Consider the following 143,684-nt stretch of genomic DNA (forward strand, 5'->3'; position numbering starts at 1 on the left):
ACGGATATAACTATTACATAGAAGTCACACAAACTGGCTACACCAATACGGGTGAGTCTTGCTGAAACAGGATAGGTGAATGAAGTAATGACAGTAATTTACCCCTATTCAACTGCAACTATGCCAGAGACACTGACTTATTTTTCGGAACTTAAAAGAACGTGGTCTACAAAGACAGAAAGTAAACAGGAACAGTGACATTAATCATTGACTTACACAGCAGCACTGCGCTCATGCTGCAAAATCAGAACAGTTTGCAGGACTGATAAAGTACAAATTATTTTGGTGAGGGGAGGAAAGAAGGGCCAAGACTTCTCCTTTTCCTAAGCCAGAGCAGCAAATTGATGTTGTTCTGCATATAGCTGCAAAAGTGTCCATATAAAGGACATGGTAGAGATTTGCAACTGCAGGTGACAAGAAGCTCAGGAAATTACTTGTTTTGACAGTGACTCAGACCTAGGTAGCACCATCTGGTCTTAGTTTCACATACTGCATCGGCTTAATGCCCTCTAGTCCCACAACTTGTCAGTTATATGTTCTCCATAGAGACAGTTCAGACTCCAGTTTGGCTCTTTCTTCTATTCTGCTTCCTTAGGTAAAGCCACCTCGCACAGGCTTGGGAGTGCTTAAATAGTTTAGCTTAGATAGAGGAGGTTCTCACTTAAGATTAATCAGTACAACACGAGATACTAGATTCAGTGGCTGGCACTTCTCCAGTACCTGCCTGTAATTATCCACTCATGGGCCCCAAAGGACAAAAAATTCTCCAGTAACTCTCCTTGTAATTGTACAGTTCAACTTGATGAAGCACAAAGAACCAGGGAACAGGTCTACAGAGGTAAGCGTAATGTGCACTAAGATTTGAAGTTTAGCTGCTCAAACAGAGATAGTTATATTAACCCTGAAATAAAAACAGAGATTTCAATGCTCACTGACAAGAAACTCAAGGCTCTTGACAAGTTGCAGTATCTGCTGTTGAATTTTCCGACGTATAAAAAAGCCATTTCTACATTTCCTTCTAGTTGGATAGGTAGGTGGTTTTAATACATTTTCCAAAAACTAGATTCTCCTTTAGTTAGGTTTTGTGCACATACTGAAGTTCCATTTACCTCAAAACCAAAAAAAAACCTTAAATATCACTCATTCATAAAACATCCATCAGCTACTTGATTTTTTTTTAAAAAAAGTAAATTTACAAAGGTATTCTTATACCAGGGGGAGGGGGGAGGAGAAAAGTTGAGCTACGGGAGATGCTTCAGTTAATTAGACTCTCCCCACATGGAAGGACTAAGGGAAAATCCAAAGATCAAAATTTCTGTTCCTTTTTAAGGAAACATGTAAACAGTGACGGTATCAATACTGCAACAACGTAGCATTCCCAAGAGCAATTCTGAAGCAAATAAAACACAAACTGCAAACTGCTAATTTCTGAAAACAGTGCAAACAACTACTATCTTAAACTTCACAGCAGAACAAACTCTAGAGGAGGAGGTAACTCCAGCTCTCATCACAAAAGCTGCAAATGTCTCATTTCTTTGGTTTTCACATTGCACATTTCACAAGACAGTGTCTTAAATCTGTGAATAGGTACTTACATACACAAATTATTTCCAGACCCTGACCTGACAAGCCAATCTGTCATTTCATCATTTATATAACAATGCTTCATTTCAGTTCATAGAGACAAACAGATCTCTCTCAACTAAAGGCCCTGAGCCTGTAAGCAACCCGCACCAGTGCCTCACCACTCCCATGGTGAAGAAATTCTTTCTTATGCCTATTCTAAATCTGCCCCTCTCCAGTTTATACACATTGCCCCTACTCCTATCACCACAAACCTTTGTGAACAGTCTCTCCTCAGCTTTCTTGTTGGCCCCCTTCAGGTACTGGAAGGTCGCTATAAGGTCTCCTTGGAGCTTTCTCTTCTCCAGGCTGAACAACCCCAACTCTCTCAGCCTGTCCTCATGTGGCAGGTGCTCCAGCCCTCTAGTCATCTTTGTAGCCCTCCTCTGGACCCATTCCAACAGTTCCATATCCTTCTTATGTTTAGGATTCCAGAACTGGACACAGTACTCCAGATGAGGTCTCACAAGAGAGGAATAAAGGGGCAGAATCACCTCCCTCGACCTGCTGGCCACACTTCTTTTGATGCAGCCCAGGAGAGGGTTGGCCTTCTGGGCTGCAAGCGCCCATTGCCAGCTCATGTCGAGCTTCTTATCACCCAGCACTCCCCAGTTCTTCTCCGCAAGGCATTTCTCAATCACATCATCCCCCATCCTGTATTGAAACCATGGATTGCCCCGACACAGGTGTAGGACCTTGCACGTGGCCTTGTTGAACCTCATGAGGTTCTCACAGGCCCACTTCTTCAGCCTGTCCAGGTCCCTCTGGATGACATCCTGTCCTTCTGGTGTGGCAAGTGCACCACTCAGCTTGGTGTCATCTGCAGACTTGCTGATGGTGCACTCGATCTCATTGTCTATTTCATTAATGATGATATTAAACAGCACCGGTCTCAGTACGGACACTTGAGAGACACCACTTGTCACAGATCTCCATCTGGACTTTGAGCCATTGACCACTACTGTTTGTATACGACCATCCAACCAGTTTCTTGCCCACTGAACAATCCACCCATCAAACCCATATCTTTCCAATTTAGAGAGAAGGATGTTGTTGGGGACTGTGTCAAAGGCTTTATAGAAGTCCAGATAGATCATAGAATCATAGAATCATCAGGTTGGAAAAGACCTCTAGGATCATCGAGTCCAACCATTCCTATCTGGCACTAAACCATGTCCCTGAGCAACTCGTCTACCCATCTTTTAAACACCTCCAGGGATGGCGACTCAACCACCTCCCTGAGCAGCTTGTTCCAAGTGCCTGATGACCCTTTTTGTGAAAAATTTCTTTCTGATATCTTGCCTGAACCTCCCGTGGTGCAGCTTGCAGCCGTTTCCCCACCATAGAAAGCCACTAGGTTGGACCACAGAGGACTTGCCCCCGGCGGCGGAGCCATACTGGCTGCCACTAATCACTGCCCCATCCCTCACACATAGCCTTAGTGTGCTTTCTTGGAGGATGCTTTCTTGGAGGATCTGTTGCACGGCCTTGGCCTTCCCCGGGCACAGAGGTGAGGCTGTGACTCCCCCAGCTTCCACCACCACCAGCTGGACTCGCTGATCTCACAGGTCTTTTCCACCCTCGCAGCCTGTGACTCCTCCTCCCGCTGCCCCTCTCTCCCCTTCCCTCTTTCCCTCCCTCTCTCCCTCTCCCTCCCTCCATCTCATAGAATCATAGAATCACCAGGTTGGAAGAGACCCATCAGATCATCGAGTCCAACCATTCCCATCAAACACTAAACCATGACCCTCAGCACCTCGTCCACCTGTCCTTTAAACACCTCCAGGGAAGGTGAATCAACCACCTCCCTGGGCAGCCTGTTCCAGTGCCCAATGACCCTTTCTGTGAGAATTTTTTTTCCCAATGTCCAGTCTGAACCTCCCCTGGTGGAGGTTGAGGCCATTCCCTCTTGTCCTCTCCCCTGTCACTTGGGAGAAGAGGCCAGCACCCTCCTCTCTACAACCTCCTTTCAGGTAGTTATAGAGAGCAATGAGGTCTCCCCTCAGCCTAAACAACCCCAGCTCTCTCAGCCGCTCCTCATAAGGCCTGTTCTCCAGCCCCTTCACCAGCTTTGTTGCCCTTCTCTGGACTCGCTCCAGAGCCTCAACATCCTTCTTGTGGTGAGGGGCCCAGAACTGAACACAGGATTCGAGGAGCGGTCTCACCAGTGCCGAGTACAGAGGGAGAATAACCTCCCTGGACCTGCTGGTCACGCCGTTTCTGATCCAAGCCAAGATGCCATTGGCCTTCTTGGCCACCTGGGCACACTGTTGGCTCATATTCAGTCGCTGTCAACCAACACTCCCAGGTCCCTCTCCTCCAGGCAACTTTCCAGCCACACTTCTCCTAGTCTGTAGCACCCTCTCCCTCTCTCTCCCACTCTCTCTCTCCCCCCGTCGCGCGCTCCTCTCCCCGCGCAAGTGCCCGCGCTCCCCGCCCCGCGCCACGCGCTCTTACCGCGCAGGAGGAGGAGGCGGGTGCGCGTGCGCAGCGTTGCCTGCCAGTCCTCCCCCCGTCCCCAGCTCTTCCTCTCCGGAGCCGCTTCCGCCCTGGCTCCGCCCTTTCCTGCCCGTAGCTCCTCCGGAACCGCCGCCTCCGGGCTCCGGTTGCGCGGGGGGAGCGGCGCGCTGGTGACACGGCTCCGGGCGTGCCCGGTGGAGTCCGTCTCGCCCCGCCTCCCCCAGACGAGGCTCCGCGGCTCCGGTAAGAGATGGGGGGGAGGGGAGAGTGCGGGAAGGGGGTGCTGTGACGGGAGCTGGAGCGTCGTCCTTTGAGATGAAGGAGGGTTAAGTTTCATCTGAGCCATTGTGTGTTCTGAAAGTTGGATGGTATGTCCCTCTGACAGCAGGTTTTCTTCAAAACGGTGCTTTTCCAGACACTTCTTGTTCTTTGGCGATGATAACGTCCTGCGCTCAGCCTGATCTGCGCTGAACTGGTGTCTCCTCTCCTGCAATTCCCTCTGTGCCGCCTTTCCCCAGCTCCAAGGCGAGGTCAGGCAGAGCTGGAGCCAGCTCCAAATCAGCAACAGTTTTGACTGTTGTAAAGTTCATTATGATAGAAGCAGTAGTTACTGTTACAAAAAGAGGAATATCTCTGATTTGAGTTAAAGTGCAGTTTCGTCTAAGCAATTTTGTTCCTTGAAAGTTAGACAGAAGGTCCCTCTGACAGCATGTTTGCTTTATAAGTGGCATTTCTCCAGACAGTCTTCATTCTGTGGAAATGATAAAGTCCTGTGCTCAGTTTGATCTGTGCTGAACTGGCGTTTCTCCTCCTGCAATCACCACTGCTTGGAGTTTTCTTCCTATCTAAAATGCAAGGTCAGACAGAGCTGGCTCCGAAGCTCCAAATTGGCAAGAGCTTTAACTGTTGTGAATTTTGTAATGACAGTAACAGTGGTTACTATTACAAAAAGTGGAATATCTTTGATTTAAGCTAGAGTTAACTTTCACCTAAGTAGTTGTATGTTTTGGAAGTTGGGCAGAGTGTCCCTCTGGCAGCAAGTTTGGTCTAAGATGGTGTCTCTCCAGACACTGTCCAGTCTTTGGAGATGATAACGTCCTGTATTCAGTCTGATCTGTGCTGAACGGGTGTCTCTTCTCCTGCAATCTCCTCTGTTTGCAGCCTTTCCCCATCTCCAAGGCAAGGTCAGGCAGAGCTGAAGCCAGCTCCAAATCAGCAACAGTTTTGACTGTTGTGAAGTTCATAATAACATATTAACTAGACCTTGGAAAGTAGTAGAATATGCATAAGATTTCTAGGTAAATATATCCATATGTGTGTAAGCGGGATGTATATTCTGTCCTCAGCTCTTGTGTGACTGCACACGGTTGATGGAGATCACCGACTCGTGTTGCCCAGGCCTGATAAAGGACGCGTGCTTTCTAAAACTCCAAACTGAGTCTTAACAGTTTTATTTGGCAGCACTTTTGGTATCACTGGGACGATATCTTCTGAGCAGCGTTGCCAGGGTGGTGAGGGGCACAGAAGCCGCGGGCAGCATGTTCAGCAGGCGGCATCCGAGCTGCTCAGGGCATGGCTGTCATTGCCAAGGTGGAACAGGGACATCCTGCCCTGCTCTCCCTTTGGCCATAGGGGCCGGCACCAGGCACAGCTGTGCAGGCGAGGACAGGCACCAGGAGCTCGCCAGGGGAATAGAATTATGGAATAGTTTGGGTTGGAAGGGACATTAAAGCACATCCAGTTCCAACCCCCCCGCCATGGGCAGGGAGACACCTCCCACCAGACCAGTCTGCCCAACCTGTGCCAGTGCCTCACCACCTTCATTCATGAAGAACTTCTTCCTAATGTCTCATCTAAATCTTCCCCCTTCCAATTTAAAGTAATTTTCCCTTGTCCTATCACTCCATGCCCCTGTAAAAAGCCCCTCCTCAGCTTTCCTGTAGCCCCTTCAGGTTCTGGAAGGTTACTATAAGGTCTCCTTGGATCTTTCTCTTCTCCAGGCTGAACAACCCCAACTCCATGTCATACAGGACATGCAAGTTTCAACCATAGTATGGGATAATTTTGGGGTTAAATGATGGTGACATTCTGTTTTCTTAAGAATTTTATTTTTAAAGAGTGAGTTTCTGTGATAAGAAGCCTTTCTTCTTAAAAAATGTCAGGGAGCAATATGGTTCTTCTGCTGGCTCAGACTAGTGTTTTAATGACAGCACACACAGATAAGGGTGAGATAGACAATGTCACCTTTGCTTCAGACTTCACCAGTAAGATCTCTCAAGCCTGTCGCCACAAGGTGGAGTTGAGGGAAAGGAGGAACTACAAGTTGTGGATGAGGACCAAAGCTAGGATTGTTTAGCTGACAAGTCCATGGGCCCAGATGGACTGCATTCAAGGATGCTGAGAGCTGATAGTGTCTTCATAAAGCTACTCTCATCTTTGAAAGGCCATGAGTTTGGGGGAGATCCCTGAGGGCTGGCAACAGGCAAATTTTGCATTCGTCTTCAGAAAGGGCAAGGACAATCTAGAGAACTACAGGCTGGTCAGGCTCACTCCTTCCACCTGTGGAAGGATCATGGAGGAAGCCATTTGTAGGCATGAGAAGGAGCCACGTGGTGACTGTGGGATCTACAAAGGATAAATGATACCTGACAAAAATAATTAGATTGGAATGAAGGCGTAGTGTTGCATGTCATCTGCTGTGGGCTTAGGGGGACCCCATAGAAGCTTTTATAAGCCTAAGAGGAGTTTATTGAGAAGATAGAGCCAGTCTTTCTGTTTGAGTGCACTGCAGAAGAATAAGAGACACTACAAGGTAAACAAGGGGCTGTTCCAATCCAAAGTGAGGAAAAGAGGACAGTGAGGCCTTGGAACAGGTTGCCCACGTGGTTTGTCATATTCCTATCTGGAAGATTTCAGGTGCAACTGGATAAAGTCCTGGGCAATCTGTTTGACTTTGCTTTGAGCAGGAGGTTGCACAGGGGATCCCTTCCATACTGAACAATTCTGTGATTCTTAAATAATGTACTGTTTGTGAGGAGTAGAAAACAGGAGGTCTAGGGGAAATGTGTTTATCCATAATATCTAAGTTAGCACTTACTGTGACATGCATTGAAATATTAATTTAAATGTGTAATATAAAATATGCCATAGAATAGAATGTAAAGTTAAGTATTAGTAACTATATAGCAGAAGATTTTAGTGCAGTCTTCTAAAATTCTTTGAAGAAGGTATAAAATAAATAATAACTGATTAATACAATTGTTCTGATTAGTACAGTTGTCTGGACTATAAAGTGTATGAGTTTTGAAATATTTCTCATGGGAGATAACCTGGAAATTATGTTGTCATAAATCATGTTCAGATTAAGATACTAAATCAAACGCTGAAAACAGAAGTTAAGGTTTTCTTGCTTTAAGCTTTTCCTTAATCCACTTTCTTAAGTCTTACATTAAATCTGAAAGTGATCTGGAAAAGCTTTATTGGTAAATATCTAGTAACTGTGACGGTGGCAGATTTTGCTTGGTCGGGGACAGAGAAAATCTTGAGGAACAGAAGAATCCTGGGGTGGGAGGGAAGGTGAACTGATAGGATGGTGGTAAGCAAAATCATTTATTAATGAAAACAATGCAGTACATTGGAAGGAATTCTGTGCTACTGATCCATGTTACAGGGTTTTAAGGTAACTGCTACAAGATATGGGAGATAGGTGGAGCTAATATGTGAGTGAAAGTGCTTTTAATCATTAGTGTCAGTAAAAAATAAAAGTATTGCTGAGCTCACGAAAATGGGTTTAATAAAACATTGCAATATAAATTGGAAGTGTCCACTTTCTTGGAACAATATCTGCAATTGTACACCTGTCTCAGAAAATAATAGAAACAGGAGTTCAGAAACAGATGGATAAGAATATGACTGTGTCTGGAAATGTAATGTAAGAAGATCCATTTAACTGAAAGTGATAAAGAGTAAGATAATACATGCAAAATAATAGCTGGCTGGCAAATAAATGAAAAGAAAGGGGCTCTTACTCCCTGGAAATCTAATAAGTCTATTAAATTGGGAGACCACATATTCTGTATAGCACTTAATTAAGTTTGTATGTATCTGGCAGAAGACAATAGTATGTTCAAGAAATGAGAGACTCAGAAATTCTTCAGTTTAAGAACTACCACATACTAATTAACTTTGGGGATTTTTTTTCCCGTAGGGATTTAAACCACTCAAAATAGTTTGCATTGGGAGGTTACTCTATGGTTGTCCATTGTAGGCTTTTTAATATCTCGTTTCAGAGTTTTGTTACTTCATATTTGGTATTGTCTACCCATCCTCAAGTAGATCTTACACAATAGTGAAGAAGTGTAAAAAACGGGCTTAAGTTGAGAAAGGTGCTTCCAGGCTAATGAATTGATACTTAGTTGCAAGAGGTTGCACTTGAGTTTCAGTCCCTGTTCCAGGAGTTGCCTGTGTGTTCCTTTCAGTTACTGCCTTGTGCAAAACCAGTTGTTCTCTGGGTTCAAGTTTTACAACAGAGCCTCAACAATTTTACAACAAAGTTACAACAATCTCACATCTATGTTATAAACTGCTGCTTAAAAGACAGTGTCAGACTCACTTTTTTCCCTTTTCCCTAAATAACATTTGAATTCTTTTCTATACAAAGATTCTACTTGAACAAGAAAGTCAAGGAGTGCTCTGGTGCAGAATAAACTATGTCATCGCCATTAAAACACTGTACTATTCTTCTTGCAAGGCTGTTAAGATGCTATATGCTGACTTCACCACCAAGGAAGCAGTTTACAAAACAAAAAACATAAGAGAGTGTAATTGGATAGGTTTATAAGTATTAAGCCGCTGTTCTGATCTGTAAACATCTAGAAAAAGCCACTACCAAAAGCAATAGTTTGCCTTTTGGACCAGGGAAGTTATTGGTATTAGCTTGTTTAACACTTGTGTTATTGTGGTCCAGAAAGGAGAGCATATTTATCAATACTTTTTCCAGATGATGCTATTTCTAAGACAATGTTTGCCTAAACTGGGCGTACTTGAACTGTTGGATCCACTCTGGTTCTAGAGAGGTGGGAGGCTGAGGGGAGCTCCTGTAACGACTGCTTGAGGGATAGCAAAAGGGGACCTCAGTGACAATGTTGTCTTCAACTTCTGTGCAAAAGGATGCTGAGTATTGTTAAAGTAACCCTATAGCAGTACAGGTTGGTTCTGGTTGCTGTGCTAAACACTGCGGGGGCACCTCTGGGTTGACCTGAAAGGTCCCCCACCAAACATATCTGCGGGATTATGGTTGGACTCAATGATCCGGTGGGTCTCTTCCAACCTGGTGATTCTATGATTCTTCTCACGAGGAATTTCTTGTTATATGTTAGTTATAACTGCAGTTGCCTGTAACGTTAGAATTTTCCCTTGAGAATAGAGAAAGAATTGCTGTAATTTCATATGCAAATAGAAGAATAAATAGAGAACCCTTTTGAAATTTGTTTTTTAATGTTTACTTTACAATAGATATCTTTAAAGAACTAGAAATAAGTTTGGGAAGTGTTACCTTCAGAAAGCTGAAAATGCAATTAGTATGCGTATACTTGTTCTCTGAATAATTCTGGCATCCCGATTTGGCTGCTAATGACTGCTGAGGTTGCCTATTCTTTATGTACACAAAAAGCATTCCTAGAAGAAGCCTCAGAAAAGGACATAAAGGATTTTTTATTTTTTAACAGGATGTTATTCAAAATTTCTGAACTTGATGGTTCTACTGTTCTCATTCAATTAGAGGGTTTAGTGGAGTCCTGATCTCAGGTTATGTAGTACTGAAACTTGGAAGGCATATTCACAGAACAAAGAAATGGAAGAGAGAGCCTACCTACAGAATTCAGGAATGGCCTGAGAATTTGTAAGAGACAGATGTGTAAAAAGAAGAGAATATGTACATTCCACGCACATTGAATTCACTTTTAGTAACCATCAGAGAGACTGAGTTGGCTGGATGGGGCTTGCATCTCAGTCTTGATCAGTGAAAAAGCAGAGTGACTGGTATGTAGTACTTACTTAGCAGAAGTTCTGTGGCCACCATAAAATGGCTTGACAAGTAGCAAAGATAAAGGAAGAGAGAAGAAGGTCTTTAAGAGGATTGTTAACTCTGCTGGGTCCATTGATAAAAAAACATATGAAGTCTACTGTGTGTTGAACTCCTTGATGATTTTAGTCAAGCAATTCTCTGGTGTCTCAGGAAAGCTCAGCATGAGATAAAGGTGCCTGGAGACTTCTAGGCAAGTGTTGTGGGAGCAGGCTGCCACCGCTGGTGTTTTGGCCGGAGAGGTAAAAGTTCACTGCCTTGAATATCAAAAGGAATTCATCAGACAAAACATTGGAAGCTCCAGCTTAAAAAGCTGTCCAGGCAGTGTTTTGGATAGAACTGATAAAAGCCTTTTCAAGAATGTCTTCTAGGTTAGTGTGTGTGTATGTATATATATTATATGTGTATAAAGAGAGTCCTGATGTGTTTGAAATGAGATTTGAAGGGATTAACAATACCATCTTCATCCGTTTTGTTCTACCTTTTCACCTCTTTATTCCTTTTACATTGACACTAAAGGCATCTCAGAGCTCTGGATATTCATTACTTGACATGAAGACCTAAGTTATCACAAGAGGACTTGGATAAATCACATTCCGAGTTACAAATTTTCTCACTGTTTCAGCTAAATTTAACAATGGACAATACATTTTTTCATATTTTTAATATATAAAACTGTTTACTAGCTGTTTTATGTCTCTTATATTGTATATTACAATGAGTTGTTTGCTTTCAAGGTTTCAAAAGTTAATTTTTCTACAAGTAAGAGATTTTTCAGTGTTAAATGAGCAATGAGATAGAAATCATATGTGCAAATAATATTAAGGAGAAAGGTAGTAATGCTTTTCTTGAAGTTTACAGTTTTTGCCTGTTTTTCAATGTTCTGTATGTATCAGATGTTAAGAATGTGGAATATATATTGATGAGTTTATTTTCGGAACATAAGATACACCAAAGAATGAATTTGACGTCATTTCAGATCTAAAGCCAAATTCAAGTTCTACAGCTCTGAAGTTAAATTTCCAGAATTAAATTTCCAGAGGGCAGACTTTGATCTCTTCAGCAGGCTGGTTGGTGAAGTCTCATGGGAGACAGTACTCAAGGGCAAGGGAGCCCAGGGGGGCTGGGAGCTCTTCAAAAGGGTGGTCCTAGCAGCTCAGGAGAAAGCCATCCCCGTGTTCTGGAAAAAAAGCCGGCAGGGGAGAAAGCCAGCTTGGTTGAATAGAGAGATCTTGAGGGATATCAAGAAGAAGAGAAATGTTTATGGCCTCTGGAAGAAGGGACAGGCCTCTTGAGTGGACTACAGGAGGGAAGTGAGATTGTGTAGGGAAAAAATCAGAAGGGCTAAGGCTCAGCTAGAAATTGGATTGGCCAAGTCAGTGAAAGATAACAAAAAATCTTTCTACAAATATATAAATAATAAAAGGCGGACTAGGGAGACCATACAGTCCCTATTGGACACAGAAGGAACAACAGTGACAGGGGATGAGGAAAAGGCTGAGGTACTTAATGCCTTCTTTGCCTCAGTCTTTAGTCGTAAGGAGGGTCGTTCCGCCTGTGTACAAACCCAGGAGCTAGAGGAGCATAATGAGGCTCCCATGATCCAAGAGGAGGTGGTCAGAGACTTGCTAGCCCGACTGGACACCCACAAGTCTATGGGGCCGGACGGGATTCACCCTAGGGTACTGAAGGAGCTGGCGGATGTGCTGGCCAAACCCCTTTCCATCATCTTCCAACAGTCCTGGAAGACTGGGGAAGTCCCACTGGACTGGAGGCTGGCTGATGTTGTGCCCATCTACAAAAAGGGCCGCAGGGAGGACCCAGGAAACTACAGGCCTGTCAGTCTGACCTCAGTGCCAGGGAAAGTCATGGAACAGGTGATCTTGAGTGCTATCATGAAGCACATGCAAGAGAACCAGGTGATCAGGCCCAGTCAACGTGGGTTCACAAAAGGCAGGTCTTGCCAGACTAACCTGATCGCCTTCTATGACAAAGTGACTCGGCTGCTGGATGAGGGAAAGGCTGTGGATGTGGTCTTCCTGGACTTCAGCAAAGCCTTTGACACAGTTTCTCACAGCGTTCTGCTTGAGAAACTGTCAGCCTCTGGCCTGGACAGGCGCACACTCTCCTGGGTGGAAAACTGGTTGGATGGCAGGGCCCAGAGAGTGGTGGTAAATGGTGTGAAATCCAGCTGGAGGCCAGTGACAAGTGGGGTTCCCCAGGGCTCAGTGCTGGGTCCAGCCCTGTTCAATGTCTTCATCAATGATCTGGATGAAGGCATCGAGTGCACCCTTAGCAAGTTTGCGGACGACACTAAGCTGGGTGGAAGTGTCGATCTGCTGGAGGGTCGGGAGGCTCTGCAAAGGGATCTGAACAGGCTGGACCGCTGGGCAGAGTCCAATGGCATGAGGTTTAACAAGGCCAAATGCCGGGTCCTGCACTTGGGGCACAACAACCCTATGCAGTGCTACAGACTAGGAGAAGTCTGTCTAGAAAGCTGCCGGGAGGAGAGGGACCTGGGGGTGTTGGTTGACAACCGACTGAATATGAGCCAGCAGTGTGCCTAGGTGGCCAAGAAGGCCAACGGCATCTTGGCTTGTATCAGAAACGGCGTGACCAGCAGGTCCAGGGAGGTTATCCTCCCTCTGTACTCGGCACTGGTGAGACCGCTCCTCGAATCCTGTGTTCAGTTCTGGGCCCCTCACCATAAGAAGGATGTTGAGGCTCTGGAGAGAGTCCAGAGAAGAGCAACAAAGCTGGTGAAAGGGCTGGAGAACAGGCCTTATGAGGAGCGGCTGAGAGAGCTGGGGTTGTTTAGCCTGGAGAAGAGGAGGCTGAGGGAGACCTCATTGCTCTCTACAACTACCTGAAAGGAGGTTGTGGAGAGGAGGGTGCTGGCCTCTTCTCCCAAGTGACAGGGGACAGGACAAGAGGGAATGGCCTCAAGCTCCGCCAGGGGAGGTTTAGGCTAGATGTTAGGAAAAAATTCTTTACAGAAAGGGTCATTGGGCAATGGCACAGGCTGCCCAGGGAGGTGGTTGAGTCACCTTCCCTGGAGGTGTTTAAGGCACGGGTGGATGAGGTGCTGAGGGATATGGTTTAGTGTTTGATGGGAACAGTTGAACTCGATGATCCGGTGGGTCTCTTCCAACCTGGTTGTTCTGTGATTCTGTGAAGTTCACAATCAGTCATCTTCTAATGATGATAATTAATTAGTGTATCGTCCTTGCTGTGATTTAATATAATTTTGCTTTTCAAAAAAAAGTCTTCTGTGACATAGTTAGCCACATGCTGTTTGAGTTATGCTCCATATGATTAAAGTTGTCATTGTTTTTTCTTTTCTTGTCTGTCTGGGTTTTTTCCCTTCTTCCAAAGACACCACTATGGCTGCTACAGTGAACTTGGAGCTTGATCCCATTTTTTTGAAAGCCCTGGGTTTCTTGCATTCAAAGAGTAAGGACTCTGCCGAAAAGCTGAAAGCGCTTCTTGATGAGTCTTTGGCCAGAGGAACTGACTCAAACTATCGTCCATCTCAGAAGGTATTGGTATTAGAGTGCATAGGTCACTTCTGTATGTCTTTTAAAAGCTCCTATTATTCCTAATTCATCTTTTATAGCTGAAAAGATAAACAATAATTGGAAATTGAGTGGGGAAATATATGTAATTATAGAATGTCCATATTCATCATTCCTCTTTTATACAGCATAATCCATTTGAATACTTAAAGTTAATGAAAAAAGCCTCTTTACCTTGTTGATGTATCAAGACCTATAAAAGAGATATTCAACACTATGTTGCAGGTGTCCTGATTTTGTAATAATATTTTTTGTATTCACTTCTATATTGGTTTTGACTTTTTTGTTAGTAAGTTATCATACACGCTATCTAAGATTAACACAAAATTATGGATTTCTCCAGTTACAATCAAAGTTAAAAGGTCTTTAAAATGCATGTTATTTTTGCCACAGTTAAATATGAAACAAAACAATATTTTAACTCATAAAGCTGGTCCTCTTGTCTTGAAATCATGTTGATAAAGTCATATGAGAATGAAAGACACCAAATGGTTCAAAACAGCAATGATTTGCAGGCTGAAATTATCACCATTCCAGTGGACAAACATTATTTTTCATATACTGAAAGTAGCTGAACACCTGCTAGAGAGAACATTTGAATCTGAGGTTAGTGTATGGAAATAACCAAGCATGGACATCCTTATATGGCTACGTATTGCCATATGGATAATGAGATAGCATTCTCCCCTAGGAGGTCTCTAAGTCAGCCTGGAATGTTCCAATGATGGTCCATATGCCGATACATTAGTAATATTTCATTTCTACATGTTCGTGATTCTGAATAACTAAAAGGCGCTATTACTGCTGCTATGTACGTGACGCTTGTCATGTCCTTTCTATTCCAGTTGTTAACTCCCTGAAACTTAAACTGCAGTTACCACCACCATGCATCTCAAAACTTTCAGGAATCCTCTGTGTCAGAGTTCAAAGAAGCATGGTGATTCTATGATTGGTTTGTAGTTTAAAGAGGAAGCAGGGGAGCTGAATAATGGTACAAAGAGGCTTGGAAAGCCAATTCTAATAACTACTCGGCTGGCTGGTAGTAACGTGCTCTCAGGTGGGACTGAGGCTCAGACCAAAGGAAGAAATCTTTTTTCACTCCTCTTTTCAGTGTGTCCCCAGTATCAGTTGGACTGCAAAACTCAGAAATGGAAAGAAGTGTAAGAATTCCTTTGCTTGCATTCTAATGCTACAGGATTAATTTATGGTTGGCTGTGAAGTCCAAGAACAGAGTAAGGGACACAGCATTACCACGGTCTGGCAGATGAGGAGATCCATTTCCGAGTCTGGATTCAACAGGAAGTGGGCAAACTTGGTGGGAGGAGTGCCGAAGCTCAGGATCTGTGCTAGTATACAGCAGAGAATTACTCTTTTCTTACCAGGCTGGGGAGTTGCCTTGCCCATGCAGATTGCTATGCTTATTTACTCATTTACAGACTAGCTTGGTAATTATCCATTGCTGATGCTAACGTGGCATTAATAAGAACTCCTGATCTCTGTTGTGATCTGTGCTTATTTATGCAATAGGTGAATATGAACTGAGATTAAGTGGAGGTCAATAATTTTGTCAATGAGGGAATTAAGTATTGATGTCTGCTGACATCAGATGTCAACTTACGTTTTTAGCTTATATTGAATTTTGTCCTCGGAACTATCTGAAAATTTGTTATCTCTTTGAATTTTAAAAGCAGAAAAGTTTTCCTTTTTAATTAATGATACAAAGAGGATCTGTCTTTTTCAAAAGAGCATCTTTTAATCTGGAAGGTGAGTGACAGGGGAAGGTTTTAATTATAACGGCAACTTAAGCACATTAATTGTTTTCGTATCACACCAAATTAAGAAATGCTTTTTTATAAAAAAAATATGTATAAGTGATCAATACTGTATGACATGTTGTTTACCTTACCTGTTATCTAACTGATTGCAAGCTAGGAAGTAACCCAAGTGCAGGGTTTGCCTTCAATTTTTCTTTCTCTTTTTAGGAAGTAGAGCAACCCAAAGTATCTGTTACCAAACCTGTTTCCAGTAAGCAAGAGCCTAAAGCATCTTGTAGTTTGCCTTCTGGCAACAACAATGGCAAGCCCATTGCCTCAGAAAAGGTGAAAAAAGAAGCAGAAAAGAGATCTGCTGATAAAGTAAGTAATTTTCATTCTCTAGTGAAATAACTTGGTTAATAAACTTGAAGATGTTTTAGACAAAAGCTCTCCTTTTTAACCTATGTAAGTCAGCTTGTCTGTTGGGTATAGCCTGTGATCTGCATTATCCAATCATTTTGACATAGAGGCAATCCAACAAAAGGTTTGTTATAATTATTCTGTGACTGTTTTCCCTAGTGATTGCAGAGGGGTTAGGCTGGATGGCCTTTAAAGGTCCCTCCCAACCCAACCCGTATTCTGTATTTTAAATATCCTGGTAATGAGAGGTTACTAAAATGTAACAAGCTGAAATGTGATGTTCCTAAAGCTTTTTCAAGCCTTTTGAGGTGGAGTATAAAAAGCCGACTTGAGTCTCTAGTTCGTAAATATTTTCAAGAAAATATTTATCTGAGGAAAATACATTGTGTGTATGCTGTATAAAGTACACCTTCTTACACTGCTAATGTAATTGTTCCTGTTGGTTTCTCATTTTAATAAGATCCATCAGATTTTTGTATTTTCACATTCTCGTGTGTGTGTAATAGATAAAAGGGGATTCTGCTGAAGCAGCTGATGCACCAAAGAAACCCAGACTAGAGAAGCAAGAGGCTCATTCTTCTCCTATTACCGTTCAGACAAGCAAGGATTTATCCATGCCTGATTTGTCTAGCTTTGAAGAAACCAGTGCTGATGACTTTGCTATGGAAATGGGATTAGCCTGTGTTGTTTGCAGGTAAGACAACTTTGCTTTATTCCAGTTGTCTAGTTACTTTTCTTTTTTCTGTGTACTATTGAGTTAATGCTTCCTGTAGTTTTAATTCTGGAAATGAGTTAAGCACATATCCAAAATACAAATACATTTAAGCATCATTCTTGAATAAAAATTGATCCTTGGAAATGAAACTTTTAATGAGAAAAACAACTTTTCTTCTTCAGGAAAGGTCAAGTGAAAAATAATAAAACTAGACAAGATGTAAAGCCTATCTTGACAAATACTGATTTTTAATTATTGGAAAACAAATTCAAATATTAATGCCTAACAATAAGCATTTTTTAAAACAGTTCTTTTCTGAAAACTTTTTTGGAGGCATTATTATGAGATCTGTGTTTGTTGCTCCTCTTCATAATCATTTGACGTTACTTCACATATAACTGTAGTTTTTTCAGTTAATAGCGTAAATATATCTTGTAGTCATACAGGTGTTTTTTACTTTTGAATATGGGTTCAAAAATTGGGGCTTAGTAACTTTCTGATAACAATACATGTAGTGATATCAGAAACATAAAGTACACTTTTGAATATCCACCTTGGGATCAAATAATTTGAATCAGGATTTAGTTTCACAGATGATTTACATCCTTGCAACTCCCTACTGCAAAGAACAGCCTGGCTCTCTCAATTTTACCTTCTTCCTTTCCCTCATTAGGCGTATATTGCCTGCATGGGTTTTTCATCAGCTGAATCAGCTCCTGGATCAGCTCTCCACTTGAGTTTTTCAGTAGGTTTAGGTTTCAGACAGCTTAGTGAGTATAAACGCTTGTGCCGACACATGTACACATGCACGAATGTAAACCCAGGACAGAGGAAGGTGGGACTGGCCATTCAGTAGCAGTATGTATCTTAGCTCAGCTTCAGCCAGTTTTGAAATCGTACTTTGTGGCTTTGTTCTTCAGTAATTTCCATGGGCATTCCTGTTGTGCAAATGAGGAGGTGTCTGCAATTATGGAGGATAAATTTCCATTGTTGCAGCCAATTAGTGTTAACAAATCATATACTGGTGAGATTTCATGTCACATTATTCCTTTGTTAGGTCAAATGTTTAAATTATAATTGTAGGTATTGGGAAAGGAAGAATAGTTAAAACATTTGAAGTATGAAATAAATATTTCAGTTTTGCCTTTCTTCCTGCAAATTCCATTTTAACTGTCCCCGAAAGGTCAAAGCCCAGTTCAGCAGTATGTTAAAATGCTACTAAACCCAGTATGCTGTTAAATTTATTTAGCAAGAGGGAGTAAAGATAAGTGTTGTTTAGACAGTCTTGAGTTGCTGTGGGTTATTAATTCTGCGTCTTCCCTGGCGAACGAAAACATGTACAGACATAATGAAGTGCCTGCAAAGTAACGAAAGAAAGTGCAAATACTGTGCCCAGCATGGCCAAGACTTTGCTTTGAGAAAGCATAGGCCAGATATGTGGTTCCATTGGATTTTCCTTGGTTAATGTTTAACATGGCTGTTGAAGTGATTACTTCTAGCTAATCATGGTCACAAAGTCATAATGCTCTTGCAAAAGATTCATCTATCCTGGATAACTGAAATAGAATCATAGATTAATTTAGGTTGGAAGGGAACTTTAAAGGCCATCTAGTCCAAACCCATTGCAATGAGGACAGGCACATCTTCAACAGTATGGGTTGTTCAGAGCCCTGTTCAACCTGACCTTGACTGTTTCCAGGGATGGGGCTACTCCCACCTCTCTTGGCAACCTGTTTCAACATTTCACCACCCTCATTGAATAAAATTTTCTGTCTAAATCTGCCCTCTTTTAGTGTAAGGACCATTACCCTTGTCCTATCGCAACAGGCCCCACTAAGAAGTTTGTCCCCATCTTTCTTATAGGCACCATTAAGTACTGAAAAGCTGCAATAAGGTCTCCCCAGAGAGAGAACAAGCCCAAGTGAACAGCCAGCTGAACAACCCCTACTCCCTTAGCCTTTCTTCATAGGAGGGGTGTTCCATCCCTCTCTTTTTTTGGCCCTCCTCTGCACCTGTTCCAACAGGTCCATGTCCTTCCTGTGCTGAGGGCTCCAGAACTGGACACAGTACTCCAGGTTAGGTGTCACCTGAGTGAAGTAGAGGGGCAGAATCATCTCCTTCAACCTGCTGGCCACACTTATTTTGATGCAGCCCAGGATACAGTTGGCCACCTGGGCTGTGAGAATAGCTCTCATGAAACTGGTGTGAGAGAGGGAGAATCGCAGCAGGGAAAGAAACAACTGTTAGGGAGGGGTTGGCACCAGTCACTCCATGCTCAGGATCTGTTTTCTTTTTAGGTGAAACCTGCTGGAACTGGTATCATGTGGTTCTTGATCTCTAGCTCATGCTGGACAGGATGTTTTTCAGAGTATTTATACTTCAGCTTTTCTGATTCCAACACACTGGTTAGATGGTATTCCACTATTTACTGCTCAGCTTTCAAGATGCGGACCCTTTTGGGGGTCCATCTTGAGCAGAAATAATAACATCCCACTATGTGTGAAATATAAAAGCACTGGGTACTCTGTAAAGTAACTCAAGTACAAATAATATTTAAAAACTGACATCTTTTAATAACTGAATTATGAGAACAAGCACCATCTCCAATTGCAGAGCAGGCAAGGTTCATAGCCAAAGGGTTTATATTTGTATTGCTTAAGAAGACAAGTTAGCAAGAAGAACATAGCTTTGGGGTCACAAATGCAAAAGAGGCCATTTTAATATTAAGTATTCCTATCTTATAGATGTATAAATTAGAGACGTTTAGTGTTTCTTCTAGATTTGTTAAGTGACAAATGCATTTTCACAGTGATAGGAAGCCTTAAATTGATGCCTGTGGTGGTGGTGTTCTTATTCTTTTATACCACATTAGGCATAAGGAGAGATGGAGTATTAAAATAACTTCACCCTCTCCACTACCTGCAGATCTTAGAAAAACAAGACTCACCAGTTATATGGCTCCTCAGTTATACAAAGAAGAAATACTACATGGAATTTGGACATGACAGTGAACTCTATAAAAAAACAAAACAACAAAAGAAAAAACACAACAAACCCAAACCCAGGTTTTTAAAAAAGCCTGATTTTGAAAGAACAATCTTATTTTTTGACAATACTTTTTAGTTTGTTTTCTGAAGGTAAAAAATATCATTAGGATTGTTTCTCAGTTATCATATAATTTAAAAATAAGTTTGGTTTAACTTTTTTTCTGGGCACAAAGAGTTTGTTTTCTTAATCAGTCTAGGACCATTCCTTGCAATTTTAAAGTAGAGTGAGTCTCCTCCCTTGAGATGTGAGGTTTAAATGTCATTGCTTTTTTCTAACCCGGTTTATTTAGGAATAACAAACAAACAAAACGGCATTTGAAGTATCCTGCATCTAAAATAATGGGCCCTGGAATTTCAGAAAGGTTTCTCCCTCTGTTTTTAAATGGCCCATTTAAAAGAGAACTATTTCTTAAAAAATGTTCACGTATCTTTATGGACAATACCTTCTGACTTCATTTTCTGATTACATAAAGGGATAAGGTATTACCTTTCCACACCCATCTACAAATAGAGTTTCCATGGTTACCTGGGTACGTGTTCCTTGGGGATATGAGCAAAAGCAGCTTAGCAATTAAATAGCCTGATTTGTCACCTGAAAGAAGAAATCATTAGGAAATTGGTATTTGGCTAATTCACAGGCATACTCCCAGTCATATGTATATCACTAGTTTGTCATTTATACAACGTGATTACTTTCACCAGAGACCCACGTAATGTTAAGTCCTCATCACCAGCTAACATGTTTGCTTCAAGGCAGGACTGCACAGTTAATCCTCTGTTCCATCTTTCCATGATTCAGGTATTACCTTGAATTCCAAATGTCGTTTTGTATAGTAGAAACTGAAAGGATAGCTTATAAAGCATCTTTAAAGCAGCGTACTGCTTGCGTGATGATGCTTTTAAATCCTGTAGCAGAAAGCACTCTTACAGGCTTGTCATCAAGGAGCTATTTGTTCTTGAACTTCATTGCTCTACAACTTGCAGCAAAATTATCCCAAAGTAGACTAGGTCTATTATATGTAACTGGAATGAGGAAGTCATAATTGGTGTACAGCGAGCTATCTATAAAATCCCCAGGTGAAGCAAAGCAGGCGAGACTTAAATTCGGGATATAAAAATCAAATAGGGAAATCAAAAGTGTCATATATGTGTTTAACAGCTTAGAAATTCCAGATTTTCTTGAGAGAATTTAACTTTTAAATAATACAAAATTTCAAAAATATCTGTTAGAAGCAATTCGTACAGGAAGAGAAGGAATACATTTCATTTGCCACAGGTAGAAAATATAGTGAAAGCAAAAGTATTTTTAGTTTTTATCTTAAGCCTTGCAAAATTTGCTACAATTGGATAATCGTCTAAGTGCTTTCTCCCGTAATCTGTTCTTAACTATTTACTCTGCAGGCAAATGACAGTTATTTCTGGGAATCAGCTAGTGGAGTGTCAGGAGTGCCATAATCTCTACCACCAGGACTGCCATAAACCTCAGGTGACAGACAAGGAAGCAAATGATCCTCGTCTTGTATGGTACTGTGCCCGCTGTACCAGGCAGATGAAGAGAATGGTAGGAGTCCATTTTTTTTTTGTCTCATATGAACACTATTTGAATACAGCAGGCTATTTCTAATGTGTAGGTTGGTTTATAGGTTGCAGAAATCTTTGGAAGCATGTTGGAGAACCATTTTTCTCAGCAGTGCTCCCCTTGGTGCTGCTGTGTTTTTTTCACGTAGAGTGTCCTGTAATGTGCTTATTAAACAATGCTTTTTGAAAAGCAGTTGAGTGAAGAAGAGTCAAGTAGGATTATTTCCTACTTGGTAAGCAGCAGTTGAAAACTATTTTTGTTTCAGATCATCCTCCCTTTTATTACATGCCTACCAAATTGCTCTAAAGTTGTTTTTTTTCCTCAACTTTGGACATGAATGGTTGTTTTCCTGCAAGACAAGTGCAAATTGAAGTCCAGATCTTAAATGCTCAGCATTCTCAGTTTTGACAGTAAGCAGAGGATAGCACATTCCAGGAAAAAAATCCCTTTATTATGATTGATCTGTGTGTTAATTTCTTGACTAAACAGACTAATTATTCCTCATCCCACGGGAATCTTACTCATGTTGTTGTGAGAAACAAACATTAGAGTAAGCAAACCTCTTTGGGAGCATGAAACATTAACCATTGGTTTGCACAACTTTTTCTGATGCTTTAAAATCAAACCCTTTTATACAGCAGAAAACGTGGTCTGTTTTGGAACTGTTCTATGATAACTTGGCAATTATTTGTTGAAATGGCTGTACTAAGAAACAAGAAAAGAAGGCAATGTAAGATCCTGGCCTAGAAGTTTTCCTCACTGACTGAAGCATGTGATTATTGTGATGATCATCAGGCCTTGAACTCAGAGGAGTGTTTGCTTGAGGTCAGTTATTGCACAGGATAGCCATTACAGCCATTCAGCATTTCCCTTCAATATGCCCTTTCCTTCTTTTCGGCATAAAATCTACTGTTTTACGTGCAACTACTTAGCAATCTCCTGCAGCCTGCATCCTGGGACTGCTGGATTATGGCCTTGTCTTCCTCAAGTTCACCTCTCTTTCCCTTATTTCTGTGAAGGCCCAGTGTTGTCCCATTCCCTACATGTCAATGCTCCTGCCCTTTGCATGCTGCAATAACAAGTCCCATTCTGTATGCGTTTGGACTGGACTCTGTCCCCAGTGACATACTCAGCACTACCTCCACATATCCCCAGTTGCCTTATTTCTCAGGCACTGTTTCAGCTTGTAATTGTAAAGGTTAGATTGCAATCTGATAATGCTCATGCTTTCTGGTAACAGTCAATGTTATGGGGTTCAAAATTAACTTGGAGGGGGGTTTCTACCACTTATACAGGCTCAGAAGACACAGAAACCACCTCAAAAACCAGCTCCTGCAGTGGTTTCAGTCGCTCCAGCTGTAAAGGATCCATTGGTCAAGAAGCCAGAAACTAAGTTAAAACCTGAAACCCCACCAACTTTTCTAGCATTCAAGAGAACGGAAGTCAAGGTAACATAGCTTAAATTTTCCAGAGGAAGAGTTTACATTTCACTGCACGAATTATTATTTTTTTCAACTAATCTGATCTTTCCTCGTAAGAACCATGAAGGAAAATACTGTGTCTGCTGAGTAGTACTAGAGCATCTTGGTTCTGCATTAACACTGAAAGAGTGGGAAGAAGATTTTCTCAATTCATGAGTCCCTAAAGCATCCCACTCTTAACTTTTTTTTTTTTATGCTATAGGAATAGAACGGAATTTACTCCAGGGATGGTTTTCAAATTATATTTTATGCAAACAGAAATCCTCATAATTGTATAAAAGATACGATTTGCTCCCTGTGGTCAAGTAACATATGTGTGATTTGGTAGTTATAAGGCTTCTCCTTGTGGTAATAGGAAAATCCTAGCTGCTTCTGAGAGATCTGTTTAGGAGGCTGCTCCTTCCCATGTATGTTTCTTCATATTTCTGATTCTCCAAGTTATTAATAGATATCGTCACAAGTTGGTCAAATGCGATAAACCAGAAGCAGCATAATAAGTAACAAAGTAGTCTAACAAAGCAGTAGCCTAGGAAAACATATTTGTAACTCAGAGTCAAAGCAATTATTCATGTGCTCTAAGTTATGCTTGCATTGCTCTGTCTGGATGTGAACTATCATGAATAATATGATGGCTGTCTCTCAAGGACTTGTGAATAGCTTTTTTTTACCTCAGCAGTTATTTATGTGCCTAACTGGGCTATAAGAGTGGTGCTGGATTTCATGATCTTTGCAGCTTAGAAACTGACTGACTATGTTATGAAAGGGGCATTACTTTAACAGAGGGGTTTAATTTCCATTTTTACTCTGCCATTTAGTATAACTCTGGTTTCGTAATTCCACATGTGTATTATCCCCAGCTGAAACCTGGGAATGATAGGGTTTGAGGTGTGGGAACTGCAGTTAACGTGTAGCACTTCGCAGGCAAGGAAAACATTGTTTGTGGCAGGTTTGGTTTTTGCACTGCCTCAATGGGAAGACTAGAGGAAAGAAGCCAGTGAGGGGGGGTTTTTTTGTGTGTCTCTGGTACAGGCTGCTAGGAATAAAGAAGAGGGAAGGGAAGGAAAAAGTTTAAATGCTTCTGTTTTGGTTAAAAGAATGTAATAAATGCTGTACTTAATTGCTCAGGGTCTGATTTTTGTCTAAGCGCCTGTCATCTTGTTAAAAAGTGTTACCAGGTAAAGAACAGTAAGCAGTGAAAGGTGATGTTTTGCCTCCCTTTTTTGTACTTCACAAACTTGTGACTTTTTGTAGTTACTTCCCTTAAACCATCTTTTAGAGTTTAGTAGGGGATTACAATGCCACGTGATAGCCTGTTAGCTATATAGAAGAAAGGGAAGAAAAGATAATACTGGTTTTATGTGACTGGGAAATTAAAAGTTGTCTACAGCCAATATCCTTTCCTTTTCCTGTTAATACTTTTAACTTGGTGACCAATGATGGAATATTGTCCACTGAGTCTTCCTGGGAAAAGGACTGAAGCAGAGGCTCAGTCTATTCCTGCTGTGATGTTTTACACAAATAGGGGCTTAAACTATTCTTGCTGTGATGTGTTACACAAACAGATGCTACTATAATAAGATTTCTTTATCTATTTTAGACCTCAGCAGCAATTTCAGGGAACTCAGCCAGTACAAGTGTTTCCTCATCAGCAACCAGTGGCCTTACAGGATGGGCTGCTTTTGCAGCCAAAACCTCCTCTGCCAATCCATCAACTGCCAAACTGGGATCAACAGCACAGAGCACCAGTGGGAAACCTGCAGCTTCTTCAAATAACCAGAAACCCGTGGGTTTGTCAGGCTTGGCAACTTCCAAAACAGGACTAGGGTCAAAAATAGCATCTGCTAACAACAGCACAAACCCTGCTCAGCTGAAACCTCCTCCACCTCTGACGCTGGGGAAACCCACTCTTAGCCGTTCAGTAAGCAGCGACAATGTCAGCAAAGTAGGTCTTCCTAGTCCCAGCAGTGCCACACCGAGCACCAGCAGCCAGGTGAGCAGTGGGAATGGCAACAGTGGGACTGCAGGTAACAGTGGGGGCAGCACAAGCAAAACCACAACAGAAACTGGTAATCAGTCAGCCTCCCTGAAAGGCCCGACTTCTCAGGAATCTCAGCTCAATGCTATGAAACGGTTACAAATGGTCAAGAAGAAGGCTGCTCAAAAGAAGCTGAAGAAGTAGTATGGCTTCTTCCTAGTTTTGTTGGGTTTGTTCTGTGAAACAGCAGCGTTTGATGTTTTTCTTAAAATCCCTTGGTTACTGGACTGAAATAGTATTTACATCAGGGAAGCTCAAAACCTATGCTATACAGAAGGTCAAACTTTGATAATCCTAGTGTTCCTTCTGACTTTGCAAATCTATAAATTGAATATGTTGGAGAAATTCACTATTATATGCCCCTGTTATTTAGCTCAAAACTCTGAAACTTGAAATTGTAAAAGTTTGATAGTTTGGGGTATAAAAGGCCAGACTTATGTGGACACCTAAAAAAAATTTAACTTCCAGAAACTGTCGTTCTTAAATTTTATGAATAAAGTTATTGTTAATATGGGAAATCATTGCTGCTTTTCTTTCACCCCATTTTCCACTACTTAAAATGCCTCACCTATTGAGAGCCGTCAATATTGTGCAGAGTTAATAAAGTTTATCCAGAAGTTCCTAAGGGGAAAAGTATTTTCTTTTGGACCATTTAAAAAATTAACCGTTAAGCAACATAGTATTATTATATTTAAAGTGAGAATTTTAAGTGGCCTATCTTTTTTTTATGCAGTGAGAAACTTCATGGGTTGTGTTATTGTAATTCTCTGAGGGAGCAGAAATGGCAGAAGAAAAGTGATCCATAGTCTAGAAAGAGCAGAAGAGGGCCTAAGTGTTTCCAAACTTTCTTAATTTGTAAAGAAACTTAATATTGTCCTGTTGAAATTAATGGAAAATAAGCAGTGGGCAACGTATATTTTAACTAAAAGCACAATCCCATTGAACTAGATTGTTTTGATGATGTGAGAAAGGAAAAAGTAGATGATGATGAAGGGAATTGTCTTAGGTGTTAATAAGTTAGTTTCCTTTGTGGCACGACTGAAACACGTAAAGCTTTTTGATCATCCAAGTATCCCATGCTGTTAAGTATTGCTGTAAAATAGACTTTACTCACTGTGACTAAGACAGGTAGTTGAGAAAGTGTCAGGGCTTTCAGCTCTCCACTCGCATACCTGAGCTGTTCACAGCTTGTGATCCCTCTCTTCATCCCAGCTGCTCCAGGTTTTGTTCACCTCTGGAGAACTGGTTCAGGCTGAGCATTGGAACAGGATCTTGAGTCTTGTTGTCTGTGACTAGCACTCAGCAATCCTCTCTCCATTCCTTCTGTAATAAGGGGAGCATCTCTAAACATGGAAAACGCCTCAGATTTTTGTGGGAAGGTGAAAGCTACAGCTTTTCTTTGCCATCCTGTATTTTAAGTGTGTAAAGCAAAGCTGGTACCTGCAACTATTTCCCATACTTCTTTTCCCTTCTCCACAATTAAGATTTAGGCTAAGGTTTATTAAACATCTAAAGGAAGAGTTTCATTTACTCAGGATTGCCTTAGCTAGCTGGAGAATTTGCATACTTTTTCAACTATTATTTCCTGTGGAGGAAATGGAGAAAGGTTTTGTCTTTGTAGTGCCTGCTGCTTCCAAGGTGGTTTAAAAATAACAGCACTAGGAGGAGGAATCCAGAACTTTTGCTGTGTTTTGATCAGTCTTTCTTCCTCTCTAGCACAGGTTTTTAATGGTGGTATCATAGGAAAAGACACTGAAGCAGTTTCCATTAGCAAACAGAAGGTATGTTTTCTTCCTAAATGTTAATCAGAAAAATGTTGCCCACACTATGAAGTAGAGTGTGAAGATAGATTCTTTCAGTGACTGGAGTGCTCCAATGTAAAGTGTTCTCTCTAGTAGTAAAACCTCCCCCAGGAAGGTTCAAGATCCTGGCTTCCTCTCTCTTGCTTCTGAATATACATACAGTTTTGCTTGTAAGAGTTCAGGAGGTTAGGGCTGAACTGTGCAGTTTACTTTAGGCACCACATACGGGGTGAACGAAGACAGAAAAAAATGGTTTGTTTTTTTTTGTTGTGGTAGCTAGTGCCATATAAAATACCTCTGAGACCTGATTCAAGTGTATCCTGATGTTTTTACATCTCCAATTGTGTATGGGTTGACTGAAGGTTGTCTCCTACTCATTTAGCATAAAATAACTTACACTGTACCTTTTATGCATGCTTGTCTTTTCTCTCTGGTAAGGCCAAGTCTAGCTGGACTTGCTGATATCGCTGTACTGGCAAAATCTGCAATGGAGCTGCTATTTGTGTTGGCAAAATAGTTTATTCTGCAATAACTTTCCCAATGAAATATAAAGTTTCCTTCTGTTGGTATAAAAATGTCAGTTAGGATTGTGATTCTTTGAAGTAGTGTATCAGGAAGGATTTATATTTATGGCCTTCTAAATTAAGTGTTTAGCTTGAATATGTAAGATAGGCACTGCTGAAGAACAGAGTAGGTTGAAGGGAGGAGTTGCATCCTGCTTTGAAGTTAGAGTTAAGATGGAATTAACAACTGTATTTTCAGGAAAAGAGTCTGTTCTACAAGATTGTTGACTGAATTTGCATGTCAGGTTGAGGAATCTAGTGTAGGGCAGAAAGAAGGAAAGCCTTCCTCAATTTTGAGAAAAAAAAAAAAACAAAACGGAGACGAACCCCATAGCTTGGAAACCAAGAGTGGGAGGTTGGAGATGGTTATAGAACATGTTCTAACCTGTCACGATGAGACAAGGCTCAACTCAATCACTTCACTCAGTACAAGTGGGCACGTGTTCAAATGTGGATGTTTTCTTACCTTCAGTCGGAAAATGTCTGTGGGCAAGAGTGAGCAGCGAGTTAACATCATGTTTCTTGTGAAACTGAAGAAATCCACAGTGGAAACTTTTCGGTTATTGACTGAGGCTTATGGTGAAGAGATCCTAAAGATCAAGTTGTTGCTTAAAGAAACTCTTTTTGTGAGTAGAGGTATGAAAGCAAAGCTGACAAAGATCCTCAATAGCTTTTCAGAGAATGATCTCCAGGATTGCTTTAAATGCTTGGCAGCGTCATATGCAGCTGTGTGTCACCTCAGAAGGGAACTATTTTGAAGGTGATCATCATTGATTTTCTTAATTTGTTAAAGAAAAAGTTACAGGCATAGTCTCTTTGTGTGTGCATGTGTGTCAGACCTTATATACCTCGTATTTAGACGAAGTTACTGGAAAGTAGTCTGGTGTTTCTGTCCCCAAACCAAATTCATCTGTGATTTACTATAAGTAATAGCTACTTGACTTCCCTTATCCATTTTATAAACTGGTATGGTAGTATTTTATTTCCACTTAGATATGATGTTTCTTTTCATAGATACCTGAATTCTGATACCCTTAATAATGCAAAATAATAGATTACTCTGGTGCCATGAGTGCTCCTTCTGGCCAGGCCAAGGGGATGCTACTGGTATCTGAGTCTAAAAGGAAGGCTCCAATGCCAAGTTCTGTAAGTTGTTTTAGTACCACAAGCTTTTATCTATTACAGCTCATTACGAACCTCTGGCTGGACATGGCAATAAGTAATGGTCATAACCTCAGGAGCAGCTAGGAGAGAACAGAACTAAGGGTGACATCTGGCAACTTGAAGTGCATTTTGAAACTTGTTCAATATAGTTTTTGGCAAGTTCTAATGTATTGATAGGTAAGCTCAGGTGCATACTAGAAATGAAGCATTTTATCTGTGTGTTTTTCTCTGCTCTGCTAATTTTTCAGTGATGCTTTCTATAGTTCACAACGGAAGGCAGACCTTCGATAATGAACTCTTTTTGCTTCTGGAAAAGGTCTTGTTTAAAAACCAAAAGAAATACTTCTTTATAAAAATAGATTTTTATTATTGCAATAATTTGAAACAAGATTTTTCTTACAATTTCTGAACAAATGGTACTGTAAGAGGAATTATCAGTAACAGATCAATCTACAGGCACAAGGATTGTCATGGCTGTGTTTCCTGTTGCAGGTGATAGGTCCGCTTCACAGATACGCATTTATACAAGCTGTCTTAAATGATAGCAGAAGTTTACTGTGGGTTTGAAGGAGGTAATTGCTCAGTGAAGCTTCCTAAGATGAAAATTCAGAAGGAATAACTCTTCAATCTGTTTGCATTGAAAAGGTGATTCCTTATGTAAGGTTCACAAGTGCCTTCCAAGAAGAGAGAAGATGGTGAAGCACACAGGTGCCAGACATCAGAGCCAGACACTCTGTGCTGTTCACAGGCTTGGATGTTTTCTCGGTTCCAGGTCATCAATAGGAACACTTAAGAATATTCCCTGAATGGAGAAACATTTCTGTTTGAGTGGACCCAATTTTGGAAGTACTTGTTCTTGCTTATTGTCACAACAGCTCAAGCAAGTAAAACACACATCTGAATAAACACAAGATCATTCAATTAAACTTCAGCCTGTCCCTGCTTCAATCAAAATAAATTAGTTTTGCCATTAACGAGAATAAGGAAACTCTTAGAAGCCTTCCCTACATTAAAGAAACAGCTGCAAAAGCATTGCATAGTCTTAGGAGTTTCTGGAGCCCTATCACAGCTTGGTTTCTAGTATTTAAAGCACTATCTTAACAAAAATGTGTCTGAACAAGTCTAATATGAAATCTTGTAAATCTCTTTAACATAGGAAGGCTTTAAATTCAAAGATCATCTCTTAATTCTTTGCAATCATAGTTTGCATCCGTCTGTTTTAAACAAAAATATGTTTGCAATGTATCTGTGGTATCAAGTAATAGCAGCTAAAACTTTGTTTTTCTGAAATGAAGTAAACCAGTCTACGGGGGCACCCGAGTAAGTACTTTCTGCAGATCAGTCCCAAGTTACAAGGTTATAATAAAGTTATATAAATTATCCCACAATATAAAAGCTGTTATGGGTCCTAAACATACCGTGGAATTTCATATGGCCTACTAGGAGGTCCCAAATCCCATGGAAGTTCAGTATTCTTCATTTTTCATTCCTTGTAACTTCAGGGTATCTACTGAATATTTTGAAGAGCAGCATTTGAGTACACTTTGAGACACCTTCACAGAGCCTGATTTTTTCATGAGAAATGTACCCAGCACTCAAAATCAGAGCTCTCCCTATGCCTCAAGCTGAGTTCTCAGAACTAAGATTTCAGAAATCTTTTACTTCTTTTAATTAATTTCACTGTCTGAAATGCAAAACTTCATCATTGTGCTTACATGAGTGCATTAAGCCTGTTAAGTACAATTCAGTCATTTCTAAAGCTGTTTCAACTATTGCAAAGTATAGCTCAACTCCAAATGAAATATTCTAACTTGTAAGACATACTGAAAAGCTGCTTGTTTGCATCTTCCCCTTAATCTTGAAATATAAAAGCCAAAGCACTGCCAACTTAGTAGAGTAGAGTGAATTGCAGTCTTTCACTCCATTCTCCAAAGCTTTATTTTCTTCATTTAACTAAAGGCAAAGTTTTCTGTAAAAACAGCTATATCCATTGAAAAAAAATAGGTGGAAACCTTTTTTCTTCCTATGGAAACAGCAAGATTTAAGTGCACAAGGTGCTGCAAATAATGTGCTGTTCTTACTGCCCATTGGATTGCAGTAGTTCACAGAGTTTCTTATACCCGTTTCTGGATGTCCATCTCGGAGAACTCTAAGTTTCTCTATCATATGATTTAATCCAGGATAAATTTCAGGTTCTCTTCTCTGTAATCCACTGCATTCATCTTCCCAGCAAGACTAAGAACTTTCTTTACCTTTTCAGGAAAATAAAATGAAGATGTGGGACACTGAAGAAAATGAAACTAGGTTAATTAATGTAGCAAAAAAATATTGCTTGTATTGACTGCCCTAACTTCTCTCATGCTTTCTTTGTTGACAGGTTATTTCCTATTTCATCTTGGTAAGGATTTTGAATAATTTAATCCTTATACCCCAAGCATCAATGATAAGAAGTAGAAACCTAGACAAGAGCTTCGGAAGAGTTTCTGTATACCCCTGATCAGCCACACACTTCCTCCTGCTTGATTTTAATAGTGTTGTCATTTTAATGGTCAGTCAGTAATAAGCAATTATGCAGCAATACAGAAAATACATGATGGGCGTTTACCTTCACTTACACTATCTGCTAGTTGCTTTTTTTTCTTGCTCTTTTGCAATGCTTACCACAAGAAGGTCCTCGTTCATTGCTAGAGGATCTAGGCATTACTGTGTTGAAACAAACTGCAGTGAACACTCAGTTACCAATATGTGGTTAAATTACTATTCAATCTAGCTCAAGTGCAGGGCAGCAGCTTGACCTAAGGATCACTGTATTCAGTGAACCTAAAGAAGTTCTGCTTCCCGTTCAGATTCTTCCTTGGGATTCTTTTGTTTTCTGTGCTCACTGAGGATGCAATATGAGCTATATTATCTTCTTAAAATAGCCCCAAACATTTTAAAGATACTTTAGCAAAATATAGGGGTTTGACTCTGAATTCTGCAGACAGATTGATTGTTTAAGTCTCATTGATTCATTCTTCACTGTTCAATCTAATGTCAGACACTTTGAGAATAAGAATGATGATTTTTTTTTCTGGAAAAGAAATGTTGATCCATCTTCAGTCATAACTTATTCACTAGATATTATGATCCCTGTATCTGACCTGAGGAATAAGATAGGCAGTAAATAGTCACTGAAAGGCACTGCTTGACCTTCACTCCTCAATCTTAGTATTTCCCAGCTCTCGTAAGGTTTCTCCCAGGTTTCATTTCACTGCACGGACACCGCATAGTAAAGCGGTTAGGGTAGACACATGTGGATTTTCAAACCTGAGGTATTCATATTGTTACAAATATTTCCTAACGTAGGAAATAGGTGTGTAATTTTTTTTTGTAAAATTACAGCTTCTTTATTACACAGTACCTGTTTCTTATGTCCCCTCTTGCCCTCTCCCCATTTCTATATTTAACTAAATGTACCTTCTTCCTTGGGGCCAGACAGTGGTACCGCTAATTTTGGTATGTTTTAAGTTGAAATGTTCCCTACAAAAATTAAACCATTTTTCTTTACCTACTCCAATAACCTCCACTGAAAAAAAATTTGTTACAAAAGTGGCTGAGGATAAAAACAGGCAACCATAAAGCTCAAGTTTTAAGTTGTGTCTATGTTCACCAAGAGAAGAGTCCAGGAACAATGTACCCTGAACTGCAGAATCCCTGAAGACTGAATTTGTCATTTTTCAAGACTAATTCTCTTCATCCTGAATATTATTTACTAAATATCATAAAATAACAACATCATCTTAGCTGTGATTTTTACTTGTAGGGTGACTTTTGATGTAGGATTCTGACAAAAAAGAAAATTACGGGGTAGTAGAAAAGCAAGCTCTTTGGGGTGTTAGTCAGAAGCAGTCTTCCTGTTAAATGTTTCCTTCCTCAGGTCTTGAAAAGGTGGTGGCTTTTGGAGGATGGAGGTTCTCAATATCATCTGTGTGTTGTACAAGATACCACGGCTTCTGTCAACCACTTGTGAGTTTGCCTTGCTTGCTGCAAACCAGAACACATGATTATTCTGTCTACTTCAGAGACATTGTCTCAATGGTCCTTTCTGTTCCTAAGCGTATGTCATCTTCCCGAGGTAATTAGATGGTACATATCCTTTCTGACCTTTTGCTTCTGCTAGCCACCACTCTTTATTGCCACTCAGGTCGGAAAACTGAAGTATTGTAACCTTCTGGTACTCCTGAAGACTGAGTTCCTGATCATTTCTTGCTTGAAATGCATAAACAGCATAGAAGGTCTGAAAAAGGAAAGCCACAAAACCCCAAAACTGAATTTAGAAATGTAGACACAATGTACCCTCTAATTGTGTATTAATATGAATTCTGCATAAAGAAAGTTTGTAGCAGCGTATGCAAACCATCTAACTACATGGTCTGGAGTTGCTAGAGATGATCAGGGCTGAAATTAAAAGTAAAATTGAAGGATCTAAGGAATTCTGTATAGAGAGGAACAAACCAAGCTCCAAGACCTCCTCACCTTACTATACTAATAAGCTTTTCAGCTCACACAAAGCGGCCTTGGAATGGATGGAGAATTTTCCAGCAAGGTTTGCTCGGGGAGAGTTACCTTTCCTAAAGCTCCTAAACTCAACTGTGGCATACAGGTCACTTCCATGCCTTGATAATCAGCATTGCCACAGCTTTCTTGTCAGTGGTTAAGTGGGAAAAAATCCCTTGACTGAGCTATTTTGCTGGTTCCCATGCTATGGGAGAACCTTGAGGTGTTGTACGTGGGGTTGGGTAAAGCAATGGCATGTTTTCTGTGAGACAGGACTGCAATTCACAGTTTAACTGATTTATCTTTTCCTGCCTTGTAGCTTTTTAAGAAAGGCAAAGGACAGAGGATAATGAATTCCTATGTCATACTAACAAAGTAGTGCCACTCTTTTAGAGTGTAAAAGGAAACCATTTAAATTATAACAATATAATTATAGATTTGAAAGAGGAGTAACAAGACGACAGGCACGGTATCGTACTTACATGCTGATCATCCATATTCTGAAAAGCACCACTTTCTGTGCCATTAATTGGGAGGGTTTCACAGCAATGAAGAGATGAGCTGCTGTCACTCTTCTTGTGCCCCAGACTCCTTGTGCTGCTGTCAGCAGACGGCCGTGAAGAGACGAAGAGGCTGAGATTATCAAAATCATCATCACCAAAGCTGTTTTCTGCTATGTCCTTCTGCACTTTCTCTGGATTGTAAGGCCTCAGGAAGGAGGAATACACATACCCTTTAAGGACTAGACACCAGAATAAAAAGAGATAAAATAAACAGCAAGATATTGCTAAAAGCATTTCAAAACCAACAGGTCTATGCAGCTGTCAGTCTGACAGAGGCAAATGGATGGGGCCAGAATGAAAAGAGATCAATATTCCGAAGGAAAGCTGTTATTGGGATGTTTGTGCAAAGAACTTACTTCCTGTGTCAACAAGCCATCTGCTTGTGCTTCCAAAGGGATCCTTTTGCTCCACAACAGCCACTAGTTCTCCTTCATGTAAATCAATATCAAATTCCTGTGTGGCATTGCACTTGCGCTTAGCTTGGTATAGCAATTCTGTGCTGTACATAGACAAAAGCTTGGACCTGTGGCCTTCTGTTTGACGTGGCAATTCGAGCTGAAAAGCAGAAAAATTATTCCCTGGGAATAATGTTGAGGCCATTTCCAGAGCAACAGTGATGCATAAACCCTGGTGTATACCGCATGTGGCAACTGACCTTATATTTTTACACACGGATTAGAAAGTTACACAGCTGTAGCAAGGACCTGTCCAACTGCTATATTAATAGGTGAACAATAAAAGGCAGAGTTTAAAGAAATGTAGGAATGCCACTAATTAAACATCTCTTTTTTCTGTCCTCTATTCATGAGGAGCCTGCATTCCGTATGTGAACTGTCACTTGCTTAATTGTCTTTCCATAGCAATGATCTTTGAATTCCTATGTCATATCACAAAAAAAGCATAATCCGAGAATGGGTTGAGGTGTGCTAAGGACATGTGACAACTTGCATGATAAGGCATTAGGCAAAAAAATCAGTAGTACCCAAACAGTCTGCTTTTGGTGTGAAATTGCATCACTAAATAAGGGCAAGTTCTATTGGCTGCTGGAAGCATATTGACTCAGAGTTTGGTTAGAAGGCAAGGAGAGAGGTGCTGCGCATCAGTGTGACCTTAACATACCACGGAAGTAAGAGCACAAGTGCTTTACTCATGCTAACAGGAGTCCTACAGCTTCCTCTGTAAATCTGCACTTGAGTTTTCATTTTACTGTAAACCAGACTGCTCAAAGCTCTGGAAGTGTCTGATAAGATTGGGAACCACAGGGACACAGTTTTCCTGGTAGATTTTCTGAATCTTCTGCTGTGGAGTTGTATGTGTGTAAACACCAGTACACGTAACCACAGCTGAGGATGAAAAGCCAAATGTTCAAAATTAGAAGACTAGGACACACTGTGTAAGAGTATTTAACAAAAGAAGTAATCAAAGTTTGCATATAAAACCTTAGACTTCTCATGTGCTTAAAGACGTAAGGATAATAAGAGATAATTCTTAGTGGGTTTTCAAGATAATAGCATGAAAACAGAATGAAAAATCTTCAGAAGTTACTGGTCAATGGAACAGCTTCATTACAACAACCTGATTCAGAGTCACAGGGGAAAGACCAAGCCCAAACCTACAGGTGGTACAAAAATAGATTTGTTTCAAAAGAGACCAAAAGAGGATGCTTCATAATTTGGATGTATGGTACTCACTGGAGAAGGGACAGGTTTCTTCTTTTCCAGGCTCAATTTTCTCTCAATAAAAGCTGCACTGCTGTTTTCTTTTACAAAATTCAGCTTGTGAACCTCCTCCATCAATTGATTCTGCACTTCACAGATGCTTGAGGAAGACAGCTGCAAATACAAAGGTGGGTTAGATCTCATGAACTAAATGCAAGGAGATTTCAGAGAACAGATTTGGTTTAATGGGCTGAAATCTTGAGAGTCAGGAATCTGACAAGTCACTGCTATTTTCTGCAGAGCCCATGTTGTGGTAGCTATAAGTTGGAAAGAAAAGAACGGTCCTTGCTTAAAGAAAGTTTCCAGTGATTGCTATTAGATTTAAAAGACATACTAATTTAAGTTGAATCATTAAAAAGCTTTCTAAACAGCAACGAAAATAAACATGCTTACACTTACACTATTGAGCCACCTGCTTTCAGATACAAATGTGCATCTTGGCAGCTATCGGAGTGGCCAATGTGCTGTAAGGCTTGGAGTTGCTTACCCTGCAGCCATGTGTTTGTGCAACTGGGTACTGCCACAGGGTTAAAAATAGTTGGGTACGCTGAAGCTCTGTGTCTGGAACTGGATAAGTGCTTTTGGCCTATGCCTAACCCCAAATACATTTGGTGATGTTAGCAGAAAAAAAGAAGGTAATTTTCTAGGCAGAGCCTCACAGAAAACAATGCTCAATACCGCAACTTTCAAATCACAAAATGGTCAAATTACAGGGATGCAATTTCTTCATGTGGAAAAGCCTTCGTTTTCCCATTAAACAGTGGAGCTCCATGTTTTGATCCTGACCTTGCTTTCTTAATTTTTCATCTGTTCCTGACTACAAAGTGCTGCATTCCAGCCTTGATGAAAAGGAATGCTCCAGTGTTGCCTGAATCCGGTGTGTTTCATGTATAATGTCTTGCTCCAGTTCAGAGTGGATTTGGAGGTATGGAAAGCATCATTCCAGCTGTGTTTTTCAGGGGTTTCAAGTCCTCTAGGCAAATGCATAACAAAACTGAAACCCTGTATTACTTTCATACAAATAAGAATAATTTCTCAACTGCAATCTTCAGGTAATGTTCATAGTGCCCAGAAAGAGTAGAGTGGGCTGGAGGAATTAATGGCCTTTTGCATAGCTCAGATCGGCATCTTTGGTACCATTGACTAGACAAAGTCATTCTTTACTGCCTAGAGATAGCTTCAGGAGTTTCTGCAATGTATTTGGGTTTAAAAGCAATTTGCTTTTCATAGGTCAGATCTCCTAACATGTTTCTTTTTCACAGTCATCTGTGACTCCATAGGTCTAGCAGTAACAGGAGCATTCATGTAGTTTGTTAGAGTTTCTCTTCCCGTGTTTTCTGGGCTACTCAGTGTAGATGCCAAGAAAGGAAGACTAAAATGCTAGCAGCTGCTGCCTTTTTGCCTTACTGTAATGTTCTTGCCAGTGCTATCACTGTAGCAGCTGGAACAGCTACTTTAGGATCATTCTCGATGAAAAGTCCCATCTTAACAAAACTTAAGCTGAGCTTGCAAGGAAAAATAAAAACAAAAACCAAACCCAGTTGTGCTCAACAGAAAAACAAAATCAGTGTAGCTTGAAGGTTTGTGTCCAACATAATTCTAGCCAAGTCATACAGAAAGAAAAATAAGACAAAGGCAAAGCTACACCTGTTTCTAATGCACTTACTGGAACGGGCACCACCACAGCAGAATTTGACTGAAGTGCTGCAGACATGATATTCCTGAGGAGAGTGATGAAGCAATGTAGGCAGTTCAACACAATGGTTTTGGCTGCTCTGTTGAATACCTGAAGTTCTTCTACTAGCTGTGCATTGAGAGCCTCATAGTCTTTCTTTGCCAGGTCCAGCTCCTCTCCTGTTGACCTCTGAAGGTAGCTGTTGTAGTCCAACAACTTGTCATAGCGCTTCTGGATGAGCTTCTGTGGGCCAGAAAACAAGGCTTGTAGTGCTGACAGAGGAGTTAAAACAAGCTTGTCCAGCTGAGCCACCTGGAAAGGTATAACACAGACCTGCTTACTACTTTATTCATACAGTCCTTCAGACCCAGCAACAGATTAAGACTGATGGCAGCCTATCAAGCAATCTGTGATTTAGTCCTCACAAAGCATCGCTGTTTAGAGGCAGCTTCAAGCAAGGTCTAGCGTGAGCTAGAACCTCCCTCATTACTTTGCAAAGTTTTGCAGCTTAAAATGTCTGGCAACGGTCCCTTGGAGCATACAGCCCTGCGTGTGTCACCTCTGAGGAAAAAATGGGCAGGGATCAGTGAAGTAGTCCAAAAAAGCTGTGATTTCCATAGCTGGAAGAACCATGCTATTGTACAGTCTAGAGACAACGAGATTGTGTTAAATGGCAGTCTTGAATGCTAGCAAAGCTTTTTTTTTTTTTTCTGGAAACAACTGTAGCTCAATTCCTATTTCAGAAAACACAATCACTTGATTTAGTTGAATTATGTTATGCTTGTTGGTTTTGCCTGTAGTAATCAATAGAATTAGAAACCTGGTGTAAAAAAAAGTCATTTTCAGACTTCCGTTAGTCCGTAATTGCCTCAAAAGATTAGTATTGCATGAAATGGAACAAATTTTTCTAAGTCACTTGTTGAAATACAGCACAGGCTTGTAGTGAGTGACACTCATTGTTCATACATTAGCACTTTTGGACATTCTGTGTGAATTAAGGTTTTGGATTGAATGTAAGAATAAAAAAGCTGCTTCCCCTCTACTGTACATAATGTATTGCGGTTGAAGATGCATCCATTTTAACACCAGGATTGCTTTCCCAAGATTTTGATGCATTAAGAAGAGGAGAGGCTGTTGTGGATTTCTGCCCTAAAATTTTCCATAAAACATAATGCGAGAAGAAGGTATTCCTTATTGACAAATGCACAAAGGAAAATAAAATAATTAGCCTGAGCCCATTACCGAGATCTCCATTGATAATATCCTTTCAGGAGAACATGTGAAAAATACTATGACTTTCCGGTGAGAATATCTACTCACCATGCACTGTCGGGACAAAAGGGGTTTATGGAAAAAAACTTATACATAGGATAACGAGTCCTTGTAATCTAGTAAATCCGAGACACAGAAATAAATAGATAAGTAGAAATTAATACTGTTAATAACTATGTCCACAGTTTAAATACATAAGATTAAGGTGGGTTTTTTAAAAATTACATAGACCTTCAGAATAGCTGGATTATGAACCCATAAGAGTTACAATTTTTTTCCTGAAAAAAAAGTTTTCTATTTCATCTGTTGTGGAATTGCTTTTGCTTTTCTTTGATATTTTTGAATACGAAGGCATCCTCCATACTGGACACACTCACTGCTGCAATGATAGAGGGGTACTCCTCTGCACTTTATGCACTCATTCATTGTAAGGACACTGAAAATATCTTTCTGATTATTGCGACTGATTTTTTTGATTCTTTTTAAATACAAGAACTTCAAAGGAAAGGAAATAAAACATCTTGCTTCCCTGTCATTATCTGGGAGGATGCTGCCTGTCGAAAGATCCTTCTGTTTCTTGGCAGACAGTTTCAGTGTTTGGAAAAGATTGAATGGCTACCTTTTAGTTGACACAAACCTTGGAAAGTATAAGAAAAATTCCACCTGTGACATTTTCCAGCTTAAGCATTTGTTTGAAGAAGCAGCCTGCCCCATTTTGAGAAGATATTTTAGTCTCTCTTAGTAGAGCCAGGCATTAGAGTTCATTTGGACCCAGAAAGCAAGAGGCAGTTTGAAAAACTATTACTTTTTTAGTTCCAATGTGCTGTATCCAGATCTTTCACTGTTTCCCTATATGAAGGATAGTAACTTAGTGAAAAGGTAGTAAAGCTGGATCATACAGATCTATGATTCCAGGAGTTAATAGTTCATGAGCACAACAAAGATCACAGAAGTCACTCTAAAACTGTAAGTGTTGGTAACAAAAGTAGCAAACCAAAGACATTCTGCTCTTGTTTGAAACTCAAGTAAAACTTGCAAATTTAGCACAGAGATTTTAGTTTAAGCCCAGGAATATAACTTGAGAAATTTTATTTAGCTCTTCTAGGGAAAAAAAACCCACTTCACTTACTTACATTGAATTTTATCTTATTTCTTACAGATATTCAATCGAAAAACTCACTCATCTTTCCCATTAGATTCATAAGGTTTTTTGCTCTTATCCATCCCAAGTCTTCCTCGGGTAAACCTGTTTTCTCACACATATAGACAGCTGTGTGTCGCTGGAAGCTGCATGAACTTACAAGGTCTTCACAGAGATTTGCCCTGGTATTCTGTTTTTTCAAAGAGTTGTTTACTTCGTCTTTGTCTTGCAAGATTTCCTGAAGCCCAGTTATATTCTGTGCAGCCAGATGTATGGAATCCTAAATGGTGGTAGGAAGATGAAACCGTATTACAATCTGTTTTAACATTCTGCATTCACTCATGCAGATACTGCAATAACACTGATGGAATCAGAAATATTTTCCATTTCTGACACATATGCAGTTTCTCTGCAGTTTCCAGCCATTGTGAGATTGTTTACTGTGATAATATTTTTCCTGTGTTTTGTGTATTTTCAATGTAAACTATTTAGGAATTAAGTTGTTAATGTTCAACTGAAAAAATGATGCCCCAACCTAATGAGTGGAAGTTAGCTACTCCTCAGCAAGAAGCCAGCTCAAGACCCGTGCACCCTCAAAGTCCATTTTTTGAGGATTAAATAGGACTACAGCGGTGTATTGCACTTACTCTGAATTTTAATCTTAATGAAATGTGCATCTGTTTGAATAAGGAACTGTCAACACTATTTCAGGCAACAACTCTCGTTGGCTGAGCTCACTGGCCTTTCCCTGTTCGCTGAACCAAACGAGGTGTGTTTGTAATAAGCTCTGGCCAGCTGTCTGTTTAACTTACCTACCTCTCTAACAACTTCCATGTCTGTTTTCAGCCTTGAGGGGCCTCATATCATCTACAAAGTTGGCAAGTTACAAGCCAACCCACGTCTTTAGAGAGGAGGATTAAAGCAAAGACATTTAGAGCACTTGACCACTCTACATTTAGTGGTAGCACTAAACGCAACCTAGCAACAGGATGAAGGAACGAGTCCTCATATCTAAAATCTATATTTTAGGACTTCAAGATTCATGTAGCTGCAACTAATTTCTTCCATTTTTAATGAGAAGCAGCTGGTGCTCTGCTGCAGCAGGTGTGCGTGACCCAAATGGTGGCTTCCCGCAGTGATTGAAAGTAATAAGTGTGCCACCAGACAGCACCTTCTTTTCTGCACTGAAGAAAGAGGAAGAAGCATGGGCTTCAAAATTTCTATGCCATGAGCTCAGTAATGCAGCAGCAGCACAAATCATTTATTTAATTTGAAGTAAACCTGCCTGCTTGTATAATTTGGTATTTCCTAATCAGTGGCAGAAATCTGTATTGAACAGACTACGGACATCGTTTGTGGCCACAGATTTCAAAAAGGCCTGTACCAACCTGTAGATGTTGGGAGGAGAGTGAAATGTTCTTCACGCACAACTTCACAGTCTTCTCTAAACTTCGAAACAACTTTTCTTCCTTATTAAAAGTTTCATCTTTTACCTAAAATAGATGTTTGTACTATTATTTTGGCAGCTTAAAAGAGCTTGGCTAATGAAAGAAATATCCAGAGTGCTGCTGGAAAAAATCCAAGCCTTCCTTAAACTCCTCTCTTTGAAAAACAGAACAGATTGGCCTCCAGTTCTCCCAAGCTCCGGTTTTAATCCAAGAAAAGTCAAAGGCACAGGTCAACGTGACAGAGAATTTAATTTGTAATGCTTGTGGAAGCAGGGAGTTGCTTTATTACAAGCACATCTATGAGTGCCAATAAAACTTTTAGTTTTCTGTATATTGTTGCTTTATTTGAGGAAACAATGGTGAAAATTTGAAAGATATTTATATGTCATGGCATGATGTCCCTGGGTGCTCGTTTGTGAGTAATGGGGAGATGTCCCCCAGGCAGGCTGTAGGTGGAGCTGTTACCTCTAGAGCAATCCCAGCTCTTCAGCTCGAAACCTCAGCAGCTGGAAATAGGTTGGTATTACTTCTTTATGCTAGCTAAAAAAAAATCCCAAGATACGTTTATTTCTGCCTACCTTTTACTTAAGAAATTTGAGAAATCTCAAGTCTCGTTTTCAATGGTTTTGCTGTGAGGGTCACAGGGTGTTTCAGAGGTGTGACTTGGAAACTCTCTTAGTCTAATAATGCAGGAGAGAGAGCTGAATCTTTAACAGATGTATCCTGATTCTAAAATTATTCTCCAATATTTTAAGCTTAATTAAAAAATACAAAACAAACAAAAAAACACCCAGAAAACAGAAGCTTAAAAAAGAAAATTCACATCTTCTCCTAATCAAATTTAATCCCCTGTTCTTCTCTGATTTTATAGCCTTATTCATTTCCCATTCTGAATACAAAAATTTCCACCGCACAAATAAATGAACAGAAAGAATAAATGTGGGTAGTTTGTATCAGAGAAAGGGGGGAAGCCACTGATAAAAAAAACAAAACAAGAAAACCCAGCGTGTATCTTGTAAAGTCACATCTAGAAAGACAGGTGACCTTGAATAATCAGCCATCTCATGCATTGACTTGCACTGAATGCCATTTTCAAGGACAGCTGTAATTGATTTTCTCTGAGATTCAGATTTAAGCTTTCCTGAAAATGTTTATCCTGCTAGGTTTTGAATTACAATATTGAAATTATGAAGGAGTGTTTTATTTTTGGCTACTCAGCACCCATCGGACTTATCACAGGCTTCTTTGGTAGTTTTGATGGTTCCAGGTCCTTACACATGTAAAGGCAAACTCCACAGCCTTTCCTAATCTGAAGTATTGCTCATCTTCCTTGGTAGGTTCAGAACTTGAATGTTACAATGTGGCACAATGTGATAGGAATGGTTGGACTCAACGATCCACTGGGTCTCTTCCAACCTGGTGATTCTATGATTCTATGCTTCTATGATTCTATGATTCTATGGAAATGGACCGAACACTTTCTCAGCACCAACAATTACTATTGCCAGTCTATCTGCAAAAAGCTGATCTCAGGCTGAGTTTCACAAAACTACCAGTCACTTCTCTCTGTGAAAGATCAGAAGTCTGAGAAACTCTTAGATAAAAAAGGAAAAGGTGGAGAACTTGTTACGTTATTTTCTATTTCAATCACAAAGATCTTTCCTGTCTTCCGTGACAGTCAGAAAATGACTTTATAATTGATGCAGAAAAAAAAGCAACACCGCAAACTCCATTTCCAACATGTTTTTAAAAATGCCCAGGGCAAATGCGGAACTGAAGCTGTCAATGCAAATCTGCAGTTGGATGAGTAAGTACCTGAGGTTCTCCCCTCGTCAGTATTTTCAGATGGCTGGTGACCCTCTTGGATTTCTTGCTAATGGAGTGGATATTCAGTCGGGAAAACTTTTCTTTAAGGGTTTCTTCATCATCATTTCTCTTATACTTCAGCACTGCAGACAGAGGATTTCACGACACTGATAATCTGTATTTACAGGGCTTTTCACAGGGACAAGCACACAAATATAAAACCGTTTGAGAGCAGACACTTTGATGTCACTTGCTGTAATCTTGTGTGAAACTGCTTGAGATGATGAAAACCCTGTTATGAATTCTTAGCCTTGGGAAGAGTGAAGCTAGGGCTTCAACGTGGCAAGTCTATAAGAAATACTTCTGTCACTGCATCTCAATTATTATCAGTGCTTGCAACTGCATTACAGACAATGAACATGAATATAATATTAATTTTTTCATAGTTTTTGTACTTCTGGAGTTACCAGCCAGGTAACAACTGGCTGAGGACAAGTGACATTAAGGCATCTGTTACCTTCTTGAAACCCACCATATTGCACAACTTAGCCAAAACTGTTGTATTGATACGACCTCTCTGCTGATTGCCAGCCCAAACCCACAAAGACAGAAGAATTTACTGTGCCTTTTCCTTACCTAAATCTTTCCTCCTTTTAAGTTCATTGATGTTCATATTAATGTTTTTCATAGCAAAAAGGGCTTCTTGGAGCACCTTGTGGTCAGGGTGAGAAGCAGGAGTTGAATTCAAGAGTTCACAGAGTAACAAAGGATATTTCATCACTCGCTGCACTGGTTTGATCATCAGGGATCCCATGTCCATTAGATTTGGCTTTCCTCTATAATTTATACCAAAAAAAAGTCACATATGGAGAAAAACTGCACGAAGACAAAAACTTATTATTATTTCTGTCTAGTCATTTAAACTGCTGCCTTTTAAATCCTTCACTTGAGCTTTCAACTACAGAAAATATCAAACTAGAGCAGTGCATAGAAGTGCAATTACCACTTAAGTGAAAAAATAAGATACATCTGCCAGGGAACATGGGCTGTTGTAGACTAATGGCCTCCAGCTCTGCCAGGGGAGGTTTAGGCTGAACATTAGGAAAAAATTCTTCACAGAAAGGGTCATTGGGCACTGGAACAGGCTGCCCAGGGAGGTGGTTGAGTCACCTTCCCTGGTGGTGTTTAAAGGACAGGTGGACGAGGCACTGAGGGGCATGGTTTAGTATTTGATAGGAATGGTTGGACTCGATGATCTGGTGGGTCTCTTCCAACCTGGTGATTCTATGATTCTCTGAAACAGTCCTCACACCCCATCATTGAGAAATACGTACTAGGTCTGAGTTTTCTGTATTTTCAGCCTCTGAAACTGTCCCACTCAGTCTCGAGGGTGTATGTGATACAACCTACACACCACAGACACCCAGGAAGGGAGATGTAGGTGGAAGAACAAATAACAAGAAGCTTGAGAAACGCAGGTGAGCGGGGCCATTATATCCTGCTCGTGCTTAAAATTGCAACATCTCCCTGCTGCGAGTAGCTGCGATGCCCATTCATGGCTGCATCCCTTCTCACGACATCTCTCAGCTTGACACAGTGACCCGTAAGCTTTACTGTCTTTTACCCGTGGTTTTAATTTACTGGCTGCCAGTAGGTTATTTCTAATGATGCCTGAGCTTCTAAAGGGTACCAGACCTGGCCTAGGGGAACGTCAAACATACAGGATGTTCTGGTCAGGCTGATTCAACCTGCTGGAAGTCACCTTAGGTAAAGACAAAGCAGGCAGATGACTAGAGTGGCAGAAAGATGAAGGTAGGAAAGTTACACAGGGATGAGGGATGAAGGATGAGGTCACAGGGATGCTCTGCAGCTCCAGGCCTGGTCCTGCTGGCTCAACAGGAGCAGCAGAGCAGCTTCCCCAGGCACCTTATTCCCCAAGCAGCTCAGGCCATCCAGGCCACCCAAGTCCTCTGGTCCCCGTGTGAGGGAGTTACCAGCCCATGCTCCAGCCCGACTCTGGACAAGAGCCTTTGCTATACACCCTCCATGCTTGAAGGGGAGAAGCTGTGCAATTTGCGGACCATCGCAAAACCCTGGGAGAAAACAGGGGAAGGGCAGGACCCAGCTATTTGTGCTTTAATTACCCTCATGTGGCTGGTGGAAACATGGTATCTCCCCAGAGCAGGGAAGATCAGGGGGCCAAACCCCAGGGCCAGGGCCAACCATCACTGAGGCTCCAGCTCCAGGATGGATGTGCCCATGGTCTCTCCTCATTACAGCTCCTAGGCAAACCAGGCAACGCTTTAGCACCAGGGAAAGAGCTCAGTGAAACTGAACTGAGCTGTTGGTAACAGTGTGAAGGGCAGTAAAGCAGAGCAAGCTTTCCATTTGCAGGCCCCAGAAAAACACTTTGGAGGGGAACGCTTATTTAGCGTTAACCATGCAAGAGTTAATGTGAGGTGAAGAAGGATTTCTGCATACGGAAAGAGGGAATAATGCAGCATAGAAGGAAAGTACAAAAAACAGGGAACAGCCACTTGGTTTCGCAGGCTGACATCTATTGTTTTGTGCAGCAGGAAGAGAAAAAGAGAAAAAAAAAAAGCTTTCATTCCCACTTTTGCATGTATAGAAAGTACAAGAGCCAATCCTTACTGCTAACTAATTAACTAACAATTTGAATGCCTTTGAGAAGAGACATCTGCATATTTAAACCATCTCTTTCACACAGGCTTTATCTGTAAGAAAGTTCTGCATGAAAAAAAATTAACAGTTAGATGCCTTTTAAGGCTTCTTGATGTCTTCAAACCTTCTCATCATTTCAATCCCCGTCATTTCCCCTGTATCCTACATTAAATATAGACAGCTATTTTCCCTTCTTCCAGCTTCTGGCAGCAATAATGAAAAAAAAAATCTTAAATTGTTATTGTTTTCTCTGGAAAGCCTCATGAATGCAAATCTATAAAAGCTGCCTTATGAATGGAAAAATCTTCAAGTGTCTTCTCTTTATATAGTTGCACTTTGGACAGCTGCCCAAGTGATAAACAGCCCTCTGTTCGCATATCTGCATGACACAGTCTTGCAATGTGGTTCGAGAGATAGTAGGTTTGTTATAAGATAATGACTCCCTGGGGCGCTAAATGCCACAAAGTTCAACTCATCTACTTCTCCCCAGCAAGATTAGCTGACGATAGCCACTCTCCATGCGTGAGTCCCATTTGCAGTGTGCCCCATTAGGAAGCATCCGGCCGCAGGGCAGGACATGGCTTTGTCGTGCGACCAAAACAGGCGAGTAACGGCTTGTGACATCTATTGTGCAGAAAATTAAGTTGATAATTCATTTGTGATGCTACTTCAGCCTTCCCCCCACATTATTGTGAATCTAGCAAGTATTCTAGGTCATACATAGTTGTACTAATCTCTTCACAAATTATTACTGTAGCTCTGCAGTAAATGCAGCTGGTTTAACTGCAGTGAGCTTCATAGCACAGCCTTCCTCCCTCCTACAACAAAACAAAGTCACAAATGCAAAGATTCCTGCCCTTTTAGGACACACATGGTGGCAAGCTTTGAAAAGACAGGTGAGTCAGGATTTGGTTTCATTTGATGTCATTACGCAGCAGGTAGGTCCAGAGGCAAACATGATAGCCACTATAGAACAGCAGGGCCAAGGCTGGTGTCATAACCAGCTTGGCAGTTATGAAACGGTGTGAGTGCATCACAGGCTGCAGCATGACTTAAAGTCTTGGGCTTCATGGTTTGCTGTGCATGAGTTCATTTTAGTACAAGACATGCAAGGCAAATAGTTCACTGTGCCATAAGACCCCCATGCAAACCCAGGAAATTCACTGAGGCTGCACAGTTGTTAAGCCAAGCAGAATTTAAGCCACAGAACTGCTAGGAAAGGGCAGCCTTGTCTGGTATTTATGTAATTGTTTTCTTGATCATGCTTGAATGAGAAGTAATCTGGAAGCAGCAACATCACAGACTGTTTTGGGTGAGTTACGCTGTATTTTCCACTTCAATATTAACCATTTTTTTGGGCGCGGTCCTGCCCAAGAACTGCTGAGACTTAGCAGCCTCTAAGCTGGTGGTGGCATTTCTGGGTGCCCTGACAGCCAGTGGGGAAGGCACGAGAGGTAGTGAAGCTCAGGAAGGGTCCTGCAGCTAAACCTGGCTCATTTCACTCCACGCAGCTTTATAAGAACCAATTTAAACTTAGAAAGTGAATTGTATCCTACACTCCACTGGCATCTGCCTGAAGGAGCAAACTAGCCATTCATCTTTGCTGGGGTTGCGCAAGGCAGAGCAGCCAGTCTTGTGCTATTTCTATACAAGCCGCTGTCTCACACAATCTTATTGTGACTCTCTGGGTATGAATGTCCTTTATCAAAACAAAATGCAAAGAACTATTTCCTGTTACAAACTAAAGCCTGAAAACCACAGCTGTGGAATTTCAACATGTAAATCCTTCAAAGTCTACATTACACTGATCTTATTTGTGACATATGATTGACTGACTGATTAACAAATTCTCTGTCTTTACAGGTATTTGTCTCCTACCAATACAGAAAACACTTGCTCTTCTTTTCTCTTCACATTTCTGTCCGGGGTTGTAATAATCTTCTTCAGTTCAGCTAACCCCTCCTCTGACCTCTCCCTGGAAGTAATTTCAGATGGTGCATTTTAATGATCCCAAATGGATGGATGTCCAGAAACTACGGCCATGACAAACTCTCCTTTATTGTTTTTCAAAGATGCCACATTTGGCACCGAAGTCCTTTACCTCAAGTTATCTGTGGCTGGATGAGTACACTGGCAAAGTGTTGCAATGACCTTGTTCTTTTCCGATGTCCTTCCAGCCACTTTTGGAGAGAAGATCCTAAGCTGGACTTCTCATATAGGGCTACTGAAGGGGTCATCACCTTAGAAATAGCTTTACCTGTGAACCTAATGGCTATTGTAGCAGGTCTACAGAGGCCTATGTGAAATGATTTCAGTGTGTCTGGATTTCAAAGACTGACACTATGCTGTTGATAAGCACTCTTGCAGACCTCAGAGCTTTCTAAGCATGTTTATAGTACAGCAATGTGATAATAAAGGGCTCCAAATGAACTGGCAACAAAATTAACCGACTTCATGAACCAAAAGTTTTGAAGGATACTGCAGTCGTAATTAGAATACCAGATAGACTAAGAGAAATTAAAACTGAAAGTCTTTATCACCTATGTCCTGGAAAACTTTGTGGGTTATACTGACACAAAAGGACTGTGTTCTTATAATTTCTACATGCATGGTTTTAAGCATACTGAAGATAAATTAGAGATATTTCAAAGATTACTTTACATGTAAGAAAGGCGCAGTACTTACTCTTCCTCATATATCTTTCTGCAAAAGAGAAGAAAACAAAACATGCATTAAATTCCTCCTAAAAGGATTTATACAGATCAGGGGCCAGATTCTCAGATACACTTCAGTGACACAGAGCAGCCATAACGGGCCAGTTAACTTTGGTTTATGGCTGCTATGTGTCAGCAGAACTGCACAAAACAGCCACAGGGTATCAGTGAATCTGGCCCTATATCTTTTTTAAAGGACAGCCCCAAATGAGAAAGGATTGTCAGAAACCTGGCTTTGGCTATAAGACCTAGCCTTGTCCTAACACCGTTACAGAAGGAACTTCAGGTCGCTGTGCTGGTATGAGTAAGTAACATCAAGCCCTCAATACAAAAAGTAAAATTAAGCATGTCATTCTTTCACTTTACATACCTTTCCATCTACGTTAAATAGAAATGTATTTCTTAATGAAAAAGAATACATTTCAGCCTTTTAGGAAATAGAATCAATGAAGCTCTTAAGTTTTTTGTAGGCTATACATCATCTGGAACCTTTTCAGAGTAGGATGGTGTCGATAGATATAATGAAAGCAGCAGGGACTTACAACTGCAGTTTGGAAACACACAAATATGCGCATAGAATATTTTCCTTATGGTATGAATCGCTCAAATGCAAGGGAACCAAAATGTCACTCCATCTCTCTACTAGGCTTTTCTGACATCACATTGTCAGCCACTGCTTTTTGACTCTTATCTCCTTGCCCACCGGTGCCAAACCAAGCACTTGGAAGCTGGTCCTTTCACTGCTTCTGCACTGTCAACGCTTTGCATGCTTGTGATGTCTCTCTGTCCCTGTAATATTTTTCTGAGGTACTTCAGGCTGAAAGAAGAGCAGGTAGTTGCCAGCATCTTTTCATTTTTACCAGCTGCATTTCTTTGGCTAAGCTAGCATACAACATGCCTAGTTTGCATAATTGCTGCTGAAACACAGGGATCTACAGAATTTGGATTTGCACATGTCTCCAAGGCAGACACCTACATTTTGGGGTGGACCGTCACCGCTTTAGTCAACAGGAGGAACAGGAATCTCAGCACAGCTAATTAGATCTGATTTGTCTGTACAGATGTGCAGAATGCCACTTTCGAATTGCCCCTGATATAGAAGTTGTTTTTCATGGCAGATACTACTCAGCAGAGGAACAGAAGTCCCTAGTAATGTTAGCCCATTTTAATTTTTAAAATATGCAACAATATTCTTTGCAAGGAAGACAAAAGTTGTTAAGGAAGTAAATATTTTTCAAGAATAGTTGTCACCAGCCCCCACATTTACTATCTCCCACAACAGAAAACAGCCTACAATGTATTCAGTAAAAAAGCTGCATAATTTTCTTCCTAGGACAAGTATTCCTCAATCGGTAGTAACAGATTTAGGTGACTGCAGCTCTGCATTTGAGTGTGCAATTTCAGGTCTTAATATTTGAATTGGCTGTGATCTTTAGGTACTGGAAAAAACCATAATGTAGTGTACATGCACCAGTGCTTTTTTCACTGGTTCCTGTTTAAAGGTTAATCAGGAAAGAACAAGACCAAACAGGGCTTCATTATCAGGAAGGCTTTGTCACTCCCAGCTAGCAAAGGCTACAACGGCTCAGCAGAAAATACCCTTTCTCTTCACAAATCCCAGTTGTGATGTTGGAACAGGAGTTCCTTTTGCTGACTCTGGAATTGAAGTGGCAGCATGCACCCTAGCATGTAGGTGGAAACTATCTTTTATCTTTATTTCTTTCCATTATCCCCTTGCCACGGCAGCAGGGATGAATGAGTGATGGTAGCAGCTTCTCTTGATTAGCCAGAAAAGAATATTGTAGGCATCAGCAACTAAAACACACTATTAAGGGAAATATCTGGTCATCCTTAGTCTGAAAGCCTGATTTTATATGAAAATCTATTTCTTTCGACTTTCAGGGTAGCTAAGGTCTAAGTACCCTGCACATATAGTTTGTTATGTATTTAGTAACTGGACATGTTGTAAAAAATAAGCCTTATTTTCAACATAATCTGTCTTCAAAGTGAACATTTATCTTTTAATGTTGTTAATATTTTCTTCCAACATTCTTTCCAGATTTTCCACTGGAATGTGGTTAAAATATCTGTCGCTGACATACACTCCATTATTGATGATAGCTTTACATCTCCCCTACAAGCATGCAGCCTTTTCTGGTGCTGCAACCAGACCTCTGATATGAAAACCATGGCACATTCCCTCCTTACACCCCTGTGTGATGCTTTTGGAAAAGTGGAGGGGCAAGAGGATTTATGGGTGAGAAGAGAAGCATTCTCCATGGAGCAGATGACCTGGTTCCTGCAACTGGCTGCAGGAGGAAGCCGTGCTGGAGGAAAATGCAGCATCCCCAGTTCTCTACACATTTCACTGAGGGGCTGGCACTGGGGCTGACAGCACAAAGCACCTTCCACTGGTGGGACCTGGCAACCTGTTCCATTGCTGATTGCTCTCAAATGCAGGGATCATGAGGGATCCAGCACCACACTGCCACTCCAGATCCCTGGGGCCTTGCAACAGGAGCCCAGAAACAATAGTGCATGTGAATAGTTCCATTACAGGCTATTTTAATTCAAGCAATAGAATCACTGAAGTTGGGGCCAGCAAGTTTCCTGGGAGCTGGGCAAGGTGTTCCCAATTGTCCACGATATGATGCAGCAATTCTTTTGCCAGTATGGAGCACTGAAGCTAAGGGTACAGCAACTTTTCTTGTGCTATTTCTGGCCATCTTGAAGAGAAAGAAATCTAATCATGGCCCCTAGCTTGTCATCTTTTCATGAAAGCAGCATAAGCCAGAGCTCCCAGGAAGCCTCATAAAACTCCGGATTTACAGGGGACCTTTCATCTACATCCATTTAAAATGTTCCCTGCCAGGCGACTGACTATGGACGGAAATCATCATTTGAAAAGATCTTACTTTAAGGACTGTACACAGTGTCTTAAATGCTGCTTCAGTTCTTCATCCTTTTCATAGGATTCCAGCATGGTGTGTGCATCATCGTGGCGATAGCAGTATATTTTATATGTGTCTTCTAGTGGGCCTTTAATCTGCAAGAACACTTCCCCTGTTAAGGAGAAAAACAAAGCGTGTCAAGCCAGACAATAGCATCTCAGAAGGAGTTTTATTATTCCACCACATTAGCCGTGAGCTAAAAAGGCTGGCTTCCACTTTACTTCCCTTAGAAACGATCTTGCGTGTTTATGTGCATTATTTATTACATGTATTCCTCAGATGCTCATCTTTGTCATAGCCAGGCACCATTATATCAGTGTTAATGCACAAAAATTCCCTCAGGAAAAGGCATGAAATCTCTACACCCTGCACTCCTTCAAACACAGCCCCCTAATTCACTGCCCCAGCTTAATGCCCCTTCAGTGGAAACCACACAGGAGAGCTTAACTCTTAATGGGAGACCATTTTTTTTGTCATGGGCTGGCAGGAGGGATGTTAATTTTCCTTTTTGACTTTTTTTTCAACTGAATATGAACTTCAATGAGTTATAACAGGAATGATGACTCTATCTCCATTTAGCCATTTCACTTTTATCTGTTATGCAAAATCCTGAAATGGCAATTGTTATGGTCTAGAATAGATATTTTTCTTCACAAGGCAGAAGAATAACCTCCACCTCTCCCCTGATTAAACAAAACCACTATGGATTACAGTCATTTTTATATAGTATCTGGTTTATATACAACTGAAAGGGAGAACCGTTCCTCTTTCCAGTCCTCCACACGACCATTTTCCAGTCCTCCACACGACATCCCCAGGGAGGTGGTTGAGTAACCCTCCCTGAAGGTATTTAAAAGACGGGTGGTTGAGGTGTTCGGGGACATGGTTTAGTGGTTGATAGGAATAGTTGGACCCAATGACCTTGGAGGTCTTTTCCAACCTAGTGATTCTGTGATTTTTCCCCAGAGAACTGTTGTGAATTTCAGAGGCACTAAAATAGTCCTGAACCCATTTCCTATTTAATTGTGATGCTTAGTTCTCTCCGCCTAAAGCTCCTGCATCATGTTCTGTGTATGTAAGAAATATTATCTGAGTAGAAAAAGCATGCTTCATTTTTTCTGCTGAGATTTTCATTGGTACTTCCACCCTTACATAGCAGTGTCTTGAGCAGCATCCTTGGAAATGCATATAATAAACAACAGCAATGGTGAAAACTCCTGTTGTGGGTATTTACTGAAAATTACATCTATGCGACAGTAAGCCCAATGTTTTATAAACAGTCCTGTTGAGTCATAGCAATGATTAATAAAGTTAAAACCTTGACACCACATTAATTGGGAGCTCTCTATTCATTCACAGAGTGAGCACCAAGCTGTCAGGTGTGCTGCAGGTTTCATCCTGACCAGAGTGGGCTGTTTCATAATACATTGCATTGAACTGCTCCGTCTTAAAGTGAAAAATGATTCAGTTACCACAGTAACACAGCTCTGGATTTTTTCCCCTAGCAGCGAAGGTTAACTGGGCTGTCTAATGCATGTTGGTTTCAAGGTGCGAATAAGGGAACAACAATGATGGAGCTAAGGGCACATGAGTTCATTTTAGTTACTGTAAGGCCACAGTTAGAAAAGCATCAGCATCCTATAGTTTAATGCTCTTTAGCTGTCTGTCTTGCCTGTCTTGTGCTTGATGCTAATGCTGATGGTTACCAACACATATTGCATCCCGATTTCCCCCCCACACTCTAAATATAGGCCTTTACTAGTTAATGGTGTAAGGGGAAATGTTAAAAAGCTTTCTTTTGATCTCATTCCTTCGGTGCCTGATTCACAGAGATACTGAGCTCTCACAGTTTTTCATTAACTTTAAGCAGCAGTCCAAGTGCTTCGCACAGCCGGTACTATGCTAAACCCTCAAGTGAGGTCATGTTTTCAGTAGCAAAAATGCAAGAATTACAGCTCCTGTCAGCATATACTGGAAGCTGGAAATCATCATTCTCATCTCCAGAATGAAAGAGATGAGCATCATCTGTTCGCTGATGTATTGTGCCACAGTGACAGATACTTTCATTGATGCTCAGTGATGAGAAAAATCATGTGGTGATTTCACAGATAGGGTCTTTTAAAAGCAGATGGATCTCTTAAGCCTAAGACCCTTCTTGGTTCTGAGCCATATGGACCGAACCAAATGAGCTTTGGGCGTTATCACTGTGGGAGCTTGCCTTATGGGCCAAAACCACATTATACTTGGGCACAGTCTTTTGTGCACTCTGACAGATTCAAATCTGCATGATGCCTTTTCTTAGCGTGGTGGTGATCAGTCTCAAAGAGAAAATCCTAGGAGGAAGGCTTGAGTGACAGAAACAGTTTATCCTTGTGGCTTTCAGTGGTTCTTCCTGTGTGGACAGAAGTGGGAAAGGGAGGAAGAAGGGGTCTAATAGTTAAAGCCAGGGTAATGTTATTGAGTCATCATGTTCCTCCATGTACAGCATCCAGACCACAGAGCAGGAAACGTACAGGAGAGAAGTAGAGTATTTAACCTCAGCAGCGTTTAGCATCAGAAGAACAAGCACCACAAAAGGTCCATCCACATTAGCATTTTAGCTCAGATTAGGAGAGGGCTTTTGAAGTCAGTCTCTCAGCAGTCCTCATTTCCCATGTCTTGGCTGCGTGGTGGAGCAGTCTCAGACACACAAAATGGATCTCTTTGAGGATGGTAATTACCAGAATACGCATTCCAAGAGCACATTTTATGCAGTCCAGCCATGAAGACTATCTCTCAGTCTACAGGAACAGGCCACAGCCAGTCTGAAGACCTCTTGATATGTGTAGTGAGGACACCAGACCCTTAGCACCAACTGTTTAACTTAAAAGCTGGCTCTTATTGGACATTACTACTTGTCGGCGTGGTCATATCATAAGGTGTGGAGAACACAGAACCAAAATAAAACACAAATACAAGCCACCACATTGTTTTCTTTTCAAAACAGTGAATTAAGCAGGGAATTAGCAGTTCTGTTCAACCTCACCATTACTAGGCCACCTTCCAGAATAAGATATTTTAACGCAATATTTCAATTTAAACAAATACCATAAACATGACAGAATAAAATGGGTGTGTTAAGCAGATTCTCAGCCTGCTTTTACTATAGACTGGCTTTAACAACTTTTACACTCATTAGGAAGATCCTGAAGACAAAATTATCACCTTACTCTCCTTCTAAAGGATGAACAACTTACTAACTTATTGTTTATAGTGATGCAATTATTCTCCCTGCTTTTATCTCAGCCTTTGGAAGAGTATCTCACACCTTACTTGGCAATTTTTCCGCTACCATAGTTTAGCCAACTCTGTGATCCACAACCCCACACATTTCACCATTCTTTGTCTGATTCTGAAGCAATACACCATAATAGATGGATTAACTTGTTTGTCTTTACTTCTAGATGTGGCAGGGAACTAGAAGCATCATTCTCTTGGCTGTGAGAAAGGCACTTCCTGCTAGAATAGAACATTGCTTATTAAGTGTATGACTCATCGTGATGCACTTCTATTGAAATGCTGCCAAACAACACAGTTGCATCAAACTACGTTAAACTGTTGCCTTGGCAAACCAGATTGAGACATGCTAGGATTAATACTTTTTCCAGGCCTTATATGCTTTAATATTATGTTTCTTAGTCAAATGGCAACTGATAATTCTTTACCCCATTATCTGTGAGAAGAGGGGTCCTTTCTTTAAGATACTACTAGTGGTATGTGGTCAGTCTAGGGAAAAATGAACCTCTCTGAACTCTGAGTTGTGGCTAGAAGCTTTTAAAACTGAACTGGTTGCCTTTGCACTGAAGTAAATTAAGAATTCTCACCTGATCCATCCCTTTAGTTGGATCACCTATTGCTTGTGCTCTGAAGATGCAGTTATGGGAGAGCTGATGAATGGTAACTTCTCAAAGCTCTCCAGCCGTGCTGGGATGTCAGGTGAATAGATCACAGTCTTAGCATTCATGATGGATCCAGGCCAAACCCATTTGCTGAAAATACCCATGATCCCTATGGATATACCCATACAGATTCCCACAAACTTCCTGTCAATGACAGCTTTCTTGCTTTTGCTCACCACGTCCCTGTTAAGCACACTTACCCACCTTTCACGTTAATTGTATCACCAGTGGATACATATTTACAATAAGGGTAGGTGTTTGTGATGAGTTTATTATTGCAATAATTTTGAATGCTTTTCTCGAATGGTGCAACTCAGAGTATGCAATATAAGAGTCACCGTAAGAGTGAACATTTAGGTAGGCAGCATCAAACCAGATGAAAAGAATGTTGTCACTCCTGCAGTTTTTAGTCATGCTAAACTCACTCTCCCCTTCCTTTCTCCCCCGTCAACATCCAGATGGATGGAAAAAGAGCATCACAAGCATATAAGTACAGCAGAGAAACTGGACAGGTTTCACATGTAATTCTTCCTGTGTCATTATGGATAGCTTGTAGCATGTTAGCCTCTGCGAGTGGTACTAGTTAAGTCTGATGAGGGTAAAGGACAGGAGAGTGTTATGTTTATTCTTTCACGTAGCTTTGTAGAACTCAAGAGGACAGTAAACATACCGATTATTTGCATGGGTGGTTCCACATCTGTTGTGGCTTCTTCCAACAGTGACAGCAGCTTGGCTGATACTTGATGGACCAATTCAATGTTGCTAAACAAGCCATCCACGTCAAAGCGAGCAATCTAATAGAATACAAATATTAAGTGGCTACTGTTGAAGGATAAAGAAGGACATTGTGTATTACAGACTTTCTCTTGTTATGCCCTGAGTGTTCAATACTCCAGGAAGCACTGCTTCTGCAAAACCTCATATAAACATCCTCCTAGTGACTTCAAGGACATACATACTGGTTTTGGATTTGTATAATGTGGTTGACGCAGTTAACAAAGGCCATCTTCTCAAGTGCTTTTAACCTCATTTTGAACTATTCTTAATCTGAAAGTGTTTACCTAGGAAGGAAATAAATATTATCATCTGAATAAAGAAAAGATCCCTAGTTGGCTTTAAAATGTTTGTTTACTATCCCACTGGGGAAAAGAATAGTTGAGAAAGAATAGTGGGTTTGATTCCCTGATTACCAGCTACTACCAGAGGCTGCTGCATGAACTGAGACCTTGGTGCCAACTATCAGGTGCAAAGACTTCCAGATGGTAGTACCATTTTAAGTTAGTTGTTCTATAAATCCCAAAATACAGTCAAGATCATACAGTTTCCACTGAAACAAACACATCTACAATTCTGGGTATTGAAATAATCTTAAAAGCTTCCTGCAGAGACTGGGCACACAACATGCAGTGAACTGGATGAGTTTACACTAACAGAAAATTTGGTTCCATGTCTCTACTCTTTTCCTATAAAGTAAAAAATTTCCAAGACATATTTTTCATGCAGTAGTTATTTATTTCCTTGCACAGCAAGGCAATAGTTAATATTCAGGGGCAATCGGAGATAGCCAGTGGTAATGTGCTAATACTGAGAACAAAGGCAAGACTGATTTCAGTCCCTATTGATACCCCCTGAACGTATCCCTCCATTAGAAATAGAATTGCTGACATACATCACAGCTTGCCAGATGCCAGGATGATCGAGTTGCATATTCTTGTAACGGAATCAGAAATATACTTTGAGTACTAATGCAGTTAATTTCATTCTAAGTACTATAGGGGCTAAAACGTGTTTTATCCATTTGGAAAGACGAAATGGATTCATTCCTAGGTCAATTTTCTAAATGCTATGCTTCTCTAAACACATTAAAAAATTTCAATGTGGTAGTTTATCCGAGAACTAGCCTTAAAACCATCTAACAGTCTTGAAGGCCTTTAAAAAATGCAAAGGTTATTAAATCAAAACAATTACAATCTCTAATTTACTTTTCCTGTACACAGACTTCTGACCTCCACTCCAGCAAAATGCCTACATAGTATTTTGAACTGTGCTGTGTGTGAACACTCAGCACACCTTTAATAAAGTCACAAGGGATGGAATGGAAATATATGCTTTCAGTTGGGCGGAAAAGAGCAAAGGAATGCAGACCTCCTGCCAAAAATCTCAGTGAGTTCAACCAGGGAGCTCAGTGCTGCCCAGGCTGGCGAGGGAGTCAAGTAGAGATTATTTCTAAGCAGATGAACAGGTGAGGAGAAAGCAGTAGTCAAGAACTCCATAAAGTTACACCAGCAGATGCCAGCTCTTTTGAAGACGGGTCGGAACAAACGCTGACAGAGTTTTAAGAAAGAAAAAAACATCTTGCAGGAGCTTAAACAGCACAGGTTTCAGCTGGCATAACGTTTCCCAGAAGCAGTGACTATGTCATGTAAAGACTCTCTGGACCCTGCACCTGTATTCATAATTTCATAAGAAACACTGCATACAGAATACTTGATTTAAGGTCTCTTTAACATTGTTTTTATTCAATATTAGCAGCAGGTATCACTTGTGCAGCCTCTGTGAATGCTCTGTTGCAGGTCACACAAATACAAATATTTCTAGCTTCTACTACTCCCAGCTGCACGTGTACTTGAGGAAAAGGTGCTCTTTGAAGTCTCTGCTGAAAAAGAAAATTAGTGTCATTGGCCTAATAAGGTCTTTTGCCTGGAAGATAGTTTGTGATCCTTCCTTCTTAAATGTATTTTTCCTGTGTAGAATGTGCATTTCTGAAGTGCTCACTGGACTTTCAGGCATGGTACTTATCCAACTCAGCTCTCTGAAAGACTGGATAAAGTAATCTTTATGATTGAATTTAAACCCCATGGTAAGACCCATGCCATTCCAGATTGTTGTCATGGAAAATGCTCGGGTTTATTGGTTTTTACTGATTTTGGAGGCACCAGTAAAGGTCTGCCAGGGCATGTACTAGGGATTATAATTACAGAGCAGTATGGAGAGGTGGAAGCTGCTATTGCAGCCCAGGAGCAGGGATTTAGCATCCAAGCTGCCCTCTGGGCAAGTCTCCTGATTTAGGCTTTATGCAAGAGCGGTGCAAGCACCAGGAGCATATCTGACTTCCCACTCTCCTCACTAAAGCCCTAGGATGTCCCTTCCTGGAAAGCTAGCTTCAGACTTACTTCCAGCACTGTGTCACTCTTGCACCGACACTTGTACTTGCAGTAAGATTACCTGTAAACAAAACATGGGTGAGTTGAGACCTTGATGTCACTGTGTCGTCCTCCACCCCTGGCGCTCACCTGCTTGTTTCTCAAGGGCTGAATCACTTCCTTGATGCAGAGATCCAGGTCGCTGATATAGTCTTTCTCTGTCTGCATGAGCTCTGCAATGATTTTCACCCTCTTGGCCATCATACGTCTGCTAGCTTGTTCTTCATCCTGCTGGGGTGAGGTGGCAGTGGATGAGGAATCCACCTGTGGGGCCATTTTTTCTGTTTAAAAGAAGAAGATTTGTGAGGAACACCATAATTCCATGCGCTCAGCCAGACAGCCCTGTGCTGTTGTGGGAGAATGTAAATGGTGCCTGTCAGAAACTCCCAAACTGCCATGGGGAGCAGGAAAAGAAGCATAAGAAATGTCAATCCCAGATCAGACTGAGCGTCATCTCATCTTCCTCCTCTAAAAGCAGGAGGGGAGGAAATCATCCATTTGGCAATAAGGGGATAATCCATCCCTGCCCCCCCTGGCTTTGATGTTACATATGTGAGCAGAAATTTTCCATGGAGCACAGGAAAGTCTGATCCTTGTCACACTGAAATTCAAGGACAGCTGATTGCCTTCTGCTCCCTTGAATACACAGTCTTGGTGTGACATCTGTTACGATTAGGGAGATGGGAGAAAATACATGTTTACCATAAATAAGCTTCACTGAAATGACCTTGGCTCTGTACCACGTAATGTTGAGTCTAGTCATGAGAGGCTAAGGGCTCTAGGTACTGAAAGATAAACTTTCAAATGAAGGCAATGTTATAATTATGATGATGAAACCTGTAATTCTGTATAAAAACATTTCTTTGAAAGAAGCAACAGAATTACAGAATACAGGAAAACCTTAATGATCAATAACAAACATTTCTTGGAACAAGAGAGAAGGTTGGGATCATTCTTAACTATTTTTCCATCCTTAAGACCTAGAATATCTGATTCGTTCCAAATACGTGGAAATGCAAGAGAGACTTCTACAGATAGGTAATTTATGTATGCTACAGGTCCTGCACAAAACCTATGATGGTCTTCCCTCTTGCTGGTTTGTAAGCCAGCCTACGGACATCAGTGTCAGCTATACAAGGGGCAACAAATTTTATCTGTGCACGATAACGATCTGTATTTTGCAGGGAAAAACACACACACACAAAAACCCAAGTGAAATATTTCAGAGGCTATTCTGGTGTTTTTCTGCTAGCCACAAGATGGTGCAGAGCACCAACAAAGACAGACATATCATTACAGCACTCATCTCTGCATTACCCAGGTCATGCTTTGACAGCACGGACTTTTATTGCTCAGCGGCAAAGGGTGGGAATCTCTTCCGAGGATCAGACTGCTACGCTTATGTGTCAAATTCTTGTAGGGAGTGTACTGCATAATGAGACAATAGCAAGCAGTATCTGATGCTTTTCTCACAGAGAGTCAATACTGAATATATTGCAGCTGTTTGAATTGATTGTCGTGAGTGCTCAAGTGAGTGGGCAACAGCATGCAGCTCACCCGTACAACACTGGCCAAGGTTGTAGGTGAAAAGCTAGAGCTGGACCTATAGGAAAACCAAGCAGCTTTCAGGAAAGCATACTTTGAGCCATCTTCCACCGAGAGGAGTAAAATATTATGAATCAAATGCATTGTCATTCCCAACCCCTTCTACAATTATGCTGATCACTGATATTCAGAAAGGACAGTTTTGCTATTAGTCCGTCTCCCATCAGGTTTTCTAGCAAGACTGATGTGACCACAGGTATTGTTTTAAATAGCTGCTTTTGTGGTTGCACCTCTGCCTCTGTACTGATAGTTTTAAACAGTGAGGACAAGGAACCCCAAAAAAATGGGGAGGAGGGGTCTGTTCTTTCATATGTTTTTGTACCTATATGTACTTTTTAGCTTTGAGTTTTTAGCCTTGAAGTCTGTGTATAAAACAAGCACAAGCATTTTTTCCATGATTTCACACGTGGAAAATTTTCACATGGGTGTGAAAATGTTTGTGGTTGTGTGACTGTGTGTGAGAGTCCCAGGTGAATCCTGAGCAAGTACAGAGAGGATGCAGATGCAGCACTGTTAACGACATCAGATGGAATTTGGAGGTAAACACAAGATGCTGTGCAAAAAGAAATTTCCAATCTTTTATACTGGTGGCAGGGGAGGGCATTATGTGAGCAAAATAAAGCCACTGTATCCCACTTCAGACTTGAAGTCGCAATCCCTCGAGAGGCTGTTCTTTCACTTTATGTCATTAGATCGCCCTGATCAAATTTGATTCTTGAATAATGTCAGGGCTCATCTGTTATCCTTATTGCATGATAGATAATAATGCTCAGAAGGAAAAACTATTCTCAACAGAAAGAAATAACAGTGAGAAATAGCAGGTAGATGCTGTTTCCTTATAGAAAATGGTTTTTTTTTAATAAATGTATCCTTTTGTTAAAGGAAATACAATTTTCCATTTTCACTCAATATGTTCACTTTTTCATTTCAGGCATGTCTGTCTCTATAGAATGCACCAGCAAGATCCTGAAGTGATGATTACAGCCAAAACCTATGATTTCATGTTCAGCTGATTGCTTTTGACCAGTCTGAGAACATTAGTAGCTTGCTGAATCCTTGTGAAGTAAGGGAAGTTTAATGAACCCACAAACAGCAAGTGTGTATCTGGAATATAAGCAGACTTGTTTCTACCTGGTAACACGTACCAGTCCCGGAACAGTTCCAGAGTGAGGATTAGCAGGAAGAGGCATTGCTGAGCATTAACTGTTACAGTAAGAATTTGGCCTCATTCATCCTCAGAGGTGCCAGGTTTACAAAAAAAAGAAAAAATTCCCTGTAGTTTATTAGGCAGCTACAACTTGAGATGAATTTAGAATAAAGGTAAATGCTACTCCTAGTAGGCATAAAAATGTAAAGTAGGAGGTAGTGTTTGCAATTGTTGCTTTTGCAGCGTCAGTTACCTGCAGGACTTGCCTTTCTGAAGGACTTTGCTCTGGAGAGAAAGGCAATAACTTTGGCTTTCCAGCTGCGTATCGAAGTAAAGCCTCTAGTTGCACGAAACAAGAGGTTCACTATGTGATGATGTGGACAAAACAGCCACAAATCTTACGAAAACAGTTTCTTGCAAGTGTGAAGTCTGCAAATATCCCCCAGATGGAGACATCCAGCAACGCAGTGAGAGCATGGAAGCACAGAGCCTGCAATGTGCAAATGCATCAGCTCTCTTCTAGGCCCAGGGGAGGTATTGGGTGATCCACAGAAAGTGACTGGAGGAGCAGCCAGAGCAGATTTGAAAGATCCAAGTGTGCAAATTTCCCCAGCTTTCCCAACTAGAGAATGAGTATCTCTTAGATATCTGCTCTATCCATCCTTCCTCCCAGGTAAGATGCTTAGGTTGGCTGTTACATTTGCCCTTGGGGAAGGGACCCAGGTTTCTTCCCATCTAATGCTTTTCACCTGGAAGTGAAGGTACTGGCACAGAATGCAGCAGCAAGTACAGTGATGTCTCTGCATGAAGTAACAGGCCTTTTCTTTACTCAGGCAGCATTTGGAGAACACCAAAGGAATGCAAGTTCTGCGCTCATGCTGTGCAGATACAGGGATTTTGCCTGGCTCAAGAGAGCAGTGAAGGCATAAGTTATCAAGGTATAACAAACATATTACAGTATTACTGTGTTTTTTCATGTGAAATCTGAGTCTCACACCACCCTAGATAAAATTATTCCTCTGTGAAAGCTAGTCCTCAGATAGCCTGTACCCTCAGATAACCTAGTAATTACACACAGGTATGTACACTGCTTTTATCAGCTGAATTTGGGAATGAAATGCAGGCAGCCGAGTTCAGAGACTGCTGCTGCGGCAGCTTCCCTCTCCTTTCTTGCACCACGGCCCTGGCTTTGCCTCTGACAATCCTGCTGCCACTGCAAGTGCTGAGAAGGCTTTGGGGCACCGGGGCACTGGGATCCTTGGAACCGAGAGAGCCTGAAATGGGACAAGCAGTAGGCAGAGAAGGAATGTCCCAGTGCGTGTGGGACATCATATCAGCTAACACACAATGAGTTTTACTCCACTTGTGAGGAACCACTCCATATGGGGATCATAATAGTTTTGCACTACAGTTGTTATAGTGCAACAACGTTGTTCAGACATGGTGAGAATTAGATCCACTCTACTCCAAGTTGGGCGTTGAAATACAAAAGGACTGGGAGAGGGTTGTGGAAAATGCCTTTTTTTCCTCTTATTCACAGGAGCACATAACAGCAGCATTGTTCAGGAGCAGGTCTGTTGCTGCAAGTTACACATGCAAAAAGTCCCTTTTCTGAATGCAGGAGGAGAACACTGCAGGACCAGGATGACCTTGCACCAGTCTTCCTGGGCAACAGGCTTGCTCATAAAATCTGCATCAGAGACTTCCTTGCAATTAGGTCGTTCAATCTTTGATCATTTTTTTGTTCCATAAGGCACAGAAAATATTTACATTCAACACACAAGTTCTTTCTTCAATTCCTTGACAGCAGACTGCTTTAATTATTTGTGTGCTGACAGGACCAGAGAGAGATCCCATGTGACCACAGTGAAAGGGAAGAAAGCTTATCATCAGGTGACAGAAGAATGCCCTTATTGTTAGCACCAATATTTAAAAATAAACCTTTTCATTGTGTCATATACAGGTATAAATATACCACTCCTGTAGCATTGAGCTAATACGTTTGTAAAATAAGAACTGAGGCAGGGCTGCATCTGAACTGTTTCCTCTGGGACACATGCACCTCAAGATGTGCCACAGATTAGCTGTACGAACTGCCAGTTGCATGACCCACAGCGCAAGGTATCCCAATTAATAAAACATTTGCTAATACACTCAGAGAAGGGTCTATAAAACCTCTTTGGGTCTTAGACATCACTCCCTCAGCCCAGCTGCTCTTAGTAGTGCTGCTGCAGCAGCTCCTAAGAGTCCTAAGCCACATGGCAGGACTTGATCGTGCTAAGTGCTTTGCAAACACAGCAGCACAAAATGGATTCTGTTCTGAAGAGATGAGCTCGCTTCCCAGCCTGGCTGCCACTGCAATAAGTTCAAGGGATAATGCCAGATTCGTTACAGTGCAAGTTAACCAAATTAGATCCTCTGAGCTCAAATTTGCATGCACGAAAATACAAACATTTGTTTGAGTGTGATTTCTTATCACAAGGCACAGGGGATTATTTTCATCAAGCCATCTCTGGCACTTCAGGAAATAGTCTGGACTTTTACTCCTTACTGAACCTCAGCAAACCAGCCGTTCCAAAGATCAATACATTTTGCAGTGAAATAGGATATTATCTGCATTGTAGTCCCTGGAAAGTTAATCAGCAATTGCAGCGCAAAGCAAATAAGGAACTGGGGAAAGGCGTGGAGGATCTTTGCTCCTGGCAGGAGGTGCCAAGAGGCTGTGTGTGAGAGCAGCCCACCAGGAAGAAGCAATGTGCTCTGCAGATGGGGAGGACGATGGGATGGAGGAAGGTGCTCTGCTTGTCATAGTGATGAGTTGCCCCGGGGTTTTGTAGACCAAGGGATAGCACCTCTCCAAGCATTTGTATAATTTTGCAGGTTTCTGCTTCATTTCTGCTGTTGATTATTTCTTATCACTACACCAAGCACAGGCAAAACTTGAACCTTGGGGTTCAGATATGAGCCCTGAGGCAACAGGTTGTCATAGTTGTGTGATTTGAATCACTGTATCTATTATACGTATGTCACTGATGTGTTTTAAATTGAAGCATGTGCTTTCATTTAACAGTGCATTTGACCCACTCACAGCTTAAGTTATAAAGATGTTAATACATGTAATAGATTTGTAAGACAAGTAATATTTCCAAAGTATGCCTTGTCTCATCCAAGAATGCAACTGCAACCTGACTTCTAGCACAGTTATATCACATTATTATATCACATTATATCTAGGTTTTATCATGAAAAACCTGCCTGTTTGAAAGCTATCCCCTTAGTCTCCCCTGTCTGAAAAGGGGCTGCAGGCATCTGGTTATCTCACAAGATGAGTTGAAATAGATGCACTAATGCTCAACAAATTCTTTGAGAGTACAATGGTTATTTTGCATCTTGTTTCCTTTTTCTAAAAAGAGTAAAGCTGGGAGGTGTTGCATGGCCATTCACACCAGATAAGGTCTAGAATAGATGTGTCTAGTGTAATAGCTAACAATGAAAACGCTTTTTGTGTTTTTAATGAATCCTTAATTTTAAAAACACTCGCAGAGATTTGCACCTTTGACAATGCTATTGTGCTTATGTTTGTAGACTTACAGAACAAACTATTTCAATCACCCTGGAGATCTGGCTGGTAGGCTCCCTTTCTCACTCTTTATAGAAAACACTTTGGATTCTGTGTAAATCAGAAAAAAAGAGAAGTCCAAAGGCAGAAACTCTATTCTCAAGAGTCTCTATGCCTGACTGCTTAGTCCCTTGTTGGTTTGGGTTTTGGGTTTTCTTCTTTTGTTTGGTTTCTTTTTTTATGGGTTTTCATTTGGGAACCTATATTTCTAGCACACTGAGCTGCACTTTGAGCATATACTTCAGAGCTGCTGGAAAGGACTGGGGGTGTGGAGGGCAACAATGTGGTTTCTACTCAAGGAACCATTTAAAGCACATCCAGGGCTAGAAGGGCCCTCAAGATATGTCTCACCGACGTTTCACTTCATGCAAACGTGCTGCAACACTGGTGTAGGCACTGCGGTGTAAAGGCACCTTGGTCCCCACGCTCTGTCACTAGCAGTGACTGGGATCCTGCAGCCTCTGTCTCTTGGCTTCCCAGCACTGCTTTCTGCAGGGTCTGCTCCTGGCTTACATATCCTTGTCTGTGCTAATACCAGCCACAGTTCTGCAGTCTGCCTGCTAGAAAACATATTAGCAGGGGACCACAGAAGAGAGGGGCAACTAAACACAGAGCTTTTCCTCCAATTCATACGGGAAGCAAGCACAAATCATTACCATTTGTATATTTTCGCAAAGCATTTACCACTGCAGGGCGATCAGAGAGTCCAGACCTGGTGATACTCGACAGACCATTTCTGTCACCAACAGATCTGTTGGGCTTTCCTTCCCAAGAAGAGAGAACTCAATAGCTTTGTGCCAACAAACCCACTTCCCTCACCTTGAAGTAAAGCTGTTTCACATCCACGCGCTAGTGAGAAAAACGAAGAACATAAAGGCATACGATCATAGCACATCTTCGGCTCCGGCAGGCAGTACATAAGGCTTGAGATCCATGATGCTCAAGCACATCTAGCTCAGCAAGATTTGATCCAGATCAAGCCCTAACACACAACCATTTCTTTCTCTTGAGGCTGTAAATACACCTCATAGGAATTTCTACCAACTTTGTATTTTTGCTCTGAGGACAGGCAACTTCTAACCCAATATAAAGCCTGCAGGTACCTTGTTAACACATCACCGTTTTTTCTTGAAAAAACGTGAGCAAGCAGGGTGAGCCGACACCAGACCGGTGTTTTGCAATAGGCAGCAGCGGCAGTCTCAGCTGGTGGCAGGAGCCGTAAAGCTGGATTTACTGTTTCCTTGGGCTGCTGCCATAAACATAACCTCACGCTCCGCCATGACCTACGTTTCACCACCTCCTTTGCTCCAGAATTTAAACCGGAAGCATTCATGGAATGAATACACCTGACATGGGACAGAAAGATCTCACCTTCTGCTGGACACAGCTCTAATAACCTTGATCTCACCTGGGCAACCCTCTTCACAAGTGAAAAACCTCCTGTTCTGGTGGGATGTGTGCCAGGAGCTTAATTTCCCAGCCATAACAATTCATGCTTGTACCCTGAAACATGCCCACCAGATCCCTGCAGCACATGCCTGACTCAACTGATAATTTTTTCTCTTCTCATTGATTAGCTGTCACAAGGAGGGAACAGCATAATCAATGAACTGCTCGCTCTGTTTTTTTCCATGTACACAGCCCCCAACAGAAATCCTATTATTTTAATGTTTATTATTTTATTTTCTGCTTTTATTGTCTCTCTAAAGGAATGCTACTTCCTAATCAAGTGCATCAAAACCATCATACAAACAGCCTGAAGTATTTTCCTGTTTTATTTCCCCATAAAGGGTTATTGCCACAAGAGTGACTATCACTAGGCAGTTACATCACTATTAGTAACACACACTTATAGTAATACACAAACTCTGCATTTGTGGTGGGGCCCTGTTGTTCAAGGCCCTGAAAACTCACAGAAATGTGTCAGTTTGTGTTGCAAAGCCCCCCCAGAAATAGCCAGGCATATTCTTAGTGCTTTTCCTCAATTTGAGGCATCGTATTTATTCTTTGATTGACAGGCCCAATGTTGACATACTTTGCCTGTTTCTGGTCCAGATGCAGTTTGGTTACTTGAGAAGAAACTCTGTATATAATGGTATAACTTGAATCACCATATCCATCAAAATATGTATTTGGATATACCTCAGCTCGAGCTTGTACAGCTGAGCAACAGATGAACACATTTCAGACCCCAGTGTTTTTAATTGAAAGAAAAACTGCTCTTGATGCTTCTAACTCCTCAGCACCTCACTTGATACCTCACTTGATACAACAGCCACAGACAGATAGGATGGAGCCATCGCATTTTCACATTGCTGTTTGCGTTGCAAATGTGTTCTGGTGATGAATGAGAAAGATCCTGGTTGCTTATGCATTTTGCAGGACCATACCAAACCCTTTTGTTGCATTTCGTGTCCTGTCCGCACAACATTATTCAGAAAAACTAGGGGAGGCATTTCACACCCTGGAAGCAGGAGTGTAAGTGCGAGAAGGGGCAATCTCCCTGTCCAAGTGCAAGATCCTGGGAGGCAGAGACTGCCCTTCTCATCTTCATCTCGAGGCTGCAGCCTGGAGGGAGTTGAGAAGTCTTACAAGGACCGGCTGAGAGAGCTGGGGTTGTTTAGCCTTGAGAAGAGGAGGCTGAGGGGAGACCTCATTGCTCTCTACAACTACCTGAAAGGAGGTTGTAGAGAGGAGGGTGCTGGGCTCTTCTCCCAAGTGACAGGGGACAGGACAAGAGGGAATGGCCTCAAGCTCCGCCAGGGTATGTTCAGGCTGGACATCAGAAAAAAAACTTTTACAGAAAGGGTCATTGAGCACTGGAACAGGCTGCCCAGGGAGGTGGTAGTGTCACTATCCCTGGAGGTATTTGAAAGATGGGTGGATGAGGTGCTCAGGGCCATGGTTTAGTGTTTGGTAGGAATGGTTGGACACTATGATCCTGTGGGTCTTTTCCAACCTAGTGATTCTGTGATTCTGTGAGATACCACCCCAGCCCAGGGCATCCCAAGCAGCAGAGCACCAGGCGAGCTTCCCCGGTACCTTGTAACTTCTGGCTGTACTCTGTCCTGTCGGACTGACTCCTCCTCAAGGTGCTGTGGTCCCCGGCGGCCGCGCTCTCCACCACAGGCTCCGTCCTCCTCCTCTCCCCCATGTACAGCTTGCTCCTCAGCAGGGCCAAATTCCTCCTCCTGCCCCCGCCGCCTTCCCTCCCCGGGCCGTCCATCCTCGCTGGCCGCGGGGAGGGTCGAGAAGGTGATATTTGGGAGGTGAACGCTCCTCCCGGGGGGAAAGGCCGGTCGCTTCGGGCTGGGATTTGGAGCGGGGCTCGGGCTGAGCTACCTGCTTACCTGCGCCGAGCGGCTCCACCCCGGCGAGGGGCCGCCCCGGGCGGTGTTTGCCGGCACCTGCCCGCAGCCCGAGCGCTAAACCCGCCCCGGGGCGCCCTCCCGGCGGTGACAGCCGGGGCAGAGGCTTACAGGTTGGAAAAGACCTGTGAGATCCTCGAGTCCAACCTGTCCGCTACGGAACCATGTCCCAGAGCACCGCACCCACCCGTCTTTTAAACACCTCCAGGGATGGGGACTCCACCATCTCCCTGGGCAGCCTCTGCCGGTGCCCGAGAACAATTTCGGAATTTTTTTTCCTAACGTCCAATCTGGCGCAACTCGAGGCCATTCCCTCTCGTCCTGTCACCTGTCACTTGGGAGAAGAGACCAGCACCCACCTCGCTACATCCTCCATTCGGGTAGTTGTAGAGAGTGCTAAAGTCTCCCCTCAGCCTCCTCTCCGCTAGGGCTTTCACCCCTCTCAGCAGGGAAGCAGAGAGCGAGGCAAAGCTGCAGGAGAGGCCAGCCGTCCCTTCATCTTTGCTCTTCCTCCTTCCCTGGGGTTAGTGCCCAACACGCAGCCTGTTGGGGACCCCGGCACCCCATGTATCGCATTGCACCTGCCAGGCTCCCCACCCTACCCGGAGGTGTAGCCTTTAAGCTGGAAACTCCTGATCTACAGGTTCGAAGGGAGATCGGTCCCCCAGGACAAAGAAGAAAAGAACTGGGAGGGAGATGAAAACCTCTCCAGCAGGTGGGATGTGGTGAGGAGCTGATGCTTGTCGAAAACCAGGCTGTGTCCTGTTCTACACACACACAGAGGTGACACAAAAGCCAAGGGCCCGCAGAGGCTGTTGTAAGCAATCGCTGAGCTCCAGTTGCTGAGGAAGCACACAGCAAAACACCTGCTCATAATACCTCTGGATCAGCCCCTGGAAGAGATCTTATTATCCTGTCTGTTAGCGATGGCCTCTGGCACACAGGCACTGCCTAGTGATCCTCCACAGTGCTAGTCTAATCAAGCTCATGTTAAAACAGCAGGAGCTGCTGGCATCTAAGTTTGGACCAGACTTATCCTGGGAAGAGCCCCAACAGCCATCAGCAGCAATCACTGCCACTACTGTGATACGCAACCTCGTGGCCCTCACTGCTCTAGGAAATGCCTGGTGGGAGCCCCGTGGTGCAGCCTAATCGGTGTCAGTCGCACACACGCTCATTGCCAGAGCATCTGCCAGGGGACACCACTAATGTCCCTCTGACATAAGCTGGCAGAGCATATTGCTTCAGCATTCCCATGCTGCATCCTCAGAGGACCGCGTAGTAAAAAACAAGCAGGAATGCAATGTAATAGTGTAACTTGGTTTCCAACTTTTATTTTTCTTTAAGAAGCTGGTCTTGTGATGCAACTGACTCATCAAAGCCCTTCATTTCTATCCAGCAGTGAAAGGAAAAGGTTATGAAACTGTTAAGCAATTAACTACGTCAAATTGCAGTACCGTGCTAGTGCTGCACAAAGTGTCCGGCCCAAACACACAGCCTGGCAGAGGAATAAACCAGTGAGGGGGATACTGGGAAGGCTTTGTGCTTGGGCGGGCAAGTCATGTATTACGTAGGCAATTCATGCCTTATGTTTCGCCTGCTTTTTGATATTCCCTAAGAAACTATCTTGCGTCAGACCACAGAAGTTCCTTGAGAGTGGTGACAGCAGGGACAGGGTACAAAGGGGCTGTAGGGGCCAGCTGGTGACACCCTTGTGACAAGCATCAAACCCCCAGCAACAAGTGAACAGATTAAGGTGAGAGTTGAGGGAAACCAGCCACCCCGTTCCTTACCCTGGGGACTCTTTGGAGGTTGTTTTTCAAAGCAACGATTTGGCATTCAGTGAGGGTGGTAAAACTGGTTTAAACAGTCACCACCTGATTGCCCCCTCTTCCCGGATCATTTCGTCCAAACCATTGCTGCATGGTGTAAATACTCATGTTTGAGACAGGGGGAGGAACTGATCAGGCTGAAAACTCCCTCTCTCCTGCCTTTCCCCTGGGCTATTTTCCATCTGGATGTGCGCTCCAGTTTAGTTCATCACCCTGCTACGCCAGCAGTTGCAGCAGGGGATGATGCAGGGTCACACGTGAGCAGCCAGGGGTAGGGCTGGTGGTTGCTTAAGCTGGCCTGTCCCAGGGAAAGTGTTTCCTCCAGCCAGGATTTTATGATCTCATGCATTTCGGAAGACTCAGGTCCCATCATTTATATGAGATTTCATTGTATTTATTTAAATTAAGATGGTTTGTGTGAGAACTGGGAAATATATTTCATTAGGGTGGAGATGGAAGAACAAACTTTATAAAATTCTTGGCTTCATAGGCTCTCTGCCACATATGCAGAGTTACAGCCAAGATAGGAGAGAGTAAAGTTTGTTCAGGTGTTTATTACAACAGCGATCTACCCGCATGCAAAAGTTGTCTTCCTCTTCCTCTTCAACTGAGTCCCAGCATGTGAAGAGGTATGTATTCATTCAGCAAGGGAATGGTTGCAGGGAAAGCCAACTGCGGTTTGCTGCTGTCTTTGTGCTTGCAGCGGTTTACCTGGCTTCAGGTAAACCAGCTTATATCTGAGGCAGCCAGGAGCCCAGACCTGCCTTATGTCACAGGTTGGAAATAAGTACTTTCTGCCACCTTAAAATATCTCCTCTGCACCACTCAGCCTAGAAAAGGCTGAAAATTTTATGCCTTCCACACTACTCCAAGTGAGGGGAATGCATACAGGACTGGTGGCTTCCTTATCTGCTCTGGAAGGAGGGTGGTTTGAGCCACATCCTGCTTTATCTATCACCATGATGTTAAATCCAATGATTGTTTTTTACACTTGTGGGCTGTGCTAGTGCAGTCAGTAGGAGGAATATGTAAAAGCAAACAGATGTGTATTTGAGTGAGATAATCCTATAAACTCTTGTTACTGTTTACAGTACATTACCTGGACTGTAACAAAATGCCACAGAAAGCATGGTCAGAACTGCGTGTGATGTACTCGACTTCAGCTGCCACTCACAGTGATATGAGCAACCTTCTCTCGATTTCCTGTTCCCTTCTGGCCTCATAACAACTGATAGTCAAGTAGTATCAAAGTCACTAATTCATAAGACAAGAGGGAATATTTGGCATCTACTCAGACAAAATGCTCTTTTTACAATTAATATAAACATTTCTTTAACCACAGTATGTTGTGTTCATTTAGTTCGCCCACGCAAACTGGAATCCTGTTGATGCAAGAACTCACATAGGAGTTATTTGCACGGAAGCCACCCTGCTTAAAAGACAGAACAGGTGATGGTGTCAACATGGAAAATACTGGCATTGTGTTCCCAAGCAACTGTATTAGACACATGTAAGAGCTTATTGTTGAACAGTCAATACCAGCCTTTATCTCAGTCCTGAGCTGTAAATGAACTGGGAGTGCCATCGAGACTGATGGGCATTAAACAAGCAGTTATTTGTTTTCTTGTAATACTTCACAGCTGTTACAGAAGATTTCTTTATAACTTAGTATCCCAGAGCACATACGAAAAATGCTGGTGCGAGTTGACTACCATGCCTAGCGCTCTGAGTGGAGGTACAGACCACTGCTGGAGTCCTGTGGCAATGACACCAGGCTGCCACTTCTAAGTTTGTTCGCTGCAATGCCCAGAACAACCCCAGAGCGAGAGGAGAGTTTCAATATGCAGCTGCAGAATGACTTCATCAGTCAGTGCAAATTTTACCTCAACGGGCAGTGGAGAAGTAGAAAGGTACCAGGGTTCTGCAGAAAGCTGTCCTACCCTCCTCTCAGGTGGAGCACATAAAGAACACAGAAGTTGCTATAGCTCCACACGTCCATATGAGGAAGCCTGGGTGCCTATAAAAGCAAGTCTGTATCTCTTCTGACTCTGCCTGTATGCACAAGTCATAGCAAAGATGTCTTCTGAGGGTCAAAAAGTTGAAGCTTTGATAAGAAAAATCATGCATAAAGCCCACCAAGGACTTAGAGCACTGGAAAGCTGCTAGTACATGCACCCAACCTGTTTGCAGCAATAGTGGTTAAGATAACAGGCTGACGGGTAGGATAAAAGCAGTAAAAAGGGAAGACTTAAGGACAGGTAGAACTGGAGTCTACACATTGATTTTCCACAATGAATGAATCAGATTTACTTTGAAATATACATAGCAAAAAAACTTCAACACCTTTCAATAGTACAAAAAGAGAAAAAAAGCCTGTCTCATAGGTGAAATGTTATTTAGTGCGGCAGTGTCACCTTCACTCCTATTGTTGATCTTGCCAGACTGGTGATTCCTGTAGAGAAACAGGTCTTTAAAAGTAAGCACACAGTGATAATTTCTCTTAGCCTTGTCTATGGTGTTTCTTGTCTAAATATTTGTAAGAGAAATTAATAAAGCGTATGCCTGCCAGGGCTCAGGCTAGGTTGTGGATATTTTTAAGAAGGAATGGCTCAACCTACCAGGCTATGCAGTCCATCTCCTCCAACTGCTGTGATGCTTTCTTACTCCGAACAAAGCACCTGCCTCAGTTTACACATACAAAAGGCTGACGCGTTTTCTACCTACAGAGGGGAACCTGGCTCTCAAATGAAACACCAGCTGGAGAGGAGAGAGGATGCTGAGAGAAGGGTCAGAAGGATTGAAATTGTCTTTGCAGTGCCAGTGGATCCATCAGTGTCCAGCTGGGACTTTGTGTCAGTCTGTGAAACAGGCTCGCATCTGGGCCAGCTCCCAAAGGCGTACATCTAAGGGAAATGCTGCTTTGAAAGGGCTATGAGGTGCAGAGGAGAGAGGGGAACTCGCCAAGGAACCAAGCAGCACTTTGATTTCATCAGGGTTACAGACAGCACAGTGATTTTCTAAGGAAAATAACCTGACTCTGTTGATCAAGTAGATGGCACTGTGATATCAAAGCTAATGAAGGAAGACAAGCAAGCGAGCAAGGCACAGATAAAAGGACAGGAAGATGAATCTTCATTATTATTATGTTCCAATGTAAAATAGGGGGGTGTAGAAATTAGCAAAGATGAAATGTTTTCTGTGGGATTCTTTGAGAACTTTATGTCTGGCAATTCACAAATCAAGAGGGGAATGGAGCCTAGAAAGACGTTATCGTGAGCAATTAGAGAGATTTTCCTTCTAGGTCTCTGTTTTGAATGATTATAGATTTGCAGCTTTGCACTAAAATTGCGTGTTTCCCAACAATATTTTTATAGCTGAACTGGAAGCCTTTTCCTCTCTCTCTTTTTGTGTAGGTGGATGTATGTAAAAGAACCAATGAATGAACAGGGAAGAAGACCTGTGATTTCTGTTTTGTGATGGGGAAGTTGCTTTGGAGTAACAAAGATAAGAGTTGCAAAAAAAAAAAAAGAAAGAAGTTTTAACTCATACTCGCAAACAAAAAAACTCGTTTTGGTGGGAGTTACAGTAAGCTGAAAATCCTTGGCTCACAGGGCTTAAAATGAACTCAGGACGGATATCCAGGAAGGAAGAAATGGGCATTTCTTACAAAGCTTGACTGAGCTGCTCTCACTTTCTAGGCAGAGGTCCAGAGAAATTAATCTGGCAAGTGAATTCTAACATACATTACAGGGAGCCTAACAAAAAGCATGTTTAAAAATGAAACTAACAGCTCAGAGAAACAATTTACTCAGAAGAAAAAAAAAAATAAAAGGTGTAAACTTGTCATCTTCCTAGAGATGGTAGTCAGTATTATGATTAAAACTGAATTTTGCATAAATACAAAAGATCGGTCTTTTTAAAGCAATAGGGTTACCTGAAGGAGTTCACCACTCCTATAAAGGGTTTGCAATCAGACTCTTTAAGTTCCTTTGGGATTGGAGCCTCTCTATTTATTCACATTGAGATGGAAAGTAACATAGCCTAATAAAACTAATTCCAGTTACTGAAATACACGATTTATTCCTTTTGATTAGATGATGTAGTCGTTTGCAGTCATCAGGCATTCATCAGTGCATAAAATACAAATACACACATGAGTAGGCTGTGTGTAGACAACCTCTCCCACATCCAGCTGTGCTAATGAAAGAGGTTACTGACTCCAGCAACTCATCCTCCTCCTCCTGCTGCAGACTGTCAGTGAAAAGATCTGCAGATGGAGTGGTTCATAGCCTTTAACTTGCTTTGGTTGAAAAGTGGATCCAGCGAGGTGGCTGGATGGGCGGACAGTTGTCTGTGGCTGCTGTTCTTTTTCACACAGGTAGCAGCAAAACAGAAGGCTGGCAGGAATTGATTCCTTCAGATTAATGGTCTCATAAGCCATGGAGGTGGAAGTTACATTACAGCAAAAGTTAACGATAATGATGTGATCACCAGTGAAGAGCAAATGCACTGAAACAGCACATAGTGGTACTAATGAAATTCTTCAATGCCTTATTAGCTGAAAAGATGGAAATTATTTTAATTCAAAAGGAAGGGATTTTTTTTAATTTATAATACAGATAATGTTTTCTGCATTTAATTTGCACAGCATTTTCATGGGCAAAACATTCATCTTATACATGAGTGTGTGTGTGTCTCTCTCTATAAATACACATAAAATCAACGTAAATGCACACTGAAGAGTAGAAACTTTTAAAGTAAGGTTGTCCTTCAGGCTTAGGTGATTATACTGCTGCTGAGTTTTTGCTATACTCCAGTGGCATTCTGCTGGAATGAGATTCACCCCTGTGCAGAGGGCAAGCATAAAACCTAAGCACCATGTAAGTCCTACTTAAGTCTTAAGGACCTGATTCTAATTCCATTGAAACAAATAGCAATATTTTCATGGTCTTTCAGTGGGAGCTGTTTCAAGGTCAATAAATGGGAACAGTCCTATACATGCCTTTTGCTGGCTCAGTTGCTAGAAGGATATTTAAAGGAGCTGGATGCAAAATGCTTGGGATTAAAAAGAGGTGAAATAATTCCTTGGTAGCAAAAGCCTTGGTAATTCTGGAAAATTTGATTAATGTAGATACTGAAACCAGAATACTCGTTCTGAAGATTCAAGAAAGTTAGGTAAATTTATTCTAACCAGGAAGCTGGTCTTACCCAAATGTGATTTGAGGAGTTACTAATGTGTACTTCTGCCATGTTCTACGTAACATAATACATAATACTGAGAAATAGTCAAAGCTATTTAGAGCATTATTATTATTATTTCTGTAGTAGTAAGACAATATTGGATACTTTAGAGGACTAAAGCATCATGTTCTCTGCTCTGGCAGCGCTAACAGGGTTTCTAGGTGTTTTTCTGCTGCATCATCCACTCTTGCTAGGTAACACCATGGCATCTACTTATGCATCTAAATTGTGGCTGCGCAGGAACTCCTTTATATTTCACAAATTCCAGGCATCTCACAGCTGATTTCCCACTGCAGATGAGAAAGCTTTAGACAAAACCACATTCACAACACAAGACAGTGGAGAACTCTGCTTAGGCTTAGTGCATCTCACAGGGACTACCAGCTATAGCACTGTATTTCACTTCCCAGCTTGTATAGGAAAACAAATACATATTGGACTCGTTCTAGAATAGGCTTACATCCAGCTTACAGGTTTGCAGATGTAAAAATACTGTGTGCGTGCTTGGTAAGGGATTTTCAAAGGCTCTGAACCTCCATAAATGAAATCCTGATTCCTCAGAACTAAGCAGAGGTGGAAGGATAGGCCTATGGCACGTGATTGTTTTAACTTTGCTGGTCCAGCAGCAGAAGAAAGCACGGAATAGATTTTCTTATAATAGAAAAAAAAGTTTCTACTTTATTTTTTTTAATTATTCCATGTGAAAAACAGATTATTTGCTCCCTTTAAAATATTAAGAACTTCAAATAGAGACTGTACATGAAGAATTTCACCTCCACATGTCCAGTTGATAAGGTTACATCTGAAAACCTTGTGTTTGGTGAACTCACTATAGAAAGAAGCCACTTCCCCTGGTGAAACACCAACTACTGTTTCACAGCTTCTTTGGGAGGTGAGTAAGAGGTCTGCACAATAGTCCCTCTGTTCTACTGGAGATGTGTCTGTTGCGACAAATAACGGCTAGCAGCTCACAAATCAAAGGAGACCATAGCTTTTTTTTCCCACCAGAGCCTTTATTGTCGTGGAAAATCCATACACTGGAATACAGCTCCCTTGAAGATCCCAAGGTAACAACTAACATGTCAGAGGAGTATATGGGGGAACAGGACTGTGACCATTAGGCAAATCTCCCACTCTGATGCAAAATAATGTGGTGTCCTTACTTCACACATCAAACAGGCAATCCTGATGTTCTTGAAGCCCGACTTACCAAACAGTAGATGAGACAAATAAAGGGAAGAAGAAGTTACACGCTGTTTAAATCTGATAGAAGAGACTAACTCAGACTTTCTGCTGCAAATAAATCATTCCCAGTAACACTTAAAATACCGTATAAAATAATCAGGGTTACATGGAGTTGTCCTGCAGAAATATTCCAGGGTAATTCAAATCACAGTTAAAATTCAAAGCCAATATTGACCACCTGTAGACCACCACACGACTAGCTTGGGATTTAAGAGTGACAACAGCAACAGAAGTTTTTCTGCCTCAGTTTCGCCATCAATAAAATGCAAATAGTGGTATCCGCCCCTTTTGGGAAATTTTAAAAAAAAATCCATTAATAAGAAGCACTACGCCGAGAACTACCACGTGTATCGCCAGATGAAATCAATTAGAAATCCTCCACAAGGATCAATGAAAGAGAATTCAAAGGAATCAGATCACATGTAGGGGTAATAATCTTTAAAACCAGCACAACCTGAATATAGATGAAAATCTAATTTAACTATCAGTAGGGTTCAATATAAAAATGCATGTACCTTTGGGAACACATGCAAGTAGCCTACCTAGAAGTAGTGCGAACAAAGACTGGCTTGGGTGACATAAAACTGTGCATACCAAGAAGAAACGAATGCTTTACTGAGGAAGCAGCAAGATAGGATCTTCATGCCAGTGTGGCTTCAGAAAAGGATAACAAGCCTGCCATCATCATCCCTATTTTTACACCTGGACCTTTGGCAGTACTGGTGGCCTGGAAGCACCTCGGTGTGGGTACAGGGCTCCTGCTGGTGATTATCTGCCACGTCAAGTAGGGCTTTTTGGTTATTTCCAACTCCTGCTCTTGTGAGACCTGCAGGAGCCCTCAGCATAGGAAGGACACAGAGCTGTTAGAGAGAGTCCAGAGGAAGGCCATGAAGACGATCAAAACATTGGAGCACCTCCCATAAGTGGCCAGTCTGAGAGAATTGGGATTGTTCAGTCTGGAGAAGAGAGGGCTCCAGAGAGACTTTATAGTAACCTTCCAGTACATGAAAAGGTCCTAGAAGAAAGCTGGGAAAGGGCTCTTTATTTGGCAGTGCAGTGATGGGATGAGAGGTAAAGGTTTTAAACTGAAAGAGGGGACATTTAGACTAGATATTAGGAAGAATTTTTTTGCCATGAGGATGGTGAGACACTGGCACAGGTTGCCCAGGGAAGCTGTGGATGCCCCATCCCCGGGAGGTGTTCAAGGCCAGGTTGGATGAGGCTTTGAGCGACCTGGTCCAGAGGAGGCTACAATGATTATCAGAGGGCTGGAGCACTTCTGCTATGAGTACAGGCTGGGAGAGTTGGGGTTGTTCAGCCTGGAGAAGGGAAAGCTCTGAGAAGACCTCACAGCGACCTTCCAGTACCTGAAGGGGCTGCAAGAAAGCTGGGGAGGGAGTGCTTACGAAGACATGGAGTGATAGGATGAGGAGGGGGCAGATATAAACTGGAGAGGGGCAGATTTAGATGAGATGTAAGGAGGAATTTCTTCACTCTTTACTTCTCATAACAGTAACTACTGCTGGTATCATCATGAACTTAGCAGCAGTTAAAACTGTTGCTGATTTGGAGCTGGCTCCAGCTCTTCCTGACCTCTCCTTGGAGCTGGGGAAAGGCTGCACAGAGGGGATTGCAGGAGAGGAGACACCAGTTCAGCGCAGATCAGACTGAGCGCAGGACGTTATCATCTCCAAGGAATGGACAGTGTCCAGAGAAACGCCGTTTAAAGCAAACACGCTGCCAGAGGGACATTCCATCCAAGTTTCCAAAAATACAGGCACTTAGGTGAAAGTTAACTCTAGTCTGAACCAAAGACACTCCACTTTTTATAAGAGTAAGTGCTGCTGATGTCATGATGAACTTCACAACAGTTAAAACTCTTGCTAATCTGGTTCTTTGGAGCCAGCTCTGCCTGACCTCGCATTTGAGATAGGAAGAAACCCAGCAAACAGAGGGGATTGCAGGAGAGACACCAGTTCAACGCAGATGAGGCTGAGCACAGGACGCTGTCCTCTCCAGAGAACGGGCAGTGTCTGGGGACACATCGCTTGAAATAAAACCTGCCGCCAGAGGCGCATTTCCCCCCCCCCAAAAAAGTCCAGTTATTTAGAATCATAGAATAACCAGGTTGGAAGAGACCCACCGGATCATCGAGTCCAACCATTCTTATCAAACACTAAACCATGCCTCTCAGCGCCTCGTCCACCCGTGCCTTAAACACCTCCAGGGAAGGTGAATCAACCACCTCCCTGGGCAGCCTGTTCCAGTGCCCAATGACCCTTTCTGTGAAGAATTTTTTCCTAATGTCCAGCCTAAATCTCCCCTGGCGGAGCCTGAGGCCATCCCCTCCCGTCCTGCCCCCTGCCACCTGGGAGAAGAGGCCAGCACCCTCCTCTCCACAACCTCCTTTCAGGTAGTTGTAGAGAGCAATGAGGTCTCCCCTCAGCCTCCTCCTCTCCAGGCTAAACAACCCCAGCTCTCTCAGCCGCTCCTCATAAGGCCTGTTCTCCAGCCCCTTCACCAGCTTTGTTGCTCTTCTCTGGACTCGTTCCAGAGCCTCAACATCCTTCTTGTGGTGAGGGGCCCAGAACTGAACACAGGATTCGAGGTGCGGTCTCACCAGTGCCGAGTACAGAGGGAGAATAACCTCCCTGGACCTGCTGGTCACGCCGTTTCTGATACAAGCCAAGATGCCATTGGCCTTCTTGGCCACCTGGGCACCCTGCTGGCTCATGTTCAGTTGCTGTCAACCAACACCCCCAGGTGCTGCGGTTCTCTTAGCCAACAGGAGAGAGAATAAATACACAACCCGCATCAATTGGTTCCACATCCACCCAAAGACTTGCTCTTCCTTGCTGTTCCTTGCTGGACTGTGTTTTAAAAATGACACCTCCTCCCACAGGACCCTCTCCTTGACACTTCAGCTTAAATCAAAGCTATTCCAGTTCTTGTAACAGTAACTACTTCACGTAACGCGCGGGGTGGGAGGGGAGGAGGGCGCGCGCGCGCGCGCCGCCGAGGCCTTGATGCGAGGTGGGGAGGACGAAAGGCGCCTCCGCCGCCATCACGCGCGCGCGCGCACGGCGCGTCCCCCGCCGCCATGATGCGCGCGCCGTGGCGGCTGGCGGCGGCGGCGGCGGCGGCGGCGGCGGGGAGGGGGCGCGGCCTGGCCGGCATGGCCCGGTACGGCACGGAGCCGCGGGGGCGGCCCAACTCGCCCGATTACCGCCTCTACTTTAGTAAGTAAGCAAGCGGCTAACCCCGCTCTGTCACCCCCACCTCCCGCAGGGCTCGGTGAAACCTCTCGGGGAGGGTGAAGGGGGAGAGGTGAGGGCGGCGGCGGCTCCTCCCGGGCCGGGCCGAGGCGTCGCCCCCGAGGCCGCCGCCCCGGTTCTGTGCGGAGAGCGCGGGGTTCTCTGGCGTCCCCGGGGAGTGCGCCGCGGCGAGGGGAGGCTTCTCGGAACAGCCCGGCCAGGGGAGCGGCGCTGTCTGAGGCCCGTGGTTTCGTACGCTTTTGGTCTGTTGACTTCCAAGACGTTAAGTCTGACGTCTGCTGGTGTGAGAGAAGCTGAGGCGCCGCGTACCCTGTCAGCAGCTCCCTTGGGCCAGCGCAGGGGCTCTTCTGGAGAATCGTTGAATGGTTTGGGTTGGAAGGGACTTTGAAGACCATCTAGTTCCAACCCTCCTGCCATGGGCAGGGACAACTCCCACCAGACCAGGCTGCCCAAGGCCTCATCCAGTCTGGCCTTGAACACTTCCAGGGATGGGGCAGCCACAGCTTCCCTGGGCAACCCGGGTCAGTGCCCACCACTCACGTGGTGAAGAAATTCTTCCTTACATCAAGCCTAAATCTGTCCCTCTCCAGTTTATACCCGTTCCTCCTCATCTTATCACTGCAAGCCTTTGTGAACAGTCCCTCTCCAGCTTTCTTGTAGGCCCCTTTCAGGTACTGGAAGGTCGCTGTAAGATCTCCTCAGAGCTTTCTCTTCTCCAGGCCGAACAACCCCAACTCTCTCAGCCTGTCCTCATAGGGAAGGTGCTCCCGCCCTCTGATCATCTTTGTAGCCCTCGTCTGGACCTGTTCCAACAGTTCCATATCCTTCTTATGTTGAGGATTCCAGAACGGAGTACAATACTCCAGATGAGGTCTCACAAGAGAAGAATAGAAAGTCATGTTAGTTAGTTAGTGGGAATAAGCAGCCTACCACTATGTATTATTTGGGAGGAGGATCAGGGAGTTAAGTGAAGTCCTGTGAGTAGAGGTGAGAAAAGAGGACTGACTCCTTGTGATATGTGTTAACACTTACATTCGTAGAATCATCTTCTGGAGAAAGTCACATTAGTTAGTGGGAATAAGCAGCCTACCACTAAACTTTGTATTATTTGGGAGGAGGATCTGGAAGGTTTCCAGCAGTTACAAAACCAATCGCTGTCTACTCCTCTTTGGTGAGGCGTTCAAAGTACAGTCCAAAGCTAAGTGAAGTCCTCATTTACTGTGAACAGAGGTGAGAGCAGAGGACAAACTCCTTGTGATTTGTGTTGTATTATATTATATTCATAGGATCATATAATCGTTTGGGTTGGAAAGGACCTTAAAGGTCATCTAGTTCCAGTCAGTCTGTGATGGGCAGGGATGTGTCCCACTAGGTCAGGCTGTCCAAGGCCCCATCCAACCTGGCTTTGAACACCTCCAGGAATCAGGCATCCATGGCTTGTCTGGGCAATCTGTTCCAGTGCCTCACCACTCTAGTTGTGAATAAGTTCTTCCTTATGGCTAGTCTAAATCTGCCACTTTCCAGTTTATACCCATTGCCCCATATCCTATCACTACAAGTTTTAAAAAAATATTGGTTTTGTTTTCATAGAATCATGGAATCACTAGGTTGGAAAGGACCCACTGGATCATCGAGTCAAACCATTCCCATCAGTCGCTAAGCCATGCCCCTCAGCACCTCATCCACCCGTCCCTTAAACACCTCCAGGGAAGGTGACTCAACCACCTCCCCGGGCAGCCTGTTCCAGTGCCCAGTGACCCTTTGCGTGAAATATTTTTTCCTAATGTCAAGCCTGAACTTCCCCTGTCAGAGCTTGAGGCCATTCTCCCTTGTCCTGTCCCCTGTCACTTGGGAGAAGAGGCCGGCTCCTTCCCTCTCCACAACCTCCTTTCCAGTAGTTGTAGAGAGCAATAAGGTCTCCCCTTATCCTCTTCTTCTCCAGGCTAAACAACCCTAGCTCTCTCATCTGCTCCTCATAAGACTTGTTCTCCAGGCCCGTTCATCAGCTTCGCTGCTCTTCTGTGGACACGCTCCAGAGTTTTGTTGCAGTACTTGGTCTTCTAGTATGTTGAAAAGCTTCTGAGTAGTTTGAGAAGCCTAAGTACCCACTGCAGTGGATTTTGTTCCTTTCTCCAGTGGAAGCACGTCTGAAGTGCAGATTGGTCCCTTGTTAAATAAATTTCAGACTGAGCTGGCTTCCAGGCTAGTGTTTAATTTCTAGGGCCTGAGCAATTATCTAGTTATTCTCTTGGTAAACATGGGCCTGCACAAGATCCTACACCTGAGTTGGGGCAATCTGTGGTTTCAATACAGGATGGGGGATGACGTGTTTGAGAGCAGCACTGTGGAGAAGGCCTTGGTGGTGCTGACTGATGAGAAGCTTGACATGAGCCAGCAATGCATGCTGTCAGCCCAGAAGGCCAACCATGTCCTAGGCCACATCAAAAGAAGCGTAGCCATCAGGTTGAGGGAGGTGATTTTGCCCCTCTGCTTCACTCCCATGAGACTCCACCTAGCGTACTGTGAACAGTTTTGGAGTCCCCAGCACAAGAAGGATATGGAACTGTTGGAACGTGTCCAGAGGAGGGCTACAAAGGTGATCAGAGGGCTGGAGCTCCTCTGCTGTGGGGGCAGGCTGAGAGAGTTAGGCTTGTTCAGCCTGGAGAAGTGAAGGCTCTAGGGAGACCTTGTAGTGGTCTTGCAGTACCTGAAGGGGCTACAGGAGGGCTGGAGAGGGACTTTTTACAGGGGCATGGAGTGATAGGACAAGGGGGAATGGCTTTAAATTGGAAGGGGGAAGATTTAGACTAGACATAAGGAAGAAAGTCTTCTCAATGAGAGTGGTGAGACACTGGCAGGGGTTGCCCAGGGAAGCTGTGGCTGCCCCATCCCTGGAGGTGTTCAAGGCCAGGTTGGATGGGGCCTTGGGCCGCCTGGTCTGGTGGGAGGCCCATGGCATGGGGGTCGGAACTGGATGATGTTTAATGTCCCTTCCAAACCGAACCATTGTATGATTCTATGATTTTCTTTTTGTAGTCGTGGAAATTGTCTTGTTAGAAATACAGTGAAGTCACAAGAACAGCATTGCTAGAGGCCTTCATGAATTCAATGATCACTCATGGAAATTAGGTTCCCTTGGTATTTTTTTTTCTGCATTAATGGTTGTGTATTGCTATGGAGGAGAAGAAAAGAGAATAAAAGCATCTTCACATCTTTATATAGCTTGTATTGCCAGGTAGTCGGAAGTGTGGTATTGAATATTAAAGCTATAATTCTGATTCTAATGAATCCTTACCTGTGAAACAATCAAATTCCTTGTCGTATGTCTAGGTTATCTTTTAGTCCTTGGAATTAAACTTAAAAAAGTTAAACTGGTGCGTTACTGTGGCACATCATACATTCTTGGAATGCATAATACTTAGCAATACCAGCATCTTGTGGCATATCTTTAGATTTGTTATGCTACTTTTTTGTTTTTCAGAGAATGCAGATGGTAAATATATTTCCCCATTTCATGACATTCCACTGTTTGCTGTATCTAAAGAGGTATGTATTTATGGCTTCAAACAGAATTAATTTCTAAATGATAATGATTTTATTGGTATTCTTTAGGTAAAAATGCAGGTTTTAAAAGCAATTAACAGACCAATGAGTAGCACCAGAAAAGACCATTTTAGCCCAGGCTGATTCTTTATGTAATACAGGCACGATAGCTCTACCAGATTTTCTCTGCCGAGTTTAGTAACTTGCAGTGAAACGTAGTGGTTACTGTGTAGACAAGCCTGAGGGTCCCTTTAACTTTCCAAATGACTGAGAGCAGGCAGAACTCTCGCTGTATCTTGTTCTCCTCTGTGTTTAAGTTTTGTGTTTATGCACTCCTGAATTTATTTCCTACTGTTACTCTTTTTAAAGTGGCGTTTTTCTACGTCTGCAATTAAAAGTGTGCGTTTCCTTGCGGTAGATGTGCAACACACACTTCTTTAACTTGTGGTGTATTTCTTTAATTCCCAAAAGTAGCATTATAGTTGGAAGGCAGCAGTAATGCCCAAGAGAGAAGTGGTAATCGCACCTTTGGAGAATTACAAGGCGTGAGGTGCAGCTGAACACTTCCACGTCTTGTTAGCTACACTCCCTGGAGTTTCATTATAGCAATAATGAAACGCCTGGATTATGTGTCACTGGTGGGAACTGCCAGTCTTTGGTTTAGACTTAGGTTTGCTTATTATGGTATGCTTGTTACACAAACAGCTTGGGAGGGTTTAATCCATTTTCTTGATTTGTTGCTGTTGACCTATGGATGATATGAAGGCTGAGGAAGGTCAGCAGTTGTAGCATGTTCAGATTGAGACTTCTGAACTAATGAACCAATCTCTTTAATTATTTAAAACAAGTGATTAAAAATATGCATGGAACCTTTTTGATCAGCAGACCCTAAGCAGTAGAAGAGGTGTCATTACTAAGATGCTGTGTTCAGTAGGTGCTGTTGCTGGAAAAGCAATTGGCATATTCATCACATGTTCCCTGGGGACCTTGCTGTCCCTGCATCTAGAGTTTTAGGTTTGGAGGGGTAGATTCTAGTCTGTGATTTTTCTGTTGGTTAAATTAGAGTACAGTGATGTCTGATCAGCATGGAGAGGCTTTCATTCTGGTGTGTGAGCAATTCTGCAGGACTGAGGGGGGAGCGAGAAAGAGAATAATTGTGAAACATCTGTGTTAATTTTGCAAGAGGGCGATTTAAGGAATTGTGTGTTATGTTCTTGCCCTCCTGTGATAGAAGCTTTGTGGACTTTATTGGGTAACTCCAGTCTTGTTTTCCATACTGGTTTTGTGTTTGTTTGTGTTTTTTTTTGGGGAGGGGTCTTATCTTTTTAAATTGAACAGAAGCTTGACTCTGTTTTTTATCAGTTGAGGACAGGTGTAAATTGCTGCTTGCGTTTTTTAGTGGCTGGGAGAAAGTGAATGTGTCCTTGTATATTTTTACCTTCCTCGGTTGGCATCTGGAAGGTTATAATTTCACAGTGAAAGAGGACCGTGTACTTACTTTTAAGTTACAGTTTAGGTCTTAGTGTGCACTAAAGATACGTTAACAGAGTTGCATTGAAAACTACTCTTGTCTGTATTTATGTAAATAGAGTTTTGCTCTCTTAATGTTCTTTATATGCTTATATACTTCACTCTTTCCCTATAGGATAAAGAGATTCCTGCAAAGAGGTCCAGGACTACTGGGAGTGAGGTACTGCTAAGCTCTTTTTTTTTTAATATTGTTCTTTTATTTATTTTATTAATAGTCCCTCTGTTTTCTTCGCTATTCTGCAAAGTGAACTTACTTTCACTGAATATAGTTGACATATCTTCAAATGCAAATATTTTAGGAGGAGAAAGCTTGAAGAGATTTAATATTCCCCTCTTTGAGTGGGCCAGAAATGTCAGCATTCTTTTATTCATCAAGATGTTCTCAAAGCCAAACACTTTTATACCACTCTTTGAAAGGTTCGTTATGACTACTGCAGCATAGATGTGTTCTCTTTTTTGCTATTCAATTCAGAAACTTTTGCAAAAAAAACTCCGTTAATGAAATATTCATTACGCTCTGACTGTGGGCAGTCTTTGCTATACATACAAGACTTCAGAAACCCTAAGTATGTTAGAGAAGAAATTAGACCTTGTATATGGTTTTTAGAGCTGGAGTATGTTGTTTTCTGTACTCCTTTTGGAAGCCCAGGGAGAGAAAAATGACGTCTGCTAATGGTTCAGCATTAACCAGCACTAAAGTTAAGCCTAACAGAAGCCCAAAAACCCATGGAAAGTCTGCTCAGGCTTTTTCTGTGAAACAAGATTTGTTTATGTAAATGTCTTTTCACAAACACAGCATTTTTTGCAGTGCTTTCCCTGGCATAGGAGTACCTAAAAATTAATGGAAGAAGTGAAAGAAAAAGAAGAAACTAAACATGTGTAAAGGGCATGACGAGTCTTTGTGTGTCCCCCAGCCTTTATGTTAATATCTGTTTGGCCAGTCATATGGCAAAGCTGTAATTACCCATCCAAGGTGAAAGAACTTTCCTAACTGGGTTCTCATACTTTTGCAACTAATGCGTGGTACACTGTTCTGCTGTACACCAGTCCCCACACAATCCTGTACTATGTATTTCTTGTCCCTTTGCTCTGTGATTCATTCAAGCTACAATGCCCTGGTAAAACTTTTTAGGTTTCCTGTATAGTGGTGCACATAGGTACTATTTGGTAGACTTAGACTCATGCCTGAAAGATGAGTTATGAGTATATTCTAGTAGTATTTCTCAAAAATCATTGTCCTTCAGCGTGAATTCTTAATTACTGCCCTTCTGGAAGTTAAGTATTCTGTTTCTTACCTGCTTTTGAATACTGTGACAATACCTGCCAGCTGCAAAGTTGCAAATCTTGGTTTATGTAATGTCTAAAACTGTGTTTATCTTTGTAGTGAGAAGCACGGTAGCTTGTTGACACCCTTGTTTCTAGTACCCTTCTTCTGATCTCTGGATCAGCCTTTGGAGCAGGGGCTAAAAAGGCAGTGAGGCTGAGCAGCTTTTGCCTCCTGGGCCAGTGTAGATTCCAGAGCTTCCTCATGTAACCCCTGCTATGGGGGAGCCTCTGGATTGCGGTTTAGTATAACCACAAACAATGAGCAAAGACAAATGTACATTCCAGTCATGGGCTTCTGATGTAAGTAAGCAAACAAACGTGCAGGCCATAGGCTTCCCAAGCATGCTTGATCCTTATTTTGATGGTGAAATGCAAGGATGCATATAATTTAGAAAACCCTTTTTCATCATTGTCTTGGGGAGTTGGGGATAAGGGAGAAAACAGAGGGAAATAGAATTCAGGAAAGCAGTTCTTCTTACACTGGATTCTTCAGGAGCTTTCCTCACCTTGGCCTGTTGAGAAATGCATTCCTGTGTGTTTATATTTAGAGAAACATAGCTTAATCAGGGAATGAAGGGAAAAGAGTGAATTTAATACCATGTACTGATTTCGAAAAATCTTCAAAAAAAAAAAAAATCTTCAAAATGCTTTGAAGCATAGTGCTCCTTACTTTTGTCTAGGGACACAAAGGCTACTATTCATACCTGGTGTTCTGTTGATCCTTGTACTGAATTTGACCAGAATTCAAATGTGATTTGCCCTGGAAGCACAGTGGCATCTTTAAAATATGTGCTTTTAGGATGGCAGTTATTTGTTACTGTCCACAAGGACAGTAACAGAACACACTCTTAAGAGTGTGTTCATTGTGGTGAGCTGGTGTTCATTGGATGGCAGTTTAGCCATGGAAAATGATCATAATTCTGCATGAGCCTCTCCAGTCTCTCTAATCTACTTTAGGTTGTTGTTGGTATTCCTGATGCCAGAAAAGGTCTCAAAATCTAAGAGTTTCAGCTTTCAGCATTCATGGGATAGGGGAATACACATTGTGCAAATCTGTTTGCTGTGTTGCAGTCTTGCCTTGTAGTGCTAAAGGAAACACTGTGGTGTTCCTGTGTATGTTCTCAGTCGTGCAGCCATTTCTTGCAACGTTTTAGACCTTCCCAAATCTCAGTTAAATTTGGCCTTGCAGTCGCTATTGCCGATACATCTTTTTGCTTTCACAAATGTTTTTTTGCTGTTTGAAGACTAGACTGAAGTTATTTTGAGGTGGAAATTGTGCTGGAAAAAAGCTGGTTCAGTTTCAGTCTCAAAATTATTATCAGCTCGCAGTTTGAACCTTTTGTGCTTCTTAAGCATTACAAGCACTCAGAATCTGGTCCTGCTCAGGTAAATCTCTGTGAAAAGTACCAAAAGTTTCACATCTCTGTCTGGAAGAGTGGATGTTCCCACTGTGGTTACAGTTGAAACTGTCAGAGGCTGATTGCTGAATATGGTCCTCCATGTCTAGCAGGAAGAAGATTTGAAGAGGTCATTGTTTTCTTTTCAAGACAAATGTGACATGTTGCTTCCCTGCAGCAGTGAAAGCATTTCTAATCTTCTTGTCATTGTATGTTTTCGTAAAGTATTCACATGTCATCTCATTCAGAGGACCAGGGTGTTCTTGAATACAAAGTTTTATTTAAAGTGTTGGCCTTGGTGAGGAATCTGTCCAAGCCTGTAGAGATTATAGTCCTCTTAACTTGCAGACACCCACAAGATCATTTGAAAAATAAAAAAAAAAAGAATGCAAGGAAAGAAACAAGACAGCTTTTGGTTTTGTTGCATCCTGTGGGTTGCACAGTTCTGGAATGGCCTTATGGACTTCAGTTGAATTCCTTCTGTTGAGCAAAAAGTTCAGATAAATTAACTAGTCAGGTGAGATATTGGGGGTCATCAGAGTGGTCATGCAGTCTGAACAGGAGATCTGGTAGAGGACTTCATGCTTGGAACAGTATTCAGAGCTGATGTCAGAGTTGTCAAATGCCAAAGTCAATGTTTCATAAGAAAGGAAAAGCTGTCGTCATTTTCCATGCAGTATAGGTGCAAACTTTGTACTGTTTTTGTATTCTGTCTTTACTACAGCCTCTGTAGCCTTTTTTGGTCATGTTAGACGTTTTTTCAGTACATGTAACCTGGCCTGTAGTGTGTCCCTTGTGTGTTCAGAGATTTGTGTTCCAGACTTTGGGTTATCAGTGAAGCCGTCATCCTGTTGCTTGAACTTTCCCAGCCTTTTTCTCTTTTACAATAGCTGTAAGCCTTCCTCTGTGTTCTTGTAGATTAACAAATACTGAGAATAGAAGTACTCTTCACTCAGCATTCCAGTTAAAATCTACTGGAATAGAGCTGGTTTACTGAGAAAATTGCATCAGTGATTTGATAAAGCTTTGCTTCAAATAAATAGTTCCTTAAACTTGAGAAAGTCAGTGTTTCGTTTACATTCGTGTCATGGTTGTACACTGAGTAGTTTAGCAGGTGAACGTGCCCAGGAACTAGTTTATGAGAGAATGTCTGACACCACTTTTGGGGTACCTGTGGGTAAAAACTTAAAAAGAGTTGGTGATTCCCTTTTTACTGTAAGGCGAGGGAAGCACGCTAGGAAGAGGCTGCAGGCACTTTGTGTTTATTCTGGGCACTGCATGCTGTTTTTGTTATGTGGCATGTTAATTTATATTGGAAGAGTTCCATTCACTTCTCATTTAGATACAGTGTATTTGGTCTGCAGATGTTGCTGGCATCTGTTTTGTTGTTTTCATTGGCAAATACCTTGTAGCAAATGTTACATTGGGAATGCTTGTAACACAGTACCCATCTTGTAAGTCCCTCTCCATTTATTTCTGGTTATATGTCATGACAGTCCTCATTTCTTTTTTCCTTTTCTTTTTCTTTTTTTTTTTTCTTTTGAACATCATCTTTTGTTCATGCTGCGGCTGGACTGCAGCTCATCTTTTTCATTCTTGTTAGTCGTCAGGTGTGTGCTGCTGTGTTCGGTTGATGGCTGATGAGAATCCCTGCAAGATTGCAAATGAGCAGACAGAAAAGAATGGAAATGATAGCCGCTTCTTCTTCTGTCTTGTAAGCTCAGACCTTTTCAGTGAGGAAGGGTCAGTAGCCCCTAAATGCTGCTTCTAATGCTTTCAGATTTTTTTTTTTTCAGAACTATACTATAAAAAGAACGACTAAAGTAATTTTAATCTTTAACATACCTCTTTTGCTGTCACGCAAGGATGATGGTGAATTGCAAACAGTCTTAAAAAGTGGGGATGTTTGTCATTTTATGAAATTGTACTGAATTTCTATTTCTGTTGTTTTGTTGATTTCCTTGCTCTGCATAGGTTGCTCCACTTCTGCTTCAAATTAGCTGAACCTTCAGAGTTGAGCTTTAAGTGTTGCAGCCCTTGGGCAAAATCAAACCTATTCAAAACCCTTTATTCAAATGCACGAGCTAAGGAACTGTGGAAGGTGTGGAAAAGAATTAGTTGAACAAGAAAGGGAACGTTAGGTAAGGGAAAAATTGTTTGAGAAGGGTGTATTAGAGTCCAGAAGGGCAGGCTGTAAAAAATTGTATCACAAATGTGCTAATTATTATTTTTTTTGTTATTCCTATGATATTCAGGTTTGTAGTAACAAACTCTGATCAAAATGAGTTCTCTTTTTCTATAAGAATCTGCTAGCAGTCCTTTTTGGCCATTAATCTTAGTGGAGAGAGTGCTGACTCACAGTTTACCTGGGTACGACAGTCTGTATTTTCCTTGCTTTTCTCAACACTTGCTGTAGAGAATTATGAAATCCTTTGATTGGGAAAAGACCTTTGCGATCATCGAGTCCAACTGTACCTTTCCACTACTAAACTATATCCCTGAGTACCTCAGCTACCCATCTTTTAAATACTTCCGAGAATGAGGACTTAACCACTACCCTGGGCAGCCTGTGCCAGTGCTTGGTAACTCTTTCAGTGAATACATTTTTCCTGATACCTAATCTGAAACTCCCCTGGTGCAACTTGAGGCCATTTCCTCTCATCCTATTGCGTGTTACCTGGTAGAAGAGACCAGCACCCACCCTGCTGCAGCCTCCTTTGAGGCAGTTGTAGACAGCAATAAGGTCTCCCCTCAGCCTCGTTTTGTCCAGGCTAATCAACCCCTGTTCACTCAGCTGCTCCTCTATGCCTTGTTCTCCAGCCCCTTCACCAGCTTTGTTGCCCTTGTCTGGACACACTCCAAGGTCTCAATGGCCTTGTGGTGAGAGGCGCAAAACTGAACGCAGTATGAATGTGTTGAAGTAAATCTGTTTTTCTTATTTCAAAAAACCAAAACCTCTTCCTTTTCTGAGTGTGAAAGACATTTTTGCTTGTCTTGGCAAAACTGATATCTTGACACGTTAAAAATGTTGTTCAACTGAAATGGAATGCAGTAAGTTGCCGAACAGTGTTAAAGAAAACACTCTGATAAAGCAAACGCGTCCTGCGTGAGTTCACGTGTAATGTACTTACTGTGTAGTTGTTAGGAAATAAAGGACATCATTTAGACATGCTGTTTGGTTCTTCTGATGTCATTTTCTGCTGATTTTCATACCCATTTCTAGGAATTAGGAAATGCACTTTTGACTTTTCTGTGTTAAGCAAGTGGATGTTTTTTCCCCCCTTACGTCTTCAAGGTGTAACAGAGCATAAGTACAAATGTCTGTCTTATGTTCATATTAACCCAAAGTCAAACAAGCTACTTAATATTTTCTGTGGAAAGTCCTTCTGGGCTCCTCGGTTCACTTCCCCTGGCAGATGGGTTCTGTCCGTTTTTCTGAACCTAGGAAACCGTTTCCTCCTTGCATGCCTTCTTGCAGTCTGAGAGACTGTCCTGAAGAAACTGTCAGCCAGCAGAGTTGACATGAGGCTGGCCTGTAGGAACTGCTCCATCTGGTCTGTTGTACAGTCTGCTGTCATGAAGTGGTAGTGCTTCTGCATTAGTCACTTGCAGAGCTGAGTTAAATCCAGGCTGAAGCAAGCAGCGATCTCCTAGGCATAGGCTGACTGCTGTCATACTGACTGAGGCAGTTTAAATGGTAAAACTTTCTAAAGCAATAGTTCTCATTTTGTGAGAGATTGTTTTTCTGTCAAATGGGCAGTTGAAACAGTCTCACTGTTTCTTGAGGGGTAGAAGTGTGCTAGCTTAGGGTTTGGCGAGGTGGAATTTTTTGTTTACTGATCTAAAATAAAGATAAAAATATCAATTACCAGATGCATTCACTGTCCAAAAGTCGCCACTGAATGGCATATGCAGATGGTAATCTGTGAAGGTAGTTGGTATCTCACACTTGTATTTCTGTTTGTAGCTGTGGCAGGGAGGGTTTTGTAGCAGGGAATTGGGGATAACACTCATGTTCTGAAGGAATAGATGCTAGGTCTGGGAAAATAAGAGAGTGATGAAAAAAATCCCTGGACAACATTTAGGCAAGAAGGGAAGCAAGATAGGAAAGAGGAGGCACAAACTCCTAAACAACCAGAAGAGTATACTTCTAACTTTGCGTCAGTCAAACTATCTAGTATGTGCCCTCCTTTCCACACCAATGAATCCCATCTCATCACTGTAAAAATGTGATTGCCCTATAAATAATACTTTTTTATTTGTGCCAGTATGCACTGCATGAAGTTATTAATCTCTTGTAAATGCTTGTGGCAGCTTAGCATTAGAGAGAGTACTTTCGGGGATTTTTTTGCATACGAATTAGTTCGTCAGGCTGTCAGATTTAAGACTCTTGACAATTCACATTTGACTGATGCCACAAATTATGAAGACCTAGTCTTAGAGCTGAGTTAAATCCAAATGATTTTTTTTTGTTGAGAGCAGCATTGTATTCATTTTAGTCCAGTTGTTGTTCAGCCCAGAGAGTTGTTTTGGTGAAGAACTGGAGTAATTCTTGACCAATTAAAGCTCAAAACTAAGATTTACGGACTACTGAAGCGATTGTATTAGACGTGGTCAGAAAAGTATACAGTTGCATATAAGCAGAAAAATACAGGGCTGTGGTGGAGGGGAAGACATTCTGTATAACTCCAGGAGTAGTTTGTAAGTTTTTTTAACTGTAACTACCAGTCAGAACGATTCTTTGTCCTGCTTGGCAGGTCCCTAAGAGTTTCTTGTCATCACTGACTTTCATGCTATTTATTTCTTTTTTCCAAGAGTTTTGTAGATGGATGTACAGACTTTCTTTAGCTCCTTTTCAGCCCTTCCCTTACCTGCTGCTGTGTGTATGTTGCTTTGTTCTGTCTGCTTTTTTAGCATTGACATCTTTGTGGTCTCTTTCTGATTACTTCTCTGTTTCAGCCATTCTTCTATACCTAAGGTGTACTTTATGAAAATGAAACCAATCTGAAGCACCTTTCTCCTTTTTTTTTTCTTGTTTTATTTGGTTATGACCTGATTGGGAAAAGTGATTCCATCTGACATGCCACTGATTGCAGTATGGGCATAGTACTTAGATGGTGAATTTAATTTCAATTTAGTGGGAATTTGCTGTCAGGATTGTGCATAGCTTGTGATCTCATAGAAGAAATGTTGAGTGACAGCTGAGATTTTCCTTTGCTTTCTTGCTTTCCACATTCCAGATTTGTTTGGGAGAAGATCATAGAACCACTGGAATTACTTTAATTAGACTGCGACATTTATTTGTTTGTTGCAGCTGCAGATACAGGGAGCAGAAATACAAATATTTGAGAATCCACTGGAGCCTTCATTGCATTGTAGTTGAAGAGTCAGTACAATATTTCACTTGGTTTAACTTCATAATTTCTTCAAAATCGTATTTTCTCATTCTCAAGCTGTTGTGATTTTTGATATCATTGCAAGTTTCCTTTGGCTATGAAGAGAGATCCCAGGCAATGTGATATTTCGGAGTTATTTTAGTAATCTAGGGAAAAGAGGTGGTAGACATTACTAGGTGATTTGGTCTGGTTGCCCATTTTGATTTATACTCTGCTCCTTGGTAGTGCTTAATTCTGACAGTTTCAGAAAAAGAAACCTTATAACAGTTACATAGAGAGCTTTTCAAACCCTTGGAAAATGTCACTGTAACCTCCTCAGTAAGAAGGGCATAGATTACTTACTTTTCTTAGAATCACAGAGTCATTTAGGTTGGCAGAAAAACGTTAAGATAATCAAGTCAAACTGTAAACCTAACACTGCCAAGTCCACCACTAACCCACGTCCCTAAGCACCTCATTTGCACATCTGTTAAATACTCCCAGGGATGCTGACTGCACCACTTTCCTGGGTATTCTCTATCAATGCTTGATAACCCTTTCAGTGAAGACATTTTTCCTAATAACCAATCTAGACCTTCCCTGGCACAACTTGAGGCCACTTCCTCTCATCCTTCTGCTTGTAATGTGGGAGAAGAGACCAGCACTCTCCTCACTACAACCCTCTTTTGGGTAGCTGTAGAGGGCGATAAGGTCTCCCTTCAGTCTCCTGACTAAACAGCCGCAGTTCCCTCAGCCAGTTTGTTCTCCAGACCGTTCACCAGCTTCACTGCCCTCCTTTGGACAGGCTCCAGCACCTCTCTGTCTTTCTTTTAGTGAGCGGCCCAGAACAAGGGTTCTAAAACCATAAGACTTTACATGTTTTAGGTTTAGTTCCCCCCATGCCCTCCTTCTTAAAGCAATTTTCACCTTATATGTGTTCGGAAGAAGGATAATGCAAATACAAAGTGTCTGTGCCCATGTCCTTCTCCACCATCACTTTTGGATTCATTTTGCCTCACTTCAACTGCATCAACTGTCATAAATGTCAGTGGTTGTTGCATTTGCGTGTTTTTTTAACGAAATTAATGAGGCCAAAGAGGAGGGCCTGAAGAAGTAAATCCTCAGAGGAAAAAAGCCAAAAAAATTGTCCTTTCCAGTGCTTGAGGGAAGCTGACTTTGTCCTGTGGAAGCATGCAGTCCTCTCTGACTAGGAAGCTGAACCACTGCCTTGAGGCAAACTGTTCCATGGACTTCCTGAACATTTTGTGAAGAGCAAGATTGATAGAGGAATAAAAATATATTGTGGATTTCCTCTACTTGTAGTTGTTCATATTCACAGATGAGTGGAGTAGGGAAGATGTAAACCAAGGAGTTTAAATAGCATTGTGCAGAACTAAACAAATTGTACTTAATGTAAAAACAGCTGGTACACAAAGGTGTGATGTGTGTTGCTGCTGAATACAGAGTAGAGAATTTGTCTTATTGCAAAATAGTAATTGAGAAGTAGATTCTATTTTCAGTTCTGTCATTCTTTTTTTTTTAGGTCCTGTTTAATATGATTGTAGAAGTGCCTCGTTGGACGAATGCAAAAATGGAGGTAATTAAGAAAAATACATGGATTATATAGATATTTATGAAAGTTATGACAGTGCAGTGGCTTCCAGTAGTCAGAGTTTAATCAGAGTATGGATTACTCTTTACACGTAACGTTTTCTCTGTTAAAAAATTAATTTGAAGTTATGTATACAGCCACTTCCCTTGTGATTATAAAAAGTGTTGAGGTTCTAATTTTGTTTCCCTTTTGCTGGCAAGTACTGCTTTTTGACAGCACTGACTGCAGAATGCAGCATACCTGCAACAGAGTCCTAGAGTACCGGCTTGGAGGACATTGTCCAACATCTAGTCTTGTTCCTGCTTGCTCTTACAGCTTTCCACTTGGAGGATTTAGTTTTTCCCATTTCTGCTGTGTGGTCTGCTAGGCCAAATCCTGATGAATGCAGTTGCAAATGAAAAAGCATTTCTTTATGGCAAAAAAAACTTGGGAATCTCACTGATTTAAAGGATCTGCAGGGAGATATTTTAAAAGTAGAGCCTAGCGGGTTGCTCCTCTGCAACTACAGTAGAGCAGCTGAGCAATGCTTCATCTGTAGTGATTGTGAAAGGACAGATATCATCAGGATATGTTGTATCTTCCTGAATGTTTATATTAGTTTTAGGGATGCTTCCTGGGCGCTTTTAAGTTTGTGGTTGAACTATTAACAATTTTGGTTATTAAAAATAACACTGAAGAACCTCCCAGCTTGTTATTTCAGAGTTTTGTTTTCTCCTTTCCATGATGCTGGAAAATCATTTGAACTGTGCTTACTGCCACAGTTGTTATGCTGCAAGCAGAGTTATCTTGGATATTTACCTTCTGTATTAAGGTGATGATTTATTGCAGAAGCTGAGTTCTCTTTTGCAGAATTTCCCATTGACAATGGTATTTGAATTCATTGTGTAAAGTTAAGGTTGCTCTCCCTCCCCTTCTCTCAGTGTATCATGTCTAGGGTACAAAAGTTTGCTGCCCTGTTAGCTTCAGAAGTCAGTGGGTTTAGGTTTCTCTGGTTTGATAGAGGAGACCAGAAGCAGGTAGAAAAGAGTGTGAAACCAGGACATGTGAACCTTGATCTCAGCTCTTTGAGGTTTTACTTGTGGAGTAAGTGCATGCTGTTGACAGGTTGCTGTGGTTCAGAAAGGTGGAATTCCTTTGGAATGGTTTTGGCGGTGGTCCCTTAGGCAAATTACTAGGATGTTGTAAAAGGAATATGGATTAAGGGCTGTGTGCTTATGCACATAAGCTGTGTACCACCTGAGCCAGTGTGTACTCATAGCCTGTGACAAATGTGATGCCATTCAGATGAGTGTTTGTAAGCAAGAGCCAAGCTAATATGGATTGGTTTGTGGTGTGGAGTGTCAAAAGGACAGTTATAGTGCGTTAGCTGGTGTATAGTAGGTAACTTATATGGCAGTGGGTTTTTATTTGAGATTTTGGGGAGAACGATGACAACAATAAACTGTTCAGCTTTAATTACTTCAGTCCTTCTGTGAGTGCTTCTTTGGGAATAAGAATGCCTTCTTCTAATACTTGCTTAATTTGTTCTAAATCTGTGTGAAGCTGGCGTTTTGTGACAGTACAGAACTTATCCTTACTAAAAATCATTTGTATGCTGAGAGGTGACGAAGAGAAGGGACGTATGCGATAGGAGAGCAGTGAATGGGGATGAGAAGAAGATGAAACATTTCCCCTGTTGCTGTCAAAACCTCTGTTGTCTGAAGAACTTGTGCCACCATTTGTATGTCTGTTGAACTGGTACTATTAACTGCAAGAGCAGTTCTTTTCAGTATTTATATTTGACCATGACAGTCTCCTTATAAATTTATTACTTTCTCCTCTACATTAATTTTCTGCTTGCATACTTCACAATGCTATTTAAAACCTTAATAAGCTACTTTTTGAACATAACCCTTGAGATTTAGAGTTAGGCCATCATACTTTTAATACTTCTCAAACCACAAGCACATTCTCCCAGATGGAACTTTCTAACTGGTTGGGTACAGAATGAATTGCTTTCTGCTTTACTATTCTCTCTTTCTTTCTCTTTTTCACGATCTTCTTAGATTGCCACTGAGGAGCCGTTGAATCCCATTAAACAAGATATAAAGAAAGGCAAGCTTCGATATGTGGCAAATATCTTCCCTCACAAGGGTTATATATGGAATTATGGTGCCCTCCCACAGGTAACATTTTTGTTATAATGGTGAAAGTTTTCTGTCTTCTGTGTAAATGGCCTTGTAAATCCTGGGTACTGCCTGAATGCAAATCAATTGCAAGAGGGATGTTTCTTTTTGGTACATTTGTAAATTAGGGTTTTTTTTATGTTGAGCTTTATTGTGTCCATAAATTTTGATCAAAATTTGATGTCAGCGTAAACATGCTGTATTTCAGGAAGGAGTTAAATTACCAAGAAATTTCAAATCTTTAATCTGTGCCTCTGTACTGTAGTGAAAGAATTAAACTCTCATGGTCTACCATTCAAGAATACTTTGTAAAATAGCCCTTTTCTACTTAAAAAAGGCATTTTAAAAATTACTAATTTAGGATTTTCATGTATCGCAACATAAATTCTAATTGGTATTTCTTAATATCTTTTAAAAAGAGGACCAAAAAGGCTGTTCTATTTTAGATTAAACCTCAGCTGCCTTAGTTAGCTATTCTTTGAACTGTGAGACTTTACTGATCATGACACGTTAAAAACTTTGAGCCTTGAAAAGGCCCAATAACGGCTGAAATTTTGAGCACAATGAAAGATTTTAAACTGTTTTCGTTTCTGAGAATAACACAGAGTTAAGTTAGTACTGAAGAACACGCTGGAGCTAGAAAAGAGTAATTTATTTACTTTACATTTAACTGCATAAGCAATGGGAGTTAACTCCTGAAAATCTGCTTATGTATTTAGTCCCTGAAGAGGAGATACCAGGCAGGTGCTGGAGTATAAAAATGAAGTTCTTATCTAGTCAGCCGTCTCAGTAGACAGATTTTCCAAGTAGGTATAGTTGGGAACCAGCAATTCCATTTAATATTTTTAAATTCATGTGTGCCCCTTAATATAAAGCCAAAATTAAAATTCGAATATTTTTCTGCACAAAGTGCATTATTTTGGACCGATGATGCTTTCCCTGGGAGAAATGTTGACCTCTTCTTGTTACCTTGTGAGTCAGAGAGGACTGGAGATAATTGTCACTTTTATTTTCCGTAATAACTTTTAAATACCAGTTGGGTCGTTACACCTCCAGTTGTTGAAGTGTAGATGACACTCCAGATTCCTGCTAGCAGGTGTAACAAACAAATGTGGCTCATTGTCTCCATTATCAGAAGAGGACTTTTCATCAGGATCAGCAGTTGCCAGAATTTCAGCCCTAGTATATGGCTTAAAGATATGTATTTGTGGCTGCTGCTTTATGCTGTGGAACAGAGAACTAGAAGGTGGTGGTAGGGGTATAATTGTCACAGGAGTTGCTGTACTGTGCAGAGAACAATACCATTGCTAACAAGCTTTCCTTCTACCCTATGGGTGGAGGAGTGCAGCTGGGCAGAAGAACAGTACCGGTATAAAGCAGTCTTACAGAAAAAGCACTTTGCAAGACTACTGGAAAAACAAGTTTTAAATGGAAATTTCTCTCTCGATTCCACTTCAGCAATTTTTCGGTAATGATTCTGCTGCCTAAGCACTTGAGCATTTGCTTTTCACAATTTTGGTTTTTAGCATGAGTTAAGTTCTCAAGAACAAGTTTGTTGCGGGGGAGGCTTGACAGTCTAGCCTCTTGGGTGGAAAAAAGGTTTTACAAGACCTTTCCAGCATAACTTCATTAGACTCAACCTTCTCACCAGGAAAACTTCTCAACTATAGCATGAGTTACTCATTACTAGCCAGCAGGAGACAAAATGAGTGTTGGTCTGATAATGAAGTTGTTTTAACTTGGCTATAATTCTGTGCTTGTACAGAGCTTAGAACTTCTCCTGGAGAAGCTTCTTTGGTCTTAAGCTGCTGTCTGTTCTTGGGAATGTACACATCTCAAAATACTCAGAAAAGTTTCATATCTAAATCTGAAAACTTTAAAAACCTGGTTTAGTGCTGACAAATCCATACTTAAGAGCTTGGTTAGCTCAAAGCCTAGATATTTTTGAAAGCAACTTGTATTTGTGCCATGGTATGTAAAGAGTATAGTAAGAATGTGATTGTAGGATGTTCTAGTTTAATTCCACAACCACTTATAACCAGGAAAACCCGTATTTAGGGTCCTCTGATGCCATAATCACTGCAGTTTTATAGGGCACCTGTTGAGGCACAGATGTAGTTAATACTTCAGTTACTGTCTTCTCAGTAATCCTCATGTTGCTTATCCTGAGTATGAGGACAAGATACTCACAATCAGTTCACTAGCTATCTGTTTGTTTTGTTTCTTCTTTTCACATTGAGCAAGACATTTCTCATAAAGCTGATGTTTTTATTGGTGTTTTTATTAATCTTAATAATGTTGTGGTTAGAAGAATTGGAATCCTAGATCAGCTGGTAACTGATCATTCTCTTTCTTTTGACAGACCTGGGAAGACCCAAAGCATACCGATAACATTACAGGATGTTGTGGAGATAATGATCCTATTGACGTTTGTGAAATAGGTTCAAAGGTTTGTCTTTATCAGGATTCATTTAATTTACCAATTTATTAATTTAATAATTTGGTGAACAACTTTTGGAAGAGAAGAGCAGATGGAAAATAAGAAAAGAGGGTAATAGTCTCAGGAGATGACAAAAGTATGAATAGAGTATCTGAGGATAGAATAGGTGAGGAAGCAGTGGATTTTTAGAAAGGAGAATAAAAGTAGGGTTTAATAAAGTCCGTGTACTGGATAAAAGGGAAAATAAGAAAATACCACCCTGAAGTTCTGTGGCTGGACAGTGAGTTTGGGGTGAAGGAGGAGATTTTTTGAGGAAGGAAAAGATTTCTTTCTCCCCTGTTCCCTACTGCAATTGGGAATAGGTTTCTTAAAGGTGAGGAACTATGGCACCATCATGTAGATAAAATTACAATGTCAGACCCTCACAGGAGTTAGGTTTGAGTTTTCTCATGGGTGCAAACAGAAGTAGGTCCCTCTTCTCTAGAGAAGACAGGAACTTATTGCAGTGTTACAGCGTTATGACATATGGAATGGGTGGATGAAAAAGAGGTACAGCAAACACCATTAGTGGGTATAGGGGAATGGTTTAGCTTACTGAAAGAAAACCTTACATATCTGAGAACAGCAAAGAACGGAGCAATCTTCCATGGTACCAAAGATGGGGTTATGAAGCAGAGGAGTTTGGAAAAGGGATCTCTTGAGGTATCTTAGGTAAGAGGAAAAGTGGCTTTATTTGAGCAAAGGAACCTAAAGATGGATTTCGAGGGATCTTCCCAAGAAAATGCAAGAAAGAGTTGTGCTGATGTTTCTGGGGAGGGGTGTGTATTGGAATCTAGAGGAAGGAGGAGCCAAGAGACAGATTAAGACGAAGAGCTGAGAAAATAGAGAGCTAAGAGGCAAAAGAGGAAAAAAATGAGATATTTTTGACTTGCAATTTGGGGTGAAGATCAAGAAGGTGTGGGGGAAGTAGAGTAGAAGAGGAAGAGAAATTTCCTAGCTTCTGTTGTTTACTTAAGTGCTGACAGGACATTTGAGGGTTGAAGAATAGCAATGGTGGGAAAAGGGCTGGGTTAACAGATCTATCTTGCAGTTCTCTTAGCTGCTGGTCAAAAATGTGAAACTATTTTGTCTGTAACATAAAAGAGAAGTTCCATGTAATGTTTTCCAAATCTTTATGAGATTATGTTCTGTTTCAGATTCGTTCTTCTGGTGAGATTGTTCAGGTGAAGGTCTTGGGTGTTTTAGCCCTTGTTGATGAAGGAGAGACAGATTGGAAGATAATTGCTATCAGTGCGGATGATCCAGAAGCTCAGAAAATCCATGGCAAGTATTTTTATCTTAATGCGAGTTATGTCAGCAATTTGGACAGTAGAAAGGTGCCTGAGCTTAGGCGACCCAGGACAAGAAGAGACAGACGGTGGAAAGGCAAGGCTTTTTTTTTCCCTTGTTTAAATCAGGTGTTTCCTTCAAGGAGGGCATGTGTGCTTTCACACTAAGCTTTTGAAAAGGTTCCCTTGAATTTTCAAGAGGACCTGTCATGCAGAAAATCTTTTAAACTTATGAAACACAACTGCCTTAGAAAGTGACCTCTTAAAATTACAGGCTTATCTCCTTTGTAATAGTGCATATTTACCCACTCAGATTATGTAGCACACTGCTATTTTCCTTGTTGAAAGTGTTTGTTCCTTTTATATTTGCAGGCATTGTGTTGCATTTTGAAGAGGGCTGTACATTTCCAGTGTTTTGTCACTTCTAACTGGGTTACTTCCAGGGTTTGTTGCCTAGTATAAACTATTAGGTTTTACCTTTTGGCTTGAAAATTTGCAAAGTAAACTGGTAGTGCAGCTCACCCTAATATCAGCCTTGATGATGACTAGGTGTGCAGGGAGAAATATTCTGTCCAGACTTGTCCTTCTTGTGCCCATGCTTCTGATATCCAAAGGGAATTAATGTGCTGAAACGTGTCTATCAAATAGCATGTGAGGTATAATTTTGCTTTCAAACTGTTCATTAAGAAGATGATACAGATATGTCAAACCTGCAGGGGGTTAGGTTTTACAGCACAGGTAAAGTGCAGCTTTTCTCTGGATAAATTGAGATTCACTTCCTTAAATGCAGTGTTACAGGGAATCATGGGAATTAAGTGTGTAAGTTTGTCTAGAAGTTAGTAACTATTAAGAGACCAAATACTGTATGTACCATCAGGTATGTACAGTCAGAGCCTGCTCTTTGTTAGTAGGGAGTACCAGGACACAGAGTGACCTTTCTGTAGAAACAGGGCTATCCAATAGCTTTTTAAGGAAGTACATTTCTTGGCCATTGAGACTTTTTCCTGGTTTCTGAATGTGAAGTAATTATATCACTGGACTGGCCCTTCATTGTTTTCTTGCAGGTTGCTTTCACATGGAGAATACTTGACTTGTGGGGAAAGAAGGGGAGAAGAGGAAATAAGGAGAAAGAAACTCTTGGGTTGATGCTGATTAAAATCATTGGGCAGATGAGTTGCTACATAGTGTTTATCACTCTTTGACTACTTTGACAGTTAGAGATTAAGAAGTTCAGCTTAAGGAAATAGTAAGTAATAGTTTACTGTTAGTGTCAATTTAAACCTCTATAATGTGCAATGAAATGTAATATGAGTGTCAGTAGTTAAAAGACAAGTAATTAGCACTTCATACACCGTTCTGTTTAATCTTTTTTCCTTAATTTCAGAGAGAGTTTAATCAGAGAAATGGGGCAGAGAATTTAGAGTCTGCTAAATGGAAGTAAACATGGGAGAGTTTATGCCACTGGGTTGAGTAGCTCTATTTGAAAACCCTGGGTTTTTTGGTTTGGTTTTTTTTTGGGTAATGACTGGTTATGTCAGCTGTGCTAGAGCTTTAGTTTATTTGGGAGGGGAGTGAGAGTTTTAGTCTTGTTTAAAAAAAAAGGGGGCAAATAATTTCCTGTACTTGGTTCCTATGTGCATCCTTTCTTATCAGAGAATAGGTGCAAAATTTCAAGGAGAGAATTGTTCTTCTGAGGTGCAGAGAAGTGCAGAAGTATTTATCCAGTTTAATATGATTTCCCTTTGGGATTGGAGTTGCAGTCCAGAATTTTAAAAAGGCAAGAAAAAGGGGAAAAACAAAAAAAGCACCCATCTGCTTTTACAAAACATGAGTAGCTTGCAGTGTTTAATAGCAGTCCTTCTTTAGTCTGAAAACAAACAAATCTGTTGGACTAGGCAGTACAATATGTCCTTTTATACTTGTTTTTCCCCCTTCCCAAAGATGTTAGTTATTTTAGTATAAAGGGATAGCGGCTACAGATAAAACTGGTATCTCCCTCAATAATTGACGTGCTGCTGTGTTGCGGTGCTGGCTTCCTAGGGAGAGATGATGTTAAGTGTTGCCTTCTAACTCTGTCCAGCCATTTTTATGTCATTTGCTAAACATTTTGAATTGGACTGAGAATCATCACATTTGCTTTCAGCTCAGTATGTGCAGAGCCCCCAGTGAACATTTGGAAAAGATAATTTCAAGACACCAGAGCGGTGATTACTTGCAAACCCCATCCTGTGCCCACTCAGTGTGTTAACTCTTCTTGCTGCTTTAAGCATACCCCAGGTACTCTGTATCTTCTCCTTCTGGGATTGTGATTGTTCTCATAAGTGCAATTGATTTTTCTGAGGCTTCACAGAACTTAAAACTGAGCAGTCCCAACTTCTGAGCAGTTCTTATTGTTTATTCATTGCAGTCCACTGTAGTGTGTCCTGCAGGCATTTATTGATAAATACTGGTTTAAATTGGAAACCCTGCCTAGAACTCTGTCTTTCACACAGAGGGATGAGAAACTCTAGTTTATAGTGACAATACCCAGGAATGATAAGCTCTGCTTAGTACCTAGTCAAGTGGGAACTGTGTCATCAGTGGGAATAGCAGGGGTTTAGTGTTTTTTTGGACTGACTTTAGAACGTAATCTGTTTGAAATTATAGTTCTTAATACTGGTGGGCCTGGGGACAATCTCACTTGAAATACAAGCTGTATGTCAGATGCAGATATCTGTATGAGGAAGTTTCTTTTGGACCAAAACTGGTCATCTTCAGGTTTATCTATTTCAATGAGATCAGTTTTTGTGGCTACCTGAAAACCACTGTGTCTTTCTGTTTTGACAGTTGCCAGGCCATTAGCAGACCAGCAAAGAACATCTGACCAAAGGAAAGGGAAAAGGCCTAAAAGCTCCCTGTACACTGAAACACTAAATCTTGATCTTGTAACAGGCCTGACAGCTTTTTTTTTGGTGGTTGTTGCTTTTTGTTCAGTTGGATTTTGTAAGATACTGGCCAGGAGAAGCAGCAAATTCTTAGGAGTGGAAAGGTGACTTGTCTGCTAATCTCATACATTGGATTGACTTTAAAAAATGAGGATTCATTTACATATCTGATGTGCTAGACAAGGTTGGGCTGAGAATGGATGAGAGATATTTTTGTGCTGTAATTTGGACTAAATGTACATGGCATCTTCATGTTGGATGGAAGGTTTGAAAATCACTGGCAGTCGAAGCAGGAAGAAACTTTTGAAGTCTGCCTCTCAAAATGTTGTCTTACATTCCCTGAGCAAATTGGACAAATCATTTATGCTGGATGGCATTTTGGAGGTGATTTACGAGCCTGGAATCTTAGCAGGTGTGTTTTGCTATTGCTTACTGGAAAGATGCTGGTATATATTCAACAGCAGTTGGTGATTTCTACCTGCTTTCTTGCACTGCTGTTTGCTGGCACTGGTATAGTTAACTGTACCATGCTGCCATGCCTTTTTCCCAATGTAAAACTCAAGACTGGCTTTCTGAGTTACGTGATAAAACCTTAAGTGACAGAAACAAAGTGTATTGCATACTTCGTACTATATATTGTTATAGACCCTTGCATGTGAGTGTATTTATATGCAGAGTAGCAGCAGAGGCCCTGAAAACCTTTGTTGTGGATTTGTGTAAGCATTCAATATAAAGAGATTAATTATCTGTACTGAGGCTCCCCTCTTACCCCCTCACACCACACTGCACAAAATACACCAAATGCCTTTATATGGAATGTAGCTGCTGCTTCCTGTAAATGTTTATAAGATGTTATTAAAAACATATGTCCTCTCTTCCCACAGACCTTGTTTAGAAAGCTTGCTGCAAGCATGTTGTTTTAGCTTTGCTTGCAAGAAGCAGCATCTGTTGTACTAAAAATGGTAGTTTTGTACAAATGCTTTTGTTGCTCTCTTTTGAAGGCCAGATAGGATTGGGATCTGCGTTTGCAGTGGCTCATTCCCTTGACAGAGCGCTAGAAGCAGTTGTTTGTGTCATCCTCTAGAGATTTCCCTTATTGAGACTAAATTGCAACCCTTAATGTGATTAGCCGTCTCTTTTTTAACCCTTGGTGTTTAACTTTTGGTGCAGAGAAAAATGGGACTTACGGTTGTATGGAGGCAGTAAAACGAAATTCCCCACCTAAAGCCCAGTGGGTATGTGCTAATAATGTCCCTGCACGAGCCTGAACTCTCTGCTCTGTCACTCTGAGTAGGTCTTGCATGCAGAGATGAAACTGCATTAGGCCAGGTACATGCTTACTGCCCCTGTACTGCCTCAGCCCCTTTTGACATCAGTATGACTACACAGCTGTAAGGGAAGGTAAGCAGTCAGGGTCAGAACAAAGGATCTAATGGTATCTGCTGTGGGAAAGGCATCTAAGTTGGTTAGGATTTTTTTGTACCGTATGCGGGTAGTTTCCATAGTTACTAGTGCACTAAGTCACTGTATTGCTTATTGTGATCTTTACCTTTCTTATCTTTTCTGCGCATATTTTTCCCCTTCTCCTTCTGATATCCCAAAGATGCTGTTGGATTTCAAAGTGGAGGACTGAAACAAGCTGTCTTTAAAGCTTTTCTGTGACACCTGTTAATGAACTGAAGAGGTAGCTGTTGAGCGATGCAAGAGCTGCTGTTTTCCTTATATTTTTTTGCTGTGTGCTGACTTCACAGCAGCAGGATTTTTATAATTATAAAAATCATAATACAGATATTTTGGGGTGTTTTTTTGTTGTTTTTTGTTTCTTGAACCATTTAAGCTTCATTTGGTGCCTGTGAGCTGTCCTTCATAACAAAGAATAGTGATGTGTAGCATGGGGATGAAGGAGCATAACTTGCAAGGAACTAAGGAGATAAAAGCAACCACTGTTGCCCGTTTTAAGTCCTTAAAACCGGAACATACAGCAGCCAGTACTTTAGAGGTCATATAGTGGTGTAACCTGATTCTGTGTAGGCATGTTACCTAGGACAGGTACTTTCCATTAGAGAGAGTGTGAAATTCAGGCAGATGATTGTATCCATGAGGATGGTCATCCCTCATCTTAAGGAGGTAATGAGAGCCTGCCCCAAAGCCTATTCTAATATTTAAGTCCTTTAAAGAGATATATTATAAACAAAGCCTATAAATAAGGAACAACAGATAGAGGAGGGCTCAAGTGTCAGACAGTAAAGCACTTTTTGTGGGAATAGGAGGCAAATAAACAAGTAGGAGGAATGGTGAAGCAGTGTTAGGAGAAAAGTTTGCTGGAACAGGAACCGGAAAAAAAGGAGCAGCAATCCAAGAAAGTATGCTTGAATTTAAATGCTGTCTGGAGATGGAGACCTGAAGTTTGTCCACTGCTGGGAGCTGAGGAGATTGCTGCAGCAGCGTCATTTGCTTTATAAACTTGAGGAGATACTGTCACTTCAACAAGCAGTAGAAATTGTGAGTTCAAACCTCACAAGAGAAGATGAGAGGAGGGGTGTTCCCTTGCTTGGAGAGAACAGCATGTTACACTGGAGCCCTGAAATCAATTTTAATTGAAGCTGCAGTTTTATTAAGACCCAAATGAAGCTTCCTGCCTCCAACCAAGACCCCAGCCTTTTCTAAATCATTCCTTCTTGGTTGTTCTTGTTTCTTGGGTGAACAACCCACCCCAGTGAAAGGCTTCTTGTGCTCTTAAACGTGAATTTCAGCTAGAAGACCTGCCTCTAGCACAGCCTTATGTGCCCTTGCTTTTTTTCTGGGATTCTGCCAATAAAACTCCTTAATCTTCTACAGGAAAATGGCCAGCAGTCAAGTTTAAAATGTGTTTTTCTGGAGTCCATAAACATAAAACCCTATTAAGTGCATACAGAAGTGAAAATTTACATAGAATTCTTCAAAGTTTTTGTTTTCTTCTTCGGGTAGTGTGTGATCTGGTGGAATTTGGGATTGGCATCCATCAGATGCATATGAACATTCAGCTTATCTTCTCACATAGGTTTGGTCTCACAGTTCAGTCTACGTGTCATCTCTGCACAAGACTTTTTGCCTTCTCCTACTGTTCTCTTTCCAAATATTTGAATATCTTTGTTCACGTTCATAGACTAGATTTTAAAAAGACATTTATGCACTTAAAGATGTTAGTGGATGATGTGTATCTACGGAAGAAGAGAATGTGGTAGCCAAGCAGTATGGAGAGAGAGCAAGAGACAGGAAGAGATGCCAGGGGAATCAATCAGGAAGGGAGAAATGAACTAGTCACTTGCAAAACACTGAAGAAGGAGAGGAACACCGTGGAAGGTGGCCTGGGCAGAGTAAGATTATGAATAGCTGGAGTACTGCATGCAAAAGTGCAGCAATAAAAAGTCAAGTCCCATTTCTATCAGAAGTGACTGTAGGAAGGAAATAGATGGAAAGAGAAGGATTAAATCAGCTGCAAGATGTACTTGGCTTCCAGAACGGACAAAATCCTTTATTGTATCAAAATCAATTAAAATAGCATTGAAGGCTTTTCCATGTAAACATATTGTCAGAGAATTAATTTGCCAGGAGGCTGTTAGCACCACCTCATTGAAGTGACTGGAGTGATAGTAGTCTCACAGGACAACCCGGTAAAATTTAATGTGCACAGCAGAAGTAAACATCTAAGATCATGAACTGTGTCTTTGCTATAGCAGTACAGCCCTCGAGCAGAATTACTGTGTGATTGCTTAATCTCTGCACCCACAGGGGCAATGTTCGTCCTTGCCTCCCAAGGGTGTCCTGCAAATGGCATCCGATCCTCTTTATGTCCTGTTCCATTTTTGCACAGTAGGATTACAGAGGAAAAGGTAGAATTGACTTCTCACTGCAAGCCACGAGGTTATCAGCAGAGTTAGTATTCAGTGCCTCTGGCACATATCTGTCTTTTATCTAATAGGCTGAATTTTGGAGTAATGTGACAAAGGGATGCCTTTAATGTAACTTTAAGAAGCCAAGCCTGTATTTTGTTTGGATGTGCTGTTTAAAAATCCATGTGTTGAAATTGTTTTTACCAGCTATTCTTTCATTATCAAAAAATGCCTGTAGTCCCTGCAGTTGTTGGGGAAAAAAAATTGCTTCCAAGTATTGCAAGAGGTATCTACGAGACAAAAACCTATAAATATGGAATTTGTCTTCCTCTTCTGTCATGAGTATGGTCCTGTTATTCATTGTCCCTTTGGATCTTAATTGATGAAGGGCAGGAGGCAACTGGTTTATAAGATATCAACAATGGGCAGTTAATGTAGTAATGTGAAGTTCCCTAATGACTTTGAAGGTGCTCAGTGAAATCAAATTGTTTGCAGATCCTTTATGAGACTTTAAAAAATGAATGTTACAAAAGCTGTGAGTATAAATGACCCGCCTTTTTTTTTTTTTCCTTTTTTTAACCTACAGATATTGATGATGTCAAGAAGCACAAACCAGGTTACCTTGAGGCTACAGTTGACTGGTTCCGATTATATAAAGTCCCTGATGGTAAACCAGAAAACCAGTTTGCTTTTAATGGAGAATTTAAAGACAAGGTGAAGATAATCCAAAATTAAAGATGCACCTTTCTGTCATGTGACATTTTTAATACATCCTAGATTTTTTGGAATTGTAAAGGAGGAGGTTTGACAAAAAGAACTTTTGTACAAGGGATTTTTGAATCCAACTTATTAGGTTAGGAATAAATAATGTTTGCTGCCTTCAGTTTTATTCAAGAAAAATGCATAGATTATTAAAGGAAGCCTGCAAAGAAAAATTTAGTCTCAATCCTGACAAGACTTACACACGTATCTGTGTGTTTGTAGTGTTTTTTCACAGCATTTTCATCCTCCCTGTAAGAGGAATGAACAGATTGTCTTTTCAGGTATTTTTTCAGTCCTGTTAGATAAATCTTCCTGACATTCTTTTAAGGCAATGCAATTTAAGACAGATAAGAGGCTGCAGATTTTGTCCTATCTGGTGTTTGCTCAAGGTATACTTTTTCCTGGTAATTTCCAAGGTATAATTTTTCCTGTGTAAAAACATTAGAACTGGTTTGGCTTGAAGCCTGAAAAAAATGTTTTTCCCTTTTTTAGAAAAAATGAATGTATTTTTAAACTATCTGCAGTAAAAATGGCCAGTGTTTGAAAGAAGAGTGGACCTGGGAATAGACCTTGCTGAAGAAAATACCTGGATTTTTCCAGAGAAACTGGATGTGATTTGAGTAAAAGTGCTTTGCAAATCATGTGTTGCACATAGTGTAGACTCTTTTTGGCAAAGAATCGAAGGTTCTTAATGAATGATGCCCACGTGTCTGCTAGTTCAGCCTTGCAGCGTGCTATCAAAGTTATAAAATGCCTTCTGAACAGCATAGGCCACTTTACATGTTTTGTCTGATTAAAGAGAAGTCTTGCCTTCCCTCTGCTCTAAAACTGTCTTCTAAATCAATCAAATAGAGAGTTGTAGGGCTTGATAACCTGATCTCTGCCCTTTTCTCCCAGGAACTAGTCTTAAAGATGTTCCTGTTCTGTAAAGCAGAATGTTACTGCGTAGCAACAGTTTAGCGGTATATCCTTGTCAGGCCGCTGGAGTTCAGACCTGAGGCACTGAGTGCCCCGACATAGCTGGTTTGGAGCACTTGAATAATTCTCAAGCATTTCTGGAGACACAGCATGCAGTGAGGCGGGTGTGGCTGTGCTCCAGCATCTCTGGTGAAGTTCACAGTGTTCCAGTGGCATTTTGCCAAGTCACTCCTTCTTAGGAAATGTGTATGTTCTGTTGGCAGCTTTTTGCAAGCCAGTCTACGTATTAGCATTTGGACACTGAGGGCTTATTTTACTTTATTTTGTTGAAGCCTTTTCATCCCTGCTCTGCCCCTGATATTACTTTCGTTTCAAATAAATAAAAACTGTTAAGCAGCTGACATGTGACATTGTTGCAAATGCTTAAGTATATGATTGGGCAATTAATGATGTAAATGCAAATTTTGCCGCTACAGGGGAAACCTCTGACCCTGATGTGTATGCGTAACAAAGGAGTCACAGCTCACGCAGTTTGTCCCGTTTAGGTCCTGGTACAGTTTTCTAGAGCTGTAGGCGTCTGCTTAGCATCTAGTGCTGATTTCACTTTTTTGTGCAATCTTTGTGTTTTCTGGCTGCGGGCTGAGGGGAAGTCCTGAATGTGTTGCCAGTGTATTTGGCAGGTAGTGAAGTTTGTTTGTTTTCATAAAAAAAGTGTTATATTTTCCAGAAATTTAATGATGCCTCAAAGGAGGCTCCTTAAAATAACTCGTGAAACAGTATGTTTTAATAAACTAGTTCTATGGGTCTTTTTCTGTCTAATAACATTTTAAATAATAAAACTTTTCCTTGATGTAAAATAGGATTTTGCTGTTGAAATTATTAAATCCACCCATCAATACTGGAAAGCTTTGCTTCATAATAAAGCTGATGGAGGTGCTATTAAGTGGTAAGTATCCAGTCACATCTCTTCCTCTTTGCGATGTGTTAGTTCTGGTGGTGTGGTATTTAACATGTGGCAGCTGTGCATGAACTGCTTAGATTTCTTACTCTGAGATGATGGAAATAGTCATGGTTTTGATTGATAATTAATTGATAATAGACTATGGTTAACTAATTGCACCTTGTATGACAATGATTTACTGGTAAGTGGTTCCAAAAATATGTAGATTATATAAAAGTGACGTAGATTACTTCAGCTTTCAAGGACTGGCCCCAGAGTGTTAGTTCAGGATCGTACTGCACTACTGTCACGCAAAATGCTTTTACAGCTTAGTATTCCATATTTTTCAGTTGCTCTCTGGAATGAGAAAAGCATATTAGTATTCTTTACTAGACTTTGGCCTGGGCTAAATTAAAATGGACTGTATTAAGCTCTTTGGACTGGTTTGCATTGACGGTTCTGGCAACAGCCTTATAGAGCAGGCAGGTGTCTCTGCATGGTGCTTCCGAAAGGTTGTGGATTACCGTTAGCTAAAGTGGAGGGCAAAGGCCGTGGGGGAAGCTCTGCTCAGAGAGTCACACTTGTCTTCTAATTTATTGGGAAAATGTGACTTTTTCTTTCGTGGAGCTGATTGAACACCCTAGCAGTTGAACAGGTTGGTAGTTCTACTTTAGCATGGCAAGAATACTGTGGGATGATATTCAGATTTTAGTCTTGATCATTTCATAGGCACTTTGGGCTTCATTTTGACAGTATTAAAAAGTACTTAAAATTGCAGTTTTGCTTTCAGGAATTGAACTTCTTGCCATTTACTGTGTAGGACCTTAAAAACTCATGACCAAGCTCACTTTTGGTATGAAAAGATGTATACTCATAGGAAAATGTTTCTGCAAACTATATTGCCCCAGAGTTTCTCTACTTTCTGCAAATAGTACAGGTACTTGCTGCTTTATGTAGGAGTAGAATTCTGACCTTTTTTTATCTCCAAATACTGCAGGCAAGTTACAGCAAACCAAGGGTGGCCTGCCAGAGAATCTGGCGCACGATTCTTTGAGGCATGAGAGACAGGGATACTCGCACCATCTGTGCTAGCTGTCTAGGTGTTCAACTTCCTTGGGAAGTGCCAATGTTTCTGCTGACTTTGTGGGGGAATTTAGTTTCTTAGCTCTGATCTTCTGAACTGTACCCAGCTTATCTGCCAGAAGCATGGAATGTGAGCACCGCTTGCATTAATGTAGCACTTCATAGCCAAAAAGCCCCTCAAACCCAGAGAAACAAAGAATACCCCTCCACACCCCTGTTCACTTCTAGCATTACTGGTTACTTTGTGTTTTTGACTTCCTCATTTCTTGCAGATAATGTGTTTCTGAGCTCTATATGTGAAGTTCTTTTTCCCATGAGTACTTAATTGTGCGTGTGCTTCTTTTCCACTGATTGATAAAACAAGTTTTTAATTTTATTTTATCAGCATGAATGTTTTGGTGAGTGGCAGCCCGTTTTGTTGCAGTGAGGAGGATGCCAGATCGATTGTGCAGTCGGTAAGGATAATATTTACTTGCTTCCTACCCTTTTTTTAAAAGTGATTAATAGAAGAAGATGCTTCCGAGCTCCAAGAATTAAAGAAAGTACCTAAACTGACATAGTCCTTAGATGAAAATTTGAGGCATAAAGTAAAAGTGAGACCACAAAGGTTGTGGGGAAAATGTAAGTATTATAGCATAAACTTTTCACTGCAGTGGCTCAGTTGAGCTTTCTGGCAGGTTCATTACTGTTGTGGTGGGGGCTTTTTGGTTTGGTTTTCTTTTTCTCCCTCTGCAGTGCTGTTTCTTTTGATCCTGAGTAGCAAGATGGACTGCTATTTGTTATCTAGCCTGCTGTCTTCTCTGTCTCCCCTGTTGCCATGAGTTACGACCCAGTATTAGAACTCATTGACTAGCTGACTGTAGTCCCTAATCACTAAAGGGATCCTTTGTTTGTCTACTTGCATAATTAAATGCAGTGCTGTAAGAGAGGGGGTGCTTTTTTGTGTGTTTCTTAAAAGAATGCTTGTCATATTCAGAAAATTAACATAAAATTAAAATATGCAAGTTGCCTGTTCAGGCAAGAAAAATGTCCTGCAGGTCTGATGCTTTCATGTGCAAATGCTAGCAGAGAATTTCTTCCATTTTAAAATACGCTCGTTTGGATGCCAGAAATTAAGCGAAGTACTAGAAATTACATGGAGAAAAGTACCCCCAACTATTAACTTTTTTTTTTTTCTTTAAACACATACTATGATTGAGTCTGTGCTCATGTCCACAGAGCGTGGGAGGCATCTTGTACATATGCCTGGCTGCCTGGGCAGCCAGTGTTTTGCCCCAGTAGTCACAGTAATTATGCAAGTTCAGGTGTCAAAGGATACGCCATCCACTGTCTGTGCAGTTAACGTTCCAATGGCATTTCTAGTAAGATGTGTTGTTGTGTTTTGTCACAAGCCAATAAGATTGTCAATTGCAAAGAAAATCTGGTTTAAGTCATAAAGTGGTATCAAACCTAAACTTTTCCTCTTCAGGTCTCGTGCTTTCAGAACTTCTTTAGAAGTACCTTTATGATTGCCCTTGTGAATGGGACTCATAAGTTTTAAATGAAAGAAAAGCTCATTTTTGAAATTCAAATACGTTTTTAGATATGTCACTCACAGCTATAAGCAAATAGTTACCTTGTCTGCACTTTCAAATTCAACTTTTAGTGACTGTTTAAATGCAACTAGAATTTCAAGTTCAAATGTATTTGGATGGTGACAGACGTGCAAAGGAGCATTTTCTTTTGCATTCTATGTTTGTACTTCAAAGCATGTAGATTAATTATCTGTTTAAATCAGCAGCATCCTATGCTTTGTCTCTTAATAGCAAATAAAAATAATTTCTTGGTTTTAGGGGGGAGGTTAATAAAACCAGTTCATAAAGTAGGTACCTTGTATCAAACTTTAGTTTCTTTTTTTTATTTTGAATGCTTGCCACCTTATCGAATGTTATCACTTCCTGGATTTTTTTGTGCCTCACAGTATTTTCTTTAAGTGATACTGTTTTTTGTGAAGTTGTCATCACATACTCCTTTCCATCATTCTGTTTCAGTTCAGCTTAAGCATTTTAATTCCGCTTTTGTAGGCTACTGTCTCTTGGTACTTTTCAGGCAGGGAAAAGATGCAGTAGTCTTTTAAATACTGTTCGTACTGCATGCAATTTCCAATCTACAAAACCAAAAAGAACTAAAATGATCTTGAAATATGAGTGGTGGACAGTCAAACTTTAAATATAAGCAGGGAGGTTGACTTGCACATTTTAAGTGGGTACCTTTTTGTCTAGTACACCACAGTGCCCACTTTGGTTGTCAGGCATTCATCTCTTTCAAACTGAAGTGGAAGTACGTACATGTTGGCTGCACAGAATTTTAATGGCTGTGGTAATTTGAAATGAAAGCTGCCTGTGTCTCTTCAGGGTTTTTTTGTTTGTGTTTGTTTTTTTTTAAACTGAAAGCAGATATATTTTCTTCTAATTTATGTACATCTATTAACTTGAGGATAAAAACAGAGGAATGAAAGCTGAGGTAGAGATTTTGTATGCATGTACAGTGAGAAACATATTGCAGCTACTGCAAAATTTCTGAGCTACTTGTGTAGTGAGAGATGGTTTCCTACAATTCTGTTTCCTGTGTCAGACACTAGTTATGGATTTTTTGAGTTGGTGTTAATTGCTTAAAATCAGGTATATTGAGTTTTCAAAAACCCCAACCCGAATCCCCAAAAGACAACACTCGGTATTGTTACATACTGACTTTTATGGTGAGTGAGAGAACTGAAACTAAGAACCAAATAGAAACCAAACAATTCCTTACCAAATGCTTACCAAATTGTGCACTAATCCGAATTTTATATTGATTTTGATTGGATAGTTCCCAAGATACTAAAAAAATCTTCAGGAAAATTTGAATTTGTAAGCTTACTAATGCATTTCAAATAATTCAGGTCTAAGTAGGAAAGCCTGTTAACTGCCTTTCTCCCTACATGTTTTCTGCGAGATCATATCCATTTGATACTTGGTAGAAGCAGAATTTTCTGTTCAGTGGCCAGTTATGAAACAAAGTATTGGTGGGTTGGGTTTTTTTTGGGGGGGGGGTAGGAGGTTGTTTGTTTGCGTTTTTGTTTTTAAATTATTTGGTTTTTTCAATTCCAAATGAAAAGGTTGTATAGTGAAGAGATTCCTGGTTCAGTGGTGTGAGGTTTTGATTTGTTCCTGCTGGGAAGGTGCTTATCTTAAACCATCAGAGCAATTATCCCCGAAGTGGCAGGCATCTGCTTATGCATGGTGACCATTGTTCTCCCTACCTGATGAGATGAAACATTGGTTTTAATGGAAAAAGAGGGCATGGTCTAGTGCTAAGGCCTGGAAGACAGTTTTCATAGAGTGCTGGAGCTCTCAGTCCCCACGTATAAGAAATAGAGAAGGGATGGCAATAGAACAACATGGCTGAGTTAAGACCTGATGGTCAAAATAAAGGGCAAGAGGGAAATGCACAAGCTGTGGAAGCAAGGAGAGAGAACCTGGGAAGAGTGTAGAGATGCTGCCTGGTTGTGTAGGGATGGGGTCAGGAAGGCCAAGGTTGCTGCCAGGGCTGAAATTGACAAGTGATACAAAGAATAATAAAAAGAGCTTCTACAGGTATGTCAGCCAAAAAGGAAGGATAAAGAAAGCATTAGCCCCTGGTGAACACAACTGACAAGCTGGTAAGCAATGGATAAGGGCAGGCTGAGATACTCAACGTTTTTCCCCTCAGTCTCCTCTGGCAACCTCTCCTTCCACACCTCTCAAGTGGATGGACCACAAGACAGGCGCTGGGGGAGCAAAATCAGGGAAACTGAGAGAGTTGGACTTGATCAGCCTGGAGAAGAGAAGGCATGGGGGAGGCCTTATAGCAGCCCCCTCCCGTAGCTAAAGGAGGCCTACAAGGAAGTTGGGGAGGGAAACATAATGATAGGACAAGACATAAAGGCTTTAAACTGAAAGGTTTAGATTATACATGAAGTAGAATTTTTTTATGATGAGGGTGATGAACCCTGAAAGTGAGGTGATAGATGTTTCAACCCTGGAAACATTCAAGGTAAGGTTGTATGTAGCTCTGAGCAACCAGTTGAAGATGTCCCTGCTCATTGCAGAGGGGTTGGGCGGCTGGATGACCAACCTTCCAACCCATTCTATAATTCTTAAGACCTGGATTACATTTGTCATACTGGCACATCCTTTCAGACCAGTCACATTCCCTGTACAGGGAATTACTGTGGATAAAGAAGGGGAGGAAAAAAGAGTACTGTTTTTCCCTTCCCTCCTCACAGGCTTTGACTTGCTCTTCAGTGGATCAAGCCCTATGCCTGCTTGAAGGCAGGCTAGTGAGGGAATTTCACACCAAAGCAGCTCAGTCTGAGTACTGCACTGTGATAAGCCCAGCTATGCAGCTTCTGGGTCAGTTTGTCTACCTGCAGAATAACGCCAAGTTTTCATTAATGTCTTTCTGTGCCGCTAAGTAGCAGCAGGAAGTTCCACCTGTTGGTGTGGAAGATGGGGGTGGTCACTGTACAGTTTTCTTCTCCTGAAGCTTCAAACAGCTGTAAACTCTGCTTTTGAGCCTGGCTCTTGCATGGTTCACCAAAGTGATTATCTACTTGGGTAAACGTAGTTAGGGGTGGGCTTGTGTCATAGCAAAGGCCAACATCCACATGTTTTTTGCACTTAATTTGTGAGCAAGCGAGCACGGCAGGATTCCTTGTGCTGTGATGCTCTACTTCTGTCCCATCAGTTCTATCAGTCTGAAAACTTGTCTGTTTCTGAGGAGCTGATAGAAGGGCAATGGAGGGTTGTTGCTATGCATGTCACTAGCATCCTTATCACGAGGCAGGTTGCTTCCAACTGGTGTTAAAACTGGCTTTAATTTTGTCCTTCAAGTAACAGGACAAGGCACGCTGTGTAATACTGCGATTGAATAGCGATGTACCTGGATTTGAAATGGACCTGGATTCACATATCTGCATTTTGAAACAATTTGTGTGTCTTTATACTGAAACGTGTATAGAGAGGTGATTGCATAGGCGTTTTTACTCTTTAATATGTAAACAGCAAATTCTGTTATCCCCAAAGACAGTACAGTAGGAAAATCCCCTTTACATTAGGCAAGATGTTAATGTATCACTTGTTATTAGTATGTATTACATGTTATTTATGAGCAATCAGGAAATCTATAGAGTAGTTAACAGGGTGAAAAAAAAGGGAAGGTCTCTAAGGTAGAGCATTATCCTGTTGGGGGCAAGAGGAACTTCTGTTTTTATTAATATCTCTTGACTTCAGCAGTAAACTAGCTTTGAGTTGTGTGCTGCTGGTGAAACTTTAAACACTGACATATCGGTTTGATTATTTTTTTTTAGGCACCATTGCCTGTGAATGCAGATTCTATTTCCCCAGAAGGTACGTTTGTCCTCAAATGCCATGTGATTTCTTGAATAATTAGCTTTAAAAATTGACATAAAAACTGTTGCGTTGAAAAAAGGTAGATTTGTGCACATGAGAATAACAGTTATGCTTTGTCAGACTGTAATGCCTGCCCCTGTTAAACAGAACATGGGCAGAACTTCATGGATGGTTTGTGGGAGAAGATTATTTTTGAGTATAAGTGTGGCCCACTTAAAAAGTTGAGAAGTCTGTATATTTTTATGTCACTGATCATGGAATGCAAATAGGTGACACTTGTCCTTTTTAAAGGAGAAAGGTTACTTTACCTTAGTTTTGTCATTCCTCATAGTAGCTAATTAATCAAATAAACAGCCCCTTTCCCTAAAAGTGACATAACCATACATAATTTTCAAATGTAAGTTCTAAAGACAAAATTATCTCTTTCACTTTTGTGATTGTTTTCGTATTAATAGAACATACGTTTTTTGTCAAGAAATAAGAACTCATCTTACATTTTAATTTTTGTTAACTACTTCAAAAAAGATTTCTCTACTGGTAGGAACTATAATGCAGAGCTACGTGCATTTTAGGATGAAGGAGTTAAGGAACATGAAGAGAAACTTTGTAATGAGTGGAGTTCCAGATTGTTTGTGAAGTAACATCTGTGTAGTCTGTCATGGGAAAGCATTCTGTGTGCCTTTATATGGCATGCCAATAAATAGCATTTATTTACTGAAGTATTACATCTCAGGCCGCTGACAGACAACTGAACATAATCTGCCTGATCTTCAGTGTTTTCCACGATGGTCACGTCAGTGTTGTAATTTGTTGTAGGATTGTTTCAGCCAAACTGTTAAAAGTGAACAGATTTTATTTTGAGGCTGTGCTATACATAGACTGAAGATAGAGCTCACCCAGACGTATTGCTGTGGGAGGGGAGATAGCCAAAAGGGCAGAGTGTTGCTTTTTCAAGTATTTGTGTCTGGATGGTTTTATAGAATTAATGTCAGTCTTGATGTGTATTTTTTTTTGTTTTAGTTGATTCCTGGCACTTTTTTCCCAAGTGATCATCAAAGTGCTCTGAAGCTGCATCATCAAATCTGAAAGTCATCCCTTTTTTGAAGACAGACAAAAGCACTAATTGCTGGGTTCCTGTTGAAATAACTTTTCAACTTGTATAAACCTTCTCTTGTGTAAATAAATGCTGATGTTATAAAATGAATGTTTCCTTTCTATGTTTGTCTTTGTGCAGGGTGGAGCAGAGGACAGAGGAGGACTTGCTAGCTTGTTTGTTTCTGAATCTCAGAACTCCAGAATTGCTGTTATCCATTCATGGAGTATCAAATGAGATGGGAAATAAGGTGTCTTGTTCTCCATATTTTGGAATAATTCAGCCCTTGGGTGCATGGAATACTGTTAATTTGCATCTTAGGGCTTGTCTGTCCACCCTAACTGCAATCCTTCTGAAGCAGGCAATAATCTTTATGTAATAGGCTTAGCAGTTTACCATGCTCTTTAGTATGTGACTATGCACTGCTTCCTGAGTTGTATTCACTTTTGTGCCCAGTTACCTTTGCGTGCTTCGTAGAGTTATGAGCAGAACATACTTGCTTTAAAAAAACAAGCAGAACTTTGCTCCAAACAGTAATCCAGCTAGGAAGGACTAATGCCATAACAGTTGAAGTAAGGATGCACGTGTGCTCTCTGTGCTGCATCCTGTTTTGATAACTTGTGTGTTTCATCACACAGGAAGGAATTTCCTTATGGAAAGCTTCCACTTTTAGAACTGTGTATGCCTGAAGGCTTTTGATAGTTCCTTAGTCAGTGAGACAAGATTACTAAAACATATAGAACATATATTGTGCTTTCATGGTAAAAATAGCTGCTGCTTTTTCTGCTGTAGGATCATATCTGACTCGTCTGTACCCAGAGTTCTTTAAAAACAAAACCAAAAAAAGCCAGCTGTTAAGTAGAAAGAGAGGAAATGATAATATAGACAAACAGCTTTAGCCAGCTTGTTACTGAGACCAAAGGTGAGTGTTGTCTGCTTTGTATGATTACTGAAACAAAAGGTTGATAATGCTGTTGCGTGATGGGAAGATAAAGAACTGAAAAAGTTAGGCTGTGGCTTGCAATAGAAGTTATTGGTAAGAAAGCTCTTGCTTCTTTGATTTTGGGAGGTGATTTTCCAGGTTTAGTGACTTTCCTTTAGAAAATTGTCCAGAGTACAAGCACCAGTTACTTGGGAAGTCTCGGCTTGGGCCTCAGCACTTGTGAGTGAACAGATGGAGTTCTTCCGTCTGCACAGGGTTTTGCATTTTTTTATACAGAGAGTTTAGGTGTGTGAAAAATGCAACGTAAACCTAAAACACTAACGTTTACTGTTTTTAAGTCAAGAGTTATGTTACATCCAACACATTTACAGTACTGATTTTCCATACTTTATTTTACACTTAGAATTCTAATTATGTGCAACATTATACCTGCAGATAGAATAGCCTTTTTTTTTTCTTTTTTTAAATGGAGTTAATGTTTCCCAGGTGTCTTGGGTTCATGTGCAACCTCTCAGTATGAGATTACTCTGGTTAAAAGTGAGCTCTTGTAGAGTGCAGAATAGCTGCTGTATTTGCCCCTGTGGTGGTACATTTGAAAGTCTTACTGTGTTGTAAAGTACTTAGGGACAGCTGGACAATGAAGGACGCTGTGTAAAATCAAATTATCTTCCCTGTACATGGTCACTGCTGTCCCGTTTTTCCATTTTCTTTTTTTGGGACCTACTATGAAAAGGTGTACGCATATGAAAAACAAGTATTGATTACAAACGTACCCATGCTGAACTATCAGGAGTAGGTCAGAGGTTACTTAATTTTTGCCTCAAATATTTTTACTATTGTTTCCTAATTTATAGCTCTATTGATGGCATATGGTTAATTATTCAGAAGGATAAATAATTTTCTAGATCAGATTAGACTTTGTGCAAGAAAATAATGAATACTACTTGGGAAAGCTGAAAATTAAAGCGATTGGAAGTGCCTAATGCTGTCACAAATTTGAAAATATTAAAATATTTCTTATGTGTAGAGTGAATAAACAGATGATCCTCTTGGTTTTAGACTACTTTCAATATTTGTTTATGTACATTTTCCACAGGTTTTTCCCGAATAGGACAAAAGGGCGTACCGTTACACGTAGCTTTGCTGCTAATATGTACTGAATGCTGCTGACGTGGGTTTCAGAAATGAAGGGTAATGAAATAGCTGTGGATACAATGTCTGCTAATAAGAGGATTAGGGGGATGGGATAGAGAAACTAGAGTATATTTTTCAGATCTCCTCAGGAATAATAAGTCTGTGCAATAAATGCATTTTTATTTTGTTTTGGCTTTTTTCACAGGCTAGGTCTTTGGTTTGTCTGTACTTATATGCATATATTTTTGTATTTAAAATTAGTTTCATTGCAATGGGAAGCTTAGTGTAGCACTACCTACTTATCAGTAGTTTTATATGAAGAACTTCTTCATACCTGATACTAATATCTCCTGGAAAGAGGTTTTGAAGAGAAAGAAATCTGTGCCCCGCCCCCTGCCCCTCCAAAATAAATCCATCTTAACTGGTTTTGCTGCGTTGAATATATAATAATACACATGCATGTATTTCTTTCAAGGATAACTTTGCATCTCAGTTTCCATTTTTTGTCTGTTTCGGAGAGGAAGGAGAGGTTACCTACTTTTTCCTCCTCCTCGCTATTGTGATGGTGGAGGTTCTTTTTATGTTTGTAAATCATTAGCTGTTGCTCGAAATAATACCTTTTACTGTCATGAAGTCCACACTGCAGTCCCCTGTCAAAAGCGGGATTTGAACATTTACTTGCGGGAATAATGTTTGTTAGTCTTTAAAGTGTGAAAATAAAAGGGTTCTGAAAATAGTACACTATTGTTACTGTTAGGATGTTATTTTCATGCTGTTAGTAACAATGGAGTTCTTATGAAAACCCCCAAAAGAACAGCAAGTAATTCTGACGTGTGTTTGGGAGAACTGTTCATAGATGTTATGCAAGGAGAGTGCTTTACCATAACTTGCGTCTTGTTGCTGCTTGCATTAACACTTGAGAGCTACAGCATGAAGTAGATCTAAACTGACCAAAGTATTGTTTCACGCTTCTCTCCGCTTTTACTGGGACTGAATCTTTTTAATGGGTTTTAGTTCAAGTTTAGTCCAGTTAAAAAGCAAACCCAGTATTAAGTCAGTAGGGTACTAAAATTGTTTTTTTCTGCCCTTGCTGTAAAGTTTAAGGTGATTTCTTACCAGGTTTGATAACCTGGGTTGCAGCCCTGGAGTCAAGAGATCTCCGATTTAGAGAACGACTTGGTGACCTGTTAGCTGGAAGAGAACAGAAAGAATAGAAGACAGATCTAGGAGGTTCAGCCAAATAAAAGTAATGAGTAGAACATAAAATAGGAGAGACTGAAGTGCTTTAGAACAATTTTGCCTAAATGTTGCAGCAATGTGTAACTGCTGGTTTTGTGCGCCTGGAGAGGCCAATAGGATGCATTTGCCAAGGAAGAAGAATGGTTACCTGCCAAACAGAAGGTGGAATTGCATCCCCTAGGTGCCTGGAATTAGTACTTCAATATGTGGCCTCTTGAGTGGGGTAAAACAGTGAAAAGCAGCAGTTGTATATATTGAGTTGACTTTCTGGGAGTCTTTTGTGCAGAGATGACCTTGGTGCTCAGCAATGTTGACTGATGGATCCACACCCATGTATGCAGGGCTCTCTTCCTGGATCTGCAGATGGGGTCTAGAAAGTAGACCAAAAAAAGCCAAGCTGGCTGCGGTAGATGGTCGCTTTGTGATTATTTGTTGGCTTTGGCTAATTAATTTGTTGCTAATTCTTGTGGCAGAAGCTTAAAGTGTTCCGGAGCTATGAGCAGAGTTAAGATAGTGCTGCACGTTTTCTGTCATTCTTGAACTGATAAGACTGATTCAGTTGTAAGTTACCAGTGATTCAATATGATAAGTCTAAAGTAAGATTTTTTTTTATTGATGATTTGTTTGTCAAGAGTCAAAAAAGGGTTTCCTGTTAAAAGCAGAAATGCAGAAGCCAAAATGAATTTCATTGTTCTGCACATGAAAAATGTCTTACGTGCCAGAACACTGCTGCCCCTTAGCTTTTTCACTTCAAACATCCTCGTAAAGTTTCTAGATTCTTCATAGATGTCACCAAGTTTAGTACTGACTATTATCTTTGTAAGAATAATACTTGCATTGCCCAGGTATTGCAACTCATGCAAATTTGTGTATTCAGTTGCACTCCTGCTGGTTTGCCTCTGTATGTGCATTAATGCTTGCCTGGAAATTAAGGTGTGGGGGTTTTTTTTCAGACCTCGAGATCTGGTTTTGCATGCAGTGTTCAGTGCCAATAGATCACTTGATGGTCCTGTAAGCTTCTCTTTCGGGATGAAGAGTGTAAATGTAGTGACTGAAATGACTGCACTTCAGAGCTATTATGAGCTTTGTCCTCACTTACTGGTGTGTGTGTCAGGACAGGGATATTGGAACATTATGAAACTGGTTTATCTACTTTGTGTATCTGCTGGCTGCTGCTATTCTACCAACTATGAATTTGGGTTTTTTCTTCAACATTTTGTATTTCACATTTTAAACATGTTGAAGGGAAACGTCTACCTGATGTCAAAATCCTTGGGTTGGAATACAGAGAATTAACTTTAAATTCTGCTTTTCTGTAGTGTACCACAGGCAGACCACCTAATCTTTATGCTATCTGTAAAATGGGTAGAGAATTTTCTTCTGTGAGTGCTCTGCCTTCTGCCAGAGACTTCACACTTCTCCGATGCAGAGAGGGGAACTCCTTCCAAACTCTAGGAAAATATAGAATACATTCAGCTTTGTTTACAGTGAGACGGTTAGCTATACTGACAGGCTTTCTGAAGGACTTGACTGAAGGTGCTGCATTGCTACTCAGACTGATGTGCCAAAGGGCGTAATTATCTTAAGAGTGAAAATAGCATCAATGGTGGTGAACGTTTGAGGTGTAAATTCATCCTCATAATGTCTACAGGAGACCAGACTCAATTCTTAAGCAGATCTTCATCCCCTAATGGCCTGTGTGTGTACAGAAAAGCCAGTTTCAAAGTGTAACTCAGTGACCACCTGGGAGTTGAGAGCATTTTAATGCTAAATCATGGGAGGCCTGGGAACAAAGCTGGTTTGAGAGTCAAAGTGAAAATATCCTGCTAAGTTTTTGCTATTTAGAAGACCTAAAAAAAAAAAAAATCATATCTAGCTGAGCGGTTTCTGGCAGCCTGCTCTCCCTGGAGAGCTGGGATGAGAAGGAAGGCACTGTCAGGTGAGGACAAAATTCCCCAGACAGAGCTGTTCGCTGAAATGTATTTCTTGCGTTGCTTTAACTGGGTTATTTATTCTTTGTATGTGATAATCAAGAATTTAAGAATTCCTAGGTTTTTACTCGGGCAGTTTTCTGACTGACAAACCACTGAAGTCTCTTTTTTGTATCTATAAATAGGGACAGTATTTGTTTACATTACAGTGATGTTATATGCATTAGTTGCTTAAAAACTTTAAACATGAAGGAAGCCTTATTACTGACAGATGTCTCTCTCACCCTATAGGTTGGCAGCTCAAAGCTTCCTAGTGTTCAGACAAGAGGAGCTTGGGGATCCTGTCAAAAAAAGTTTCTATAGCTGTGCATGTATGGAAGGGAAGTCCCATGAGAGAAAAGGAGTGAGGGTAAGAGCAGGGTAACTGAACAAGCGTCATTGTGGAGTGCAGATGAAAAGAAAGTTGTAGCTTGTCACGCAGCTAACTGGGAGAACAAGAATGAGGGGACCCAAATGAGGGAAAGGAAAATGGTATCACCTATCCAAATATGAAAAGAGGTTTGAGATTTATGTTTCTGTGGACCTAAATGTCATCAGAACATCTTTGTCTGCTTTCCAAATCATGTACAGGTGTTGCTCCCTGATTATGATAATCTGCTTTGTAAAAGTAGCTCTGTGAGTCACTTAGCTCTCTATCTTGAGCTGGAATGGTTTGTGGGACCTCCAACTGAAATGCAAATCAGCCTTAGATGTCTCTTTTCAATTCATGCTTCTTGGAAGAACTGACACAATTCTGGAAAATATCAATGATGTTTCTGTGACGTGCAAGCTCTTTATTATATTTGTAATATAACTAATCTGAATCATACCAATATGCTTATGGGCTGCCTGAAAGTGTAGCATGTGCAAGTTGCACAGTGTGTGATATTTTTCACTGAATGAATGATCTGATGATCTCATGTGAAAACAAAAGCTATTTTTTCAGAGAAGGGAGAAGAATGGTGGGGGAGTGCCCTTTACCAGAAAGGCAGCAAGCAAACTGTGGCAGTTAGTGAATATTGGCACACCAGCTCCTAAAACTTTATGACTTTTTTCCCCCCTTGTAAATTAAAAGCCTGATCTCTTTCTAAATGTAGGTTTGTTAAAATAAGTGTAGCAGAAATTGCTTCTTTGTGATGATGAGTTGCATAGTGAATAGAGGTAGCTGCCTCATTTCTAGTTTTTTTCCTTTAATAATCGGGTTTTGCTTCCTGAGTGTGCAGCTTGTGAATTTTCCTATTTAAAAATGCCTATTAAATTCTTCATTTTGAAACAACAATACACTGAAGTCTGTTGACCCATGAAATGATACAGTATAGCCAGAAAAACAAAACGCTTCTTCCACAAAACAACCAGGAAGCTATTTTTTCTGATTTTAAAGATGCTATTTTCTATAATATGAATAATGAAAAAAAACCCAACAAACCCTCATTTTGCAGACATAACCATTTAAAAAAATCTATTACGACTTGTTGTAATCGTGATCAGAGAGCATTGCAGTACATGCATTGAAATATATGTAGCACCTCAAAGGGCTAATAATCTAAGTAGAAAAGACAGGTAAGAGATAGGAGGAGAATTAATTGCTATTCCTGTTCTGCTAATGAGAGAGCTTGAGGAGCAGTGAACAGTATTGGGTTACTCAGGGGCAGCAGCTGATACGTGAAGGAGGTGAATACAGAGACTTATCCTGACACTTATCATGGTGTTACTGTTTGGCAAATGGTTGCATATTATATGGAGTGATAGTGGCTGTAATATAAAACAGTCCTGTAAGCAGGACTAAAATGTAAGTGGTAAATATAACATATTTGAAATAGTAAAAATGTAGTCTATTGGGATCTTAGATCCATGCTGTTGTATCTTAATATCTCAATGGCCTAGGCACCACATGTTGCTGATGCCTGGAAAAGGAAGCCTTTTGTTCATAAACAAAGTGTGGCTCACCTTGAGGAAGTCCATTTCTCTGGACTAGAACCTATTTATTGTGTCCTTTTGCCAGCTGAATCCTAGAGCTTCCATGAATGACACAGGCCAATACGTGTTTCTTTAATGTGCAACCAAACTGTGAAGAGATTCTGCCTTCCAGGAGTTAAGCTAGCATCGCTCTAATTGTTTTCAGAAACTCTTTGAGCTGGCATTTGGCAATTACTGACTCACACTATTTTACTGTAAAGCACTTTGACAGAGAACTTTCACCCCACAGCTGGTGCCGGGGATGGGAGGTTGAAGTCCTTTATTTCTTGAAGAAACTTCTGCATCTATTGCAGACCTACTGAGCTCTTGTCTTTATGCTTACTTCCAATCTTGTCATGTTGATGAAAGTGTAAACTGGAGGCAATTTCTTTGGCAGGCTGACTAAAAATATTTGTGTAATGGGACTGTAGACCCATTTAAGTTGAACACTTCATACCGTTGCAGTAATTAACTATATTGTTAATAGTATTCTAGTAATAAGAAATTCTGGTGTAGGATTCCATGTATTTGGCTTTTTATTTAGGCCGATGATGTTTGTTTCAGTAAAAGTGTGGTGTTGACATGTTAACATTTTTAATGCTAGCAGTAGCATATTTACATTGAAGGATAGGGATCCAAGTTAAACTCAATTGCAACTTTATTAACTGGATTACAGTATTATCAGTAAAACCCAGCTGTGGTAATCAATTGAGTGATCTCTTGCTTTTTTTATCTCTTTAATTTTCCGAACAGGCATAGGCAGATCTGCCCTTGTTGGAAGTTGTGCTCTAATTACTATCTCGAGCCCAACTGCAGCAGGGCTGGGGGTATTCCAAGAGGCATTCCACTTGGACCTGAAATCCTTGAGAGGGAGGGATAGGAAGTCAGCATATACAGGATTTTACTTCATACTCTAGTCAGGGGACTAGAAAATGTTATGTTCTTTCTTTTGATGATGCATGTTTTGACCATGTTAAATTAAGCAGTAGTTCTGGAAGACAGATTTTACAGGTAAGGCTGAGGCTGTTCAGTAGATTTGCCTCCAAAGGCCATGGATGCACAGTATCTCACTGTAGCAAATGCCTCATGAGGCTTCCAACTCTCAGGTCAGGCTTGCAAAGATTTAGTTTTAATTGTATAATTGAACCAAGGGCATTTAGATAGAGATGGCTAACAGAGGGATAACCAGACTGAACAAGTCAGCAGATTTGAGGAAGTGGTAACTGAGCAAGGCAAGGAATGAATGATTTGTGATGGACGTGTCTTCTGCTCTGCTGCAGCCAGGGGAAATGGTCTGTTCATAGATGGTGTCAGAACTGCAGGAATAAAATTATCATGCTTTGTTTTAAACAGTAATGTTATTGACTAGTGGACTGTGGACTAGTGGAGTCCCAGCTATGGTAGGTTCATATGACCACGAAACTCAGAATCTGAATGAGCATTCAGCCTTCAGAAAAAACCCAAACCCCTAACAACAGCTCCAAACCCTGGATGTTCATCATGCCAGTTTGGAAAGAGGATGAGAAAACTCTTTCTTTTCACAGTTCCCCTTTCCATCTGAAAAAGAGAACCATCTGAAGAGCACAGAAAGGAGAAGTAAAACGACACTTTTATGGTTTGTTTGTTGGCAAACACTAGGCCATTTTTTTTTCCTTCTTTCTTCTTTCTTTTCACCCCACTCCCCTTTCCCTTTCCAAAGCTATTAATTCTAGTTAGGCTTCTTCCAGATGATCCTGGAGAGGCCTGTCAGGGATTTAGCATCATAGCATGATCCAGCCACAAGCGATTTCTACAGAAGATGGACCTCTGGCATCCCATGTGTGTTTCTTGTGCAGTATGACTGCCCTCAGTGGAGTTCTGCATTTTGTTGGACAAGAAGGCAGCAGGAAAGATGCACAGTGGAGGCTAGAAATCTGAAGAAATTTCACAGAGGAAGATTTGATCTGCCGCATGGGACTAGGCAACGATAGAGCTGCAGACAGTTTTCTTGTTGCTGAGCTGACGTTTCTGAGACTGGGACTGGTGGGTGTTCAGGCAAGTCAAGGGCTTGTGCACTCATTTTTTGGACAGCACAGATTTGTAGGAGAATGTATTGGAACTGGAGTTATCTGGGTGCTCAAGGTGAGAGGAGGTGATATGCATTATGGAGGTGATATATATGAAAATGAGAGAGATTAGGGTTCCAAGATGACTGTGGAAATTAAAGAAGTGAATTTTTTTGAGGGATTTTTTTCCCCTTTTTTGCTTTTTCTGCTTTTCCCCACTTTGTTGCTGCTTTAATTTTATACTCGTGAGTCGAAGCAAATGAAAGAGCCCTCTCTTGCCCTTGTTTGTCTCTCAGTGTCCATCAGCTTTTCTGTATCACTCGGCAAAACCCTGTGACACACGCTTTCACCACAGCAGCTTGTTTCACATTCTGAGAATATGGTCTGAGAGTGGTGATGCTTAGAAAGGGGTTATACGGGTGGTAGCCTCAACTTCCCCAGTTATTTTAGGTCCCAGCCACTTCTGAAAGGACAGTGAACTTAAGGGGAACAGTTGATTCATTCACTTCTTAAAGCCATCAAACTCTAAAGCCATTTTGTGTTATTTTCCTAGTCACAGTGTCTTCTCAGGAAAAGATCCTGTATGATGCAAGCACTGACACAAGAAAAAATCCCGGTAGCTGGAAATGTCAGGAGGAATGGAAGAAGTACTTCCAAGTTTGCAGAAACTTTAACATTTGTTCATGCATTTCCCATGGGTTTTCAAAATTTCCCCCCCCCCCCGTTTTAGTGACTCTGTCCAATTCCTTGTAAGGAGTTAGAACAGACAATGTTTTTTCATTAAGGTAATCACATGTGGAAGTTGGTTGGAAAGCATAGTTCAGTGGTGCAGGCAAATGAAAAGATGTTCAAATCTTAAGAAAATGTTTGGGGTGAGGGGGCTGCATAAAGATTAAGTTAAAATGAGAATGTTTTCTGAAACAAACTTAAGTCTTAGTTGATTTTTTTCTCTTGAGGTAGTTGGAAAGTTATCTCTTGCATTCCAGATCCCAAATTTAAAGTGCAGTTATGCGCTGTGAAACTGAAGATGGTATACAGATGTAGATTTCTGTGTGTGATTTAGTGGTTATGGCAAGCGGCAGACTCACAGGACTTCCAAGTTTTATTGCAGACTGAGTCATTTAGTGACCTTTGGGTGACTCTTGGTTAAACACCTACATATGGAGCTTGATCTTGAGCATTAGGGAATGGCTGCAGCCTCCCTGGACTCCCCTCGAGTTTGGCCAAGGTTGGTGCAGAGGGGCAAGAATGGCCATCCCTAGGTGCTGCCTTGTAACACCAGAGGGTAGCTGAGCCACTTGCTGCCTTCTTTGGCAGTCCTCTTCCTTCCCTTTCCTCTTCCTTGCCTGGCAAAAGGGGCCAAGAGGGTAACCACAGAGCTTCTCCCCATTGCTGTCTGCGCTGGGACGGGGACAGGAAAGGGGAAGTGGTGCAAGGTGTCAGCTCAGAGGGCTGCTTTCCTGGATGCATGCTGCTTCCTATGGAGGTGTACATGGAGACTGTTACTGCCTTTTCTTCCCCCCACTGATTACTGTTAGGCTTTTGGTTGAATGTCCTGAAGTTTGCTTTCTTGATGTTGAAATGTGTTTGTGACAAATGTTTTGATACCCTGAGTGGAAAAATGCTATTTGAATCTCTAGGAGACTTACAGGAGATGAGGGAAGAGAGAAGGTAAGATAAAGAGAAATGATAGCTTCATTGGGATTAGCTTCTGAGTTAGTGCCCCGTGGCAGTCAGATGACTGAGCACAACTGCATGTTTGGGTGGTCAAATTATCCACATCGTAGAATCACTAGGTTGGAAAAGACCCACTGGATCCATCACTAAACCATGCCCCTCAGCACCTCATCTACCCATCTTTTAAACACCTCCAAGGAAGGTGATATCCTCACGAAGTAGTTTGTCGGGTACTTCAGAAGGACAGGCTGGGGAAGGGAAAGGCAGAGACACTGCTGAGACCCACTGTTGTGTGGCGCGGGAGAGTCTCTGGTGCTGTGCTTCATTCTGGGATATGTGGAAAACAGTGAACAGTGAAATATCTTTGTGCACAGAGCCTGATTCTGTGAAAACACGGGCTTAGAGGGCAGAGCAGCACAAAGAACTCTTATACAAATGAGTAAATGCTCAAAGTTTGCTAATTTCCACCTTCAGCTTTTAGTGCATATCTCTTCAGACTAGCTTTGCATATTGTGCATGGTGTGCATACCACAGTTTGGGAAGTCCTGACCTAGATGAAGGGAAGCTAGTGGATTACTGCTCTCAGCCTGTTTGAAACTACAGTGTCATAAGTGAATGCTGCTTGTTAAAGGAGTTGTTAGCAGTGAGGTGCAGCAAGTCAGTGGTGGTGGTGTTACCCATCTGATCATTAGCAGAACTGCTGAATCAGACTCGCTGTTTGAGTTCTCTAAACTTAGTCCAACACTAAATGTAAAAATCGGGTAGTGGAGGGAGAAGCAGACGGCGAGGTGGCTAATTTAGTTCTGTTACTGCAATCCTTTGGCTTCCCAGAACACATCAGAAAAGGATGCGAGAGGCACACGTGGCTTCATGTGGTGATGGAGCAACCCCTGGAGAAAGTGTATGAATCCGAAAGCTGTGGAGTTGTTGGGACATCAGCTTTTCACTTCCTGTAATTACAAGGAGAGAGAAAACAGGTTTAAGAGATCAGACCCCAGCTAAAGAGAAGTCCATCTTCTGCAAGGCAAAGGGTATCCTAAAGAGATACCTGCTGATGAGATTGGGCTGGCAGTAGGGCAGGACGCTGCCTTCTGCAGAAGGGCAGGAAAAGTGAGAGGCTCTTCACTACTGGCTACGTAACATTGCTCTGCCATTCCGGAAACACTCCATGACTCCAGTAACTTAGGCTGAATGTATTTGAAATAGCCTTGGTTGTTTCATGAGGCTGTTATGACATGCCTACTCTGCTATTTTTCATGAAGGATTGCTATGTTTTGGTAAAAGAGGAGTGGGATTATATGAGTTTGGGAGATCCCAAACAGGTTGGTCGTGAGCTCTGTAGCTTTATTTGTTTAAAAAAAAAAAGCCAAACAACCCCCTCAAAACATAAAAAAAACCCCTGAAAACAAAGGTTATTTCATTCACTGGGGAATTTTGAAATGTTCAAACCAAGCAGCTGTTTTTTCAGCTGTTGCAGGTATTAAACAACAGCAAGAAAATCCTCTGCTATGACCTGTCACTGGAAATAATCCTTTCTTGATCATGGTGAACAGCTGGGATCATTGCTTCTCCTGCAATAGTAACCCTCAACTTGTTACCTGCACGATAGCTCATCAAAATTTTAAGCTAAGGGTATAAAAAAATGAAATAATGAAATTGCAGATGTTTAAGTGCATCTTTGGGATTCATAAATTAGGGGAACTACAGTTAATTGCTGTTAGGCATGAACTGGGTGTTTGGAAGTGACCTGCTTTGAAGAGATTTTTTTGCTTTTTTGAAAATGCTAAATACTTTTGACCTTTCTCCGTATTGCAATGCAAGTGACCACCTGATAATACCACTTCAGTTTTGCTTTTTTGTGATAATAAATAACATTTACTTTTCAGTCATGATGCTTGAATTATGCAAATCAAATCCTCACTAATAGCTTTTCTCTCAGACCCCATAAATCTGCAGTGTAATTTGCTCTTTAGCAAATAGGTCAGGGGAAAAGCAACAATGAGAAGAGGGGCGGGGGGAGGCACGTTTTGGAGACCCTCTGTTTAACTACATGTATGCAGTATAATCACTTAAAAAAAGCAAACCCCCAAAAGCTGGTGGCCTGTATAAACGTTAAGAAATGAAAATCATGATTGCAATTGCTGTGTTTTGTGTTGTTATTGTCAATAAGAAGGCTGTGGCCAATTTACTTCACTTGACAAATATCAGTGGAACCAATCCTGAAAAATCTTATGCTGAGAATATCCTGTAGGCTTCTTCTGCTTGGAGACCAACGTGTTTATTTCTGGCTTGAATCTGCTTATTGTTTAGATTAAAATCTGCTTTGCCTGGTCAACATAGTTGAAAGCAAGCAGATTGCCTGCTGACTCCTACAGTATCAACACAAGAATAATTGCAATCACAAATAAAAAGGCAGGAAATAACATGCATTACTTGAAAAAGAACCAACAGCTTTCGTATTCACAGATTTTTAAGGTTAACAGTTGCTTTCCCTTCTCTTTCTCCTGCTTTCAAATCAAAACAGAACCCTACCCCTCGAAAACACCAGAAACTTGGGAACAATCAAACTACCCCAAAATTTGAGAGGCAGCTGTAATCAGAAATTGCTGGAACAAATAAAAATGGACTTTTGTTGGGTCATTTCTAGAATCACGTTTGAGATTGGAACTGTGATTGAATTGTTGCTGCATTACAGAAATAAAAGTGCAGGGACATACCGAGGCAGAGTTACCAGACCCAAACAGAGCAGAAACCCAGTGGACTGCAGATATGTTTAAATTCTGGATGTGGCAATACAAAGCAAGTTCTGGATGATGTCTGTTCTCTCACACCTATAGCAGTCAAGGCCATTTCAGCTGGCTGATTGCACAGGATGGAAGTCTAGAAGATAATGTGAGGAGAAGTTGAGACAGTGGAGTCACAAGGAGGGGACTTGAAAAGAGAGCAGTGCTGTGCCCCACTCTGTATACATTGAGAGCAGTATGATAGCCACAGCCAAACCAGGTGCATTTTAACAGGGAAGGTAAGATGTTCTTCACTTCGTGCTTGTCCATTCCCTTTACTGTCATTTTGACTTTGTAAGTATTTATAAAGAAAATCAGAGTGTAAAAGCATGAAACACCTTAAAGAATCAGTAGGTGAATACCAGTTCTTTGAAGATATGCACAGTCTGTCTCAGAGGACTGTTGATTATCCAAAAGCAATTTGATCTCGTGGTCGGTTGGTTCAGTGGTTTGACACACAGTGTTGGCATTGTTATTCAGGGCGTTTTATATAAACCTGTATGAGCTGGTTTATCCTGTTTAGAGTGTAAGCTAGTTCTCCCATTCCTGCAACTGAATCTAACAATTTCATTACAGTGAATGCTTTCCTTATTTGTCTCTGAACTCTTAACAGGGATCATGAGCAAAACAGCTATGACCTCTGTCTTTGACGTGAGATTGTCAGATTTCTCTTAATGTAAGACAGGGCATACTGCCTTGCCTGGCTTTGGATAGCTGTTCCTCATTATCTTTGGAAATGACATGTTTTTTAAAAAAGGATGGTGGTATCTGAAGAACCTTTGTTATATCTGTTTCCTGATCAGCCATAAAACATGGAACATTATCCCAGTGAGGATGGAAAGTAAAACACTCAAACTGTACCAGGTGTGTCCTCACATATGTCAGCAGATCAACAAAGTAGGAGGAAATAGGCAAATAAAAACAGCAGACACACAGAGTTTTAGCCTCAGTTCTTGTTGGGAAGTTTTCATAAGTAACAGGGCAACAAGCATAGCCTTGGATATTGTTTGTTTAATTCCCTGAAGGGTCTGATAGTTCTTTAATTTATTTATTTATTGGTTCTTGGGAAGCATTGTGCTTGGGCTCAGTTCTGGTGGGTCTTAGTGTTGTAGACAAGAGATGCCATCTGTGTTCAATTCTGTCCCCCTTGCTACAAGAAGGATGTTGAGGCTCTGGAGCGAGTCCAGAGAAGAGCAACAAAGCTGGTGAAGGGGCTGGAGAACAGGCCTTATGAGGAGTGGCTGAGGGAACTGAGGTTGTTTAGCCTTGAGGAGGCTTGAGGAGGCTTGAGGAGGCTGAGGGGAGACCTAATCACTGCCTACAGCTACCTGAAAGGAGTTTGTAGAGAGGAGGGTGCTGGCCTCTTCTCCCAAGTGACAGGGGACAGGACAAGGGGGAATGGCCTCAAACTCCACCAGGGTAGGTTCAGGCTGGACATTAGGAAAAAATTTTTCACCAAAAGGATCATCAGGCACTGGCAGAGGCTTCCCAGGGAGGTGGTTGAATCACCTTCCCTAGAGGTATTTAAAAAGATGGGTAGACGAGGTACGTAAGGATATGGTTTAGTGGCAGATAGGAAGGGTTGGACTTGATGATTTTGGAGATCTTTACCAGCCAGGTGATTCTATGATCTCTCCCACTGCTGATTTGGAGCACTGGTGTTGCAGGCACTTGTCTGCAGGAAGGACTAATACACCCCCTGTCACAGCCAGGTCATCATCATATAAACTTGGAAATTACTCAGTCCTGTTTCTTCATGCTCTAATCCTCAGATGGAGACAGTGCTGCTATCGCCATTCTCAGAAATACCTGCCTTTTCTTCAAGGCTAAGTGGCACATCTGTCTCACCTGAGCCACAGGCAGCTGCTCTCCCTGCAGTGTTCAATTTGGGCAGCTTTCAGAGCGGTCTTTTTATATGGTGGCACAGAGATTAGAGTGTTCAGGCCTCTAATTTCTGAGGAAATTCAGCCCCTGCAAAGCTGAACAGAAGGACCTGAGTACCAGCAAGAAGACAGGGAACTATGTTTAATTCCCACATCCTGAATGAGTGCTCTAACGGCTAAGGAAGGGTAGGGAAACTGCTGCTTCCTCTGGCCATGCTGTGTAGTAAAGACATTGCCCTTCCTCGGGAGAGCAAAGGGATAGGCAGGGCAGAGCTCAATATGCAGAAATGCAAATGAAAACAAGCCTCCTGTTTCCCTGCATGAAGAGCCAGAGCCCCCAGAACTTATGAGTTTAAGGAGCGCCTCTCTCAGTGCTCCCTGGTGCTGGCTGAACTGGCTTATCCTGCAGTGAGCTGTTTTGCGTGGATCACGGTCTGAAGCATCAAGCCCTTTCCTGCAGGTTGCATGGAGAGCCTACTTGCTGAAATCACAAGTGTTGCTTCTGCTGCAAAATCTAAAGGCTAAAATAGTGAAGTGCTCTGTGTAGCACTGCTGTGCCAAAAACCTAGGTCCACAAATAGTTTGTTCCTTAGGGGGCATTAACACCACAATACTCTTGAAGAATACTGTGTGCTTGTGCTGAGAAAAAGTAGCATTTGATAGTACTTTCTTCCCAAACCCTCCTCCCAGCAGCCTGCATGTTAAATATGCAATAACTACAGAAATTTGACAGTTGAAACAGAATGAGGAGCTAACATAAAGCCAGACCTTGCGTCCCACCTGCGCTGCAGGCTGCTGTCAGAGCACTTGTCAGTCATGATTTGCATCTGCACAAGGGTTTCTTTCTTGAAAAAAAGCAAATGTAAAAGCAGACTTCCTTCTAGCCCGCTACCCTGATAAAGCTTATCAGTCTCAGTGACGGGGAAGCCAGGACAGCTAATAACACTTGCATCACTTTGCACTTAGAAACATAGATGACACGGCACTGAAAATCAATTCCTTGCATCTCGTTTTACTTCTGCTGGGACACCTACTAGCAGTTACAAAAAAAAAAAAACAAACAAAAAAACCCAAACCCAACAGTAGGGTATGCAAAGCCTGCACTGGTATTTCTGTGAACCTAACTATCAATTGCTCGGTGTCCCACCAGTATACAAAAATATGTTATAAAATATCTGTAGAAGAAAAAAGCAGTTCAGTTTCTGTAGAAAGCTCTAAGCTGCCTGCGGTTGTCAAACGCCCAGAGTCCTGGTTATCTATGCATTACCATAACTCAAGAATGAGTGGCATCTTTCTCTTGAACAAGCAGCATGATTAGCAGGAGAAATAAGAGAAAAGTGCCTTTCCAAGTGGTTGCTACAATGCATTGGCATTTTTGAAAGTTGTTCTGGACCTTCAGCATTTACTGTAGTAGCCCTGAACTCAGAAGTTCCACTATATCACATTCATCGCTTTGGATGGATGCCTTCTTTATTTCAAAGCTAAGACCAAGGACTGAGGCAATTGTAGTTTCAAGATAATAATGTCCTTAGTTAAATAAACCCAAGACTCTGCCACTTTTTAAAACGTATCTCTAACCCATTTGTTGCAAATTATGTCTTTCTGTGTTTGCACTGCTGTGACTATGCTGGTTCCTGATGTGGGCTCATTAATAGATTATTTCCTTGTTAGCTGTAGGTAAAGCTTTGACCTAGAGCTGATTAGGGAAAAGAACAACTGTATCTATTATCTTTTCTCTCTCATAATTAGTATAATTATGCTTCTGTGCCCTAGACAGAAATCTCAGACAGTCTGCTGTGGAGCCACAGAAACCGTCTGGACTGCAGGAATGGGAGTTTGCTGTTGAGCAAGGGGTAGCCGGGTTCTGTAGTGTCAGGGAAGAGCTGAATTACAGCATTTCACAGAAAGTAACCAAATCAGCAGAGAGACTTCCCTCTTCCCCCACTCTGTTAAATCCAATTAGCTGGGAGGAATGCAAAAAGCAGGTCCTGTCATTTCCACTTTTTTGAAGATAAATCGGCACGCCTATAAGACAGAATCATTTAAGGGCACAGAACTGCAACGTGAAGGGGGAAAACACAGGCAGCGTTGAGGAGCAAAGCATCTAAATCATAGAATCATAGAATCACTAGATCTCTTAGGTCGAGTCCAACCATTCCTATCTGCCACTAAAATGAAGCTGCTCTGGTTTTGACCCTGCTACAGCTTTTTGGTGACGTGCTCACCTGCTCTTGGTTGACTCGGGCTGGCTGAGAGCGCCTGCAGCTGTGCAGAGCAGGTCTGCCTGGGGCTCAGCACTGCCTGGGGGCTGCTCCCACAGGCCTAGGTAGGGCCTCCCTTCCCAGGGTGCACGTCCTGCAAGGGCCAGCTGCCTCTGGCTTAGGCTACGAAACAAAAGCAAAGGAGAGGAGGACTGTTTTGAAGGTAGAATCTAGCAGCCTTTAGGGGGAAACAAGTTGAGAGGGTGAGTTCAGTTTACTACCTTTGGTTTCCATAAGGCTTCAAGGGCTTTTGGACAAAATGTTCTGTTCCTGAGATCTCAAATCAGCCTAGTTAAAGGCTTACTTTTAAAAGGATGTGGCTAAACTACTGGTGTGTTTGTAAAGTGCTGAGTAGCTTAACTGGGAAGAAATCCTGATGCTGAAACCTTGAAGGAGTTTAAATGAATGTTGGAAGGCACTATCAGCTCTCTCTGTTGCCCCTTCCCACTGTGTTTGTACCTCAGAGCATGTGTTGCTTTTCCTTGTAGTGCAACTGGACTGACAGGATTTAACGAGGCTGTTGTTCTTCACAGCCACCTCGGATATCATTGGTCTGGTACGATGGAAGCGTGATTCCTTTCATAAAATGGCAGCTGTACCTGGGGACTTCCCAGCAGGGTTGAAATGCAACGCTCAGTAGAAGGATGGCCTTCATCTAGCCTTTTGAATTACTCTTGTAGCCTGAGAGAGTTGTAGTCTGAGTGCCTGTGTCTGAAGTGGAGAGGGAGGGAGGGGGGCTCTCATGTTTCATGCTCTTCTCCATAGAATGAGAAATGTATGAGCACCCCGTGGAAGAGATGAGAGAGCTCAGTCACTGCGATACCATTAGCTTAAGTGTTAGGTTGCTTTCTTGGGAACCTAGAATTATAAATTTGGATCCCCTCCAGAACAAAGGAGTTTAAAGCCTAATCTACCACAACTCAATTAAATGCCAGACTACTTGTGATTTGAAGGAAGCGACTTTTCCTCTTAAGGGTAGGACTAGAGGCACTTACTTTTACTCAGAGTACGTGCATCATGAACCAGTGACACTGCGTCTTAATAAACCCCTGAAGGCCTCAGACAGGTTGTAGGAGCTTCTACTATTGATCCTGGGTTGTGCCACTTGTCTGCTCCTGCACCTCTTCTTGAAGAAAATTGGAAAAAAAATCCAATTAAAAATGGCAAAAGCACTGTGTTGTGCTGCTGCAACCTGTGGTGTAACTATCAATGTTCCCTGTGTGCTCCGTGTGATAAAATAACCTGGGAGGGAGTAGGGTGTCTATAATCCTGTGTCCCTGGCTCTTTGCCTGCAGGTGTTCCTTAAGCAAACCCAGGGATGTGCGGGGTGTGTCATGCCTTATGGTTTGATGTGGCATGGGAAGGAGTGTGAGGCTGTTATTAAGGCACTTCTGATACCCTGTGAGAAAGTGAAAGACTTGTGGGTGTTGTTAGTGAAAACAGGAAAGTTTTGTGATGTATGGAGTCAGCTCCTTCATTGAGCTCTTACGGCTAATGATTGTCAGATTTTTTTAATACAGCATTGGTAGGACTGTATTGTTAGTGTAATAATTAACACATTTTGGAAGTAAATATGTGGCTGAGCACAAGAGCTTGTACGTCTAAACTAGGTTAGTGGCTTGAGGCCCAAGAAAACAGGTAAAACCTCTTGTCACAAGGAGTGATGCCTCCTAATCCCACGTTACGAGAGAGACATTTGAGATAGTAAATAAATCAGAATCTGCCTGACTCTGGAGGTGTTTCAGGCTTCAGCTAGATTTTTACCAATTTTCAGTGTCTGAGTTCCAGCTAAGAAGTGTGAATTGGTTTATTAACCGGCTGTTACTGACCTTTCTTTCTGTTTACTTGTGTTGCTAATGCTTTCTGTGCATTACAGCAAGAAATCATCCCTTACGCTTTCTTCCCGTGGAGCTTGCAAGCTTTACTTTGCAACATGAAACCTCTCCCTTCAGCTGGTAAGGAGCAAACTGCTAGAAGCGTAGCTATTCAGACTAAAGCAAGGTTGTGCTGGGTGGAGTCTTCGGAGTAACAAGGTGATCTTAACCTGTTTAGACAACTTACTGACCGTTTACCAAACAAACAACGACTTGCATGCTGACTGTATCCAGAGTGAGTCAGGTCGTTTTACAAGGTGTCTTTTTTGGATACAGAAACATCTCTGTTTTCTTCTTGTGAAAGGAATTGAAAAAGAGCAAGACTGACTTTTTTTTATTTTCTTTTTTTTTCCTAATGTGTGTGGAAGTTCTGGCATTCCCTCCTGGGTTTTCCTTACCGCCTGTTTGCTTGTTACCTTAAAGTGTATTACTTTTTTCTAGACTTACTAGTTTCTTTTTATTAGTGATCCAGTTGTTATGCCATCTTCCAGCCTAAGAGAATTAGTCATCCCCAGCTCTGTTATTTTCAGGGTTCCTTAAAATCAAATATAAAACCTCACAGTTGGGGTGTGGTTCCCATGGGAGAGTATTGAAGTGATTGTTCTGTTGTTCACTGACTTTCCTTTGGAAGTATCCAAAGCGAGGGGCTTTAATGTTCATATTTTTGTGCTTCTTTTAAAATGAAAGAGGTGAAGGAGTCAAAATGTGTATCAGTGAATTTTGACTTGTACATAGCATCTTGATTTAGATGCCATTTCTTGCCACTCTGTGGCAAAAGCCCTGCTATGAATTTCCTTGCAGTTTCTGACTATTCTCTTTATAATGTTGACTTCTGTAGGTATGGTAAATGGGTTTTTGAGTTGCTAAGAAGGGAGGTAGAGAGGATTTAAAAAAAGAGAGAAAGGAGAAGAATAAAGAGAGACCATACATATGTTTTCTGATCCTCTGGAAATGCTTTGAGTTGCAAGCAAGAAGAGCTGTTTTTCAATGGCTGCAGAACTTGGCAGGATGTTCCCTTCCAGAGTAACGTGTGAGCTCCTGTCCGTGGCAGAAGATTTTTGTTCATTTTCTGGCATTAGTCTAGGTGGTCGTAGGACTAACACTCCAAAGCAGGAAAATATGGAGGCATAAGTAGTTTTTTTCATGGACTGATGGAGAGCAGTGGACAAACACACACAGAGCAAGGTTTCAAAACATTTTACTGGAATAATCTGCTGTGAGCAGAGATAACATAATGATAAATAGAGGGCGCCTAATAATCCTCATAATTCCCCCTCGCTCCATTTCTTTGCCAGCTGATGCTGTTGAGTCAGTCAGGCTGCTAAGCTTTGTAGAAGAGTGGAGAGCTCTGAAAGAGTCCTATGGCTCCTGCAGAGTTGCAGTCAGACTATGGAGAGGTTTGAAGTGCTGAGACTCTTGAGGGATGAGAGAATGATTTCATAGCAGAAAGAAGAGGTCTTGTTACCAATGCAGAAATGTCGGGAATAACAGCCTGGGTAATGATGCTGACTAAATTCTGTCTCTAATGCGTTGAGCAGGTAGGTCCCTTCAGCACATGACAAATGGATGCTGAGAAGCAAAGTTTGAAGTCCCTGGACGAATTTAGGAACTGCAGAAACTCGTGTTGCCCTGAAGAAGATTGAGACTTTTTGCAGTCATTATTGACATCTTGGTACTCCCATTCTGGATGCAGTGCCAGCTCTGAAAACTGTGTTCTGGCTGCCCGGATCGATTTCTCTGCTGTTCTTGTGGATTCACTTTACGCCTGACCTCCTCCAGCTCTGTTCCCAGGGGTGTGCTCTGTAGGCAGTTCTGTCTGGTCACAGTTTGCAGTCACATCCCAGTTTGTAGAGTCTGCCACATGGAGGCCTGCGTTACAAACAAGAAACTGGACACCCAGCAGATTACCTTTGGTGTGTTACTGATCCTTTGTCCTGGCCTCACTTCCTGTGGCATTGCAACAGGCAACTGTAAAATCACATCCACAGCAAGAAAGTGTTGCAATCTCCCTCCTCAGACTGGCCTTCTCTCCTCCTCGCTTCTGTATTTTGCCTGGATTATGCTGGTTTTCACTATTTCTGTTTTTTTTTTTTTATTTAAGGAGGAAATTGAATGAAACTAAGCTTTCTCCTTTTTTCTTTCCCTCGAGCCAGTCTTTCCTCTGTCACATGATACATCCAGAAATCTTCAGTCCCTGTCTTGCTTTGTTTGGTAACAGTTAAAAGATGATGCTTCTTGTTCAGTATAGCTTGTGTGCGTCTTGGAGTAAGAACTGTTGAGCCTGGCTGGAGTTCTGAAAAAATTGCTCAGTTGTTTTACTGCTGACAAATAGGCGAGGGTGAGTGCAGTTCACTCACTTTTATGCCATTTCTTGCACTTTCCCAGTTGTTTTGTAGTTCTCTGCAGAACGGCTGCACTGGCTTGCCTTGAGCTTCCCACAAGTCCTATATCCAGTGTAATCTTAGTGCTTTAAAACTTCACGATTGCCTGTTGGAAAGGACCTTTGGAGAACTGAGCTGTTGTAAAGGTTTCTTGCATCTTGAAAGGGTGAGAAGGTCACGGGAGCACTGTCTTAACTAGCTCTCACGATTTGAGCTCAGCCTTGTAAGCAAGGCTCTGGGAAAAACCGTGCATTTCACAAGCCATCTCCCAGAATTTGTGCTACTGGTATTCAAGGTTTTGCAATGTACTATTTTGTTAGCAACAAAGAGTTGTATAAACAAAGTTCACCTTCATAAATCTGTAACTGGAGGAAGAAAATAACCCAAAAAGATGTTTTAATAAGTGTGGAAATAGATGTTTAAGTAGTCTGATCTACAGTTGGTCTGCGCTCAAACACTTTTCAAACTGGCTGGCTGCATGTTGGATGGTTAATGTGAGGTGTTAAAAAGAAGCTGAAGAACCTCTCTCTGTTCCAGTAATCAGGTGGCTTTAAAACATTTCAAGCCGTGCTCTCTGAAAATCTTGGAAGGCTCCAAGAGCTTGTAACATATTTGGCCGTGTACTTTCTATAGATTTCAAGACGTTGCTTCATTCTTTCCCCTAAACAATAGTGATAAGAGTGCGAGGAAGGGGGGTGAAAGTGTGTGTGTGTGATTCTTTCTCTTTCAGAGATCACTGCTGGTTAGTTGGCCTTTGGCCCTTCTCCCTGCAGAGCTACAAACCAGTTGCAAGATATGCTTCTCGGCTTTACAGTTGGAACAGTTCATGAAAGGCGGCTTGGAAAAGATTTTGCACAATGAGCTGTTTTGTTTAGGATATTGTGCGGTTATTTCCAAACAAGGCCATACAGCGTGCCTGTAATGCTGAAAACCAGTCCTTTTACACTGAACTTGCCATCCTAGAGAACCAGAAGCATCGCTGTTGAATTGTGTAGTGCTTCTCTAGCTGGAAGTTTGTTCTGACCAGTGGATCTTGTTTTCTTCCCTTGGAGCTGATTAGAATCAGAAAAAATGAATTTTGTATGGATTTTTACTGGAAAAAAAAAGCAGTCGGCAAATCTGCATCTTGGGGGGGGGGTGTGTGTGTGTATTTTTTAATTTTTTTTCCAGGCACGACAGCATTTTTCCCATCTCTTGATGATGCAAATAGGATTTGATAGGTCATAATAAAATATTTTATTGATCATATTATGAAAAATCTAAGAAAAGCTGCTCTGGCTGTCAATTCCGTGCTGCCTGCTGTATATGCAGCGATGGGTTTGACTGCTCACCGTTGTGGCTGAGAAGAGCACCTTGGGGTGCCCAATTATAGAGTGGTAAGAGGAAATTCAGAGGAGTAATTTTGGCTTCCTTCATTGCCTTTATGTTGGCCTCTGAACGAGTGGCCATTCCACTCCTTTCAGGTTTCACAGCAGCAAGAGCACTAATAGCAACTCTGAGCAATTTTGACTTCTCATGTCCATGAGATTGAATCAATGCATTTGCTTCCACATTTAGTAAAACAATTTTCCATGCACGCTGAGCAGCTATTCTTGTCTTTGCCTGTTTTGAGATAGAAACTCATCTTTTTCATTTCTTCCCCCCCCTCCTTTTTTTTTTAACAAACTGACGACAGAACAGCTCTCTAAAGGGGAGGTATTTTTAAGGCAAAGATGTGAAAAAAGCAAGTGTTTTAAGAGGGCTTATCTGAGAAGGGGTGGAAGTTTAAAGTAGGAAAGAAGAAAGTTAATATAATCAGGAAAGATTAGGTTGAGCTCTCCTAGCCCAAGGATGTGTAATTGAGGTGCTGTTTCCCATAGCATTTGAGCACTGAAATTGTTAGTGTTGCTGTAACATTCCTGTGTGGTTTGGAGTAGATGCTTTTGCAAGGGACCTGTGACCAAGAATCTCGGAGAAGGGGCTTGGGTACCTAAGCAGGTTGTAAGTAGGGTTTAGATGTTGAAATCCAGAACTGCAGTCTGTGTATCCCCTGCTCAGTCACTACTCGCCCCTGGAGGTGATGCATCTCCCTGACATCCATGAACAGCTGCATTTTGCCTTCACGCTTGCTCTGGACTGCTCAGAATGCGAGTCTCACGGCAAAGCTCATGGGGAAGCGTGACCTGACCCTAAAATGAAATGTTCCTCTGCCTAAGTTCTGATCAAAGTGGACTCATTGCTCGGGGGAACTGAGCTCCCGACAAGCATCACGCCTCTGGTTTGGCAGCTTTTAAAGCATAGCTGGGGAAGGAGAGAGCCCACTGGGGAAGGTGCTTGCCTGTGAAGAAGGAGGCAAGGGTCAAGTGCTATCTCTGAGAACGGTCTTTTAATGTGCTGCTTAATATTAACATCACATCCATAAGCAGAAATGAGAACAGGCAGCAGAGCTCTCCATTCCCATACTACAAAGTCACACTTCCCCTTAGGCGTAGTTCCCTCCCTCTGGCCCAGCAAATACATTAGAATAATTTGGGTTGAGCGGCAGGAGGAATCCCCTTCCTTGAGGAGGGCTGTAGATTGATGCTTTCGTGCTCTCCCCTGCACTGAAGGCTTGAATCTCTTCTGGCAGCGATTTAAAAATGGTGACTGTGCTTCCTAACAGGAACCCAGCTGCATTTTTTGAAAATGTTTTCGTGTCTGGCAGGCACAAGATCTCTTTCCAGCCTCTGTGGCAAGAGGTCATGTGTTATGTATAATCTCTCTTCTTAACTGTAATTGATTGATCAGAGTTAACTGAACAAGCAAGAACTTTGTTTGCCCTTTAGCAGGAGCTGTTTGGGAATACTCGCTAGCAGCAGGGACCTCCGTGGATCGAACAGCGCCTGCCGACTGCTTAGTCCACGCTCCAGAGGCAATTGGACAGACATCAAATACACAGCAAATCTCTTCAGTTTGTTTTCATCAGCACACGCGTAACACGTGACCACCCTGAAAGAGGGCAGTGGCTTTCTAGACCGATAGTCCATCAATTATGCCATAGAGACGTTACCTACAGAGAAATCTTAGCAGCCGCGTGTAACTGACAACTGTTAGCGGGCAGCAAGGTACTGTCTTACGAAGAAAACAGCTGCTCCTGATCCCAGCTGGTCAAATGTCAGCTGTAACTGAAGATACGTCTACCCAGCTGTGTATTGGGGTAGTTTTACAGTGCCTTTCTACAAATGCATGAAGAGAGCTCATGGCAATGCTTTTTCATGGAATCATAGAATCACCAGGTTGGAAAAGACCCGCCAGCTCATCGAGTCCAACCATTCCTATCAATCACTAAACCATGCCCCTCAGTGCCTCAAATTTTGAATTCACAGAAACTTGTCAGGTCCTCTTCAGACAGTAAGTTTTCTTTCTGTCATGTTTAAAATGTGTTTGGTTTTTTTTTTGGGGGGGTCCAAGTGTAAGCTGCTTGCCTGCATTTCGCAAGGAAGCAGCTGCTGCTGTGCTGCAGTAGTGAAAGTGGCAATGGAGGAGGAGGCAGTGCTGCTTTCTTCGTGTAACAGGCACAGCTGCAGGAGCTCTGAAACCTCGTGGCTACACTTGACCTGGTTTCCTTGACAAAAGCACATCTGGCTCTCCATGTGAGCTAACCTGGAAGCCGTGTCTCTGCTGGTGCTGGAGCTGAGAATCCCGAGTCGCTAATCCTCTGTGAAACACCAGTGTGTTGCTGCTGGGAAAATCACCAAGCTAGCAGATCTAAAACATTCCCCACATCCTCTTGGTAGCCCTGTGAGAGGCTCACCTTTGTTTTCTCACCTTACACGTCTAGGAGTCGCACCTGGCAATTTAAGTGCTGCGGGAACTGTCAGTCCTGCTTTTCCTCTGTGCACTTCTTTGGTTTGGCTGGCATTGCCTGGCATCTCCTCACGGTGTCATTGTATGGAACCAGACAAATTTCCTCCGAGCTGCCATTAAACCTGCTGGTGTTTGTTGCATGGGGTTTGGGATGGGAGGATCTCGGGGTGTCCCCAACCTAGTCCCTGTCTTTGCTGGAGCAGCTCAGCTGAGGAGCTTCTGCAGCTTGCCTAAGGGTGCCCCCAGGAGCCTGATTCAAGGTGAAAAGGGGCTGCTTTTGTTTGCAGGCTGTGCCAGAGACATTTGATATGGTGCAGTCACTGTCATTTTATAAGCTGGGAGAATAAATGCCTGCACTTGGGGCACAACAACCCTATGCAGTGCTACAGACTAGGAGAAGTCTGGCTGGAAAGCTGCCTGGAGGAGAGGGACCTGGGGGTGTTGGTTGACAGCCGACCGAACATGATCCAGCAGTGGCCCAGGTGGCCAAGAAGGCCAACGGCATCTTGGCTTGGATCAGAAACAGCGTGACCAGCAGGTCCAGGGAGGTTATTCTCCCTCTGTACTCGGCACTGGTGAGACCGCTCCTCGAATACTGTGTTCAGTTCTGGGTCCCTCACCACAAGAAGGATGTTGAGGCTCTGGAACGAGTCCAGAGAAGAGCAACAAAGCTGGTGAAAGGGCTGGAGAACAGGCCTTATGAGGAGCGGCTGAG

The 143,684-nt window shown here is 41.6% G+C and overlaps 3 protein-coding genes across 4 annotated transcripts; 2 read left to right on the forward strand and 1 right to left on the reverse strand.

Moving 5' to 3' along the window:
* Positions 1 to 4,235: 4,235 nt before the first annotated feature.
* On the forward strand, positions 4,236 to 25,339 carry INTS12 (integrator complex subunit 12). Of its 2 annotated transcripts, none has more exons than XM_069855532.1 (7): positions 4,236 to 4,326; positions 13,541 to 13,704; positions 15,723 to 15,875; positions 16,421 to 16,608; positions 21,078 to 21,237; positions 22,551 to 22,703; positions 24,334 to 25,339. In XM_069855532.1, the coding sequence occupies exons 2-7, from the start codon at positions 13,549 to 13,551 to the stop codon at positions 24,913 to 24,915; spliced, it is 1,392 nt and encodes a 463-aa protein (XP_069711633.1). In that variant the 5' UTR covers positions 4,236 to 4,326; positions 13,541 to 13,548; the 3' UTR covers positions 24,916 to 25,339. The 2 variants fall into 2 exon arrangements, with proteins under 2 accessions (XP_069711633.1, XP_069711632.1); XM_069855531.1 differs by lacking the exon at positions 4,236 to 4,326 and adding an exon at positions 10,253 to 10,407.
* Positions 25,340 to 32,381: 7,042 nt separating this feature from the next.
* Positions 32,382 to 67,544, reverse strand: ARHGEF38 (Rho guanine nucleotide exchange factor 38). Its single transcript, XM_069854976.1, has 14 exons — positions 67,361 to 67,544; positions 58,038 to 58,228; positions 55,415 to 55,538; positions 50,771 to 50,918; positions 47,827 to 47,844; positions 43,096 to 43,295; positions 42,469 to 42,602; positions 40,594 to 40,698; positions 39,366 to 39,485; positions 36,784 to 37,104; positions 35,091 to 35,231; positions 33,756 to 33,954; positions 33,319 to 33,578; positions 32,382 to 32,576 (listed from the first exon to the last, which is right to left on the reverse strand). The coding sequence occupies exons 1-14, from the start codon at positions 67,542 to 67,544 to the stop codon at positions 32,391 to 32,393; spliced, it is 2,331 nt and encodes a 776-aa protein (XP_069711077.1). The 3' UTR covers positions 32,382 to 32,390.
* An 11,560-nt stretch (positions 67,545 to 79,104) lies between these two features.
* PPA2 (inorganic pyrophosphatase 2) lies at positions 79,105 to 117,105 on the forward strand. Its single transcript, XM_069855541.1, has 12 exons — positions 79,105 to 79,243; positions 82,761 to 82,825; positions 84,468 to 84,512; positions 93,994 to 94,047; positions 96,108 to 96,227; positions 98,590 to 98,676; positions 99,864 to 99,990; positions 107,378 to 107,505; positions 109,332 to 109,417; positions 110,880 to 110,949; positions 115,863 to 115,902; positions 116,926 to 117,105. Exons 1-12 carry the CDS (start codon positions 79,105 to 79,107, stop codon positions 116,952 to 116,954), a joined length of 990 nt encoding a protein of 329 aa, XP_069711642.1. The 3' UTR covers positions 116,955 to 117,105.
* Positions 117,106 to 143,684: the final 26,579 nt, after the last annotated feature.

The sequence above is a fragment of the Phaenicophaeus curvirostris genome, chromosome 4 (assembly GCF_032191515.1).
Source record: "Phaenicophaeus curvirostris isolate KB17595 chromosome 4, BPBGC_Pcur_1.0, whole genome shotgun sequence".
Lineage (NCBI taxonomy): Eukaryota > Metazoa > Chordata > Aves > Cuculiformes > Cuculidae > Phaenicophaeus > Phaenicophaeus curvirostris.

Coding starts and splice junctions, on each gene's coding strand:
- INTS12 (XM_069855532.1), top strand. CDS start 13,549: ATGGCTGCTACAGTGAACTTGGAGCTTGATCCCATTTTTTTGAAAGCC. Junction 16,609..21,077: donor TTAGCCTGTGTTGTTTGCAG/GTAAGACAACTT, acceptor TTTACTCTGCAG/GCAAATGACAGTTATTTCTG. Junction 22,704..24,333: donor TCAAGAGAACGGAAGTCAAG/GTAACATAGCTT, acceptor TATCTATTTTAG/ACCTCAGCAGCAATTTCAGG.
- ARHGEF38 (XM_069854976.1), bottom strand. CDS start 67,544: ATGGACGGCCCGGGGAGGGAAGGCGGCGGGGGCAGGAGGAGGAATTTG. Junction 33,955..35,090: donor AGAAACCTGTCCCTTCTCCA/GTGAGTACCATA, acceptor TCTGCTTTTCAG/CTCGAATTGCCACGTCAAAC. Junction 32,577..33,318: donor AGAATATGGATGATCAGCAT/GTAAGTACGATA, acceptor TTCCTTTTTCAG/ACCTTCTATGCTGTTTATGC.
- PPA2 (XM_069855541.1), top strand. CDS start 79,105: ATGATGCGCGCGCCGTGGCGGCTGGCGGCGGCGGCGGCGGCGGCGGCG. Junction 84,513..93,993: donor CCAGGACTACTGGGAGTGAG/GTACTGCTAAGC, acceptor TTTTTTTTTTAG/GTCCTGTTTAATATGATTGT. Junction 115,903..116,925: donor AGATTCTATTTCCCCAGAAG/GTACGTTTGTCC, acceptor TTTTTGTTTTAG/TTGATTCCTGGCACTTTTTT.